Source organism: Caretta caretta, chromosome 13 (genome assembly GCF_965140235.1).
Source record: "Caretta caretta isolate rCarCar2 chromosome 13, rCarCar1.hap1, whole genome shotgun sequence".
NCBI classification, from domain to species: Eukaryota; Metazoa; Chordata; order Testudines; family Cheloniidae; genus Caretta; species Caretta caretta.
Genome location: NC_134218.1, coordinates 2,715,067 through 2,853,863, shown reverse-complemented (window position 1 = coordinate 2,853,863; position 138,797 = coordinate 2,715,067). Strand labels below are relative to the sequence as shown.

General features: G+C 52.4%; 5 protein-coding genes and 1 long non-coding RNA gene across 17 annotated transcripts; 5 read left to right on the top strand and 1 right to left on the bottom strand.

The window, feature by feature from the left end:
- Positions 1 to 9,132: 9,132 nt before the first annotated feature.
- On the top strand, positions 9,133 to 11,046 carry ID1 (inhibitor of DNA binding 1). Of its 2 annotated transcripts, none has more exons than XM_048820455.2 (2): positions 9,133 to 9,747; positions 10,523 to 11,046. In XM_048820455.2, the coding sequence occupies exons 1-2, from the start codon at positions 9,343 to 9,345 to the stop codon at positions 10,565 to 10,567; spliced, it is 450 nt and encodes a 149-aa protein (XP_048676412.2). In that variant the 5' UTR covers positions 9,133 to 9,342; the 3' UTR covers positions 10,568 to 11,046. The 2 variants fall into 2 exon arrangements, with proteins under 2 accessions (XP_048676412.2, XP_048676413.2); XM_048820456.2 differs by having other exon boundaries at positions 9,134 to 9,747; positions 10,526 to 11,046.
- A 9,385-nt stretch (positions 11,047 to 20,431) lies between these two features.
- Positions 20,432 to 52,238, top strand: LOC125622665 (bactericidal permeability-increasing protein). Of its 3 annotated transcripts, none has more exons than XM_075118647.1 (16): positions 20,432 to 20,850; positions 30,293 to 30,429; positions 30,938 to 31,052; positions 36,191 to 36,319; positions 37,710 to 37,865; positions 38,847 to 38,910; positions 39,674 to 39,734; positions 40,090 to 40,181; positions 46,871 to 47,047; positions 47,713 to 47,772; positions 48,157 to 48,324; positions 48,600 to 48,667; positions 49,062 to 49,104; positions 50,173 to 50,236; positions 50,355 to 50,431; positions 52,017 to 52,238. In XM_075118647.1, exons 2-16 carry the CDS (start codon positions 30,327 to 30,329, stop codon positions 52,056 to 52,058), a joined length of 1,419 nt encoding a protein of 472 aa, XP_074974748.1. In that variant the 5' UTR covers positions 20,432 to 20,850; positions 30,293 to 30,326; the 3' UTR covers positions 52,059 to 52,238. The 3 variants fall into 3 exon arrangements, with proteins under 3 accessions (XP_074974748.1, XP_048676794.1, XP_074974747.1); XM_048820837.2 differs by lacking the exon at positions 20,432 to 20,850 and adding an exon at positions 22,547 to 22,689; XM_075118646.1 differs by lacking the exon at positions 20,432 to 20,850 and adding an exon at positions 29,353 to 30,015.
- Positions 52,239 to 53,286: 1,048 nt separating this feature from the next.
- COX4I2 (cytochrome c oxidase subunit 4I2) lies at positions 53,287 to 64,615 on the top strand. The gene is made up of 5 exons (XM_048820846.2): positions 53,287 to 53,441; positions 55,514 to 55,610; positions 60,058 to 60,219; positions 62,917 to 63,048; positions 64,161 to 64,615. Exons 2-5 carry the CDS (start codon positions 55,514 to 55,516, stop codon positions 64,295 to 64,297), a joined length of 528 nt encoding a protein of 175 aa, XP_048676803.1. The 5' UTR covers positions 53,287 to 53,441; the 3' UTR covers positions 64,298 to 64,615.
- On the top strand, positions 55,617 to 58,883 carry LOC125622668 (uncharacterized). Its single transcript, XR_007352768.2, has 2 exons — positions 55,617 to 57,249; positions 57,827 to 58,883. It is a non-coding gene; the product is annotated as an uncharacterized LOC125622668 (long non-coding RNA).
- A 1,005-nt stretch (positions 64,616 to 65,620) lies between the features above and the next one.
- Positions 65,621 to 97,678, bottom strand: BCL2L1 (BCL2 like 1). Of its 3 annotated transcripts, XM_048820845.2 has the most exons (4): positions 97,513 to 97,678; positions 95,186 to 95,254; positions 92,846 to 93,522; positions 65,621 to 68,505 (listed from the first exon to the last, which is right to left on the bottom strand). In XM_048820845.2, the coding sequence occupies exons 3-4, from the start codon at positions 93,395 to 93,397 to the stop codon at positions 68,368 to 68,370; spliced, it is 690 nt and encodes a 229-aa protein (XP_048676802.1). In that variant the 5' UTR covers positions 93,398 to 93,522; positions 95,186 to 95,254; positions 97,513 to 97,678; the 3' UTR covers positions 65,621 to 68,367. The 3 variants fall into 3 exon arrangements, with proteins under 3 accessions (XP_048676802.1, XP_074974750.1, XP_074974749.1); XM_075118649.1 differs by lacking the exons at positions 95,186 to 95,254; positions 97,513 to 97,678 and adding an exon at positions 94,028 to 94,091; XM_075118648.1 differs by lacking the exons at positions 95,186 to 95,254; positions 97,513 to 97,678 and adding an exon at positions 94,006 to 94,090.
- Positions 97,679 to 97,789: 111 nt separating this feature from the next.
- On the top strand, positions 97,790 to 135,742 carry TPX2 (TPX2 microtubule nucleation factor). 7 transcript variants are annotated; one of them, XM_048820831.2, is made up of 17 exons: positions 97,790 to 97,808; positions 115,061 to 115,197; positions 115,502 to 115,624; positions 117,159 to 117,294; positions 117,941 to 118,075; positions 118,887 to 119,009; positions 120,567 to 120,700; positions 126,988 to 127,145; positions 128,075 to 128,246; positions 128,436 to 128,574; positions 129,277 to 129,493; positions 130,019 to 130,117; positions 131,244 to 131,420; positions 132,327 to 132,473; positions 132,998 to 133,109; positions 134,312 to 134,499; positions 135,330 to 135,742. In XM_048820831.2, exons 2-17 carry the CDS (start codon positions 115,095 to 115,097, stop codon positions 135,438 to 135,440), a joined length of 2,274 nt encoding a protein of 757 aa, XP_048676788.2. In that variant the 5' UTR covers positions 97,790 to 97,808; positions 115,061 to 115,094; the 3' UTR covers positions 135,441 to 135,742. The 7 variants fall into 7 exon arrangements, with proteins under 7 accessions (XP_048676788.2, XP_048676792.2, XP_048676790.2 ...); XM_048820835.2 differs by lacking the exon at positions 97,790 to 97,808 and adding an exon at positions 100,883 to 100,984 and having other exon boundaries at positions 117,234 to 117,294; XM_048820833.2 differs by lacking the exon at positions 97,790 to 97,808 and adding an exon at positions 100,883 to 100,984 and having other exon boundaries at positions 134,333 to 134,499.
- The last annotated feature ends 3,055 nt before the right edge of the window (positions 135,743 to 138,797 follow it).

Sequence of the window (138,797 nt, the reverse complement as noted above, 5' to 3'; positions counted from 1 at the left end):
GTACTTCATTGCATTTGGAAGTGGCCCAAAGGGACCATGCTTGGTGCTTGGGAGATGCAGAACGCACTGCTGCAGCCAAGCTGAGAGACGGCTGGGCACAGCTGCTCCAGGTCCGAGACGGTGCTGTTGTGTGGGTGGGCGGAATTGTGCCTGTTCCCTGCCACCGTTGCCCCTGAGTGTGTCCTCCATCCCAGCCCCAAGTCAGGGCTGACCTGAGAAAACAGGGCCCAACTGCAAGACTGTGAAAACTACATCCACTTTAGTCTCCACTTCCAACCAGGGGCTTCCACACACCCTGGGAGCCAGGGGGTGAGTTAAAGCTAAATGGGAGCCTGTCTCTGCCAACCATCCTCCCCCATGGACCCTGCCCCCTCCCCACACTCTGCCCTACTCAGATGTATTTCTGCTTTTCTCCCCATCTGAGTCCTTGACCTGCCGCCCAAGTGAGGCAGCCCACCCTGGCGGGCACCTGGCAGGCAGCAATCGGCCGGGCAGTGCCCTGCTGCTGTGACCCACAGCTCCTGCCCCCTGCCCTGCCCCACCTCTACAGCAGGTGCCTGGGACCGGCCTTGCAGCGAATCCAGGCTGGAGGCAGCCCTTCTGCAGGGCTGGGTAAACCCGGCTGCAAAGGAAACGCCTGCACACTTTCCCCCCCCACCCACCCTCCAGCTCTCAGACACGCTGCTGGTTTTCCCACAGGCCCTGCGGAGTGGGGAGGGCGCAATAGCCCCTCCCCCCCCCCAGCCTGCTCTGCTGCCCTTCACTCGCACACCTGCTCCGGGCCGGCCGATCCCTATCAGCCAGTGGGCCGGAGATGAGAGGAGGCCGCGGCACGCACAGCTGTCACGGGCTGTAGGCTGTGCTAGGAAGCCATCGGGGAGGCACCTTTCAGTTGCGAGAGCAGCCAGATTAATCCCAAACCTCCTGTGTCCAGATGTCCCTGCACGGGGCGGCCGGGAGAAGAAAGGGGAGATGGATTTAGTGCGCTCAGTAATTAGCCCTTAAGTACCTTTTTGTCCCTTCCCAAACTGAGCTCTGCAGAGTTGAGTCATTTTAAACCAGATCATTTTCTGGCTCAGTGAGCAGAGCCTTTCTGGAGGGAGGCGGCGGGCTGGGCCAGGCTGCTCACATCCCGTCAGCGCCTCTCACCAGCAAACCCTGTGTGTATGGACCGGGGGGCTTGGTGCTCACAGCGGTGTGTGCAGGAAATGGGCCGGGCAGGATGAGAGAGCCATGCCAAGGAATGGCTGTCTCTGGTGTGAGGCACGGGGACGTGTGCAAAGCCATGCGAGTGAAATACAAGGGGGTGCAAAGGTGGGTGTGTGGTTCTGAGGCACAGTGACGTGTGCGTGGGAGGTGGTGCAGAGGTACGCACATCCTGAGCTGTGTCTGGGGGGGCCAGGTACATGGTGGGCTGGGGAGGTGGGCACCCCCTGATTACAGCCCATATGGACACCAGAGCCCCAGCAAGTGCCCAGCTGTGCTCCGGGGCACCTGCTCACGGAGGGCTGGGGGAAGCACTCCTGGCTGCTGGGGTCATTGCTCAGACCGTTATTGTGTTCGATGGGACCTGCCATCGGAACTGCTACAAGGAGAGGGTGGCCGCTCCCTCAGGGGAGGCTCCCACCAGCCCTGGGGGTTGGCACACGGCGGGGTGTATCACGGTGGGGGTGCACTCCAGCTGAGCAGTAACTCATCTCACAAGACAATTGAATTTGGTACCCCAACAGCCGTGGAAGCAGCCACAGCCCCCGTCAACACGCAGCACTCGCCAGCCGGATCGACCCCGGGGGCTGCATTGCGGGAGGGTTGGCAGCTGGAGTCGCTGTCAGGCCTGGGGCAAGGAAGGCAGATTCCTGCTGGATGACTTGTGGGAGTGAGCGTCCCACACACGCCAGGGTGTTTTCTAATCCCCAGCCACCCGACCCGAGGATGGGGGTTAGTGAAGGAATGGCAGGGCTGGGGGCCACCCCAGGGTGACTGCCACTGACCCACTCAGGCAGTGCGATCGCACCCCCTGCCGCAGCTGGAAGGAGCCCCATGCTGACCACTGCCAAGGCAAGGAGCCATTTCCTAGCCCCAGAGTTTGGGTGTGAAGGCGCCTTCCCGCGATAACACCTTTAACTTTCACATCCTGTTGTCTTGGCAGCCTGTCCAGTCCAGGTCGCCACTTAGCCAGCGGAGGGCAGCGGGAGAACAATGGGAGATCAGTGCTGGATTGTGGGCGAGAGCTGGGCTGGAGCCGCTCTGTCTGGGGCTCCCTATTCTACCCTCCTCAGGCTTTGTCCCCCCGCAGAGGCTATCAATACTTCCTGCTGGAGCCAACAATACCGCTGCACAGCTGGGCCCTGGTTCATCTGGTTTACAGGCCACACATTCAAGGGGGAATTGGAGCAGGAGGGGGAGAGGCCGAAATATTATATTCACACTCGTGTGTGTGTGTGTGTGCGTGCACAATGGGGGACGGAGGCTGCAGATTGGACTGACTTTTTCTTTACGCCCCACCCTCCACCCCCAGTTTTCATTGAGTCTCTTTTTGGCAGGATGGGGCACAGATCCTTATCTAAGCTGCTTTTGAAAAGAGTGAAAGAGGGAGACTCGTGAAAGAGCCAGGAGCTTTTTGCAGGAGCCCTGGATGGATTGTATGAGCTCAGTGGGTTCAAGCTGCCTGGGAAATGGAAAACCTCGCTCAGGGCTGGGGAGTTGAGAATACTGATCCTACTCTGCGTTTCTGGAGCCCCTTCCCAGGGGGCAGGGAGACGCTGACTGCCCTGTACAGACATTACTGATCAGTGCACCTCGTGGTGGGTAAATATATCAATAGCCCCATTTTGCAATTGGGGAAAGTGAGGCACGACACGGTTAAATGACCTGTCTAAGGTCACGCAGCAAGTCTGTAGCAAACCTAAGAGTTCTGATGCCCACTCCTGGACCGTACCTACTCCACCACCCCGCCTGGGGCTTGTCCGCATGCATTGTTGCTCCGGTTTAACTAAAGGTGAGATATGGCAGCTCTGCAGTTAGCATAGGCCAGGCCTGACAGCTTCCTGGAGGGGCAGCCCATGTGCCTGGCCATGCTTCCACTTCAAGGCAACCACCGTCTCCACTGATGTGTCAGAGGCTTTGTAACCCTTGCAGCATCCAGGAGTGTTGGCCTGGCTGGCAGGAAGCCCTTGCCACGCCCTTGAGGTGGTCCCCAGCATTCATTGACCATCCCCTTGGCATCACCATGTCTCAAAGAACGGCCACACTGGGTCAGACCAAAGGCCCATATAGCCCAGTATTCTGTCTGCCGACAGTGGCCAGTGCCGGTTGCCCCAGAGGGAATGAACAGAACAAGTGACCCATCCCCTGCCACCCATTCCTGCAGAGGGCTCCTGTGCTTTCACTCCTGCAGGAGCGGAATCATGTATGGGGGCTCTGCTTGGCTCTTGTGTAGGTTTAGCTACGTCTGCGTAGTCTGTGTCCTGCACCATGGATGGGAGCCTTCCCGTTCCCGTTGTCACTGCTTACGTGGGTCTGTACAGTGTGTGTGTGCAGGACAGGCGTGTAGGCAGGCAGGAGGCCGTCACGGCTGGGATCCTGGGATAGTAATGAAAGCTTCGAGTGGAAGCTCTTGGGGCAGGGCCTGTCTTTTGGTCTGTGTTTGTCCAGGGCCGTGCACACCGGGCTGCTGCAATATAAACAGTGATTCAGGTTTTTTCTTGCCTATAGCACCTTCCGCCCAGTGCACCCAAAGCACCTGGCAAGCGCTGCCCCTCCCCCACTCGCTCTGCAGTAGAGATCATCCTCCCCGTTAGACAGAGGGGGAAAGGGAGATGCAGAGAGATTAACTGACTGGCCTGTGGTCATGCAGCCAATCAGTGGCAGCAGCAGAAGGAGCACGCAGCCATCCTGATTCCCAGCTAGCTGCTCTGACCGCCAGGCCATGCTGCCTGCTCCACTCTGCCGCAGCCTTTCACTGGCCTCTTTCCAGCCTGGTCTATTGTCTTTCATGGGTCAAGGGAACCCGCAAGAGGCTCCTATGGTCCACGGAGCCCAGAACAGGAATCATGAGAACCCTCAACTGCTACCCTCAGCTTCTGTGCCCTGGCTGCCCTGTTTTGTTCTTGCTGCTCAGACTAGCCGTGTGTCTGGGGGAATGCGAAGAGGCTGCATGATTGCTGTTCTCGTGGGATGATGGATGTCCTCATAAACCAGCCTGATGTTTGCAGGGTTGTGCAACAAAAGGCATCTGGCTGCTGGAGCTGCAGAACGAGACCCCTCATCTGTTGCCACCCTGGTTCCCTGCCCCGTCAGCAGTGATCTGACTGCCGCAGGGTAAGGTTAGAGGCAGGATGCAGATGCCCTCTCCCCTCCAGGGATGGGTGTATTGGTGGCAGGTGGGGGGCAGATGTGCCAGCATGTCAGCGTCCACACATGTGGGCAACATCTGTGAGCGGCCAATGTCACATGTCAGTGTCCTGTCAGGAGATGCTGAGACAGACGCTGAATATCTTTATGATACGTAGACTGGGGGGCAGACACGTCCCCGCTGGGTGCTGATCAGACTTCTTGCTTGCTGCTGCTTCACCTGAGCCTGTGCTTCGCATGCCTGCTTTGGCTCTTCTCAGAGCGATGCTGCACTGGCCCTTACAGGGCACTTGGGTCTAGTGGGGCTGTTTGCGGGGAAGTGGGATGTGAGTGTTTCAGTGGGGCTGGACACGCAGTGCAAGATGGGACCATCATCTTTGCTGTTGGGCCTGCAAAGTGCAGCACCCGCTGAGTTCAAAGAGTAAGGAATTGCTTGGGGAAGCACCGGGGTGACGGAGTGAAATGCAGGCCTTGTCTATAAACAGCAGTTGCCCTGATTTACCCAGGTTGGTTTCTAATCTGATTTCCATAGGCACGACTTGTCTGTAGGCAAGGCCAAGCCAGATAGAACTGAGGGTTTACGTCAGGAACAGCCTCCTAGGGCTGAGCTCTATCCACTGTGGTGCCCCCCCCCCCCCGGCCCCGTACTGATTGGCAGCCCCTCACTCACAGCTCTATGTATGGGACCTGTTTCCCACTGCCCTGAGGTGTGTGGAGTCGTTATGGTGAAACGTTGCTGTTCCATACAGTTCTTGGCCCCTAGACCTGGTGCCAGGTGGGGAGAATCGGACCCACAGTCATGAAGAGTCCCACCCTGGCAGAGTGAGCTGGACCATGCCCTCTCCACTGTCTGCCATCCCGGGACTCTGCAGGGTGGGCACGAATCGCTGCTGGATGGCTCAGAAGAGCTTCTCCGGGACAGACAGACAGGAACCGATGGCGCGGCTGATACAAGGCTGAAGGAGCAGCCACGGCTCTGCATGCGTTTCAGTTCCAGCCTCACCGGTCTTTAGGTGGGGCAGTTTCCTTTCTTGTGAATTCTATTCTTGTGACGGTTTCCATGCGCGCCCCCCGTGGAAAAGGAGCAGATTTTCCAGCAGACTGTCCCAGCTCCTCCGTCGGGGTCTCCGCGGGGTGAGGGGCTTTGAACACTGACATGGACAGAAAGGATCAGAGCTTTCCTAGCATTGCTGTACGGGGTCTAGGGTTGCCAATTTTGGTTGGACATATTCCTGGAGACTTGATCACATGACATAATCTTTAATTCCTGGAGACTCCAGGCCAATCCTGGAGGGTTAGCACCCTAACTGGGTCCAAGGCTCCTTCCACTGACGCCAAGTCTCAATCCCGGCAAAGTCCAGCCAAGTTACAAACCTCCGAAAACAAGGAGCAATCATGGAAATGTTGGCAGATCCTTAACCAGAGCAGGTGCTGCAGTAATCCTGATAGTGACCCCCTCCAGCACCCCAAACTACTGCAGTGGGGGGTGAGTCATGAGCCTTCTCTGGCTCTGCTGTCCAAAGAAGAGATCAAGCCAGCTGGGAAGCAGGCCACTCCTTTCCAGTCTAACTGCCAGCAAGTGGCCAGGGGTTCCACACAGCCAGGGCCCCATGAAGTGGTTTGCACTGCCTATGCCTAAAGTTAGCTCTGCCTCCAGTCGCAGGCTCTTGTCTCCTCATCCTGACGCATCTTGCAGAGAAGTTAGGCCAGAGGTCACTGGGGGAGTCGAGGGAGATGAAAACACTGAATCATCTACAACTGCAAAATAAATAAATAACATGAAAATCCCCCTCCTACAAAAAATAAACAGGAGCAATGTCTCCTGAGTCATGTTCCATGTCAGGCCATAAAAATGTAAAAGATAAAATTTGTAGCATCAAAATTTGACCCACGAAAGAGCCTTGTGTAGGAGGAACAGCCTTGGCAATGCTGTGTGTGTCTAGTAAAGACAACCCCAGGAAGGCATGTGCAGCGAGAAACAGCTTCTATCAGTCTAAACAACTGGGAATCCAAAATGCCTCTTTTTTGCAGGGTGAACCCTAAGCACCCAATCGTGCAACACAGCCCCCGGCCCCTCTTGGCAGTTTTTACAAGCCGATGGGACAGGCACCCGGTGTCTGACCAGCTGATGTAGGGACATATGTGCAACTTATGCACAGTCAAGATTTTGTGCAAGCCCAAATGTATGCGTGAAAAAGTGGGAGGTGGGGGGTGTAATGGTAGAGACAGGGCTGGGGGCCCTAGAAAATCTGACATCAGTGGCTTTTGTTTGGCATATTTGCTCTCCCAATGTGTAGCCAGATACCATAGGAATAGAACCCCATGGGGACCCGTGTCTCAGCCCTTCTGTCAAGGCACTCAGTGACCTGGGGCCAGTGTCAATAAAAGAGCCTAAAGCGTCAAGATGTAGACAGTGCTGGCCAGTTTTTCTCCTCTGGTGCAGTGGGACTCATTACACTAAGAGTAAAACTCTTCTGTGCAGGAGACAGAGATTCCTTGGGGGCTGGCCCAACGCAGTGGAATGAACTCCCCAGGAACTAAGGACCTTTCCCACGTGTCTCGCTGGTAGGTCTCAACCGCATGCTCAGGGTCTAGTTGATCATCATATTTGGGTTGGGAAGAGAGTAAATGGGGGATTCTCTGTAACTTGGAAATCTTTAAATCAAGATTTGAGGCCTTCAGAAACTGAGCCAGAGGTTCTGGGCCTGTTGCCAGAGTGCGTGGGTGAGGTGCTGTGATGTGCAGGAGGTCAGACTAGGTGATCAGGATGGTTCCTTCTTACCTTAAAGTCTATGAGCCCATCCCAAATTTCACCCCCTTCTACCTCAAGTACAAGGCACATGGTTTTGACCTGCCTTCTCTCACATAAACAGACATACATAGGTGCACCTACCCTGGGCCCAGGTCAGATATACGTGTAGACATTAAAAAAAAGAAGAAATAAATCCAAAACACGATGCCCCATGTCACACACTTCTGACCCTGGCCACAGGACAGACATGACAACACAGATTAATGTGCTCCTGCCAGGTGCTCAGATGCTATGGTGATGAATGTCATATAAAAACCTACAGAAGCTAGACTATTGTTTAGCTGCAAATAAAATACAGCTCTAACAAATAACAGGATAAAAAGGACGGTGGTCTTTGAATAATGCACTAGCCTGGGAGTCAGGAGACGTGAGTTGTGTTCCTGGCCCTGCCAATTCTGAACAAGTCCCTTAATGGCTCTGTGCCTCAGTTTCCCCATCGGTCAAGCAGGACTAATGGTCTCTGCTTCCTATCCTGTCATCAGACTGAACAGAGGGGTGGCTGGAAAGTGCTGTGAACACCGGTGACCGAAGTGCAGGGAACCAACCCAGGCGGGCTCCTGACCCCTTCCTCCATTTTGCATATGTACAGAAATATTGATTTACTTGTATTAGCGAACAAGCCCTCCCCGCCCCCCATCCAAGCCGGAGGAGGGGCTGCCGGGGCCAGCGCCATGAGCTCGTGGAAGGCCTGGGGAGGGCGAGGGCAGGAGCCCCCCCGCCCCACGCTGGTGGAGGGGGATGCACGGGGCGGGGGGGGAGGCGGTGCGAGGGGGAGGGGGCGGTAATCTCCTCTCCCGGCCTGCCAGGTGATCAATGACCGTCGGGCCGGGGCCGCTCTCAGGCTCTGCCCCGGCGGCAGGTGACGGGCGGGGGTGGGGTGGGGGGGGGGCGGCGGCGGCTCGCGGCTTGTGGTCTCCATGGGCACCGCCCGCGAGGCGCCAGGCTGACAGCCCTCAGGGTTTTATGAATGGGTGACATCACAGCCCTGGCGTCTAACGGTCTGAGCAGCGTGTTGAGACACAGAACCAGGCTGCGGAGGGGGGCGGCGGCTGCGGAGCCCGGGCGGGCGGCGGCTGGGGCTGTGGGAACGGGGGAGACGCGGGGAAGATCGGCGCTGGGCGGGCTGCAAAGCGCCGCGGCCGGGGGAGACACGAAGCGGGGGCGGGGGTTTGCAAACAGTCCCCGCAAGGCGAGCGCGGGAGGTGGGCGCTGCACGAGCTCCGGCGCGCTGGGGAACCCCGCACCCGCCGAGCTCCCCGGGGCCCGCGGCGGGCGCTTCGTCTGCCCCTCCCGCCGGCTTTCACACAAGCCCCGCGTTTGCTTCCGCGCCCCGGCCGCCCCAGGGCGCCGGGCGATGGCCAGGAACCACACCTGAGCGCGGGGAGGAGGCGAGCTCGCAATGCCGGGGCCAGGTGTGGGTCTCCGCGTGGCCCCGCGACACACCTGAGGGGTGCAGCAAAGCCCTGGGCATGGCCTAGTTTCATACGCGCTGCCCGCCCAATCAGCGAATCGCTCATTAACGACCGCTCGCTCCCCAGCAGAGCCGCACCCATCTCCCTGGCCGGAGGGTCACCAGCTGGGCCCCTGGTCTGACTCGGTCCGGCCTTCCTTATGCTGCAGACTGTGCCCCCCCGCCAGCCCCGCAGTGTGGTCCGCCTGTTGCATGCGGGGTGGAGGTGGGGGGGGGGTGCTGCTCTCTGCCCCCAGGGTAGATCCTCTTGGGCAGCTGGACTTGTCGGCGCGGGGGAGGGGGCTCTGCCCACAAGTTGGGGGGCGGTGTCGGAAGAGTCATTAAAAAGCTATTCCAAGTGCCTGTCACATTCCTTTAATCCTCCCCCTTTCCCGGCCAAATGCCCTGGAGCGGCCTCCACCTGCACGCCGCCCCCCTCCCCGCGCGCGTGAAACGCTCCCGCCCCAACCCCATTTGTCTCGCCGCGTCACTGTCCCTTTAAAGCGGCCTCCGAGCGCGCTGCACGGAGACGGGCGGCAGGGGGCGGGGCGGGGCTGCGAACCACGCCCCCTCCAGGAGGGCCTCTCGGATTGGCTGCTTGGGCAGGGAGCTGGCTCCGCCCCCCAGGGCCCTGCCGTCTATAAGTTGCCGGCGCGGCCCGCTGCGGGCCAGTGCTCCTCGCAGGGTCTTGCCGCCGCCGGGTTCCCCTCCCGCTTCCCAGCCCAGCATGAAGGTCGCCAGCGCCGCCGCCGCCGCCGCCTCCCCCGGGCCCAGCTGCGCCCTGAAGCGGGTGCGGCTGGGCGGGGGCGCGGGCGAGGCCGTGCGCTGCCTGTCGGAGCAGAGCGTGTCGCTGTCGCGGGCCGCCGGCGGCTCCCCGCGGGGGCTGCCGCTGCTGGAGCAGGCGGAGCAGGCGGCGGCCGCGGCCTCGCTGCTCTACGACATGAAGGGCTGCTACTCGCGGCTGCAGGCGCTGGTGCCCACCCTGCCCCGCCACCGCCGCGTCTCCAAGGTGGAGATCCTGCAGCACGTCATCGACTACATCTGGGACCTGCAGCTGGAGCTGCAGCACCCGCCGGCCCGCGGCCAGCCCCTGGGGGGCGGCCCCGACGGGGAGCCCGGCGGCGCCGCCGAGGTGAGGCGGCTGGGACCCCCTCCTGCTGCGGGGCCCCTCTCCCCCTTCCTGCTCCTCTGCCTGCTCCCGTCTGCCCTCTCCTGCCGTCTGACCGGGGCTTTTCCGTGCCCCCGGCCCCGCCACCCGTGCTGGGCTCCGGGGCCTCCTACTTGCCTCTCCTTCCCCCCCCTCCCCCCCCGCCCCCGGGTGCCCTGCCTCTCCTTCCCCCCCCGCCCCCGGGTGCCCTGCCTCTCCTTCCCCCCCCGCCCCCGGGTGCCCTGCCTCTCCTTCCCCCCCCGCCCCCGGGTGCCCTGCCTCTCTGTGTCTGGCCATGCCATTCTTTCCCGTTTGAGTGGCCTGACCAGCCTGCTGTGGGCTTCCCCAGAGCCGTTGGGCACGGAGCTGCCCTACTTTGGTGGTATGGGTTCCCTTGATCTGGCTCCCGGGGGGGGGGCTCCCTGTGCAGCTAGCCCCTCAAGCCTCCTAACCCAGGAAAGGCTAATAAGGGTGAGGAGAAGGCTTGGGAAGCGTCTCTGTATCTAGAAGGCTGTGACTGTAAAATGCCTTGCTTGGCCTGGTCTGGTTGTAGGAGGATTGGAGTGACCCCCAGTTGCCATCCCTGTGGGTCAGGCTAGGTCCCTATGCAGCATTAAGGTGTTAGCCAATGTGGCTTTTTTCCGAAGGCATGAGATGGAGAGGAGGGAAGCCTGCCATCAGTTGCTGCCCTGTGACCTGGAGACTGAGCAGGACCATGGCCCCACTTGTGATTTACCCTTTGCTTTCCTCTCTGCTCCAGCAGGCTGCCTGTGTGAGTGCCGGCGACAGGATCCTCTGCCACTGAGAGCCTGCCTGGGAGCATGGCGCACTCCTAGGGCTGAAGAGCAGCAGCTCTCTCCTGTCCCCCATAAGGGGGAGGTCTGGCCGATGTCCCCCCCCCCCCACTCCCTAGCTCCACAGGAGTAGTCTGAAGGGAGAGCTGTGGCAAGCCTCTTGAAGGAGATGAGGATGCGGAGTCTGCGCTGAGCCTTCCTGTTCGCCTGCGAGTGGGGCCTTCTGGGATCCTGGAAGGAGGAACAGGAACCAGGACTGGGGCTCTTTGCAACAGCCCTGGCTCTACACCTGCTGCTGCGACATCAGAGGCTCTTGAGACTTTTCTGTATGGGAGACTCTTAACTTTATAAAAAACAACCTAAACCTGTATCCTTCTCAGATTGCTGAGAATATTCCCTGTATTGTATATTACAATGATGCTACCAAGAATATTGTTCTACAATAGTTGGAGTTTTTGTTATTAAACAAATGCTGATTGTTTATGGAGAACTGTCTCCTTTTGTCGTTCCTGTGCCCTGGCTCCCCTGTGCCCCTGCCAGTCAATGGGGCCCTTCTAAACATGGCTTTAAATGGTGCTTTGCTGGACTTGGCTCTGTGACCAGAACTAGTAAATTGTAGGGCAGGGGGTGCAAACTGGTTAGTTAATGAATTACTTCATAAAGGCCATGCCTGCATTTGTGTTAGCCTTGGCTTACAGTCCAATCCGAAAGCCTGAGCAACTACAGCCTGGGTTAGTCTGGTCATGAAAGTCCAGCTGTGGTGGAGTGAAATTCTGGACACTCGGGCAGTGTAATTATGCTGGCGAGGGTTGACTAGAGTGCCATGAACAAATATGTTGCCTACATCAAGTGCTGATGTCTATCCTGTAATGACCTGTTGGGCCAGTAGCAATCTTCTGGGTCATTGCCTGTGGGAGTGTGGCCTGGCTCCCTGGCAAAAGCGGTGACTCAGCCAGTTTGGGTGACTATTCCAGCTGGGTTGGACAGAACTCACTTTATACTTTATCAGAGGTATAAGCATGTCTATTTTAACCGATTGGCTTAAAGTTTCACAATTTTGGGAAATGGGACGGGGGACACCAGAGGTGTTAACTAGAATGACAGCTTTTTGAATCTCAACAGCTAACAGGTCATAACTTTAAAACCACCCTCTCTGAAGTAAACAGCCTTAAATCAACCAGGAGTTCACACATTTGCCACTTATAAATTCTGATTATTAATGGAAATATCCTGTGTATGCATAGTGACATTTACCAATGAAATTGAAGCCTGTTTACAGCCTATCATGGGGCGGGGGGAGAGAACACTTTAGTCCATCTATTCGCTGTCCTTCCTCTTTGGCAGTTTAGCTGAAGCTTTGTAATCTCCTGTATCCAAGCTTGTGTCTGTGTTAACTGATAACCTGCCCCCTTCCAGTATCTACTAGGTTTAAATGGGAGTCTAGGATGCACCAGGGCTAATGTACACAAATTAAATCCCCTAACAGCCACACATCCATTGTATTCTGCAGAATACAAATCCTCCCCTCCCTCAAAACTGTCATAAACGTCTCCCACCCTGCTTCTATTGGGTTTTAGGGTTTTTAACCATTAAACCATACCTCCACTTCCCCCCCCACCCCCGCAATTTAAAGGAAAGCAGAGGTGCCAACCCTTCTGCCCAGTGCAGGTGCTGGGAGCCCTGGGGAGGGGAGCTAGCCCCTGTGCTTGGGGTGCTGGCTTGGCTCTGGGTGGGGGGTAAAAGTTTTGCTTTGAGGTTTCTGCCATTTAACAGGGACTCACACACTCACTCATAGAGGAGCCCGGTGTTCTCAGTGCTGCTCCCTCTTCTGAGTTGCTCTGTTCTTCTTTCCCTTTTGGCTCGCTCCCAGCCCATCTGGAGCCTGGCTCAGCCTGCCTGTTTGTTAATGTTTCAATCAGCTGTGTGCTAAGGAATGTGCAGTTATTTAACCTGAACTTCCCCAGGTGTACACAGGCGCCTCTCTGTCTGAGGCTGCAGGCCCTTCCCAGGCAGGCGGCCTGCCTTTGGCACAGATCTATTAGACAAACACTCAGCCCCCCTCCCTAGCACACACGGCTGCCTTGTGGAGCTAACGTCCCACCCCCACAGCTGCATCTCAGCCCTGGGAACAGAGCAACATTGCACAAGAGACCCAGGGAGGGAGACACAGAGAGACGTTACACACAAAACTCCCTCTTTTCAACTGCTGCTTGGAAAGTAAATAGCTTAACCACTTACCAGCCATACCGAGCTGAGAACATACAGAGCAGCTCCGCTTAGCCTGGGCTGGTTCTTACCTGCTTTAGCATGTTAGTTAGAAAACTTCCATGACCCATTGAATTGGGGGTCCCAGCAGGAAAGAATCTGATCTCATACTTCTTTTTCTACAGTGATTTGTCTTCCTGGGTGTATGATCTGGCCTGTAGGTCTGTGAGAATTGTGATGCTGGCATGTATGGGACTACAAAAGGAGGGCCCTCAGGCATAGGGTACAGTAACTAGCCAAGAGCCAGAACCAAGGAGGTGACAGCTAAGTGTGAAGCAGGTAGATCAAGAGGTGAGGGCATAGGGCTGTGAGGCAGGACACCTGAGTTCTGTTGCGAGTTCTGTCACTGATTTCTGGTGTGACTGGGGAAGTAACATCACCTCCTCTGTTTCTCTAGCTAGCAAGTAGGAACAATGATCTGACCAGCCACCCACTGGTGGTACAAGACAGAATGTCTTGCTCTTTGTGAGGTGCTTTGAGATCCTTGGAGGGGAGTCACTAGACAAGTGTGGGTGTATGGTTAGAAGGTTGCAGGCTACTTGTGTGGTGGCACTGGCCTGGGGAGGTCTGGGTCTTGTGCAGACTCCCTGTGTGATTTTGGGCAAGTCACTTAATCCCTCTGTGCCCAAGTTCCCCCGTTGCTGATTGTGTATTGTCCTTTCTCCCATCCTCTGGCTGCCTGTTTCCACAGTCTGCTCTTTGGGGCAGGGACTGTCACCTAGCACAAGGAGGCTCTGATCTCAGCTTGAAGCACGAGTGTAAAACAAGTTGTTTCCTCTGCAGGCTGGAGCCCTCTCGGCCACTTTGAAGCACTCTAAGAATAGCATGCTCCCAGGGAGGAAGGTGGGTGGCTGAATGGGACTGTGCAGCCAAGGGCCAGGGACAGAAGCGCAATAGCCCCCACCCTTGGCTCCCAGGGGCCCAGAAAAGGGCAATGAGTTTTCTTTTCATCCAAATCGCCCCAGCTCAGAAGCAGCATCTGGTCTGCAATGAGGTCGAGGCCTTACCCAGTTTTCCAGCTGGGTTGACTGAAGCACAAGGCGGTTAAAAGTGACTTGTTCGAGGTCATCCCTTGAGTCAGCGGTTCAGCCCCGTTTGGAAGGCAGGCTCCTCGCCTTTGCTGTGACCGCAGAGCTGAAGGGGGAGTTGCTTGGCCTCTTTGCTGAAGCAGGAGGAGCTTGTGAAGGGCCAATCCAGCAGTGACCTCGCAGGGGCGAGGGAATGAGGGATGCAGGGTGCTGCTCTCTCTTTGGAAACGCCAGGCCTGCCTGCATTTCCAGTGCATGTTGTTGCAAAACCTCATAAGCAGAGTTGTAAATAGACAGGCTCAGAAGGAGGAAATTGCATCAGAAGGGTTTTTGCAATTCCAGCCCCAGCTGCAGGGATGCCTTAAAGGGCACTAGACAGGCAAAGGGCACCACAGCCCTGACTGGTGCTGGCCTCTTGTATCCGGCGGGGCTGACTCACCCCACCCAAGCCTTCCGGGGCACCAGAGGCCCCAGCAGGGTTGATTTACTCACTGAGCATTAGCATGGAACGGACTTTCCTCGGGGTCCGTGTGACGTTCCGAACCGAGGAGGTGTAACCAAGGAGGCCTCGTGGGCAGCTGGATCTAGGGAGAACCTGACCCCCATGGCTTCAGTGCAGGAGAGAGCCATGGCCCATCACCTCCATGTGCAAGGATACTGTACTCAGTGCACATGGGTATAGGAGAGAGCCTTTGACTCCATTGGATGGGGGAGACCCTATTCCCTGGGCGCACGTGTATGGACCGATCCCTGTGCCCAGGTGTCAGTGTGCAGGCAAGTCGCTGTTCCCAGGTCCGGGGGTGGCTCCTGTGACTGTGTCCTTTTCCCTGGTGTGTGTGAAGGAGGGCATGCTCCCCCCACCCATCCCATTCATTCCTGTGAGGAGTTTGCCCTGGAAGCCCCTTCTCCACTCTGGGGTTGGCTTAATTCAAGAGCCCTGGAGAGCTGGGTGGACTCCCTCGCCCCCCCTCCTCAGCCAAACAGAAGGGAGAACGTCCCAGCAGTGTGACTGTCTCTTCTGAGCTTCCAGGAACGGCCTGACTTGCAGGCGGCCTCCTGGGCTCTAAGCTAGCTGCTGCAGTGTGTCGGTATTCAGTGCCATGGTGTGAGCCGGGGGTTGTGCTGGATTTGTAGGGCCGTGCCTGGGGTGGCTGGTCAGGAGGGAAAGCGCAATCCAAGGGGCCCCTGAAGCTCTGCCAAGCTCCTGCACAAGTCAGGGAAGAATAGGAGGGTTAGTGCCATTCCCCTTAGCTACACCCCCGTGGCGTATGGGGCCTCGCCTGGCATTCCAGCGGGTGCTGCTCGGGGGGGGGGGGGTTGGCGCACTGCGCAGACAGGTGCCCCGGAGCATGGATCCTGTGGCTGGAAGTTGGCAGTGCTAGTGACTGTGAGTGGGGCCTGGGCTGACTCCGAGCACCGGCTGCTAACCTGGTCCGTCAGAGCCACACCCCCCAGAAGACCTCCCCATTCAGCCACTCACAGACCATCCAGCTGGCCATGAGGTGGGACATAGTGTCCCCCTCCCCAAGTTAGCTGCATGGAATATGAATCATCAGCACTTCCCTGGTGGAGCCTGCCCTGGTTAACCCTTCATCCGCAGGGCAGGCTCAGGACCTTGGCCACAGGGAGCCGGGACAGTCGTTTGACTGGAATCCCCTGCAGGTTGCCACTTCATTGGCCAGCTACTGCCTCTTGTAGCAGTGATGGATTGAACAGCCCTAGCTCCTTTAGGGGGTGTGCGTGAGAGAAACGATGGGGTAGGTCTTAAGGATTTAGAGATCCTCCTGGCCCCCCTTTCTCTGCGTGGTTCTTAGCTCCTGTCCTTGCTGCTCCATGGCCCAGCTGGCATACCAGGAATTCAGGGGGAGAATTTGCCATTGGGATGGTGTTAGTCTCTCCTGATTAAGAAAGCTGCAGGGGGGGATGAGTGGTCAATTACATGGAAAAAAAAAAAAGGCAAACACACCCATGTCTCAAGTCTGCTAAGGCCCTGTCTATGCTGGAGATACATTTTGCACCAACGGAACGACCCCAGCACAACTGCCAAGTGTGGGTGTGCTGCAGGTGTGTAAGAGTGGGAAGTTACCAGGGTAAGTGACACCAGGCCCAGCCCTGTTTTGTACTGATGCAGTGTGTCTGCATTAGGGGTTGGCCCCAGTGTCACTCCATCAGTGCTGACCCCATGCCAATTTCCCTGCTCCAGACAAAAGCCCACGGACTCAGAGGCAGGGCAGATGTCAGGGGATGCCTCGGTAGTTGGGGAGAGTAGGTGTGGGAGGAGGGCCGGGGTGTGTGTGTGTGTGAGTTTTGAGCCCTTAGTTGTTCTATGCATACAGCTCTGGATTTCACGCTATCTCTCTGCAGGAGGCAGGTGTTACAAAACCTGGAGACTGAATAAATGAGGGACAAGCCAAGGCAGAGTGAGGCTCTGGCTGATGGGCCTGCAGGTGCCAAGCAGGCAATGAAGAGAAGTGTGAGATAATTAGTCAGGGAGCAAGAAACCCAGCAAGGGACTATGTGCTAAATGGGACAGGCCGCTGGAAATGACTTATTGTTGGAAGTAATAATAACCCTAATTAACACTTCAATTTATACCCCACTTTTTGTCCCAAGGGGTCCCCAAAGTTCTTGGAAAACTTTGTATAGGATTAATTTAATTTGCCACTGAAATGCAGCCACCTCTCAGGTGGAACCTGGCAGCTGTTCAACAGAGCTGGGGATGTGAAGAAAGCTGCCAACTGGCAATGTGGACAGACAAGACTCTTGATCAGTTTTATTTCAGCTGGGTTAACTCCTGCTTCTACCTAATGATCACAAGTGACCAGTGTGGCAGCTTTCACCTCAGGGATAGGGAGTGCGACAGGTGATGCCGCTATTGTGCGGGAACACAGTTCGCATCTCTCTGGAATGCAGCGTACGATCTACCAGTCACCCTCTCATAGGAGGGGTACAAGGTGAGTGCTGGGCAGCAAAGGAGAAGCCAGGCCTGCCGACTCTAGAGCCTCTGGGATTCTCCAGACCCTTGAGAAAGCAGCCCCAGCAGATCCATCACCCACACTAGAGTGGAGGGAATCTGAGCTGGGCTCTTCCTTGCACGGAGTAACAAACACACGGGACAAGATACCAGGGGAAACAATGGAAGCAATGAGGATAGATGAGCTTGAGACAACTAGAGTCATCCTGCCACAGGCCGCAATCACAGGGTCTGCAGACCCGGAGGAAGGTGAGGCGAAGAGAAACGAATGGTAAGCATGTTGGACCAGATCCCTGTGCTTGTAGATGGAGCAGCTGTGAGCCCCCCCACACCCGGCCAGTGCCTCCTGAAGCTAGAGGCCAGCCCCCCTCTTGCTGTGAGCATCTCCAGAGCCTGCACTCAGAGGAGCATGGCAGCGACTCCTGCTGGGGGAGGTTGGGAGCGCCCCCAGGGCAGTGTGTGCAAGCCCTTGCCGAGAGAGAGTGGGGCCTAAGGGGAGAGGCCAGGTCTGGAGTCACTCACAAGCAGCCAAGCAACAGGGAAGGGCGCTCGCTGGGAGTGAAAAGTGGCGGAAAGGTCCCAGGTTTGTCACAAATGTTAAAAATGCCCTGGAAAGTCAAAGTCCCTGATTCCCTGGGGTTCTGGCTTCTGTGAGAGTGTCCATCCCTGCGTGGATGAGAGCAAGGGAGTGGTAAGAAACCAAGACCCTGCCCGAGCCCCATTGCAACCGGGGCTGTGGGGGGACAGGGCGCAGAGCAGCAAAGGTTCCAGCCCCTGGGTCAGGCCGGTTTTCGGGGTGCCGAATCCTGTGCAATGGTGCCCTCTGGTGGATCCTCTATTTATGACATGCTGAAGACCATAAATGGGTGCTCAGTCTGGATGTAGTCCAACACCCATTCAGTGGATACGCTGGCTTTTCTCCTCCTCCAGGAAGTACAGTTGATTTCTCAGGAGTGCTGGGGTCTAGAGGATTGGACATGGAGAGACACATCAGGAGAGCTGGCTTCCGTGCCTGTCTTGGCCACTGGCCTGGTGTCTGGGCCTGGGCAAGTCACTGCCCCTCTTTGTGCCTCGGTTTCCCCATTTGACAACTGTGGACTGTAATATTGACCCCCCTCACCCCCCCCCCCGCCTTTGTAAAGAGCTTTGAGCCTTGCTGGTGCCAAGGGCTCTGTGCATGCCCAGAATTGCACGCAGGCCATGGGCAGTGATGAGCTGCCAAAATCTTAACAACCCGTTCCCTATCAAACATTCTGATGTAAGGGATGTGCCCCAGTATGTATTTTTTGTACCCAGAGGGTTACCATACGTCCGTATTTTCCCGGGAGGAATTTTTAATATTTAAAAATTCCTCCCAGACGGTGATTTAAGAACCAAAAAGCCTGACCTGTCCAGGAAAACACGGGTGTGTGAAAAGAAAAGGAGTACTTGTGGCACCTTAGAGACTAACCAATTTATTTGAGCATGAGCTTTCGTGAGCTACAGCTCACTTCATCGGTGTTAACCCTGCCGAAAGCTCTTTGTTAAAAAGATGGGCCTGAGTTAGAAATGAGCTCCATTTCCCATGTGTGGGGCCCCGCCACGCCCTGGGGGTGTGCTAGGGGGACCAGATGTCCCAATTTTATACGGACAGTCCCGGTTTTGGGTCTTTTTCTTATATAGGCTCCTATTACCCCTCACCCCCGTCCTGATTTTTCACACTTGCTGTCTGGTCACCCTAGGGTGTGCACGTGTGTGGGTCCCAGCTGCTCCCTGCCCCCCTCATTGAAGCAGGTGTGCAGGGTTACTGCCCTGGGAACTGCAGGGCACCAGTGGTCATGGGGCCAGCTGCAGACGGGGCGTGGGGCAGGGCTAGCTGGAGGCAGGGGGTGCGGGGCTGGCTGTGGGCAGGGCAGGGGGTGTGGGGGTGGCTGGAGGCAGGGGCTGGCTGCTGGCAGGGAGTGCGGGGCTGGCTGCAGGCAGGGGCTGGCTGCAGGCAGGGCAGGGAGTGCGGGGTGGCTGGAGGCAGGGGGTGCGGGGCTGGCTGGAGGGCTGCAGGCAGGGCAGGGGCTGGCTGCGGGCAAGGCAGGGGGTGCAGAGGCTGACTGCAGGCAGGGGGTGCAGGGCTGGCTGCGGGTAGGGTGGGGGGCGCTCATGGGCAGAGCAGCTCGGAGCAGCCGGGGACCCACCCGGCAACAGCGGGAGCCCCAGGGCCAGGGGAGCAGCCGCAGCAGACGGCACAATTCCAGCCCTTTCCTTCAGTTCCCTTTATTTTACTCATCGGGCCTCTGAACAGCATTGCCCTGGCTTCGCTGCCTGCCCTGTGCTACATTCCGGGGGCGTATTCACCTCCGGCACCGGCACTGCTGAAGAGAGCAAAGGAGGCAGCAAACGCAGCGGGGCGAGTCCGTTTCCTTTGGCCCCAATCCCCAGAGAGGCTGTCGTTCTCTTGAGATGGTCCAAGGAGTCCCAGTTTGCACCCTGCGGGTCATAGAGAAGATGGAGGGGAAAACTCACACTGGGCGTCAAAACTGCCCATCAGACCCAGCCCACCTGCTTATTCTGAATCCCAGGCTGCCAGGAAGTGAGACCAGAAATACCATGACGGGTGGGGATGGCCAGAGATCCCAGGGTGGGACTGAGTGTGGGGAGAAAGTACGGGGGGGTGGGGGGGGGTTTCCTCCTCTGGCACAAGGCGAGGGGGGTGAGGTGTTTGGGGCGGCCTGTTCTTGCGATGGGGCAAGAGGGGTGCTGGGGGTTGAAATAGCAGAGCCAGCTCCCCTGTACCCCAACAAGGGCTGCGCAGAGAGAGGGCTAAGGATGAGACGGGGGGCTGCTCAGAAACCATTTTCCTCAGGGCTCCTGGGATGATATGGAAGCTGGGCATGAAGGTTTTGGTTTCTTTCCCGCAGGCTGATGAAAGGGAAAGGGTTAGTGCAGCCGTCCCCTTCGAAACCCAACACAATCGATGCCGCTTTGTGGCTCCTTAAGCCCTTTTGTTGCTCTGCCAGGTGCAAAGAGCTCGTCTTTCCCTGCCTCTGATGTCAGCGTCCCTGATGAGGTGGATAAAAGGCCCCTAGCTAGCTCAACATCACTCTTGCCTCTGCAAAATCCCTGCGGAGGGACGGCAGGTGGGAGGCAGGCGAATGGGGAGGGAAGGGGGCAGCAGAGTTGATAGGTGCTGACCAGGGCCTGACCTTGCCTTGACCTCGCTGTTTGGCATTAGAGTAAGAGATGTGATCAGTGCTCAGCATTCGAGAGACATTCCTGGATCCGTGGGCCACTTTGCCTCATTGCTGGGACACTCGCGGCCTGTTCACCTCAGCTGGGGTACAAGGCACAGTCAACAGAAAAGACACCAGATATGCCTAGCCCTTGCCAGGGTGGGTTACAGCCCGGCCTCCCCACCTGCTGCAGACAGACGGGGAAAGGTGATTTGTGGGGCTCATTCCCTTCTCTGGGACTCTGTAATAAAAAGTGGGTGTGTCCTCCCTAAAAAGAGGTGTGGCCAAGTCAAACCCTCCCCACAGGCCACTCCCCTTGTTTAGATTTTCCCAAGCCTTCAGCTGAATGACTTGTATCTTAGATTAACCAAAGCAAAGGAGAAAGCACAAAAGTGCATGAGAGCACACAAAGCATGGGGGCAGCGATGTGCACCTGTGTGTGCGCACGCCTGCCTGCCTGTGTGTGTTTGTGGCTCCACTGTGGCAGTCTGAGCCGAACTCAACTCTCCCGCCCCAGCTGCACAGACAAGGAACAAGCTAAACCTGCCTGGGGCAATTTGGCCATGCGCTCTTTCAGCAGGGGACGCTGGGGGATGCTGGCTGCCCCTGGCAGAAGGACAGTGGATTGCTGCCCTCCTGGCTCTAGTGGAACCTGTGTGCTTTGGGATTTGCTTGACTCTTTTCCAGGTCTGATCCCTGCTCCTTAAGGGCTGTTGGTGATGGAATGGACCCATGCTCTGCACAGCCAGGCACTTGGGCGTGTGCAGCTCTCCGTGGCATGCTACAGAGCAGAGGCTTTTGCACCCCTCACTGCGCCGAGTCAGGTGAGCGTCTCCTCAGCTCTCCCGATTCACCCCACTTGACATGAGCTGTAGCCTCCCCGGGGGCACTGGGCTGCATCCGGACGCTGCACGCAGCTTCCACACTGCTGCAGTCCAGCCTCCTGCTGCTGCTGCTCCTGCCCTGCTCCCCGTCACCTGCGACACAGCGTTCACTGCTCTAACGTGGGCAAGCTGCTGGCAGTGGGGCTCCGGGAGCTGTGAATCAGGGGCATTTGGATGCATTTAGGTAAAAAAGGATTTTTCATCTGGCCTCTCTAAAGCCTCCCGCTCCCCCCAACTAGTGCTGCTCTGGAAGACAGGAGTGTGCACGGCTGCCCTGGTACAGGCTCACTCTTAATTTGCTTCAGATGGGACAGTCGGGCCTCAGGATTCAAGACTCCGCTGCTCAGCTTGTGAGTGAGGTGCACCCTTTGATGGAGGCAGCATTTGAAGGGACCCCAACAAGCTGAGCCCTGGTCCCAGGGAATGTGCAGCTGGGGAGTCTGTAAACGGCACCGCTGCATTCCCGTGGCGTCTTGGCTAAGGTTCCGCTGCACCAGGAAAGGGGTCACCGTTGCCCACTCCGTCCCCCTCCAACTCCTCTTGATGCCTTGATGGCCTTCCCCTTGGATGAACCCCTCCTTCGGCCTCTGGTGCTCCTTTGGGCTGTACATAGGTGGCCTTGTTGTATTTGAAATAAAGAAAAACCTGCTGGAATTTTGCACACGAGTTATCAGGCTCTGCAGCTCCTCTGTTTCTGCTGGCGAAGTTCCATGGGCTCGTGCCCACAGCTGAGCCCAGCAGTCACTGGGCATGGGGAGGGATGTGAGTCTAATAAAACACACAGGGTTCGGGGTTTCACAGCAACTAGTCTGGCCCAGTGCAGCTGAGTGAAGCCTGATACCACCTGGTCAGGTAGAAGGCCCTAGCTGTGTTTAATCCATGTCTCAGACCGAGCTAAAGGTTCAGATGTGTCGGTACTGGGCTCATTCCAGGCTCCATCGCAAGGCAGACCCCTGTTTGGGGATAGCCACATTGTATCCTGGTCCGCACACCCTTAGCTCAGTATCCCCGCCACCCCCGCCCCCAGCCGCATGCTGCCGAGGCAGCTCTGCGTCTCTTCTGACGTTGCTAATCTACCCAGTACGCCAGGACTCCAGCAGAATCAGTCAGACAAGCCCTGAGTTCCTAAGGGAAGGAAAAGCAAGAGCACACGGTGAGGGTGGCGACGTGCACACAAAGGAGCCGTGGAGGGAACAGAGACAGTTCTCCTTGGCTGTTGTGCACCTGGGAAGAGCCCTAAGGGAAGCGATGTCTCTGGGAACGGCATTCTGGATGGGGAGCCGCAGGGATGCCATGCAAGGGTGCTTGCGTTCTCCCCACTCCTGGAGCACACTCTGGCCAGCGCTCTGTCAAGCCAGCGGAGTTCACTGGAGAGCAGATTCTAACAGGATGATCCATCCTGGGATTTCCCTATCGCAGGGACTGGCCACTTCTTTGCGTGTTGGGGACGCATGGCCCACTAGGTGTGAACCACCCATGAGTCAGGCCATGCCCGCAATGCCAGGGGAGCAGCAGCAGTTCTTCCTAAAGCTCAGCTCACTCCTCATCCAGTTTGGCTGGCAGTGACTCAGCTGGAGGCGTGGGGACTGCGAGTGTTGTTGAGATTAGGAGCAAGGAAACCTGGCGCCTTTCTGGTTCAACCAGACCGTCAAGGACTTGGGAAACTTTGAATGTCAACACAGGCTATAAGAACAGGAGCTGTCCTGGTGCTGGGACTTAGACCCACTGGAATCAACCAGTTTGGACACTGCAAGGACTTCAGAGCCAAGAAGCAAAAAGGTATCAAGATCATCCCTTCTGCAGTGAGGTCTCAGTGAAGGTTTACCCCAGGATTTGGGGAGCCCAGCTGACTTGTGCTTTTAGGGTTCGTATCACTGGGTCAGAGACAATTCACTCATCTACCTGTGCAGTGCATTCAGGACCCGAAGGATAGACTAGGGGCTCGTCTTATTGGTTATTGTCTGTCCATAGTTGTGCGGAATGATTGGGTCAAGACATGCTGCATGGGCGACCCAGAGCAGGGGGGATCTCAGCATAGGGAGGAAGAGTGAGTAAGCAGCCATGTGACTCCCAGAGGTTGCAATAACTGCCCAGGCTGCAGCAGGGACCACTGCTATAATAATAGTTTGCACATTTCAACAGGCACACGCTAGCCAGCAAGAGGCCAGCAGGTGCATAGGTGATGCTGACCCCATTTTACAGCTCGGGTAATGAGGCCCAGCGAGGCCACGTGACTTGCTCAAGTCACCAGTGTGTCAGGCAGAGCCAAGGGTAGAAGCCAAAAGAATGGCTTTCCTTCTGCGGACAACGGCCCATGTCTGGTGACTGGCAGCCCTCTCTGGGCTTGGAGACAAGACTGAGAGTCAGGAGGGTCCAGGGAGGGTGAGTTCTGGAGATAGCCTCCAACTTTGTCAGGGTGGGATCACGTACCACGGGGATGTTCTGGGGCAATATGGCTGGATAGTCCCAGAGAGCCTGTGCGCCCCTCCTTCCTTTCTGCAAGGAAACATGGGGAGTCAGGCAGCTCTAACCTGATTTGCTTCCTGCCTGCAAACAAGGTGTGGAAAAGTCCTGTGTGTTTGTCAAGCTGGTAGGGCGTGGTATGAGGCAAAGCCCTCTGACATTGCTGGAAGGCAGGTGGGCTTTCTGCTCCTCGTGGGAAAGACGCTCTCTCTGGAAGCACAACGAAGCATCGTGAGTACGAGCTACGATTATTATTAAGACTGGGCAGTTGCTTCAGAGGGTTCCTTATGAGGCAGTAATTCTAGAGGGGATATGATTTTCCAGTTTAGGTTTTTTCCAGTCTTGGCTAGAGTCATTGGAGAAGGAATCCAGCCATTGACTCCACTCTAGCTGGTCTCTTCCTAGCGAGGCAGGACCAGGTGCATGCTGGTGTCCGTATTATCAGACGTGTGCAGTAACTAAGCCAAGTCTTGTGTGGGGCAGGAGGTGAGATTTGCCAAGTGAGATTTGCCAGGAGATTCGAAAAGGCTGCGGGCTGCAGGAATCTTGGCACGACCGGTGCTGCTTTCTGCCAACAGGGAAGTGGGCATTCACAATCTAGGGGTCAAATCTTGGGGAACCGCTCCCACTGACATCAAACCAAGAGATGAGTCAATGACAAAACTCGCACTGACATCAGTGGGGCCCGGACGTCAGCCTCTGGGGTTCGCATGTGAGTGGTTATTATTCCTTCAAATATTTAAAATCCTACTCGAGGTGCCTTCCCAAGCAGCATGTCCCCCGCCAGAGCCGGGGACCACACCAGTAGGTACCTAGTCCTGGTATCTCCTGCTGTAGTGCTCTCTAGCTGAAGTATTTCTGGGGTTCCTTTTCCCAGACACATAGGCACCACGGCCCAGGTCCTCAGAGATCCTCAGCACCTAACTTGCACTGATTTCCATGGAAGTCAGCAGCCTAAATACCTTTGAGGATCTGACCAAAGCCCATTGCCTCCCATGGATGTCTTCTCAGTGATTCCAGTGGGCCACCTGCACGGTCACTAGCTGGCATTAAGTTGCTCCGAGAGGTGACGGCTCCTGATCCCCCTATGTCCAGTGGCTCTTCCCTTCCCCTCTCATTCACTTGGCAGGTATCTAGTTTGCTCTGTGCAAGCCAGGAAGGGAAGTTGCTCTGTGTGTGACACAGTTAGCAAAAGGGAAGGCCGCCCCCAGGATTTTCCCCAGTCTCCTCTCTTTCCTTTGGCTTACACATCTTTTGGCCCCAGGGTTCATGGGGCTGGAATTGTTCAGTGTGAATTAACTGACTTTGAGTTTAGCCCTTTGCTCTGTCTACGAGTCGCTTGTCCCCAGCTCCGGATTTGTGTCGATACATTTATTGGGCACAAGTGTTGGCTGAGCAGCTGATGTGACTCCACTGAACCTACGATTGGTCCCAAGCTGGTCACCTAGGCCACATCTATATTGGAACAAAAAGACACACAGCTTGGCCCTCCCTGGCCCAGGTCAGCTGATTTGGGCTCGTGGGACTTAGGCAACAGGACTAAAAACTGAGCTCTGGGACCCTCCCATGTCACGGGGTCCCAAAGCCCGGGCTCCAGCCCAAGCCTGAACGTCTACATGGCAGTTTTACAGCCCTGCAACCCGAGCCTGAGTCAGATGACCTGGACCAGCCATGGTGGTTTAGCTGCTGTGTAGATGTACCCTTAGGGCCATGTCAGTGGCTATTAGCCAGGCTGGGTAGGGATGGTGTCACTAGCCTTTGTTTGCCAGAAGCTGGGAATGGGTGACAGGGGATGGATCACTTGATGATTCCCTGTTCTGTTCATTCCCTCTGGGGCACCTGGCATTGGCCACTGTCAGCAGACAGGAGACTGGGCTGGATGGACCTTGGGTCTGACCCAGTCTGGCCATTCTTATGTTCTTATGATCCTTTGAAGTGCTGGAAGAGGGACCTGGGGGACATTGTGGACAGCGTGATGGAGACTCTGCTCAAAGCACAAGTGCGTTCACAAACACGGCCGAGGTGTTAGGGTTCCTGAGGAACAGGACAGGGAATAATATTGAGAATATTCTAGAGTAACAGCCGTGTTAGTCTGTATTTGCAAAAAGAAAAGGAGTACCTGTGGCACCTTAGAGACTAACCAATTTATTTGAGCATAAGCTTTCATGAGCTACAGCTCACTTCATCAGATGCATAAAGTGGAAAATACAGTGAGGAGATTTATATACACACAGACCATGAAAAAATGAGTGTTTATCATACACTTTGTAAAGAGAGTGATCACTTAAGATGAGCTATTACCAGCAGGAGAGTGGGGTGGGGGGAGTAAAAACCTTTTGAAGTGATAATCAAGGTGGGCCATTTCCAGGAGTTAACAAGAACGTCTGAGGAACAGTGGGGGTGGGAAGGGAAGGAATAAACAAGGGGAAATAGTTTTACTTTGAATAATGACTCAACCACTCCCAGTCTCTATTCAAGCCTAAGTTAATTGTATCAAATTTGCAAATTAATTCCAATTCAGCAGTCTCTCGTTGGAGTCTGTTTTTGAAGTTTTTTTGTTGAAGAATAGTCACTTTTAGGTCAGAAATCAAGTGACCAGAGAGATTGAAGTGTTCTCCGACTGGTTTATGAATGTTATAATTCTTGACATCTGATTTGTGTCTAGAGACTGTCCAGTTTGACCAATGTACATGGCAGAGGGGCATTGCTGGCACATGATGGCATATATCACATTGGTGGATGTGCAGGTGAACGAGCCTCTGATGGTGTGGCTGATGTGATTAGGCCCTATGATGGTATCCCCTGAATAGATATGTGGACACAGTTGGCAACGGGCTTTGTTGCAAGGATAGGTTCCTGGGTTAGTGGTTCTGTTGTGTGGTGTGTGGTTGCTGGTGAGTATTTGCTTCAGGTTGGGGGGCTGTCTGTAGGCAAGGACTGGCCTGTCTCCCAAGATTTGTGAGAGTGATGGCTCGTCCTTCAGGATAGGTTGTAGATCCTTGATGATGTGTTGGAAAGGTTTTAGTTGGGGGCTGAAGGTGATGGCTAGTGGCGTTCTGTTATTTTCTTTGTTGGGCCTGTCCTGTAGTAGGTGATTTCTGGGTACTCTTCTGGCTCTGTCAATCTGTTTCTTCACTTCAGCAGGTGGGTATTGTAGTTGTAAGAATGCTTGATAGAGATCTTGTAGGTGTTTGTCTCTGTCTGAGGGGTTGGAGCAAATGCGGTTGTATCGCAGAGCTTGGCTGTAGATGATGGATCGTGTGGTGTGGTCAGGGTGAAAGCTGGAGGCATGTAGGTAGGAATAGCGGTCAGTAGGTTTCCGGTATAGGGTGGTGTTTATGTGACCATCGCTTATTAGCACCGTAGTGTCCAGGAAGTGGATCCCTTATGTGGACTGGTCCAGGCTGAGGTTGATGGTGGGATGGAAATTGTTGAAATCATGGTGGAATTCCTCAAGGGCTTCTTTTCCATGGGTCCAGATGATGAAGATGTCATCAATATAGCGCAAGTAGAGTAGGGGCGTTAGGGGACGAGAGCTGAGGAAGCGTTGTTCTAAGTCAGCCATAAAAATGTTGGCATACTGTGGGGCCATGCGGGTACCCATAGCAATGCCGCTGATCTGAAGGTATACATTATCCCCAAATGTAAAATAGTTGTGGGTGAGGACAAAGTCACAAAGTTCAGCCACCAGGTTAGCCGTGACATTATCAGGGATACTGTTCCTGACGGCTTGTAGTCCATCTTTGAGTGGAATGTTGGTGTAGAGGGCTTCTACATCCATAGTGGCCAGGATGGTGTTTTTGGGAAGATCACCGATGGATTGTAGTTTCCTCAGGAAGTCAGTGGTGTCTCAAAGATAGCTGGGAGTGCTGGTAGGGTAGGGCCTGAGGAGGGAGTCTACATAACGAGACAATCCTGCTGTCAGGGTGCCAATGCCTGAGATGATGGGGCGCCTAGGATTTCCAGGTTTATGGATCTTGGGTAGCAGATAGATACCCCAGGTCAGGGTTCCAGGGGTGTGTCTGTGCAGATTTGTTCTTATGGTTTTTCAGGGAATTTCTTGACAATTAACTTAGGCTTGAATAGAGACTGGGAGTGGTTGAGTCATTATACAAAGTAAAACTATTTCCTCTTGTTTATTCCCCCCCCCCCCCCACTGTTCCTCAGACGTTCTTGTTAACTCCTGGAAATGTGCTGGAAATGGCCCACCTTGATTATAACTTCAAAAGGTTTTCTCTCCCCCCACCCCACTCTCCCGCTGGTAATAGCTCATCTTAAGTGATCACTCTCCTTACAATGTGTATGATAAACACCCATTTTTTCATGGTCTGTGTGTATATAAATCTCCTCACTGTATTTTCCACTTTATGCACCCGATGAAGTGAGCTGTAGCTCACGAAAGCTTATGCTCAAATAAATTGGTTAGTCTCTAAAGTGCCACAAGTCCCTCCTGTTCTTTTTGAGAATATTCTATTGTCTCTTCCACACAATGGCACCCCATGGCACACAGGAGAGTGCAGAACTGGAGGGGTCCAGAGAAGGGTCTGGAGACTCTCCTCTGAAGAGAGATGGAACCAATTGGGGTCGCTGCCTTGGAGAGCAGACGAGTGAAAGGGGAAGGACTGTAGAATGATAGAAATGTAGGGCTGGAGGAACCTCCAGAGGTCATCTCGGCTCTGCCTCATGCTGAGCTGAGGCAGGATTAGGTGCACCTAGACCACCTCTGAGAGGGGTTTGTCTAACCTGTTCCAAAAAAAACTTCCAGGTGCTTCCATGACCTCCCTGGATAACCTGGTCCAGTGTGCACCTCTCCTTAGAGTTAGAAGTTTTTCCTACTATTGAACCTAACCTGCAACCTAAACTGATTCCTTCTTCTCCTGCCCTCGGTGAACTTGCTGAAGAATTGATCACTGTCCCCTTTAAACGTCTATAAAATAATAAATGGCCTGGAGAAGGGAGATCGGAGGCATCTGTTCTCCCACTCCTGTAATACTTGAACAAGGGGACAGCCTATGACGTTAAAAGGTAGGAAATTCAGAACTGATAGAAGGAAACACCTTTTCACACAGTGTGAGAGGAGATTGTGGAACTCACTGTCACAGAGAGCCATTGAGGCCAAGAATTTAGCAAGAATCACAACGGGATTGGACATTTCATGGATAACAAGAATATCCAGGATTAGCACAGAATGGCGGAAGGGCTATTAAACCTCCTGCTATTAGAGACTAGGATGAGACCCACCAAAATTGTAGATTCTTTGGAGCAGGGACTGTCGTTTTGTTCTGTATTTGTCCTGGGGTGTCCCAGAAACGTTTCACACGGCATGCACAACTGAACCCCCGAGCATCGCCCCCCACCCCAGGGCTCCCCACCTGCCCTCTCCCAGCCCGCTCCCTCACATGGGCACTCAATGCAGCTCCCCATACTTGAAGCAGGTCTTGATGCGGTGGCTGAGTGAGACCTGCAGGTGGAGCAGAGGGGATGGGGCTGCAGTAGGTGGAGTGAGGCTGGGCAGGCCCCTGGCAGGGAGCCCTGGTGCAGGAGTCAGCCCCCCAGTAGGGGTGAGGAGACGCAGCCTTGGTGGACCCACCAACAGCTCCGTCACGACAAGGGGACGGAAGGGCCCAAACTGAGTGAGTGGCATTACAATCTGGTGCATGGAGAGCTCAGCACTGCTCGGGTTTGGGCTATGGCCCCATCCTGGAGGGGCTGCAGGGCCAAATGTGAGCGGGCAGTGGGGCAGCAAAGGCTGCTTCTCCTCGCCGCTGCTATGGGGCCAGCTCCTGTACCAGGCTTCCCCCACCAGGGGTCTGCCCAGCCACCCCCGTAACATGCATGTGGACGTCACTGGTTTGTACAGCACCTGGCACAAGGGGGTCCTGGTCCAGGCCTGGGCTCCTAGGCGCTATGGTAATACAGATAATAATACATTCTAATAGGTAGGGGCAGAGTATCCCCCATCCGCCACCTTCCTCTGCAGCGTCAGGTACTGCCCCATTAGAGTCACTGCGCTAGATGGACCTGGGGGTGATCCAGCCTGGCCATTCCCAGGGATTGTGCCATGGGATTGTTCGCTCCCGGCGTGTGAGCCCTCATCCTGGTCACATGATGTCAGCTCTGCCGCCTGCCTGAGAGACTGGTTGTTTTTAGGCAGGAGAGTGATTAAGAACTAGCAAACAGTGAGCAATGAACCCCCAACACCTGCATGACTCCTCGCCCAGCCTGTGTGGAGTCTGTGTTCATGCAAAGAGCAGCTGCTTCCCCAGCAGCTTGTGTGAGAAAAAAAACCTTTGCAAACAGGGGCGTGGATGGAAATAAGCGAATCAATCAGCCGGGCCTTTCTCTTGGTTTCCCCTTTGAGTCACCGTGTGGGGAAAGGACAGGGTTTCGATGGCAGGCCGCAGGAACAGCATCTTAGCGTCACGGGCAGTGCGAAAACCGGCTCTGTTGCAAGTATCAGTAACAGTGGGAAGCACAAAAGACAAAAAGTTTTCCTGCCGAGTCATCAGAGGGGCAAGCCCAACTGGCCCCGTTACATCACAGCATGTCCTCTCCAGCCAGCGACCATATAAAATGCGGGGTCGTGCCTTGGGTTTATCCCCAGGTGCGCACTTGGAGTGACGGGTCTCATCAGGAGCTGAGGTACTGGCTAGGGCTGTATTCATGGGTCCCCAGGCTGCCTTCACCGTTCCAGGCTTGCCAAGCAGCTCCGTGGGGAGAGAGAAAAGCGGTTTCCCTGTGACGTGGCTCTTGCGGCAAAGGACCGGCCCAAAGTCAGGCTTTAGAGCTGAGCTGGGAACCCAGCCCTGGGAACCCAGCGCCAGGCCTGTAGCTTGCCCACGGGAAGCTCTGTGATGGGTCCTGGGAGCGCTGCGCCATCACATGCTGCTAGCCCTGTACCTTTGTCTCCCTGCTCCAGGTGGTGAAGAGGATCCCAGCTCCGGGCCTAGAGGATGGTTTGGGCATTTGTCTTTGTTCTGCTGGGCGCTTGCTCTCGGGCGGAGGGAACCAATGCCGGCCTGAAAGGCAGAGTAACGCAGAAGGGCCTGGAGTACGGTCTGTGGCTTTACATAATTATTACCCTGTTTGTTTTTCACCGGAACTGTGGCCTGTGCTCCCAGCCTGGGGCTTCCTTGTACAGAGACATCCCCAGGGCCCTGCTCTCCCTCTGAGCCAGAAACAGGGCCTGGCATCTGTCCCTTGGGATCCACGCTCTGGGAGCAGCCTCACCACTCCCTGCAGCATGTGCTGTATTAACCGAGGGGGATGACCTAACTCTGCCAGCCTGGGGAATGTTCCCAGAGCACTCCTTCCCCTGCATGCTGTGGGGCAGCGTGGAGGGAGGATGTGTGACTGTCACCTCCTTCCTGTTCCCACAGCCCCTGGCTGCTCTCTGCAGTGCCTTGCTATGGCCCCTGACTGCTCCCCGTGGGCCCTGCCGTGACCCCAGCCTGCTCCCCGTGGGCCCTGCCGTGACCCCAGCCTGCTCCCCGTGGGCCCTGCCGTGACCCCAGCCTGCTCCCCGTGGGCCCTGCCGTGACCCCAGCCTGCTCTCTGATTCAAGGTCAGCAGTTCGGCCTGGAGCTGGTGAAGTCCCTGCTGAAGAGGGAGCATGTCCCGGATCTGAATGGTTCATACAACATCCCTCTCATCGGGGACGTGGGCTATTCCGTGTCCAGGTAAGAGCGCGTCTCCTTCTCCCTGGTGCTGGGGCCAGGAACGCACTCATTGCCTCCCCCACACAGAGTCAGTGGGGCTTGCAGGCCCTCTGCACTGGACACCTTGGGCTCGTCCCTGGGACTCCTGGGTCCTTTGATGAGAGTTGCTCGGGGCTGGGCACGGGCTACGTGAGCTGGTTTAGTGCTGCAGGAGCTCCCACTCCACACATCTGCCCATCCCTCCATCCGTATGGGATGAGAGAACGCTCTCCCACCATGGTCCCGACCCCCCAGGAGACAGGGGTGCAGCCATGAGGGAGGACGGGGATCTCAGCGGCGGGGTGTTCCCTCCCTTCCGTGCCACGGATCCCATCGGCACTGGCTTCCTCAGCGGCAGGGTCAGAGCCGGCTTGAGTTGAGCCAGCACCATGGTACTGAGGTAGGGTGCATGCACCAGCAGTGCAGGCACCAGCCGGGGACCCGGGTTCAATTCCCTGCTCCACCCCAGGCTCCCTTGGGCCACATGCATTATGTAAGGGAACTGTTGGGCCCGCACTGAAACTCAGTGCCGGTTTTTTGGTTGGTCCTCTCCCAGGGCCAAAAGAAACAGGGAGGGCCAATGGGAAATCAGGACTCTGAGATTGGCAGTCCGCAGGGCCAATGGGGAGAGGCCAATGATCCAGGTCAGGCTGATTGACAGGGCAGGCAGGCCAATGAGGAAGTCAGGAGGCCAGGGTCCCATGCAAGGTGGAGCGGGCGGGGCCAGAGGGGCAGAGCTAAGGGGAGAGCAGGAGCCCGTCTGGGCTGGGAGCAGGGCCAGAGCCGGGGCCAGGGCCAGGGCCAGAGGAGCAGCCCCAGGAGCTGAGCTGGAGCCAGCGTGTGAATGGGGCTGGGCTCGGCGCCGGGGCCGCGCACATGAGCGGCTGGGGAGTCCAGGGGCCCCGGGCCCCAGACCCAGCGCAGGGAGGCCCGAGGCCTTGCAGGCCGGGCTGGGAGGAGCTCGTGACCCCCATGTCCCTGCGCTCCCGAGACGGCCAGGGGCGGGGTGAAATGAACTCTGCGGTGAGCAGTGGGGCAGGGAAGCAATCGGTGCAGAGACAGTGCCCCGGAGTGGGGACACCCTAACCCCTGCCCTACGTGCCCACGACAAGACTGCGGGCCCAGCCCCCCAGGAATCCTGGGCCCAGCCGTGTCAGGGTTAGGAGGACTCTGCCACATAGGAGAGTGGACGGGGGGCCCTTGAGGTCAGGCAGGCCGCTGGGTAAAGGGAGTGGGAGCGAGGACTCAGATCTTTTGCTAGCCCATTTCACCGGGGTCGTGTATAAACCAGGAAAGTTCCCCACAATAGCGGGACCATTCCCCCTCTTACAGTTAGATGGTGAGGTGCCCAGATGCTATGGTGATGGGTATTTTAGCTGGCTAGACTCTCCCTGCCGGCCATCTCGGTCACAGTCTCACCTCCATCTCAATGTCTCTGGCCCCAGGACAGGTGCTGGGGCTCTGAGCCATGAGCTGCTTGATAGGACCTGTAACCTTGGCCTCCAAGAACAGGCAGACGTTCTGCCCTCTGGATAGTGCCCACTGTGACTCAACTGCTGTGACTCCAGACTGCACCCGAGTGGCCAGGGCAGGAGCTCGCTGCACCGAGCTGTTGTAGGCTGTCACGGAGTCCCTGGGCGGTGCTCTGGAACTGCTCCCCATGAAGCCAGTCAGGACTCTGGGGCAGTCGCCTTTCTGTGAGCAGCCTGTCTTCAGGACACGCAGCTCACACAGCTTCCACCTTCCTGGGTCTGACCTCGGAGCATTCAGCATCCTCTGCCCCTCCGTGCGCTTCCCACAGCGAGTCCGCTCAGGCGGGGCTCCTGGGGAAGCCAGAGGGTCCTGCACCCCAACTTCGCAGTCAGACGTGACTCTCAGCCAGCCAGTAAAACAGAAGGTTTATTAGACGACAGGAACATGGTCTAAAACAGAGCTTGCAGGTGCAGAGAACGGGACCCCTCAGCTGGGTCCATTTTGGGGGGCAGTGAGCCAGACAACCACGTCTGCACTTCACTCCATGTCCCAGCCAGCCCCAAACTGAAAACCCCCTCCAGCCCCTCCTCCTCTGGGCTTTGTTCCTTTCCCGGGCCAGGTGGTCACCTGATTCCTTTGTTCTCCAACCCTTCAGCTCTCACCTTGCAGGGGGGGAAGGGCCCAGGCCATTAGTTGCCAGGAAACAGGGTGTCGGCCATTCTCTGTGTCCAGACTCCTGCACACACATGCCCTCTAGGGCTCTGCAATGATCATACACCCTTACTCCACCCCCTAGATACTTAAGAACTGCCTAGGGGAAACTGAGGCACCCCCACACTATTCAGAGGAAACATTAAGAACAGTCCCACTTCGTCACATCTCTCCCCCCTTCGAGATCGAACTGAGCGGGGTCACTTTAGCCGGTGACCTGGGGAAGTTCGAAGCCACCAACGTTCCCATGGATGCCCCAGCATCTCTCCCATTCCTTGGTAGGAGTTACACCAGGCCCTTCCAGTTTCACGCCCTCCCTTAGGTCAGGGGTGGTCGATAGCACTCGCAGGCCGCATGTGGGAAGGTTTATGCAGCCCATGCCCTTTGGCCACCCCAAGAATGTCTCCCCATTGACCATCACCTTCTGCTCCCACTGGAGGTCCGGGGGGCCTGGCCCCAGGAAACTCCACACAGACATATAGGTTGGGGTCAGGAGTGGGAGCCTGTCCACATCCCCAACCATCTGGCTGACGGAGTCTGTGGCCTTGGGACCCAGCAAGGGAGCTAGACACCGGGGCTTTTCCGCAGGGTCCCCTTGGTTCAAATCGCCAGCCTGCTCAAAGGCAGTGAGGTGGCATCCACACACACCCCCCCCTTAACCAGGGGCAGCAATTTAGTCTCGAGGTTCCCTGTGGAACTGGCCCCCCGGGGTCTATCCCCACTCACCCTGGGGAGGTCCCCTAGGCCTCTCCGCTCCCCCACCGCCAGTTCATGCTGCTGCTGCTTCTGCAGCTCTTTCTCGGGCTCTCGCTGTCTCTCACAGTCCTCTTGCTCTCTCAGACTCAGCTCCAATCCCGTCCGTCTTGATCCCCCAATGGGGAACCCGATCGTGAAGACCCCCGTCTGGTCGGGGACAGGAGTCTTGGCGATGCCTGGCTCCCGCTTCAGCTGCTCCCAGATCCTGCTATAGCCCCAGTTGGGGTCAGGAATCTGTTCCTTAGAGCGGTCATCCTCCTCCAGCTGCACGATTAACTCTGCTTTGGTGAACTTTCCAATGCTCAACCCTCTCTTTTTGCACAGGGTTACAATGTCCTTCTTAAGGAGACGGTGACAGGCCATCACTCCGCTCCTCCCAAGTTGTTGTGGACTCACAGGCCCGTGTGTTCTCAGCTCCCCACGGTTTCCAGGGAGAACCCCTAGTGTGTCAGCCCTTCTCGAGGTCACCACCTCTTTGCCAGGGTCGAGCTGCAGACTCCTCCGCCCCTTGGACTGCTCGCTGCAATCCCCAGGGGAACCCTGTTACTGCACAGTCCTTCTCGCTGGTCACACACTCCCAGGGGTTAACCGCCCCCCGAAACCGCTCCTCTCTGAGCCTTCAGCAGGCCTGGTCCTCGGCAATCCCCCTTCGTGTTACTGCTCCCCAGTCACTTACTGCAGGAAGCACCATCCACGGGGTGCAGTACATCCCACCGCTGCCACCAGTTGTCACGGAGTCCCTGGGCGATGCTCTGGAACTGCTCCCCATGAAGCCAGTCAGGACTCTGGGGCAGTCGCCTTTCTGTGAGCAGCCTGTCTTCAGGACACGCAGCTCACACAGCTTCCACCTTCCTGGGTCTGACCTCGGAGCATTCAGCATCCTCTGCCCCTCCGTGCGCTTCCCACAGCGAGTCCGCTCAGGCGGGGCTCCTGGGGAAGCCAGAGGGTCCTGCACCCCAACTTCGCAGTCAGACGTGACTCTCAGCCAGCCAGTAAAACAGAAGGTTTATTAGACGACAGGAACATGGTCTAAAACAGAGCTTGCAGGTGCAGAGAACGGGACCCCTCAGCTGGGTCCATTTTGGGGGGCAGTGAGCCAGACAACCACGTCTGCACTTCACTCCATGTCCCAGCCAGCCCCAAACTGAAAACCCCCTCCAGCCCCTCCTCCTCTGGGCTTTGTTCCTTTCCCGGGCCAGGTGGTCACCTGATTCCTTTGTTCTCCAACCCTTCAGCTCTCACCTTGCAGGGGGGGAAGGGCCCAGGCCATTAGTTGCCAGGAAACAGGGTGTCGGCCATTCTCTGTGTCCAGACTCCTGCACACACATGCCCTCTAGGGCTCTGCAATGATCATACACCCTTACTCCACCCCCTAGATACTTAAGAACTGCCTAGGGGAAACTGAGGCACCCCCACACTATTCAGAGGAAACATTAAGAACAGTCCCACTTCGTCACATAGGCACATTAGAAATTAGGCGCCTTGAGTGTTTTTCTTGAACTTCCTCCACTAACAAGTCCTCTCAAAGCCCCATTCCCCTCGCACCTCGCCCACTCAGGCTGATTCCCATCCCCGCGTTCCCTCTGTGAGTGCCTCTCATCTCCTCTTAGCCACACGCTCCTTTCCACTGCATAGGTGATACCAAGGGACCTGCTTCCTTGTCTCACACCCCACCCAGAGAGCTCTGCCCCGACTTGCTCTAACACACACACACACAGATCTGACCTGCTTTCTCTCTCTCGCCCACACTCCCAGGATGAGCAACTGCAATAAATGTCCCTTTCCCCATGTTGCTAAAACCAGTGCTGCTCCCCGAGTGTTCGCACTGGTGAGGAACGGGGGGACATTCAGTCAAGCTCAGGGCGTGATTTTCCAGGATTCAGCACCCAACATGCCAAGTTGTCCTGAAAATTGTGGCCAAACACCCACCCACCCGCATGCAGACACACACAGACGCCCCCCCCCCCCCTTCCCAGACACACACTCGCAGTTCTGGTCAGTTTCTCTAGAACCCAGCAGCCAGAGAGGCTGTGAAGAGAGCAGCCCCAGGAGTCCGTCTCCCAGCCACGAGGTTCCTGGAAGTTCCCAAGGTCCCCATGACAAGCTGTTACTGGGGTGTTTGGGGGAGCGTATGGCCTTCGGGCAGTCAGGCTGATGGGTGTCTTTCTGCTGCTTCGCAGGATCCAGATTCAAGAGCTGCAGCTGAATGAGTCGGTCGTAAGCTTCTCCGAGGGGACAGGTGTGAGGCTCGTGGTCAGCAATGCCCACATGCAGCTCAGCGGTGTCTGGCGAGTGAAAGTTCTGTTCATGTAAGGGTTAATCTGCCGCTGGTGCCGTGATGTGTGGCCACTGGGAGCCCTCCATAGCCCCAGGCACAACGAGGACCCCACCCCCACATTCCCCTCAGCTCCCCAGACTCCCATCAAGGGCCAGAGCCAGTTCAGATGCCATGTGTTATTCTCCACCACAGTCAGAGCGGGGTCAGCTCCACTGAGCGGGGGCTCTGGGGCGCGCACCTGCAGAGGTGACTTCCCCAGCCTGACCGTGGCCTTGTGGGAAGGGCAGTGGGGCTGATGCTGGCACTACGGATGCTGACACAAGGTCTGGACAGGGGCCAGTTTTACTCAGGGGAGCAGTCAGACAGGGCCCCGCTTTGCTGCTGCTGTCTCCAGTGCCGCCCTGCGGTGCAACCCCAAGAGGGTGACGTTGAGCCCCCTTCCTGCCTGTGCTGAGAGCACTGATCCCCCACCTGTGGGGCACAGCTCCTGCAATGGTTACCAGCTCCTCAGCCCCCCCACAGTGGTTTGCATTGGTTGCAGGCCCCTCATTTCCTAGCTCGGTCAATGGGTCTAAAAGGGTGTGTGAGTTCCTTTGCTAAAGGGACCAAGGGAAGGGAGCCCCAGATGCCGTCTCCTTTGTGGACATATTGCTCCCCAGGGGCCATCGGTGACACAGCCTGGGAGGTGTTCCTGCTACCTGAGCCTTGGTGCAGGAGCATAGCTGGAATGGAGGGAAAGGAGCAAGAGGGAACCTCCCCTCATTCATCTCCTCCCACCATGCCCTGGCTCCCCTCCGTGGCTGCACAGATACCTGGGGAAGGGGGGGGCAGATTGGGAGGCACTGCTCTGGGGTGATGGAGCAGAAGGCAGGGAAAGGAGGTGACGACTCCGTGCGGGGGTAGTGGCACATTCTGGGCAAGGGGTGCTGAGTGCGGTTCGTAGGGGGGCAGGTGCCCCATAGGACCCACCAGCACAGCTGGCAGCCTTGAGCAGAAGCCAAGGACCGGATGGGTCGTGGGGGTACCGCTCCCCCAACCCCTGGAGGAAGTCACAGAATCATAGAATATCAGGATTGGAAGGGACCTCAGGAGGTCATCTAGTCCAACCCCCTGCTCAAAGCAGGACCAATCCCCAATTTTTGCCCCAGATCCCTAAATGGCCCCCTCAAGGATTGAACTCACAACCCTGGGTTTAGCAGGCCAATGCTCAAACCACTGAGCTACCCCTCCCCCCCTGCGCAGGGCAGTGTGGGAAGCTGCCCCTGCCCCTGCTCTGTCCCTCTGCAGGTACAGCTCTGACTCCGCTCTCCAGTGCCGTCTCCCTGGGGCTCTCACCCCTGCCTCTGGGCCCGTAGCTAGGGCAGACCGAGCTCCGCTAGCCGGCAGGTGCTGAACTGCCTTGTGCTTTCCTCCCTTCCCAGACCCGACAGCGGCTCCTTCGACCTTAGCGTGAGGGACCTGTCCCTCTCCGCCGAGCTCGGGGTGAGCAGGGATGACAGTGGCCGTCCCCAGGTGTGGAGCACCAACTGCCGGTCCAGCATCGGGAGGCTGGATGTGAAGTTCCATGATGGAGCCAGGTGAGTTCTGGCTTTCTGAGGCCCTGCTACATCCCTTATCCCCCGAGCTGGGCTCAGCTAGGCTGCTTATGCTGTCAGCCCCCTTACGGGGGGGCACTCTTGGTGGCGGGGGGCCTGCGCTCTGCACATCACGCCCTCTCTATCCCACAGAGCCCAGGCCTTCTTACTGTCTGCACCTGGTGTAGAAAGCAGCATGCTGAGGCTTGGACTGCAGGGCTGGCTGGGAGATGGGGGCAGGTTCGGAGCAGTCTTTTCAGAGGATCAGGTCATGTCTGTGGTTTTATTCCTCTAGGTCAGGGTGTCAGAGTCACTCTGCCGTGGGGGGCCAATCTACCTTTTTACTTATAGTCTGTGGCCAGGCTGATGACTTATGGGGCACGTCCGTCCATCCCCACAGATCTCCCATTGGCCAATTGCAGAGTCGCACAAAGAGGGAGGTTACAATATGGCCTTTCTTTACTAGCTGAACTTTGACTTGGCCAAGTCACTCTTGTCTTCAGCCTCAGGCCTTGGGAAAAGCGATGCAGGTCTCTGCAGGGCTGGTGTGCAGCCTGCCTGTTTGCTTGGCCACTGCCACATGCAGTTACCCAGTCAGAAATTGTGCAAACCAGGCAGACAGAGACACACCTAGGTCACTGAAAATCGGGGTCTTGGTGAGTCAGCGCCATAGGTATAAATGTCAGTATCCCCGGAGATGAATGGGGGCAGGTCATGTCCCCTAGTGCTGTGGTTTCAGGCTGTCTACAGACTCAGGAAGATGGCACGGCAAGTTCTTGCAGTCAATAGTGAATGGAGGGCGGTGGAGTTTCATCCCAGGCTTTGAAGAGGTTGTCTGTTCAGAGTGGGATTTTCCAGTGCTTTGAGTGCTGCCTTAGACAGCCCTGGGAGTGTTACGGAGCTGGGCCAGCGCTGAGTGCTTCGGGAGCTCCCACCCATAGCTATGCGCTAAGCACTGACTCTTCTCCTTCTCTCTCCCCACAGCTGGCTTTACAATCTGTTCACGGGGGCTCTCCAGGCACCCCTGCGGTATGAAGTAAATAGGCAGGTGAGTGTTTACCCTGCTGATAGCAGCTCCCCGGCCCTGTCTGCCAGGACTCGGGAGTTAGGAGGAGGGTGAGTTTGGCTAATGCTGAACAAGAGTCTTCCTTCCTGGCCTCTCCCACCAGGCACTAAACTCATTCGCTCATTGCCACTAGGGGAGCTGCTGAGTACAAGGTCCTTGTGGTGTGAGCCCTCCAAACATGGGTTATAAGCAGGGCTTGCTTCTACATCTTCAGCACAGCTCCACAGACCTTTCTCGCTTGAGCTAACTCCACTCACTGGCAGGAGTGGTAGGCTGTTATCCACTAGTGGATCAGGCCACTAGAGGGAGATGTTGGCCAGTGTGTTACACTTAGCCTTATTGTACCAGTGCTGGTCACTTCAGGTCTCCTGCTTAATGTACCTGGTACATGGGGTGAAATATGGTCCCACTACCATCCCTGCCCCTGTGTGTGATGCTGGACACCTCTTCGTCCTGGGGCAGTGGAGAGCAGCTCCTGGGTGGGGATTGTATCAGTGTTTCTATTTGAAACCCAGCTGAGAAACCCAAGGCCATTCTGTTCAGAGGAGAGTTCTAAGCCTGAGGAAGTGACAAGGAAAGGAAGGAAGGAAATTAGACAGGAGGTGACTAAAGTATCCACAAACCCTCCCCATTCACCTTATGGCTGATCCTGAACAGCTCCTCCATGCCCCCACAAGAACTCCCAGCCTGTTCTTTCCTCTGGGAAAGGGTTTCTGAACCTGTAACATTCTCTTCTTCCATCCAGCTCTGCCCTGAGCTCGGGAAAGGGATCAGTGATCTGGAGCGAGTCCTGAAGACCATGCAAGGTAAGAACTGGGATCCATGGAGACCTGTAGCAACATGGGGGGCAGATGGGATGAGTTATCTGAAAGCCTGAGAATTGGGGCAAATATCAGGGAATACTTAGGTGTGGAATCAGGGTGTGAGGCAGCAGGACGGCTGAATCTGGGCCGAAACCTAGACTTTATCCAGGATGCGAATTCAACTCAGCTGGTGATTAAGAAGAAATGAAAAAAGACAGGCTGGTCCCCCAGCTTTTTCTGGGGGGCATTGGGGTTGACTCAGACGAGCTGTCTGGATGTTATCGACTTGGGAGGGGATGGGAGGACTCACTGGTTTGGATTGTGCTGCAGTGTTCCTCTGTCTGTGGCTTCTCTGCAGTCTCAGCCCAGCTCGACCCCTTTGCTGCAATTGACTACTCCTTGGTCAACAAGCCAGTGATTGCCAGGGATCATGGAGACATGGACCTGAAGGTAAAGCAGCCGGGCGGGGCACCAGACCCCCTTCGGGAAGGAGGTGGACTTCCCAGAACATTGTGGGTGTGTCACGGAGTGTGGGGGAGTCCAGGCCCTGCACCCCTCTTCCTGGGATCCACTGAGACTCTCAGCCAGCCAGTAAAACAGAAGGTTTATTGGACAACAGGAACACAGTCCACAACAGAGCTTGTGGGTACAACCAGGACCCCTCAATCACATCCTTCTGGGGGAGCAGGGAGCTTAGACCCCAGCCCTGGGGTTCCCTGTGTTCCTCCCCCCAGCCTCCAAACTGCCAACTCCACTCACCCCGCAGGTTCCCTGCTGCAGCCTCTGTTCACATTCCTGGGCAGAGGTGTTACCTCCCCCTCCCCCTCCTGGCTCAGGTGACAGGCTCTCAGGTCTCCCATCCCCAGGGCACATTCCCAGGTCAACACTCCCCCCTCCCTGCTGAGTCACATCGTCACATCTCTCCCCCCTTCGAACTGAACTGAGCGGGGTCACTGTGACCAGTGACCTGGGGAAGTTCGGGGCCCCCTCTCCGGGACAGCGCATCCGCTATCAGGTTGGCACTTCCCTTCACGTGGACCACGTCCATGTCGTAATCCTGCAGGAGCAGGCTCCATCTCAGGAGCTTGGCGTTGGCTCCTTTCATCTGGTGCAGCCAGGTCAGGGGCGAGTGGTCGGTGTACACGGTGAAGTGCCGCCCGAAGAGATAGGGCTCTAGTTTCTTGAGGGCCCACACCATGGCCAGGCACTCCTTCTCGATGGCCGCGTAGTGTTGCTCCCGGGGTAGCAACTTCTTGCTCAGGTACACGATGGGGTGTCTCTCCCCCTTTTCATCCTCCTGCATTAACACCGCCCCCAGTCCCGTGTCGGAGGCGTCGGTGAACACCACAAAGGGCTTGTCAAAGTCTGGGTTTGCCAGAACTGGGCCACTGACCAGAGCCTCCTTCAGCGCCCGGAAAGCCTCCTGGCACTGCTCGGTCCAGACCACCTTGTCTGGCTTCCCCTTCTTGCATAGCTCAGTGATGGGGGTGGCTATGGCGCTAAAGTGAGGCACAAATCTTCGGTAGTATCCTGCCATCCCAATAAAGGCTTGGACCTGCTTTTTGGTGTGGGGAGCGGGCCAGTCTCTGATCACCTCCACCTTGGCTGGTTCCGGCTTTAGGCGGCCGCTCCCCACCCGATGGCCCAGGTAAGACACTTCCGCCATCCCCACCTTGCACTTCTCCGCTTTTACAGTCAGCCCAGCCCCCTGGAGTCGGTCCAGCACTTGTCTAACCTGGGACACGTGGTCCTCCCAGGTCTGGCTAAAGACACAGATGTCATCAATATACGCCACGGCAAAACTCTCCATCCCCTTCAGGAGCTGGTCCACCAGGCACTGGAAGGTGGCCGGCGCTCCCTTGAGGCCGAAAGGCAGGGTCAGGAACTCATAGAGCCCCAGAGGGGTGATAAAGGCCGATTTCAGCCGGGCCTCTGCATCCAGCGGCACTTGCCAGTAGCCCTTTGTAAGGTCCATGGTGGTGAGGTACCGAGCTCCTCCCAGCTTGTCTAGGAGCTCGTCCGGCCTGGGCATGGGGTAGGCATCAGATACAGTGATGGCATTGAGCTTCCGATAGTCCACACAGAACCGGACCGACCCATCCTTTTTGGGGACCAGCACCACCGGCGAGGCCCAAGGGCTGGCAGATGGCTGGATCACCCCCAAAGCCAGCATGTCCCGGACCTCTCTTTCCAGGTCCTGAGCAGTTTTCCCTGTGACTCGGAAGGGGGAGCATCTTATCGGCGGGTGCGACCCTGTCTGCACCCGGTGGACAGTCAGATTAGTGCGTCCAGGCTGGTTGGAAAACAGCTGTCAGTACGGATGCAGCACCTCCCTGACCTCATCTTGCTGGGCAGGGGTTAGCTGATCCGAGAGGGGAATTGTTTCCAGGGGGGAACCAGCTCTAGTCCCAGGGAATAGATCCACTAAAGGGTCATCTCCCTGCTCTTCCCACTGTCCACACACGGCCAACACCACATTCCCCCTGGCATAATATGGCTTCATCATATTCACATGGTACACCCGGCGGTGGTGCGCCCGGTTCGACAGCTCCACCACATAGTTTACCTCATTGAGCTGCTTGACGACCTTGAAAGGGCCCTCCCAGGCGGCCTGTAGTTTGTTCTTTCTCACTGGGATGAGAACCATCACCGGATCCCCGGTGGCGTAGGCACGGGCCCTTGCCGTGCGGTCATACCAGACCTTCTGCTTCTTCTGGGCTCTGGCCAGATTCTCCCTGGCCAGGCCCATGAGTTCAGCAAGTCTCTCTCGGAAGATCAGGACATACTCCACCACTGACTCTCCATCGGGAGTGGCCTTCCCCTCCCACTCGTCTCTCATCAGGTCCAGGGGGCCCCTCACCCTCCTTCCATATAACAGTTCGAAAGGCGAAAATCCGGTAGACTCCTGTGGCACCTCCCTGTACGCGAACAGCAGGTGAGGTAAGTACTTGTCCCAATCCTGTGGGTGCTGGTTCATAAAGGTTTTCAGCATCATCTTTAGCGTCCCGTTAAACCTCTCCACCAGCCCGTTGGACTGGGGGTGATAAGCTGAGGCCCAGTCGTGCCGGACCCCACATTTCTCCCACAAGCACCGGAGCAGGGCCGACATGAAGTTGGAGCCTTGGTCTGTCAAGACTTCCTTGGGGAACCCCACTCGGCTGAAAATGGTCAGGAGCGCATCGGCCACGGTGTCTGCTTCAATGGAAGCTAAGGGCACTGCCTCGGGGTAGCGGGTGGCAAAATCTACCACCACCAGAATGTATTTCTTCCCCGACCGGGTCGTCCTGCTGAGAGGCCCCACGATGTCCATGGCCACCTTCTGGAAAGGCTCCTCTATGATGGGCAAAGGTCTCAAAGCCGCTTTCCCCTTGTCCCGGGCCTTCCCCACCCTCTGACAGGGGTCACAGGATCGGCAATACTGCCGGACCGTGGTAAAGACCCCGGGCCAGTAAAAGTTCTGTAGCAACCTCTGCCGGGTGCGCCGGATTCCCTGGTGCCCTGCGAGGGGGATGTCATGGGCCAGGTACAGGAGCTTGCGGCGATACTTCTGGGGGACCACCAGCTGCCTCCTGATCCCACAGGACTCTACTTCCCTTGTGGGAGCCCATTCTCGGTATAGGAACCCCTTCTCCCACAGGAACCTCTCCTGGCAGCCTCTGCTCATGGTCCGTACCACCCTGAGGTCGGCCAGGTCCCTGAGCTTCCGCAAGGAGGGATCTTTCCTCAACTCGGCCTGGAACTCAGCAGCTGGGGAAGGGATGGGGACCGGTTCCCCCTCAGTGGCCAGGTCTGAGGCCTCAGCCTCTCTGAGCCGTGCCCCTCGGCCCTCCCTTCCCACCAGGGTAGGGTCCTGCGCCTCCGGTGCGGTACCCTCCCCGAGGTCAGGGAGCAGTGGCCCTCGCCGGCTCTGGCTACGGGTCACAACCAGGGCGGTCTGGGGCTTGCTTGGCCAGTCCTCTAGGTCTCCCCCCATCAAAACTTCAGTGGGCAAATGGTGGTGTACCCCCACATCCTTGTGGCCCTCCTTGGCCCCCCATTTCAGGTGTACCCTTGCCACGGGCACCTTAAATGGGGTCCCACCCACCCCTGTCAGGGTCAGGTAGGTGTTGGGCACCACCCGATCTGGGGCCACCACCTCGGGCCGGGCCAGCGTCACCTCCGCACCCGTATCCCAGTATCCATTGACCTTCCTCCCATCCACCTCCAGGGGAACAAGGCACTCTCTCCGGAGGGACAGCCCCGCGCCCACCCTGTAAACTGAGCGCCCTGAGTCCAGAGCCTCCAGCCCTCTGGTGGAGCTGGCCTGGGGTACTCTTCCCTCCGGGGCAGGTGGTAAACTGGCAGCCCCCCTTTCCTGAGTCGTCTGCCCCTCGTCCAGCTGGGTCCCTACCCAGTTAACCCTGGGTAGGTTGGGTCTGCTCAGTTTGTCCCTGAGCCCAGGGCACTGGGACCGTACGTGGCCTCTCTGGCCACAGTGATAGCAGCTCAGGTCACGTTGGTCCCCTCGAGCGGGTCGGAGGGGCCCGACGCCAGGCGTTCCCCTCGGGAGGGGGTTCTCCCTATTTCCCCGCTGGGAGGCCCCCTGGTGACTCTCTCTCTGCATCGGGGGGGGCCTGTTCTTTTGGGACTCCTCCCGGCTACCCCCTGACCGACTGTTCACAAACTCGTCGGCCAGCTGCCCTGCGTGCTGGGGGTTCTCGAGCTTTTTGTCCACCAACCACAGCCTCAGGTCGGAAGGGCACTGTTCATACAGCTGCTCCAGTACAATTAGGTCAAGCAGGTCCTCTTTAGCTCGGGCCCCCGCTGTCCACTTGCGGGCATACCCCTGCATCCGGTTGGCCAGTTGTAGGTAGGTGACCTCAGGCGTTTTACGCTGACTCCGGAACCTTCTCCGGTACATCTCGGGGGTCAGCCCAAACTCACGGAGCAGGGCCTGTTTGAACAGTTCATAGTCCCCTGCCTCCGGCCCTGTCATCCGGCTGTACACCTCCACGGCTTTGGGGTCCAGTAAGGGGGTGAGAAACTGGAGCCTGTCTGCAGGGTCAACCCTGTGCAGCTCACAGGCATTCTCAAAGGCCGTCAGGAAGCTATCTATGTCCTCCCCCTCCTTACGCTGGGCCAGGAAGCACTTATCAAAGTTCCTTGCAGTCTTGGGTCCCCCCTCACTCACCACAGCCGGGGCCCCACTGCTCTTCAGCCTGGCCAGCTCCAGTTCGTGCTGTCTTTGTCTCTCCTTCTCCTGACGCTCATGTTGACGTTGTTTTTCCTTCTCCTCCTGCTCATGTTGACGTTGTTTCTCCTTCTCCTCCTGCTCATGTTGACGTTGTTTTTCATGATCCTCCAGCTCCCTCATTTTCATCTCCCTCTCCCATTCCAGCCGCCTCCGCTCCAGGGATGGGGAGCTCCGCCGGGAGGATCCCCTGCTGGGTGCTGGGGTCAGGGTGCCCTCGGTATCCGCTGGGCTTCCCCCAACCCCTCCCCCAGACATAGGTAGGAAGGGTCTCGGGATGTCCTCGGCAGCAGTCTGACCCCTCCCAGCCCGGTCAGGCCCCAGGGCCCACGCTGCGTCTGCCGGGCGGCTCCCCTCCGGGATAGGGATCGGGTCATCCAAGCGATCCCTCTCCTCCAACTGGGCAATCAGTTGTTCCTTGGTGGACCTCCCGATGCGCAGCCCCCTCTGCCTGCACAGCTCCACCAGGTCACTCTTAAGGCGTTTAGCGTACATCTCCCTGCTGGCCACTCGCAGGCCGGGCAGCTTCCCACGGTTTCCAGGAAAAGCCCTTAGTGTGCCAGTCCTTCTTGAGGTCACCACCTCTTTGCCAGGGTCGAGCTGCAGACTCCTCCGCCCCTGGGACTGCTCGCGGCAATCCCCCGGGGGACCCTGTTACTGCAAAAGTCTTTCTCTCTGGTCACACATTCCCAGGGGTTAACCGCCCCCCGAAACCGTCTCTGAATCTTCAGCACGCCTGGTCCCCGTCAATTCCCCTTCGTTTTACTGTTCCCCAGTCACTTACTGCAGGAAGCGCCGTTCACGGGGTGCAGTAGATCCCACCGCTGCCACCAGTTGTCACGGAGTGTGGGGGAGTCCAGGCCCTGCACCCCTCTTCCTGGGATCCACTGAGACTCTCAGCCAGCCAGTAAAACAGAAGGTTTATTGGACAACAGGAACACAGTCCACAACAGAGCTTGTGGGTACAACCAGGACCCCTCAATCACGTCCTTCTGGGGGAGCAGGGAGCTTAGACCCCAGCCCTGGGGTTCCCTGTGTTCCTCCCCCCAGCCTCCAAACTGCCAACTCCACTCACCCCGCAGGTTCCCTGCTGCAGCCTCTGTTCACATTCCTGGGCAGAGGTGTTACCTCCCCCTCCCCCTCCTGGCTCAGGTGACAGGCTCTCAGGTCTCCCATCCCCAGGGCACATTCCCAGGTCAACACTCCCCCCTCCCTGCTGAGTCACATCGTCACAGGGTGTCTTCTGGCCCGGATCTGCTGGGAGCAGGACACCTGCCAAGCAGGAAAACGACGGCCTGGGCACAGAGAAGCCGCGACATTTGTAAAGGGAAAATCTGCTCTTCAGGGGCAAAGTGGGAAAATCGAAATCTATGACTCTTCTGCTGGCATGTGCTGTCTACGCAGAGTGCAGTCCCGGTGGTTGGGCACTGCACCTCTCTCTAGGTGTGGGGGGAGCAGAGCTGCCAGTGTGACTTGCCCCTCCATGGACCCGCACCTACCCCTGAACCCAGTCAGGCTTGGTTGCTCACCATTAGGGATGATTGCCTGTCTCTGGAGTGATGGAGCCTGCAGCTTCCTGCTTTTCTCAGGCCCCCTGTGACATCTCAGGCTAGAGGGACGTTAGATCATTGGCTCTCACCTCCTGTCTGGCCAGGCCAGAGAGTGCCCCCGTCCCCCTTGCACTGAGCCTAATGACTTGTGTTGGGCTAAAGCAGATCTGCTGTTCTGCAGACCGCCCTAGCTCGTGCTGGCAGAGCCGGACACATGAGGCTGAGTCCCAAATCCACTCTATTGGCCAGCAGTTGCTGTGATTCTCTCCTGCGCAGCCCACCCAGACCCGGGCCTGACCCAGCAGTCGCCCCATCCCCCGGGGAGTGGTGCGTAACATGTCCTTTCTCCATCCCCGCAGGGCGAGTTCTATGGCGTGGGCAAGCACACAGAGAGCCCCTTTTCCCCTGCCCCTTTCCTGCTGCCCGACGAGGGTGACCACATGCTGCTCCTTGGCCTCTCCGAGTTCTCGGCCAACTCGGCTGCATTCGTCTACTTCACGGCAGGGGCCTTGCGAAAAAACTTCAGGGACGACATGGTACGGCACTGGGACAGCCAGCGATGTAGGACGTGGGAGGGGCCACTCTGCTTTCTGGGCTGGAGCAGAGGGGAGCTCTCTCCTCTCCCTGATTTGGCTAAGCAGCTCCCAGGACATCTCCCCCTTCCTCCATGACTGGTGCGGTGAACACTCCCCCTGCTCTTTCAGCCCCAGAATAGGGTGACGCTCAGGAGCCTGTGGGCCCTGTGCAGCCCCCCGGGAGACCTGGCCTTTCCCGATAGCTGCATCCAGTTGCTGCAGGAGATTTTGCTATATGATTTCAGTGCTGTCTGGAGGGGAGGCTGTTTACCTACAGAACAGGTACAGCAGCAAAGCCAACGTGCCCCAGCGCTGCCCACAAGGGGACAGCACCTGTCCAGATTTTCCCAGGATCGTCCCTCGTTTGAGGTCGCTGACCTGCGAGAGCTGTATGGGTGCTCAGCGCAGGCTGTCAGCTGGCAGGTTTATGGGCTCAGGATCATCCCGCATGTCCTGGGTTTTTGCATCTCAGAGGTGGCGGCCCTAGGGGAGTGAGAGCAGAGCAGCTCTGAGCAGAAGGCCGCCCAGCCCACTGGCAGCCTCCCTGGCCTGTCCCGGGTGGCATTTGCTCAGGCACTGGGACGTGCTCTCCCAGCAACCCGGTGTTTCATGTGTTTGTGTTGCAGATCCCGAAGCGCTCCCCCATCCGGCTGAACACAGGGAGCATGGGGCTGTTCTTCCCAGAGGTGAGTCAGCTGGGGCAGCCACTTTGCCCTCACCTCTGCGCCTGGCACAGGGGCAAACGCATCCCCACTAACTGAATCTGATCCCTGCCCATGAAGTTCAGATCCCTGCCCACGAAGGAAGACGGGAAGGGGATCACGTGCCCATGGACGAGGGTCGGGGTCATGCAGTCCCAGAGGGTGTGGGTTAGGGGTCAGGGAACAGGGCCATGTACACACAGGGTTTATGTCGCCCTCTGTACATATGGGGAGATGGGGCAAGGTTGCGGGGCCGAGGGGAGGATGGTAGCCCATGCCCCAGGCGGCGGGATGTCTCTCTGGCTCGGGGCTGAGCACTGGCTGTTTCTGTCCGTCTCACGGGCCGCTCTGTTGCTCTCCCTGGCTCAGCTGAAGAAGCTCTACCCTGACATGCCCATGGAGCTGCACCTGTCTGCCCGCAAGCAGCCACTGCTGACCTGCCGCCCGGACAGCCTGGCCCTGGCCCTGTTTGGTGCAGCCGAGGCCTTTGTCGTCCTGCCAAACGCCACCCTGGCCTCGGCCTTCCTGCTGGACCTGGTAAGCACTGGGCACACCCCTGGGCCGCTGCTGTGCCCACTCACCTGGCATCCTGGATCCCTCTCTCCTAGGGGCCCAGGTGCATTGGTGCAGGGCTGGCATGGCCCCAGCTCTCTGGCTTGAGGGTTGTAGGGTGTTGGGGGAGGGCTGGTGTCCCGCGCTCTGGAGCTGGGATTCTGGGGGGTGGGGCAGAGGGGCATGGATATTGTGGGGCCTCCGGGGCCACATTTTAGCTGCTGTTGCTGATAACAAGAATCGTCTCACTTTGTTGGCAGGATGCCAGCCTGGCGGCGCAGCTGCATCTCGACTCAGCCAAGGTCGGGGGCTCCGTGGCTCTAACTAAGTGAGTCTGGGGCTTGTCTGGAGCCTCCCCTCCCCTTCCCACAAATGTCCCAGCCAGGGGCCCACGCCCATGAGAGGTTATATCCCCTGGAGTTTATAACCCAGTCCTGGCCCCTCTCTGGGATTTACATCCCAGCTGGACACCCCACCTCCAGGGGCTTATGTCTCAGCCCTGGGGATCCCCTTCCAGCTGGGAGCCCCACTCTACCCCCACTCCTCCCAGGACTGATAGCCATCCAGCGAGAAACCCAACTCAGAGCCCTCCCAGCAGCGCTGCATCTCCTGAGCTCAGCCTCCCCTTCGGTGCCCGGCCTGGCTCCATGGGACACTGTGAGCCACTACCGCTGTGGGGAGACCCCGCTCAGCTCTGACCTTTGTCTCTGTGTCTCCAACAGCTTCAGCATGTCTGTGGTGCGGTCCCACATAGGCTCGGTCCAGGTGAGCCATGCCAGCGGCAGGGCTGGGAGGGCGGCAGGGAAGGGCAGGACAAGGAGGTTTCCAGGGGCCTAAATCCTCAAGGGCGCCTCACATTGTGCACAGCCCTTGCTCAGGCAAAGCTGCCCCGGCACTGCAAGGGGAGACTGGCCTGAGGACCGCGGAGCGCTGAGCTCCGACTGCAAGTGTCAGATAACAGCTGCCAAGCAGATCCCAGGCAGCAGTGCAGCCAGAGTGCGATGCACTGGGCGTGTGGACCACCAACAGACCCTGGTCATCAGCTAGAAGCAGGAGCCTCTTCTGCATGAGCTAAAAGCCCTATGGCCCTCAGCTAAGGCTGCCGTAGATTAATTAATCTCCACGTGGTCTTGGTGCCGCTCGATGGGACCGAACACCACACCCAGGAAGTGTGTGAGTTACACTTGTGCACACAGGATACACACACATGCATACTTGAAGCCTGTCACTCACATTTGCGTGACACCCACTCCCACATACACTCATCCACAGCCTGTCACCCTCCCTCCTATAGTCGCTTTCACTCACATACAGTCTCTCGTTTCCCTTGTTCCCACACTTACCCTCGCACCGTCAGCACCCCACGCCTGGCCCTTGCACACACAGCTCCTCCCCTGCACTGCCCAGCTGGGTCACATGGTGTCCCCCCAGCACATAGACAGCTCCTGTGCCCCCTGGTCCACACAGACTGAGGAGCAGAGGGCACGGCCCCGCCGGCCCCAGGGAGCCAGGCTCTGCCCCGCGCCCCGCACGGCCCTATCGGCCCCAGGGAGCCAGGCTCTGACCCGCGCCCCACACGGCCCTGTCGGCCCCAGGGAGCCAGGCTCTGACCCGCGCCCCGCATGGCCCTGTCGGCCCCAGGGAGCCAGGCTCTGACCCGCGCCCCGCATGGCCCTGCCGGCCCCAGGGAGCCAGGCTCTGACCCGCGCCCCGCATGGCCCTGCCGGCCCCAGGGAGCCAGGCTCTGCCCTGCGTCCCGCACGGCCCTGCTGGCCCCAGGGAGCCAGGCTCTGCCCCATACCAGCTCTCACCAGCTGGCTTTGTGTTCTGCAGGTGAAGACTCTGGAGACCCTGCTGAAGCTTGCGCTGCGGATGGTTGCATTGCCAATGGCAAACAGTAAGTCCTGCCGCATTTCCCCACCCTGTTTCCTTGCTCTTGGGGTAGCAGTCCCCATCCTGGCCACCCTCGGGCTCTGGGTCCTCCCCCCTAACCAGGGCTCCTTTCGTCTCCCCAGAGAAGCTGAAGAAAGGATTCCCCCTGCCCAGCGTCTATAATGTCAGCCTGGTGAATCCCCGTGTCAAAATCAACCAGGTAGGGATCAGCCATGGCCTTGGCTCCATGTCGTACCCAGTGTCTGCACTGGGAACCCCCAAGCCCTTGGCCAGGGGTACCTTTTCAGACTGCACAGGGGAGGGGGAGCATCTTTGACCGTGATTCCAGGGGCTACCTGAAAACTCTAGTATTTTTTGGCAGACAACTTAGCAATTATCTGGCAGAGCACTGTTTCTAATTCCTATATAAAAGAAAGAAAAATAAATAAATATTAGCCCCACTCACCTCTAATACCAACATGTTCTGACATCTTGTGGCAAGTCACTTAAGGGATACTGGTTAGGTTTAAAATTTTAATGTATATTCTTACTTTGTTACTAACTCTGCAGGGACAGAGACCCCATCAGGACTCCTGGGTTCTACCTCAGCTCTGGGAGGGGAGTGGGGTCTAGTGAGTTACAGCAGGGGGAAGATACATCTGGGTTCTATATAAGAACATCAGAATGGCCAGACTGGGTGAGACCAAAGGTCCATCTAGCCCAGTATCCTGTCTTCCGATAGTGGCCAGTGCCAGGTGCCCCAGAGGGAATGAACGGAACAGGAAGTCACCAAGTGACCCATCCCCTGTCCCCCATTCCCAGCTTCTGGCAGACAGAGGCAAGGGTCACGCAGAGCATGATGTTGGATCCCTGCCCACCCTGGCTAATAGCCATTGATGCCTGTCCTCCAGGAACATATCTAGGTCTTATTGGGAAACAATGGTATAGTTTTGGCCTTCACAACATCCCCTGGCAAAGAATTCTACCAGTTGACTGTGAAGACATACTTCCTTTTGTTTGTTTTAAATCTGCTGCCTGTTATTTTCATTGGGTGACCCCTGGTTCTTGTGTTATGTGAAGGAGTAAATAACACTTCCTTATTTACTTTCTCCACACCAGGCATGATTTTGTTAGACCTCTATCATATCCCCCTTAGTTGTCTCTTTTCCAAGCTGAAAAGTCCCCGTCTTACTAATCGCTCCTCATACGTGTGTACCATACCCCTAATCTGTTCTGTTGCTCTTCTCTGTACCTTTTCCAAATCCAGTGTATCTTTTTTGAGATGCGGCGACCACATCTGCACGCAGTATTCCAGATGTGGGTGTACCTCTCTCCATTCTCCCCATTTATTCCTATCTTTTGTTTCCTGTTTTAACTCGAGTGCCTGGCAGTGCTTTCAGGATCATCTAATGATCCTTAATTTAATTTAATGACAAGCCTTTTGTAATCTTAATCACCCTGCCTCTGTTTGTAAACAAACTCCCTGCTCCAAAGGCAGAGGCTGGCAGCAGCACAGAACTCATCACATGGCCGTTCTGAGGTCCAGCTGGGGCTAGAATGTGTGCTGTGAGCAGACCTCAGGTACAAAACTCGGGGGGGAAGGAACTAGCGCTCCTCTGCCCCCCCAAATGGTGCCCCTGGCCTTGGGTCTTGCAGGGGCCTTGCTCACACCTACCCCAGCAGCGACCCCTGCTGGGGGGTCTGTGAGCCCATATGGCCAGTGCTTCTACACCAGCCGTGAAACAACCCCACAGCGCTGTCATGAAACACGGACGGACTCTCATCCTGCCATTTTGTCTTCCCAGGGGTTTGTGTTGGTAGCTACAGATGTGCAGTACAAGGCTTGAGCTGCCGGGGCTGGGTAGCCCCCCTTGGAGAGAGCCGCTGCCCAACAGGAGAACGTGCAACCCCCCATGGCTCCCCTCGCCCCCTGCATCCTGCTGCTGCCGACCCTGGAGCTGGCCTGGAGACCAGGGCCAGAGGGGGGGATTTTGTGTCACTTTAAGTAAAACTGAATTTTTGATGCACTCAGTCTTGTCATGTTAAAGCCTCCCCTCTGACCCTCCCCCTCCAGCAGTCCCCAATTTGCTCCAGATCTTCCCCTCCCCACAGAGACGTTCCAGTCCCCCTAGCCCTGAGCCCGCATCGCTGATCCGCCTGCTGTCTGGAGGGGACGGGGAGAGACAGCTTTAAGCCCCCTTTGCACCTCCCTGTTCTGGGGCTGGCCCCTACACAGGGCAGCCCCTGGGCTGCTCTAACTCACGCTAGGCTGGCTACAGTCACCAGGGGCCTACAGTGTTGTGCCTCTCCATCCATACCCCCATCTCCCCAGCCCTGCCTGCCGCACATCCCTTCTGTCAGGGGCTGCACAGGAAGGGAGCCTAGAGCCACTGAGCCAGGGGTGGGTGGGTGAGCAACACGCAGACCCCTGCTGTACCTAAGCAGCAGGATTTCTGGAGCATGCTGTCCAGGGGCCCCGCACATCCCCTGGAGCTGGGGGTACAATGGGTACGGCCACCAGGGAGTGTGGGACGCCCCCCCCCCCCCACAGCATAGCACACAGCACTCCCTCACGCGGGGCCCGGGGCCCAGGCCCCTCTCATGCATCCTGGGGCGACAGCAGGGCCGTGGGAAGACGGGAACACAAAGGGAACATTGGCCTGCAGCTGTGCTCAGGGCTGGGGCCCAAGCCGCACACAGGGTCACAGGTCACCAGCCTGCAACGGCCCCAGCACCGTGGCTGCCTGCATCAGGCTCAGGAGCCAGCGGGCTGCAGACCAGTGGCTCCAGCCCCCCCCCCCCTTCCTCCCCTGCCTGAGCCTGCCTGCGTCAGGGACTCTTACAGCGTCTCCGGCTCTGGGGGGGTGTCTGTCTGGGAACTGGCCCCCTGCCAGCTTGCTGGAGGGATCCATTCCAGCCCACACAGTCCTGCCTCCAAAGTACTCGGCCGTGAGGGCTCTGGGTGGGAGGGGGAGCATGGGGGTTGAGCAGCTGGATTTCTGGGTGCCCCCTCGGAGGCTGCGCGCTGGCAGGCGGCGGGGGGCCCTGCAGGGTGGTATGTTCTCCCACAATCCCACGTCTGTGCAGCTGAGTTGTTCTAGAATAAGAGTCCTGCTGGCCTGGGCAGTGTGTGCTGGCCCCATGCCCAGAACCCTGCACAAGCTGCACATCGGGGACGCCTGTTGCCTCCATTTCCCAGCTGGCTGCTGCCCGCCCTGCTTCGTCCTGCAGTAAGTACACACGGCCCTGCGTGCTCTGGTGCCGACCGAGGCAGCCGGAGGCCCAGCGACCCGGCACTGTCCTCACGTGTGAGGCCGGGGGCTGCAGGATTTCGGGGCTGGGCCGCGAACGGAGGGGGCCGGATGGTTCTTGGGGCAGGGACGCCGAGCTGCTGCCTCTGGTCTAGCTGCACCTTGGAGAGCGGCCTGGCCCCCACCCGCTGCAGAGGGCGACGGGCAGCTTTCACCCACGCTGGCTCGGGTGGAAATCGCCTGCAAAAGTGCCTGGCCCCCTCCCCATGCGCGCGAGGGGCCGATTCTGGCGGAGGGAGACGGGCTGGTCCCTAAGGCAGGAGCGGGGCAGTATCTAATGCCACAGGACTGAAGGGGCGTCCCAGGCTCCCCCTACACGCCTGGCATTTTGGGGGGGGGGGAGGGGGAAATCCCTTCGGCTCTGACATCAGTGTCTAGTGCACTTGGGTGACCCCCCACCCCCGGCCGCCCCCCTCAGGGGGGAGCAGCCCCAGTTCCCACTGCCCCCAATGTTGGCCAAGGGCTGGGGGCCTTTGTACCATACCTGCGGGCCCGTCCCTGTACCTTTGCCCGTGTGATTTAGCCGTGTCCTGCTAGTAGAGGTCAGACAGGACGGGGCCCTGCCAAGTCCCAGTTGCCTTATTTAGACCGTGGAGACCGAGGCAGCTGTGACGCCCCGAGCTGAAGGGCACAGAGCCCTCCCCGGGGCTGGGCACTGAGCAGCGAGTGCCCAGGTTCTGCAGCGTGGGGGCCATAGGCATGGCCAGTGCCAGGCTGGCATCGCAGGGTGGGCTGCCATTAGAGGTAGGGCTGCCACCGCTGAGCTACAAAGAACCCGGGATCGTCGGGTGCCCATGCAACCGGCCAGCTGGCAGCATGCGCTGAGCCGGCTGGCACACTGCCCAGCACAGCTCCCTCGACCCAGGGACGAGCCTGGGGAAACCTGGCCAGGTGGCACCCCTCAAGGCTGCTGACCCCACAGCAGGCAGGCCTGTGCTCCTGCCCGCCCACCGGGGGCGCGAGGACAGCAGCTGCGCTCCTGGGCCCCGGGAGCTGGAGCAGAGGCTGGTGCTAGCAGGGGAGAAAGCTGGAGGCAGAGCGGCCTGGTACGTAACAGGAGAATGAGTCTGGTCAGGCCCGGGCTGGAGCGGCTTGCAATGAAGGCGACACCTGCCTTGCACGCCCGGCGCGTGCAGCCAGCCGGGAAGGCCACTCGCGGGCTGGGCCTGGGACGCGCTGTTCTGGCACTGCGGGGACCAGGAGCAGGGACGCTCCGGCAGCCTTCCTCCAAGCCTCGACGGGCCCCTCCCAAATGCCAGTGCTCCCAACACCCCCACTCAGGTCTTGCAGGTGGGGAAACTGAGGCACGGGGGGGGGGCGTGCCTGGCCCCATGTCACCCAAGGAGTCAGTGGCAGAGCCAGGAACAGAACCCAGGTACCTGTGCCAGCTCCCAGGGCTGCTACTCGTGCCTTTGCCCCCTGGAAGCGGGTTCGGGATACAGTCCTGCCTCTTTCCAGAGCAGAGTTACCTGAGACGGGATCCTCCGCCCCTCCACTCTGGGGACCAGGCCTCTGGAGCTACCTGTGCTGGGGAGGGCCGGCCAGCCCCAGGGACGGTCCCTCCCTCCCCTGCCACCAGGGGCACCAAGCGATTTGAGCCAGCTGGGCTCTGCAGCCCCCAGCCTTTCACCATGAGCCTGATGCTGCCATGGGGGAGGGGAGGGACATGAGCGCGGGGTCAGTCCACGGGGTGCTGGGGACACTGACCAGCCAGGCTCCCGACCGCTGCCAATCGGCCGGCACTGGGGAGCAAAGGATGGCCTTCGCTACGTACGGCCTGCTGGGGACAGCCCACGCGCGGCTAAAAGCTGTGGCGGCAGGATGCTGGGTGAGGAGATCGTGGATTCGAGCCAGACTGCGGGGTTCTCCTGGGTGAGGGGCTGCCGGTGCGGGTCCTTGGGGTGCAGCTGGGTGGTGCTCTAGTCTCCCACCTTGTACGGCACAGCACAGCCCACCCTCGTGACAGAGGTCCCCATGCTTTGATCCCACAGATGCTCTCGCTGCCGGCCCTGCGCGTGGGCACCCTGGCCAGGAGAGGAGTCCTGGGCACTGCCAGCATCAGAGCAGCACATGGCCATAGCGGACATGGTAAGAGCCATTCCCTTGCCGAACGCCCCTGCAAGCCAGCTCTGGGGGCCCAGGGGAGCCAGTGGAGACTCTGACGGTCACCTCCTGCCTTTCTCTGGGGGCAGTGGCAGGGGCAGCCTCACGGGCTCTGTTTTCCATGTCAGGCAGAGGAGGGAGACGGGTGCTGGAGCTGCGGCTCCAGCTGAGCTCCCTCCGGAGGGCTGCGTAAGCAGCCTTGCACGCGCCCTGGGGAACCGTGGATCTCCGCAGTGCAGGCCGACCCGCTTTGCAGTCTGCCTCCAGCCGGGGCTGCTGGCCCTTTGGAGGCAAAAACTCCTGGCTTCAGTCCCGACACTGCAGTTAAACCCCTGCGGCTGGCTCAGATCAGCTAACTCGAGCTGGCAGGGCTCAGCCTGCAGGACTGTGAAACTGCGGAGCTCAGGCAGGAGGCTGGGCTCTCCGACCCAACATTGCCCGCACAGCCGGAGCCCGAACAGCTACGCTGCAATTGTACAGCCCTGCAGCCCAAGCCCTGCGCCCCGGAGTCTGCTGACCTAGGCCACATGCAGGTGTGTTGTTTGGTGCAGACCCAATTATTCCCAGTAATACCCTGAGGGGCCAACTCTACACTTCGGGGAACAGGGAGTGGATTCCTTCCTGATCCCTGCATGCAAACTGCTTCCACCCTGGAGCATGGGACTTGGTGCCTCTAACCTGGCACTTACCCAGCATCAGTATTCTCTAGGCCGCAGAGCACTGCACAAGGACTACATGGGTGAACTGTAGCCTGAATAACTGAACATTTTGCTCATAAAATGACTCAATTCTCTCTCAAGGCCTGCTCCGGTCTGAGGCCGATGTGCCCCAGGGCTCAGCCCACCAGACCTGGAGGAACTCCTGGCCCTATTGAAGTCCTTGGGGGTTTTGCCTCTGACATCAATGGGGCCAGAATTTCAGCCCAGTGGCTGGAGCTCTTCGTCAGTTCTCCTACGGCAGATATTTGCTTGCTCAAAAGTGCTCATATTGCAGCTGCTTGTGATTCTTTCTCCCGTAGGGATGGGGCTACTTGCTAACTTCCTGGCTATCACAGTGTCCTGGTTCCGTTTAGCCCCGTGGGACCTAGCGAATAGAACAAACTCGGGGGTGTAGTGCTGGGGAAGGCCCCTGACTGGTAACCGGCGAGACGGGATGTATAAAGTGGGCCTGGAAAGACAGTAGGCTTTACTCTTCTTCTCCTTTCTGCATCTTTTTACATTAGAAATTAGGGTCCTATGTGGCCAAGAAGACTGAGTGGAGAAATGAGGCCACCCCAAGAATGAAAGTTGAGCAACTCTGCAGGATTGGGCTTTTTAGTCAGACTGCATCAAACGATAAGCACACATTTAACTTCAGTGCGTAACTCACGCTTGGGAGAAAGGACGTCTTTGTTAAAGATTCAATTAAGGTGTGAGCACTTGCCCAACACATCCTTTAACACTACCCGCAAACTCAGGGAAAATCACAGGTCATCTACTCCAGTCCGCTGTGCTGAGGCAGGACTAGGTATTATCTAGACCGTCTCTGACAGGTGTTTGTCCAACCTGCTCTTAAAAATCCCCAATGATGGAGATTCCACAACCGCCGTTGGTAATTTGTTTTGAGTGCTTAACTACGCTGACAGGTAGGAAGTTTTTCATGATGTGTAACCTAAATCTCTCTTGCTGTAATTCAAGCCCATTATTTCTTGTCCTGTCCTCAGTGGTTAAGGAGAACAATTTATTACCCTCCTCCTTGTAACAAGCTTTTATGTACTTGAAACTTGCTGTTATCATGTGCTCCTTCGCTCTTCTTTCTCTGGACTAAGCAAACCCAATTTTTTCAATCTTCCTTCATCTGCCATGTTTTCCTTTAATTGTTTTTGTTGTTCTCCACTGGACTGTCTTCAATATGTCCACATCTTTCCCGAAGTGTGGTGCCCAGAATTGGACACAATACTCCAGTTGAGGCCTTACCAGTGCTGAGCAGAGCGGAAGAATTACTTCTCGTATCTTGCTTACAACACAACACATCCCAGAATGGGTTTTGCAACTGTATCATACTGTAACTCATATTTACCTTGTGATCCCTATGACCCCAGATTTTTCTGCAGTACTCCTTCCTAGGCAGTCATTTCCCATTTTGTATTTGTGCAAATTGCTTATTCCTTAAGCGTAGTACTTTGTATTTGTCCTTATTGAATTTCATCCTATTTATTTCAGACCATTTCTCCAGTTTGTCCAGATCAGTTTGAATTCTAATCCTGTTCTACAAATGGCTCGCAACCCCTCCCAGTTGGGTATCATCCACAAACTTTATAAGTGTACTCTCGATGCCATTATCCAAGTCATAGATGAAGATATTGAACAGAACCAGACCCAGGACAGATCCCCGAGGGACCCCACTCGATCTGCCCTTCCAGCCTGAATGCAAACCATTGATAACTATTCTCCAAGTACAATTTTCTAAGCAGTTTTGCACCCGCCTTACAGCAGGTCCATCTAGGCTGTATTTCTCTAGTTAGTTTATGAGATGGTCACGTGAGACAGTATCAAAAGCCTCACTAAAGTCAAACTATATCACAGCTGCTGCCTTCCTCCTATTCACAAGGACTGTTACCTGTCAAAGAAGGATATTAGGTTGATTTGACATGATTTGTTTGTGACAAAAACATATTGACTGTCACCGTATTTCCTTCTAGGTGCTTACAGATTGATTGATTGATTGCTCCATTATCTTTCTGGCACTGAAGTTAAACTGACTGGTCTATAATTCCCCGGGTTGTCCTTGTTCCTCTTTTTATGCCCTTTTCATAGAATCATAGAATATAAGGGTTGGAAGGGACCCCAGAAGGTCATCTAGTCCAACCCCCTGCTCAAAGCAGGACCAATTCCCAGTTAAATTTTCCAGTCCTCTGGGTTCTCTGCCATCCCCCACAAGTTCTCAGAGATAACTGCTAATGGCTCAGAGATCTCTTCAGCCAATTCCTTGAGTATGCTAGGATGCATTTCATCAGGTCCTGCTGACTTGAAGACATCTAACGTGTTTAAGTAATTCTTAACTTGTTCTTTTTGTATTTTAGTTTCAGATCCCACCCCACTTACCCTGATGTTCGCTAGGTTAGTCGTCCGATCACTGCTAACTTGTATGGTGAAAACCGAAACAAAAAGGGCATTTAACGCTTCGGCCAATGCTGCGTTTTGTTATTGTCTCCCCCCCACTCCTCCAATCCTTGGGTACTCCTGAAATCACCAGGGTAAAAAAAAAAAAGACAACAAATGTTAAACGCCTTGTAGCCACGCCTCTCAGCCTGCTCTCCCTCCATCAACAAGTGGAAATTAGCCGCAAGCCCAATTCTCAGTCCCATGCTGGCCACCTGCAGCACCTTTCAAGTGCTATTCCCAGTTTATCCACAAGATGGCACCAGTGCCCGTTTCCCACAAACAGCTCCTTGTTTTACCCTTTTCAGAGTAGCCGCCGAGTTAGTCTGTATCCGCAAAAAGAAAAGGAGGACTTCTGGCACCTTAGAGACTAACCCATTTATTTGAGCATGAGCTTTCATGAGCTACAGCTCACTTCATCGGATGCATGCAGTGGAAAATACAGTGGGGAGATTTTATATACACAGAGAACATGAAACAATGGGTGTCACCATACAGACTGTTCCAGCAGTTGACAAGGTGTGAGGAACAGTGGAGGGGAAATATAAATGGCCCACCTTGATTATCACTACAAAAGGGGTTTTTTTCCCTCCTGCTGGAAATAGCTCACCTTACCTGATCACTCTCGTTCCAGGGTTCAGAGGAGCAGCCGTGTCACTCTGTATCCGCAAAAAGAACAGGAGGACTTGTGGCACCTTAGAGACGAACACATTTATTTGAGCATGAGCTTTCGTGAGCTTCATGCATCCGATGAAGTGAGCTGTAGCTCACGAAAGCTCATGCTCAGATAAATGTGTTCGTCTCTAAGGTGCCACAAGACCTGTTCTCTTCTCGTCACAGTCTGTATGGTGACACCCATTGTTTCATGTTCTCTGTGTACATAAATCTCCTCACTGTATTTTCCACAGTATGCATCCGATGAAGTGAGCTGTAGCTCACGAAAGCTCATGCTCAAATAAATTGGTTAGTCTCTAAGGTGCCACAAGTCCTCCTGTTCCTCTCCTGTTTTACCCTGTTAACCCCTTAGGCCCTGCCCCATTAACTAGTTGCTGTGTGTATCTTGCTCAGCTGGAGCATGGAGATAAGACTGGTCAAGTTCCCTGTAGAGCCCTGGGCCGGAGTTGAGGTCACGCTGGTCAGACCCTGTACAGATGGACGCTCCTGCCCGGCTGGCCTTCCTACGGCACTGAGGAATGGGGGGCCTTCGAAGAAGAGGGGTCAGGGCACTGGGGGCAGCGGTGGGGATGTGCTGGGGCTTTTCTGAGGCCAGTCTCTGCCATCTCGCTCTCCAGTGGCGACTCAAGAGGACATGTCGGTGCCTCGGTACTACGACAAGCGCAGCTCCCCGCTCCCCGACGTCCCTTACTGCAAGGAGCTGGGCGCGGAGCAGAAGGCCCTGAAGGAGAAGGAGAAGGGATCATGGAAGCAGCTAAGCAACGAGGAGAAAGTGGCCCGTAAGCAGGAGGGGGCAGAAGCCCTGTTGCTGGGGTGGGAACGGGAGAGTGGGGAGGTCATGGCACCAGTAGGGGGATAGTCTGGTCAGTTACCTCCCCCCATCCTCTCTGCACAGCGTCCAGCTTCTGCTTGTGGGCTGGGGGGCTGCCTGGGGACCGAGCAGGCCTGCGTCTGGGACACAGCGGTGGAGGGACAGGAAGTGCTGCAGGACCCAGGGAACTGGGCGGGCCAGGGCCTCGGAAGCCAGTGAGTGTCCTGGATCGGTTAGGGGCGGGAGAGCCTGGTCTAGTCCTACAGGCCCTAGCCTGGCTGAGGGGCTTTGTGAATGTGCTGGGAACTGGGGCCTGGGGTCCGCTTACAGAGTATGTGCAGGGTGAATACCCCATGCCCCATTCTGGCTGAGGGACGGAGGTGCTGGGCTATTCAGGAGCGTTCCAATCAGCTAAACCGTTGCACACACAGACATCATAACCACACCTCTCCTGACCATGGTATTAGAGATCTCCCCAGCCCGGCATTACTGTAGGTCTGCTTCATTTAAAGGAAGGAAACTTGCACCATCCATTGTCTTTGAGTGTGCGATTACTGAGGAACATCCCTGGGCTCCCTCATGGTCTGTACCTGGAGCCCTGGGCTTCTGGCGTTGGCTGAGATCAGCACTGGCATATGCAGAGTTGGATTCCCCCCAGATATCCCTAGCTCTGAGCCCCATCCTGCCAGCTGCAGCCTCCCCAACCCTGCTGACTTCAGCTGGAGCAAAGGGTGCCAAGCATCTGGCAGGGTCAGGCTCCAGTCATCAGAGCTCCCACATATGCCAGGCCTCCAGTTGGTGATCAAACCCAGTGCCAGTGGAAATTTTAACCCAGGTGTTTAAGTTGCTGAGGCCCAAAAGCCTCTGAAAAGTCAGAGCCAGGGAGTGGCTCCCTACCCTTCCACTACCAATCTCCTTGTAACTTGCATTCTCCACTCAGCCATTAGTTGACATACCAGGTATACCAGCTGGTGTAATGCCTTAAATACGCTGCTCCCCCAGCTGGAGTGTCTGCCAGGGAAGATGCTGTGTCACCCCAGAATTCTTGATCACAAGAGGAGCAAGACAAAGCCAGCCAGCAGTTTATCGATAGCGCTTTGTCCTGAGCAGGCAGCAGCCGAACAGTTAAATCTGTTCCAGGTCAATGAATCTAGTCACTGGGGAGTGAGCAAATATTGCACCCGCCTGCATCTGAGCTAGCCCAAGGAAGCTCTGTGCACATGACAACCTGCTGGCAACCCCTGTTTAACTGGCCTTTTACACCGGGACAAAACTTACAACCAAGAGCGTGGAAACACTAAACCCCAGCCCCACCCCAAATCTGCGTGAAATACAAAGGCTTCCTCGGTTAGATAGGAACCAGGGGTGGCTGAAGGGCTGGAAGTGTGGAAAGAGAATCAACCACATAGATGGATGCACATAGCCACAAAGGGCTGATACGTCGGCTGGGTAACAGCGGTAACCATGAACTGGGCTCTGTCCTGACCAGACTCTGCCTCCTCAGCATGGCTGTTAAACGTACAGAGAAAGCTGTTTACAGCCGGGCAAAGCAACTTCCAGGGTCTTCCCTCCCGTATGCTGGTTCCCTACACCATGGAGAACTTAACCCTGGCCTTGGTGTTCTCAAGCATGTCAGTGCCTTAGAAATGCTAATGAATGGGCCCTGGAAAGCATCATCACCACTGCAAAGAAGCTGCAGGGAGGGGTGAAATTATTTACCTGATGTCAGATAGCCTGTAGGTGGCAGAGCCCAGCTCTTCTGCTCCCAGACCATGACCCATCCACTGCAGCCCACTCCATCTCCCTCTTGTCAGCATGGTTCTACCACCGTTTCCCTGGTCCAGGTGCAGACGGGTTTGTCTCTAACACCATCATATAGACTCTCCACGGTGCGTCTCCCATACAAAAACTCATCCTGTTTTCAAGCACTGGGCCAGTTTCACCTTTGCTGCCCTCAGCAGTGGCACTAGTGTAGATGGGCCCTGCTGGCCTCTCCACCATGGTGCTTAACCCTGCTCAGAACAGTGCGAGATGAAGAGACCCCCAACCCCTGGCTCCACCATTGGAGCTGCTCAATGCTGACAGGAGAGCTCCCCAAAACAGACTGCTGCGCGTGGGGCTTCATGCTTACCCTACTGGAAGCAGGAGCTGCCCCATTTTTGGGCCATCACAGACGGACGGCCTTGGAAAGCAGACATCTCTGCATTTGCCAAGCAGCAGGAGCCGTTATCCTGGGACAGCCCCTGCAATTTCAGCACTCTTCCCATCTGGATTCATGGTCTAAAAGCTTAAACCATGTCTCTAACCTGCCTGTTAACTGCTGTCCAAGTTCTGCAGGAGCAGGCCTGACAATCCATAGACAGCTCCCAGGAGGAAAGGCAGGATGGGACATGCAAGGGACGGGGGCTTGGCCCCAGGAATAGCCTGTGGGAGCAGCAGATGGAATGAAGGGGGCAGAGGGGGCTCAGAGGTTAGCAGCCCCCACAAAGCCTTTGCCAGAACTGTCTGTAGTTCCCTTTACAGACGGGATCTGGAGGCAACCTCTGGGCTGCAATGGCTGTGCTAACATGATCTCTCAAGCAGCCCCCGGGGTGGGTTAGCGGAACGGCTGTCAGAGAGGGCTGGGGTTCTCTGTGCCACCCTAGCCTCGTGCCTGTCTCTCTAGTCTATCACCTGAAGTTCAACCAGACCTTCGCACAGATGAACAGGCCATCCAACGAATGGAAGACGGTGCTAGGAGGCATGTTCGTATTCTTTGGCTTCACTGGATTAATCGTGTGGTGGCAGCGAGTCTATGGTAAGGGGGGATGGACCATATGCTTGTAGGACAACCTGTGGGAAGGCAAACGGGACATGGCTGGGAGGCTGTAGTGACTTAATCTACTGCCTATGTAGAGGCTCCCCCTTCAAACCCCCCCCCCCCCAATAATTCTGTTCTAGGGGTGTCCCCATGTTCTGCTGCCCAGAACTTCCTGCCCCAGCCTGAGCTGGGATTTGTTAGACACGTCATTCGAAACCTGGCTCTGCTGCCAACCAGGCCTGGACCTGCAACTGGCCACGTGCTCAGGACTGGGATGGGGCAAGTACTAGCAGGGCATGGAACTGGCTGGGGACTGAGGCCCTGGCTTCTGGCACTGGGCATAAAGGGGCTGGAGATGGCGAAGCAGAGCTCGGCGGGCATGCCCTGGAGCGGGTCTGCTCTTAACCCTGCTCAGCCCAGGCCCTCTAGAGAACTGACAGCTAGACCCAGCTGGGGCATTGGTCCTCAGATCCCCTGAAAACCCCCTCTGCACTCACCCCCCCGGTGCACACAGGCTGCAAGAGCCTGGAGGTTTTCTAAGAACCTTCTTTAAAACGGCACCAGGGCCAAACAAACCGCCACAAATATTCTCCCTCAAACCCTTCCCTGGGGAAGCAGCCTGCAATGTAAGCCACCATTCAGCCGGCAGAGGGGGCCTGAGCCAGCAACTCCTAGGAGAGGCCTCTGGCCGCCCGCTGCCCTCAGACCACCGGGCAGTAAACAAGCCTGAGCCAGGCCAGCTTGTGCTTCTTGCTGAGGAGGGGCCAGAGGCGGGAGAGGGGCGAGCAGGGGACGGGTGCTGGGCTGGCCTGGTGCCCACGTAATGCCATGGAGTCAGCGACGGTCCCCAGCCCAGCCTGGCCGTGAATGGGGAGGGAAAGGGCGTGGGGGGAGGAGCACAAAGCTGCCCGTGAAATCGATGGGAGCCACCTGCGGCTGGAGCCTGGCCGAGTGCGGCCTAAGGCTTCGGCCAGGATGATCCTCACGCCCCGGTGGGAGGGGAGATGGGGAATAACCTGGCCACGGCCCTGGTACGTCGGGTGGAGAAGCAGGCAGGCTGGGTCCTGAACAAACCGGTGCTCTAAGCTCTCCCCTGCCCGTGTCCCCAGTGTTCCCCCCGAAGCCGCACACCCTGACGGAGGAGTGGAAGGCTCAGCAGGTCAAGAGGATGCTGGACATGCGCATGAACCCCATTCAGGGCTTCTCCGCCAAGTGGGATTACGACAAGAACGAGTGGAAGAAGTAGAGGAGACCCTCTCCACCCTCACGGACCCCCCCAGCCCAGGAAGGGGCCAGCGCTCTGGGGGAGAGCTGCTGGAGCAAAGCCACTCTTGCCTCTCTCCCCTACCCTCATCCTTTGCCGGGCTGCCAGCCCCACCCGACCCCCTTGTGCCTTGTCTGAAGCTCTCCCTCTCCTGGTCCTGGGCAGTGAGCTGGCTCCAGTCTGTGCACCGCTCCTCCCGGTCCCACTGGGGGATCTGTCCCGTGGCCTGGCCTATCTCTGGTGAAGGAGCATTTGGCATTGTCCATTCCCTGCTCACATGGAATAAAACACTACAGTAAATCCACAGTGTGCAGCTTCCGTCTTGTACCTGCCAAAGGGGAGGGGAGGGGAGACCCACTGTTCTCAGCCCCCTCAGAGCCATCCGCTCCTGTCCCCCAGGGTACAGCTAGGAACCATTCAAACTTGCGCTGTTCCTTAAAGCATCACCTGGCCCACAGCAGGCCTACTGTCCTCTTGAGTTACTCGGGTTAAAAGGCTCTTCTCCCTTCCCCGATCTCCAGTTCTTATCTGCTGGGAGGCAGAGATCTAGGCCTGTGTACATGTACACAGAGGAGCCAGCCAGGGTGGGACCCCAGCCATGGGCACTGCAAGAACCCCAGGGCTCATGGGAGCATTTTAATGGAGTTCTGGGAGCCCAGACAGCTCCGTTCCGTCTCCATGCACCCAGCCTGTGCAGCAGCATCGGGCTCAGGCCTTACCCTTGCAGGCCGCTCCAGGTGAATCTCTGCAAGTGCGGATCATTCATTTAGCACATCATAGGACACATCTTCAGAGCTCCCTGCCAGCAATCCTTGTGGCTCTGGAGCAGGGCGAAACCTACGGGGCTTCTGCCTCTGTGCCCAATGGGAATAAGTGACTCACCTGAGGCAACGAAGGGCCAGAACAGCTATTGGAACACAGGCATCTTTAGCTCCCAGTGCTGGGCTCTGGCAAACCTCCTGGTTCACAGAGGGAGGTAGGGCCACCCGGGCACCGCTAACCACTACCTCGGCCTGGCCCGGAGGAGCTTGGATAGGCATTCTCCACTTGGACACACTGCGTGGAAAGGTGTTTCCGTGCAGGCAGAGCAGAGAGGACACAGGTGTTTCCACACGACACTGTCTCCACCTGCCATCAGCAGGGCTGGAGCGACTAAGAGCAACCAGCGCCCTGTCTACAGTAGCATTGCACCGGCGGGTGAACTGAAGACAGGGGAGAGAGGAGGGAGCAGCAGTAGCCGCGTTTGGCAGGTGCGCCTCTCAGCAGGGACAGGGCCCTCTCAGCAAGAATCACAGACTACACAGCTCCAACAACAGAGTTTATTAATAGGATTGAGCCTCCACCTGCAAATCAAAGCATTTCAAATGCCCGCCACAAGCTGTGTGGGAGTGACTTCCGCACACAAAGGATCAGGTGGGCCTAACCCCACACTGCCCGGCCAGCACCACCGTGAGAGGCTGAGTCAGGAGCTGAGAGTGCAAGGTGGGTTCTTAGTGTCTATGGGGACTTGCTCTCTTGCCCTGGTTCTCCTGGGGAGGGGGGGGTGGAGACCACAATTCTTCAGCCCTGGGGCCTGCCCCGTGCAGAGTGCACAGCAGGTGCCCTGCAGGGCGATGGGGAAGCACTGTCAACGCACATAAATACAGACATACGGTTAACAAAAATAGTATTAGAATATTCACAAGTGAGTAAAACCTACTCTCGGGTATTTACAGCAGAGCACAGGAAATATGTGCAAGGAGCAGGCACCCGCTAGGCTGTCGGGCGTGGACGCTGGACTCCCAGGAGGGGGGGGCGTTTCAAAAGCCAGCTTCACGTTAATGCTTCAGGGAGATGAAATGCCAGACAGGCACTAGCAGGGCCCAGCTCCCCCTCAGCAGCTTGCAGGAGAGAACAGGAGGTGCGAGGCTGCAAGCGGCGCAGACCCCAGCCCTGCCGCAGACCCATCCCCCCATGCGGAGGGAGGGCAGGGCACGTCCCTGTGCTAGGAGCAGGAGATGCCATGCCCTGCGAGGAGGTGAACGCACACTGGAGATGGAATGGCGGCAGGACCAGCATTAGACCAAACGCTGCTGTTACTCAGGCAAGCCCGAAAAACACGGCCGAGACTAGAGCCGGGCAGGTATCTGGCCGAGTGTGCCGCCACTGAGTGAGTGGGGAGCACTCCAGGGGAGTACCCGCCACCCTGGAGCTAGCAGGGGGCCATCAGCTGGCTCGGAATACTCTGGGGGGAGCTGCCCTGCTCACTGCTAGAGCGTGGCCAGACTTGGAACTCAGCGAAGTGGAACCATGAGGAAGGCGGGCGAGGCCCCTTCTCTCCCTTGCCAGCTGGGCTGCCCCTGGCCGTGCTCTGAGCTTCGGCTCTATTCCAGTGGCCAGGCTCCTCCATCTCCTCAGAGATCAGGTTCCTACTTCCCCCCGGCCCAGGGAAGAGGATGCCACAGCTCCCTGCTCCTGCTGGTTCCCTGTGGGGCAGCATTTGCCCCCACCGCAGTCTCGCTTTATTCCCCCCAACCTGCCAACCCGCCCAGCGGTGAGGAAAGACAGATGGACTCTGCGGCTACCCCAGAGGGTGTGCACAGGAAGGGGGCGGGGCAAGCGGTTCCATGACTGCTGGGGCGACCCCACTTAACTCCTGCCAGGCCCTGGGCAGAGCCGTGTTTACCTCTGCCCTTGCTGCAAGCTACTTGGGCAGCAGCCACCGCGGCTCTCCAGAGAGCGACGCTAGTAGAGGCAGGGAGCAATTAGAAGCCAAACGTAAACACCTTCCATGGGACTGCTGCTGACAGACACAGTGTTTTCTCTGTCCGTGACTCCCCCACCTGGCGTTAGCTAGGGGACTCCAAGCACGAAGAGCAAACTCAGGCATGCCTGGTCCCCAGAAGCGGGAAACCGAGTGGCTATTTCCTGCGCTTTGCAGCCCCGGGCCCATGCTTGGAGCAGCCACGTCTAGCGACTGCTGAAGGGAGCAGCTGAGCTGAGGAACGCGGGGTACCTGCTTGGAACGGTGGGGTGGGGTGCTCGGAGCATGTAGGGAAAAGTGGTAGCCTAGGGCAAAAGGGAAGAAGTCAGCACAGTGTAACTCACTGCAGAAATCTACATTCATAGGGAGAGAACAGCATGAGGATCCCGCTGCACCCATGCCTGGGAACACCGAGCTGGGCCTGACGCCTGTCCCAGCAGAGTGCCCTGAGTGGGGCACAGCCAGCGTAGAGACAGGGCCTTCGGCGCTGGAGCCAGACGCAGCGGGAGAGCAGATTCGGGCGCATGACTCTGGGAGGAGTCTCCTGCAGCACAGGGGAAGGATTAGGACCTTCAGGGCTGGGGAGAGACCTACTGTAAACTCTACCCCTTTACTAGACGAAATGGTCTGAGGTCTGCTAAGGGCAAACCTGGGGACCTGGCTGCACCTAACCTTTTCCTACCAGCTCCAGGCGCCGCACACAACAGCCAAGCAATCGCAGCACCAGCTGACCTCACGAACAGACTGCCCAGGTGGGGAAGCTGCATTGATGGTTAACAGCTCTGCCTCCCTGCCACGCCCACAGCTGGACATGCAGGGCATTCCTGGAACACCCCTCCAAGCACTGGGGGCTCTTCCTAGATATGTACAAAGCCTGCAATGACGGTGGGGCTGTGTAGAAAGGGCGGTGCTTGCCCCTAGAGCCTTACGCTAAACACCTCCACACACACACACACACACACACTTGTGTCTCCCCCCTAGCCACCCAGGGGGAGTATGTTTCCACCCACCCATCCCTGCTGTTTGGTGACCTGGGGCACGGGCTGGGGTCCCCAGCAGCCTATGGGGAGCAGCCTGCAGAACAACTGCCTTGGTCTCAGGGCTTTTAAAACCAACAGTAAGAGAAGATTGGGATAAAAGGGAGATGGCAGCACATGGGCCAGAAGAGATCTGTGGGGCAGGAGTCCCCGCCCTTTGAGCCGGGCTGCGGGCACGGGCGCTGCCCCTTGGAATGATCACGTTGCTCTGGAGTATAGCGTGACGGGTTTTTGCCATTTGCTGCGGGCCCAGGGGAGGAGTCAGTGTCCGGTTACTTGCGGCTCAGCAGAGAGCCCAGCAGGAGCACTCCTGCCAGAGTGGCCCCGGTCAGAAGCCACCTGTTGAACTGCTCCTGGCCTTTCCTGCTCTTGGCAGCAGCGTCATTCCCATAGAGATCCACAAAGCGCTCCTGTGGAGAGAGAGAGAGAGAAAGGTTAGGGAGCTGCAGAAGCGTGGGGGAGTAGAGGGGAGGCAGAGCTCACATTTAAACGCCAGACAATGACCAAATGCATGCTCCGTCTTGTGAGCAGGAGAGATGGGAGACGAGGAGATTCCTGAACTGCTGCTCCCCGGGGCACTCATCTAGGTCGGAGTCACAAGCCCTGTTCTCGAGTCAGGTGACTGCCCGAGGTGGGCCCTGCATGAGTTAGTAACAGTGTGAGGGCTCTGCACTGGAAAAGTCTGGCCTAGTCTGTCTAGTCTGCACTAGAAAAGCTTTGCTGGCCTTGATGTGCCAGCAAACCCTCCTGGTACAGACGCAGCTTATACCAACAAAAGACTGTTTGTGCCAGGAAAGCTTATACCGGTTCCCTGAATGAAACCCACAAGGTCATTCCCAAATGACGCCACACACCTCATTCACAGTGACTGGGCCTCCAGGCGCACACACCACGGCACCATTGCAAGTAGCCTCCTATGCTGAGCAGGGCATGAAATGGACTGGGAGATTCCCCCCAGTGGGGGGGGGGGAGGCTGGGCAATGCTGTGTTTCTTGTTCGCTGCTAGGGTGACCAGATAGCAAGTGTGAAAAATCGGGACAAGGGGTGGGGGGATAATAGGAGCCCATATAAAAAAAAGCCCCAAGTATCGGGACTGTCCCTATAAAATCAGGACATCTGGTCACCCTATTTGCTGCCTCGCCACATGCCAGTGACTGCTCCTTCACCCCCACACCTCTCTCTGCGTTGAGGAGAGCAGGTACTGACACAGATGCCTTCGAGCCTTGCTCGGCAGCAGTCAGGAGAACAGCCTCCTGCCCTGCTCTGGAAGAAGCTAGCTGAGCAGCAGCCAAGACACCCAGGAAATTCAGCTCCTTTTTCCTGAAGTTCCCCCACACCTACCCTGGTCACTGCCCTACAAGGCTGCAGAAAAATGCAGAACATGAGGGACTTGTGTGGATTAAAATACCTATTAAGAGTCTCAAGAACTCTGTCAGATTCGGCTGGAAAATCCAGGAGGACAATGTACAGATTCTGAGAACACTCACCAAGGACAAGACAATTGGATCCAATTTGCAGCACTGGGGAAAGAGAACAATGAGTGTGTTCCTGTTGCAGAAGGGTCTTGCAAAACACAGAGGAAGGGCATGTGTGCATCCACTTCCCAAGACACCGAAAATAACTCAAACGCTGAAAAAGAGAACGAGGAGCCTTGGGCAAAGCAACGCAAGCTACTGAAAGGCATCGGATGTGGAAGTTTCCTTTGAGAATCACCCTAATGCCTAGACAAATTGGGCTACCCAGGTTTAAAAAGGAAACAATTTCAGAGACACGCTAACGAACAGAGATCCTGCACCAACAACGTAACAAGGAAGAAAGCGCCTGCTACAAATACATTAGAAGTAAGAGGAAGACCAAGGACAGAGTAGACCCGTTACTCAATGAGGGGGGAAAGACAATAATAGAAAATGTGGAAATGGCAGAGGTGCTTAATGACTTCTTTGTTTTGGTTTTCACCAAGAAGGTTGGTGGTGATTGGACGTCTAAGAGAGTGAATGCCAGTGAAAATAAGGTAGGATCAGAAGAGGCTAAAATAGGAAAAGAACAAGTTAAAAGTTACTTAGACAAGTTAGATGTCTTCAAATCACCAGGGCCTGATGAAACGCATCCTAGAATACTCAAGGACCTGACTGAGGAGATATCTGAGCCATTAGCAAATATCTTTGAAAAGTCATGGAAGACGGGAGACATTCCAGAAGAGTGGAAAAGGGCAAATATGGTGCCCATCTATAAAAAGGGAAATAAGGGGAATTACAGACCAATCAGCTTAACTTCTGAACCCGGAATGATAATAGAGCAAATAATTAAGCTATCAATTTGCAAACATCTAGAAGATAATAAGGTGATAAGTAACAGTCAGCCTGGATTTGTCAAGAACGAATCATGTCATACCAACCTGATAGGTTTCTTTGACAGGGTAACAAGCCATGTGGATGGGGGGAAGTGGTAGATGTGGTATATCTTGACTTTAGTAAGGCTTTTGATATGGTCTCACATGACCTTTGTATAAACAAACTAGGGAAATACAACCTAGATGGGGCTACTATAAGGTGGGTACATAACTGGTTGGAAAACCATTCCCAGAGAGTAGTTATTAGTGGTTCACAGTCATGCTGGAAGGGCATAACGAGTGGGGTCCCGCAGGGATCGATTCTGGGTCCAGTTCAATATCTTCATCAATGATTTAGATAATGGCATAGAGAGAACACTTATAAAGTCTGCAGATGATACCAAGCTGGGAGAGGTTGCAAGTGCTTTGGAGGATAGGATTAAAATTCAAAATGATCTGGACAAACTGGAGAAATGGTCTGAAGTAAAGAGGATGAAATTCAATAAGGACAAATGCAAAGTACTCCACTTAGGAAGGAACAACCAGTTGCACACATACAAAATGGGAAATGACTGCCTAGGAAGGAGTACTGCAGAAAGGGATCGGGGGGTCATAGTGGATCACAAGCTAAATATGAGTCAACAATATAACACTGTTGCAAGAAAAGCAAACATCATTCTGGGATGTATTGGCAGGAGTATTGTAAGCAAGACACAAGAAGAAATTCTTCTGCTCTACTCCGCGCTGATTAGGCCTCAAGTGGAGTACCATGTCCAGTTCTGGGTGCCACATTTCAGGAAGGATGTGGACAAATTGGAGAGAATCCAGAGAAGAGCATCAAAAATGATTCAAGGTCTAGAAAATATGACCTATGAGGGAAGATTGAAAAAACTGGGTTTGTTTAGTCTGGAGAAGAGAAGACTGAGAGGGGACATAACAGTTTTCAAGTACATAAAAGGTTGTTACGAGGAGAAGGGTGATAAATTGTTCTCCTTAACCACTGGGGACAGGACAAGAAATAATGGGCATGAATTACAGCAAGAGAGATTTAGGTTCGCATTAGATGTTAGCAAAAACTTCCTTACTATAAGGATAGTTAAGCACTGGAACACATGACCTAGGGAGGCTGTGGAATCTCCATCACTGGAGCTTTTAAGAGCAGGTCGGACAAACACCTGTCAGGGATGGTCTAGATAAGACCTAGTCCTGCCATGAGTGCAGGGGACTGGACTCGATGACCTCTCGAGGTCCCTTCCAGTCCTATGATTCTATGGGTGCAGACTTTGCCCATTGTCTGCAGAGCCTTTGCTTTCCCATCTTGGCACCAGCAGCTCTCTGGCTGCCGCCACGAGGGACTTGTGCACTTTACATTCACACTTGCCATTTCTGCCAAAGGCTGGCTGGATTGTTAAACCTGTTTAATCTTTACCATATAAAACACGTGTAATGGTTTAATGTAATGGTTTAATGTTTAATGTAATGGTTTAATGTTCCAGGTGAAAGAGGCCAGAACAGCTTCTGAAAGGGAAGCACTGTGTAACTGCACTGTGAATGCTCTCTCTTCAGTGCATGTGTAACCAATACAGTGCTCAGCAGCTGAGCTGCCATCTTACTGTTGGCTCATTTCTGATTTGAGCTCCCCTCCCCGGGAAGGGTGGGGCAGAACTCCCAGTGAGAGATCAAGGGCGGAGCCCTAAACAGCCATCGGGTCAGGTCCCCAGACTGCAGCGTGGGCACATGGAGGCTGCCTAATGGCAGAGAGCCCCGGCCCTTCCGAGGGGCAGGATGGGTCAGCTCCCCCAGGCCTCAGTGACTCCTCCACAGATTGTGCCCCACTAGTGGGGCACGAGGCACTTCAGCTTCCTCCACAGAACAAGCACCAATTGCAGCTACTCCACCCAGCTGCCAGGCCTGGAGGCATTTACCCCTTCCACCAGGCGCACCGCGCCTACCGAGATCAGTGAACTACCCATTACACCCCCCCACCAGCAATATCTTGGGGACCTGCCAGAGGCTGCCTTTGACCAGGGCCCGGTACAGCACTGGCATGGTCCGTACCCAAAAGGAATCAGGAGTTTCTCAGCAGCCGAGTGTGGGGGAGAGGAGAAGAGGCGGAAGATTGGCATCTGTGTTCCCCCAGCAGGCCCTACTTACGTCAGCCTTCTTCAGGCAGGGGCACTGAACGGACACACAAGGCCTGCGCTCCCCACCCTGAACGGTGTGTAAAGAGGACAAAGGGGGAAGCACAGGACCAGTCATGAGAGAAGCGTGTGTCAGGGAGGGGAGAACACCACGAGTGCAGGACAGGAGGCGCACCACGCGCACTGAACTCAGGGAGGTGGGGGGTGGGCAGCAAGGAGACAGCTGAGCTTTGTCTGCTGGGGAGGCTGGACTGGGCAAACCATTCCATGACTGGAGCCCCATTTCCTACAGTTACTCTAAGAACCAACTCCACATGTCTGTTATTGTCTGCTCTGTGCCCACTCCTCTCCTCCCACCCACAGCTAGAGCCCAGTGGGACACACCCGCCCTTCTGGCGGCAAGCTCCACCACAGCCGTGCCCTGCATTCAGCATTATCAAGCTCCAGGAGTATTTCTGGGAAGCTGGGTGTTCTGGGACAACAAGATCCTTGGAGTTTCAGGGCACAGAGCAACCTGAGGCATCTACCAGGAATGCAGCCATTCAGGGCTCTGCCCGGTTCGTCCCAGCCCTGCACCTCCTGCCAACAGATGACAGGTTCCTGCCCCCCATCTGAATGTTGAAATACATGTAGATTTAAAGCGTGCCAGCACCGGAGGCCACTGGAGCCCAACTTCTCCTCCCACGACACAGAGAAGGGACAGGACAGAATCAGAGGGATCGTGTGGGGAGCAGCTGGGAAGGTAGTCAGGGGAGAGGGCAAAAGGCCACACTGGCTTGGATTTGGGGAGACCCTCGCCCCCTAAGGGACAAGCACTCTCACCGTGACCCCACCCACCCAACTGCATCAGTCCTGCACCACGAATGGCAGGATCCACCCTCTTCCCACAGCCCCCGCCCCTCCCTCTGCGGGGTCTGAAGCCCTCCCCTTGCTAGGCCACGCAGCCTGAGCACCACCCAAGCCACAACATCAAAGCGCTGTGCGCAGTGGTTATGGAGGGCTAAGGGGTTTTGCACTAGCACAAGTCTGCCCAGTGGGGCCGGGAGGCTCATTCCCTGAGCTGCACAGACATCCTCACCCATCTTAGAGCCCCCCGAAGACACAGGCTAGCCCTGGGGCTGCACGGAGTTGAGAGCAATGCATAGAGCAGGGGCCCTGGCCTGAAGGGACATTTCCAGTAGTCGCTGCAGGAAGGCAGCTTGAAGACATCCATGGCATCTCCTCAGTGAGATGTTCAGTCTGGCTAGAGAGCAGGCCCTGACTGCACGCCCAACCACCCAGCAGAGCCTTGCAGCAGCAAAGCCTGGTCTGCAATCCGAGAATGACTGAGGTAGGCCACACCCTCCCCTGAGCTGGTTCCCTGGAAGGGTCAGAGAGCTGGACAGGACCTCGAGAAGATGCCTTTCCAGGGCTGGGGAGTTTGCTGATAATCTGGGTCCAGAGCACATGGAAACATCAGCAGCTCTGCTAACCCGCCCAGGACACTAACTCCTTCCCACCTACCGAGACACTCCAAATCTCCAAAATAAGCCCCACAAGCAGAGCACCAACCCCACCCACAGGTACAGGGCTGCAATGCAGCCTGCAAGAGGTTCTTCCCAATACAGCAATACAATGTGGGCCAAATTTGGGCACCCCATGCCAAGTGCAGAATTCCCATTGGAGTCAACAGGAGCAATGGGCATTCACAAGGCTTTTGTTTAGATACCTCAGTATTAAGCCCAAGTCTGACCCTGGGGAGGGACGGGGAGATGAGAAACTCCTGCTGCAGAAGGTATACTGCTTCAGGTAAATGGCACAGCTGTCCATCAGAGACCCTGGGACCTGCCAGGGCAGGCGCTCTAATCCAAGAGCCACAGCAATCCTGGCTCTCATGGAACGAGGGGTCCAAGTTCAGTATGCAGCCAGACTACAGAAGAACTTTACCCCCGGCAGCCCTGAAGTTTATCAAGCATACCTGTCCATCAGATTAAAGCAGGAACCGGCCTGGCAAACATTTCCCAACACAGCATTCCAGAGAGCAGGGCAAATCTGAGGCTAGCTTTGTTCTTCTTCTAGCTCACTGGGTAAGTAAACAGGCCTGCTCCCCTGCTACGCACAAACTGCACTGCACAGAACTCAATACCAAAGAGGGCCAGCAAATGGGAATCGAAACGACAACAAACAACGGTAATGAGAGCTTGCAGCCGAGCATCTCCCCGCCCCGCCCCACAAGCAACTGATGGGCCCCAGACACAGATTTGCTCCCAGATCACTGCATGAGAAGCTAGCTCTGTGTCCTGGACGAACCTGACCTGGGCTGAGGGCCCTTTTCTTCCCCCACAGGAGCGGGGCTTGTATTATATTCAGATTGCCATTTTCCCAGCAGGATTTTTTCTTGAATAAATAAGGCTGCAGTAAGTCAGCCAGTCTGGAACAGCACAGATCAGCTTGGAGTGACCCTGTGTCTGTGTCACGCCTTATTGTGCGATGCACAGAAATCAGACAGGCGGCAGCTCACTGCTGAATCCCCTCCCGCTGCCTGAGCCTCTAGAGGGTTCTCCTGACTCCCACAGCTGTGCCAAGGAACTGCACGGAACACCTGGTAATGTCTCCATTACCAACCAGACAAGACAGCAAGAGACAAGCTGTGAGTGTTGCCATGGTCAGCTACGTGGGTTTCAGTTCCTAAGCTACAGCTGTGATCGACAAGTAGCTCAGCCAATCGCTTTTAAATTGGCTCCTCCCCACAAGTCATAGAAAATGCAGCTCACTTCCCCCCATTACTTAGAAGACGTGAAACATCCTCAAACCGTGTGGCTCCATCACAGCTCCTTGCAGAGTGTCCAGCCTTCCCAACCTTGCTGTGTGCACATGCTAAGGTTTTCACAGATGGCCAAATTCCAGCCTGGAGTAAGCAGGGATATGGGGATTTTCAGAGGCCCTGCGGCTTTGCACCTGCTTGCCCCAGGACTGAATTTGGCCTGAAGCCTCTCTCATTTGTCACAGACCCACCCTTTTGTGGGCTGCCACACGAGGCTGCTGCAGAGATTGATAAATGTGCAATTTCAAAAGCAAGTTTTTCAATGACCTGTTTGGAACAGATGGGGGTCATGTAAAATCCCAAGCGACATCAATTCTTGCTGTGGCCTGGAGCAAATCGCTTACCCTCTCTGCCTCAATTTCCCCCTGTAAAATGGGGATCATTTTACCTCTCAGGCACGTTAATGAGGACAAATTCATTCCTGTTTATATTGTACTTCAGAGCACCTAATAAGTAGTTCACGCTACGGCCAGCTGGAAAGGGCCCAGATCCAGGTGTCAGAGGGTCTCTGTGGCTGCATCTTCAGATACCCACTACTGCTGTTTCTCTGCTGGATCAGGTTGGTGACCTCTTTTCCCAAGTCAAACTTTTCACAACCCCCTTACATTCACTATAAAAGTCAGAGTAAAAACATGTAACAGTGATAAAAATAAGCCCCTATGGTGTATGTTGAGAGGCTCACAGAGAATAGTTGACCTTGAGGGCTCAGGGTGTGCGGGGAGGAACAAGATTTTTTTTTTAAACCTGAGATTGTTATAAAGTTTTCAACACCTTGCGACTGGAGTCTCCTGTTTGCCTTTCTTGTCCCCCTGGGGGCCATGACCTACTGATTGCAAAACACTGCTCTAATGAAATGAAATATTAGTGGACCTTAGGCACAAAGCATTCCCCGGCCAGCATGGACTCCTGCTAACTTATACCACGTGTCCCACCATGCCAGCCTTATTTTTCACTGTTCTATTGGGAAGGATGAACCAGATGTGTGTGACTATAATTCCCATCCATTTAGAGGAACACAGAAGGCTGATAGACCTAAAGTGAAACCTATCAGCTTCTTTGGGCCCTGCAGTCCTGTTATATTGTATCCCCTGCACCATTGCTGTGAGGAGCAGACAGGCCACTGATATGAGAATCCTGCCCAGAGAGAAAGAGATCAGGATTCTTGTATATTTCCAATGTCCTACCTATTCACAGGTGGCAGCGGGAAGGTCAGCGTGCTGTGTTTTTGATAATAGAGAAACCGAGCCCTGAATGTGTTGGCAGTTGTGCCCAGCTAACACATGGGGATGATAGCAATAGTGCTGAAAGTGGATAGATTTTCCCCTCCAGGACTGGTGTTTAAATGGTTGGGCATGTCAGCCTTAACAATGTCCCTTTCCATATAGAGAAGGGAAAGAGAAAGCATGCAGCCTCCAAGCATCTGTCTCATGCAGAGAGCTCGAGCTGGATGACAGGGAGCAGGCTCCAGATCCCAGGAATGGATATTTTAATGTATAAAGTGCCCTGTGAACAAAGTCTCTTTCTATTGATAGATATTGAAAGGCAGCAGGAGTGGGACAGAACACTGCACGCTTCTGTGTACTTCGTGCTGGCTTGGGGGTTCACATGACACAGGCATCAGTGGGGGTACACAAATACCGTCACATAAGAAAGGTTTTGAAAAGGGAGATGCATCCCAGGAGCAGACAATCAAAATTTTGGCCTTGCTCCATGCGAGTGACAGTTCAGCTCCCTTCTGTACCACGGACACCCAGTTTCTTCCTATTGGGGTCATTTGCTAGGACACACTCCCACAGATGTGTCCAGAGCACTTTGGGCTACAGGGTCAGAGGAAGCACTTTGCTCCCCAGGAATGGCTAGTTAATGATTCCCCAGCAAGATGCTGGGCAGGAATGCATAAGCTCCTCCCACTGCAAACAGCCATTCTGTGTGGATATGCGTGACCTTGCCACTCCCCAACCTCCATTCTGAGTGCATATATTGCCTCTCCCCCCTCCCCACCAAAGTGTCCCTGGTAACACAGTGTTTATTCAGAAGGGTCCATGCAGTCATTCTCTAGACTCACAGCCCAACAGTTCCCTGATCTGCCAGTTCTCCGCTGGGGCTGCCTCACAAGAGGACAGGGGGAAGTAAGAGACAAAGGCACTGTCTGGCCCTGGTCAGGTGCACTAGAGCCCTTTCCCTCCTTCCCTCCCTCCCGCTGCAACCCCGGATGCTGCAGTCTCCGTATCCTCTCAGGAAAACGCCAGACCTTTGTTTTTAGGGTGACCAATATTGCTATGTTTGGGGGGCGGGGGAAATCAAGACCGTGGAGATCCTTTTATTTAGCATTGGGCTCAATAAGGAAAAAAATCCTTGTTCCCCCTACACAGTCCCCAAGCACCCTCTTGCCCGGCTCTAATAAGGCTTCCAGGAAGGGGGGTGCGTTGTCATCAGGCAGAGTGGTAGCATGCCTAGGTAACTGACAAGCTGCCATATTTGCATAGATTTGCAGCACTAAGGGATTTAGACACAAGCACAGCACCAAAAACTGGCACAAAGAAACCAAGAAATAAGTCTTTCCACTTGGTAATAAAATCAACGGCCCCTCCCCCACAAGAAACACTGCAGCACAGACACCCTAGCAAACAGAACTGCTACAGGGAGCTAGGGAGAGGTCACCCAGCATAACGAAGGGCCTTCGCTAGGGCCCGAGAGATGAAGCAGACTGGCTTGGCAGAGTGCCGATAGGGCAAGCAGGCTGGCCTGGCATTTTGTTTCTAGTTTTGATAGTATCTGCCTCTGAGCCTGTGGAAATCCTTAGAATTCTTCTTGGAACTAGACTTGTTTTGAAACGCTTATTTCTAAGAAAAGAAAGTGTTTGCTGAGCAAGAGATAAATGGCATCTGGTGAATACATGGAGCTATCAGGCACTCCAGGCAGGGAGGGACAACACTGGAGGAGCATGGAGCACCCCTCCTCTTCCTCCAGAACTGGACAACATGCAGCTGGCAGGGCACTGAGGGCCGCCCGGCAGAGTGGCCCCTGTCCCTTTCCATGTTGATGTGCCTGGAGAAGCCAGAGAATTCTATGGAAGTCACTAATGCTCTCCATTCCAGCCACGCTGCATGGGGCTCTACCCCCATCCCACGCTCGGTTCCCAGACTCAGCAAGCCCAGACCGGGGGCAGGCAGGCAGAAGGGACAAGGCTGCTTTAGCTCAGGATTTGGTGGACACACTGGAGACTAGCAAAGTGCAGCTTACCTTCCAGTTCATGCACTGACCCAGGGCCTCGCTTCCCTTATACCTGAGGTCTAGCCCCCACAAGTGTCAATTTCAACCTCTTCAGTCCCCTGTTCTGGATCTCAGACTAGTCCAGACACGTCCAGATATTTCTAGCCTCCCCCAGTCACCTTTATCTGAGAGGAAATGTTTAGAATTCCTGAGTTGCTCAAATGATGACTCTCCGATAGCAACAGCACTTACAAAGAGGCTCACAGTCAGTCAGTACTGGCTTACCCCAGCCTCCCAAGGGTAGATTGTTTTACAATCTCTCTGCATTTCACACATCCCCTTCTTCCCCCCCACCCAAGAGGCAACAGATACACTAACAAGGATGGGGCAGTAGGTGACAGTGAAATATAATAGAAGCAATTATGCCAATAGGTAGTGAGGTATCACCTCACCTCCAAGCCATCCAGGAACCATTCACTGGTTCAGCAGTGCAGTTCAGCATCTCTCTGTATTTGTTTTTGCCACCTTCACCCTCCCTGCTGGTCAGAAGACATTGTACATACACAGAATCAGATTCACAGCCCGTACTCCACTCCATCAGCTCCATTCACCACCTGACCCAGCACAAAAGTAGAAGGGATCCTCATTCCCCTCCACAGCGCTGAAAGCATGATACCCATCTTACACCTACACTGAGCTTGGCCTCCTGAAGGTCCCACAACACTTTGCATATCTGTTTAAATGTGTAAAGCAGGCAGTTACTGATCACTTCACCCACCATAAAATGCAGCCACCTCTGGGGTGAGATGCAGCAGCTGTTTAAACAGTGCCAACAATGTCAACTGGGTGTGAAGGAGGTATCTCAGTAGATAACCATATTCTATCAGATTTGAAATTCGGCCAGGACACTGGCATTCACATCCCTATCTGGAGACTGGTGGGGACTAGTGCTTGAAATGTACCAGTAGTACCGACCCTGTGAGCTGGGTTAGTTTCATTCTCTTGTGTCTAGGTAACTATCTGAAACGCTAACACTAGACAGGTGGGAAGGAAATTAGTTGCACTCTCTATAGTGAAATTGGGGACAGGGCCAAGTGAAGCAGACCAAGTTCCTTTTTCAAGGTACAAGCAGGATTCAGCGAGTAGCAGTGATCCATGAGGACAGGTGAGGGAAGCAGATGTAGGGGGATAAACCCTGTCTAAAGAAAAGGAGTACTTGTGGCACCTTAGAGACTAACCAATTTATTTGAGCATGAGCTTTCGTGAGCTACAGCTCACTTCATCAGATGTATACCGTGGTATACATCTGATGAAGTGAGCTGTAGCTCACGAAAGCTCATGCTCAAATAAATTGGTTAGTCTCTAAGGTGCCACAAGTACTCCTTTTCTTTTTGCGAATACAGACTAACACGGCTGTTCCTCTGAAACCCTGTCTAGTCTCTTTGGGCAGCAACAGATTGTCTGAGCCATGGCTGGGATACAGAGGAGAGCAGGGCAGTTAATAGGGGGAAAAAGGGGTTTGGGTACCAAGACAGATTCCTTGATGTGGCATGGCTGAAGTGCGCCAGCATGCGAATGGGTCACTTGGCTCTGTACAGCAGAGGAGTCCCTCCGGTCGCAGAGGAAGTGTGACAGATGACAGGGAGGGACTCCTCTGCTGTATCTTTGCAGAGCTAGTCTGGGCAGGGTTCAGAAAAAAACTCAATGGCCTTTCATACAGAACATTCCATGTGGAGGAAACAGGCAACAGACCAGCCCAAGGGCCACACCTTCCACCTAGCAATGCCATTGTCACACCTGCTTATTTACAGCCCATGCCTGTAAGGCAGGGACTGTTCCAACCCAGTGACTAAACACACAGCGGGGTGACCACCATGCACACAGCTCTCTCTGCCACCCCAACAAGATCTGCTTGGGAAATAGGGTCATAAAAGAGCAGTGTACCATTAGAGAAAAACACCCCAAACAGTTCAGCAAATACAGGAGGCTTCTCTTTCAAGAGTCTCAAAGCACTGTCTAAATATAAGTTAGCTCTCAAAACCGTCCTATGATGCGGATCACTATTATCCCAGATGGGGAAACTGCACATAAAGCAGTTTAAGTGACCAGCCCAGAGTCACATGACAGTCTGTGGCAGAGCTGGGAACAGAATCCAGGGCTCTTGACACCCAACTGCTGGTGTTTAGCCACAGGACACTGTTCCCCTCAAATGAGGCGCTCGATGTTTCTAGTATACCCGTAACTGTAACTGTTACAGCTACAATACCTATGATGCACCCCAGCCACCGGGCAGAAGCTGCCATTAGAATTTGGATTAATGTGCATTTGGGAATGGTTTCATACAGAGACGAGCAAGACAAGGTATGGAATAGGAAACACCCTGGTGCAGCAAAGCCCAGGAACAGCAGCTGCCCTTTACCCAACTCACCACGTGGGATTGGCATGTACAAACCTGCAGATGAAGCTCAATGGAGAAAAGCACTATCAGAAAAACTGAAAACAGGAGTATTCCCAAAGGCTGCTGCTAGAATCCTGTGAACACAGCTCAGCGGGTCCCCACGTGACTACTAGAGCCCAAGAGAGATCCCCGAGGTCCCCTGCTCTGTCTCTCTCCACCATGGAACCGGACAACAGGCTGCAAACCTCACAAGCCCCCGGCATCTTTGTATAGCTGCTCAGACACCCCTCAAAGCCTGGACCTGAGTGTCAGGCAGCAGCAATGTCCAAGCAGTTGTAACTGCCAGTGGCACACAGCACCACCCTTGCAATCAAAATATTTCAGAAAATATGCCACCTTCCCCCGTCAGGAGAATCTGACATCAGAGAACAGGCCTCAACCCCTCTCCGGAGCTGCTCCACACAGGAGGCTTTGCTGTTCCGCCCCTAGTGTTCTTTCAAGTGCTTTGTCAGTAACTCACTGCCAACTTCCATGGCGAGTGGGGGGAGACACAAGCAGACTCTGCAGGTGCAAATGTTTCAGGGACTCCGTTTTAACTGTTATGCAAATGACTGACCTACATGGAAGCAGCTGGTTAATTTCAATTACAATAGCAGGGAATTCTGGGTGATGTGAACCCTGAGTCCCCAGCAAACACTGTCAAACTCGGCGATGTTGTGACCCAGAGCTGAGTAGAGATAAAACCTAACCCCCCCCCCCCACCACACACAGCAGGACACCAGCTAGCATTAGGTAAGGCACACAGGCTGTCCCAGTTTGCGTAAGGGCCCCAGCCAGACTGGGTACTGGAGTGGGAAGTACGACGAACCTGCAGAGTTCAGTGCACACTATGGCCAAAGCCAAACAACTTTGCTAAACAGAGACAGCCACTAACACATTCCATTCCTAACCCTGCTGCCAGGGACGCTTGTCAAACTGGTTTCGTCACCAGCTTCACAGAGCCTGCAATGTGCTTGCACCACTCGAGACGACAAGTGCTCACCAGCAATTCCAGCATTTCCCAAATGTGTCAGAGGGGCTATCCAGAGAGCTGCAGCCCCTCTCTGCATCCCAGGAGTCAGCCTGGCCTGCTCTGGGCATGGCAGAAGAGACTGGAGAGGACAGAAGTGTTCTCTCTATTGCGAGGCAATCAGCCATCAGATGAAACATTAATGCATAGCAAAACAAGAGCTGGCATGAATGACTAATCCACTTGCATCCAACTTTCATCAGTGAAAGTTATTCTCTCAGAATCATCGGGGCTGAGCCATAGACCAGAACCAGTACCAGGAACACACCGGCGAGGGAGAGCTGGGAACCATGAAGCCATAATACAAAAGCACAGTGAGGAACATGTAGGTCGAGCTGGATCCACGCAGGAGATTAGCACCTGCTGGGAATGGGATTGCATTTCGGTGGACTAACCCATTTAATGCCTTTTGGAAAAACAGTCTCTATGCGGCTTCTCCCCACTGGACAGATGGTGTCTGAGCCCCAACAGGGCAGACCAGTCTGCTGGCCTTTGGTGAGAGAGGCACATGTTAGGGGCAGTGGGAAGACTCCTTGCTCATGTCAGAGCTATCTGAAGCCTAGAAGATATTAGGCTGTGTGCCTAGCGAGGCTGCTGTGTAACACAAGCACCTCCTTTTGGGGGAGACCATGCCTACAGCACGTGGTGCCCAGAGAGAGGAACGGATCCGCATTTTCATCCAGCCACACTCTTCGCCCCCAAGCATTAAGAAAGTTCCTGTGTCCTGGTAGAACTGGGTATGAGGCAACAGTTTCTGCAAGGAGGCAGCTTTTGCAAAGACACAACCTTTGGGCTTCACTGGACCCTGACACCATGACCACATTCCTCATTCTCTGGAGCCAGAGCTGGGGCGCGCCCTACAGTGCTCTCAAGCCCGTAACCAGAGTGCAATCTTGTCATTTCTTAAGCATCTCCCCAGACTGAGAGGCTGCATGCAAGAACATGCTCCCGTTCCTCTTGCTCCCCCACAAAAAACATGCCTTGGGAAAATGGTCAGGTTTGGGAACAGACAAGAAATCAGGACCCGCTCCTCCTTCCACATACGGACCCACTCCAATTTTAAATAGACTGTCTCAGCCCCTCTCTCTTGGGTAAGTCCCAGGGACCCTTTGAGCAGACCTCCTCCTCCCACACCGCCCTGGGATGGAGCCGGAGAAGGGGAGGGAGATGCATTCATTTAGTTCCTGTTAATCCATGTGAAGTCTCAAGTGATTCAGCCCATGAAGTCACTTAGCAAGAAACCTCCTGACCAACAGGAACTACTGCAGCAGGAGGGCTCCTTTGCAGCACTCTGCTCTGGGCCTTGTCACACACTGGAAGCAAATAATTGTTTAATCCAAGAAGATATTGGTGAGCCACGTCATTTCAGGATGGAATAAGAATAACCAAGCGCTTATGGCCACAGGTTTACAGGCGTTCAAATCAGATGCCCTCAATACACAAAGCTGGGGCTTCACTTGACGGATACTCGTGATCATCTGCACACAGCCTCCATTTCCTGGCCAGGGATCACTAGCCAGCACAGCTAGTCACTGCCTGAGACAAAAGCGTTACCACAGCTTTCCCGCCAGTGGAATGCCATTAATCTGCTCCCACTGAAGCCAATGGCAAAACTCCCATGGACTTGTGAGTGGGCCCAAGATCATGTCCAAAACACCAGTGAAATGGTCCAGAAGGGGCAGAAACCATCCGAGTGGAAGCTGTCCTGATGCTCCCCTCCTCTCTGCACTGACCAGTCCCAGCATGCAGCAGTCAAACAAGCCCTTCCTCTAACTCCAGTGCACACAATGGTAAGCCTGGCAGCTCACTCCCATGTGTGGCTGGGTGTTGAGACCCTGTGCTTCCCTCACCTTTGCTCTGTTTAGTGTGGAGCTCTTTGCTTCAGGTGAAGGACTGCACTGGTATCAACAGCAGTGGAGGAGGGAGAAAGAGGGGGAGGAGAGATCTTTCATTCTTCTCCCCCCTTTGTCCCCACTCTGTAAGGGGCCTCCAGGTGCTCAGACACCTGTGCTGTCAAACAGACAGTTCTGTCCATTGCCCCCTCTTCAGCCCAAGCATACGATTCTATTTCCAACCAACAAGTCAACCCAGCCTGCACCTGCTGCTTTCGTCACAGGCAAGGCACCTCACAGTACGCTATACATATCCATCCCTTCATGCACAGTTTACAACAGCGACAGAATCCTGCTTCAGAAGCTCTGGCTGCATGTTGACCTCCCTCAGAAGTCCAAGTTACAGAGTAGCTCAGCTCCTCTGATGCAAATGTTACCTCCAAGTCTCTGCTTCCCAAGTCTGAATGGCAACTGGAGGCCAAGTACTTGGGGTAAAGAGAAACTGGCTGCTCTTTGTTCTATGATCAGGCTGTCCCGTGAACTAGACCCAGCGTACTGCCCTTCTTTGTGCATTCTGTTCCCTCTCCAGTCAGGTGCTGCTCCCCCCAAAAAAGGACACTGACACTCTCATACTGGGAGAGAGAAGAGGCTGCAAGTTAGTCCACAGGGTATAAAGCCCACTGCAATCAGGAGAGCAGATTCAACTCCAGGTTCATTCAACTCTCCGCTCCCTTTAAAAGGGGGAAAAACAAACACCACCACCACTGCATTCAAATAATCCCAGAGGCAGCAGGAACTTCTCTGGTTAAAACTCCGAAGAGGCCTTTGAATTCCATCCACTCCTCCCTCCCTCCCCTTGAGGCAGGTGCCAGCACTGAGGGCATTTGGGTCCCCATTAAAGGGATCCTAAGAGACAGCAGTGGATCAGTACACGTGAGCACGTGCCTGGGAGAAAACACGTGCGGATGTAAAGATGCTGGCTGCATGGAGGAGCTATGCTAGGCGTTTCTTCCTGGAGGTTGCCCTTCCCAGCACTGAGCGCTCCTGTATTCGCGCTCTATCTAAAATAAACACAAGGATAAAAATAAGTGAAATGCCTAAAAATAAAAAACAAAGCAAGCAGTTTTCTGCACCATAACTAGGTCACCCAGCTTGCCAGCATGCGAGTTGTGGCAGAAGGCACACAACCTTACAGGCCTCCTGAATTCAAAATCAACATGTCTCTCTTCAAATTTTCCCGTCACGAAACCCACACCTGCTCCCCAGTAACCCCCAGCTGGAGCCATCTGTTAACGGTTCTGCCCTCCAGTCAGCTTAGGCTGTTTTGCTTGTGTGGCAAACTGTAACCTTATCCCCCCACCTGAACGCTACAACAACGAACACTGCCCCAGAGGACACAACTGAAGCTGCCCTGTGCGTTCAGACGAGGCCACACTTCCTTCTTTAGGAACAGACCGATGGGTCTGATGCTGTGAAGTGGAGAGAGCTCTCGCAGGTCCAGCTTTAAGTGCACGCCACAGGGCAAGAAGGTCTTGTGCCAATAGACTGTCATTGTCACTGGCACAGCATAGATAGGACCAGGGGAGTTCTGGGAATGTTCAGAGACAAACTCTGGCCCTGGAGAGGAAAGCTAAACAGACAATCCCAGGTCCCATCCCAACCAAGGCGATGTCTGTGAGGGACCAAATGCTTCCCTTCCCTGTTACCAATGTTAGTCTTTAGCCACTTCAGAACAAAGGGTTTTCCATGAGCAGCATCCCTGCCAGAAGGGGCAGCAGGAGAGAAAAGCACCACCCAGCAGAGAGAAGGCCACTTAAGCATGCCCTGGAGGATGCCAACAGCAGTTACAGCTCCTACTGCCATCAGTATACAGATCATCACAGAGGTGGGGAGACATCTCTACCTAGCAATTCTGCTGTTATCTCAGAAACAACCAGCATCAATCAGGGATGGCTCCCACTTTTGTCATCAGACTTTGTTAAGGTTCTCGGATGAGCCCATCCTCATTCCCACCTCCCCTCCCAACCCTGCCAATCCAGTTTCTCCCAGGACTGGTTAGGCTTAGTAGCTGCTAGGGAAATAGTTATTTGCCCTAGAGCAGTGCCCCTGGTTCTCTCAGAAGGGGACTCTATTCCCACAGCATTCCTACTTTCACTCAACAACATGGCTGGGGGGCGGGGGGGAAAAGAGCAAAGAAGAGCTGCAAAGGCCCTGAAACATCACATCACGGCTCAGCCTCCACACCACCACACTGAGCCTCCACCACACTCCCCCCGAGGGCCTACTGGGTGCATTCCCATTTGGATTATATAAAGGGAGGCTTATGTAGTTTCTGACATCCAGTTAGGGATCCAGAAACAAGGTGTGTGCATGTCAGGCACATGCATAGAAAGCAGCAATTTCCATGGTGTGAGTGAGGGCTCACCATTCCCAACCCCTCTGGCTGGGTCAGACAAGGCATCTCAATAACACAGACATGCAAAGACCCTGGGCAGCTCACAGTCGGGGCCTGAACTCCAATTTCAAACAGCACCAACAGACCAGGGGAACTAAAGTTAACGAAAACAGCTGAGAATCGGTAACAGTGAAAAATAGTTTGGAAATGCATCTTAGGGTATTTTTAAAGTACTTTGTTTTTTGAATCCCAGGATCTCAGAGAACTTTACAAACATGAATTTTCACAGTCCACCCTGCAAAGTAGGGAAGTGTTATGCCCTTTTACTGAGGTCCAAAGGAGATAAGGGACTTGCTCTGAGTCACCGAGTAAGTCAGTGACAGAACAAGGCGGTGAGAGATCAGGAGTTCTGACATGCAAATTCCTGCTTTGATCACAGACCTTCAAAAATGTAATCAAATCGTACAACACAGAGAGAGACGCTGCATAGGTAAAAGATAGGGAGAGAAGAGAGGCAGAAACTGAGGAAGTGGGGTGAAGAGTGAAAGTCTGCAAAGATTTCTTTCCATCTTTCACTTTTTAGCAGGCAGGAATTCTGCTGCTGGGCTGGGACAGGAAGCAGCAATGGAAGTCATTCCAATGGCATTTCCTGAAGAGCTGTACAGAAAAGCCTCCCACCTCTGAATCAGTTTGAGAAGATGCCAAAGGTCTGCACACTGAGCAGAGATCTCAAACAATCCCACTGTTCAGACTGCCCCTATCTGCAACTAGCCACCCTCTCTTTCCACCTGGTACTGAGTTAGTCTTCTGCGGGAACTGATCATCATGATTGCAGGGAGTGCCTGGATACACCCTCCCTGCTCCACACAAGTGTGACTGAATCTGATGGAAGAGAAGACAGAATCTTCAGGGCTTCAGCTGGGAGAGAAGAGAACCATCTGGTGTTCAGAAAAATATTTATTTAACCCAGGCAGGTGATGCCTAGAGAGACATCTTTCCCCAGCCCTAGATAGCATGCAGAGTAGATGAATGGGTGGGATATTTGTTTGGAAGACAGGAGGAGCAAAGAAAATAGGGAAAGCCAGTTGCCTGATAATGCAGGAGCCTTACAGTTAGAGAGCACTTCTCTGTCACAAAGAGGGAAAACGTGCGTTCTCAGAGAAGACCCTAAAGCGGTCTGTGCACCTGGAGATACCATCCTTTGTCCAAGATGTCATACTGACAACTTATGGCCATTAAAGATCCCATGGCACTTCTGTATAAGAGAATGAATATTAATTTTGGTACCCTAGCCACAGTCCAGTTTGCATAATTGTATTTGACCCACATGGATTTCCCTTGTAACTTAATAAGAATATGGTATTCTTCTATTTTGGTATTTATACTGTGCTCATCACTGTGGTACCCAAGTACCTAGTCTTCATTCCATGTCTTTGAGCTGTTTTACAGTGTTGCTGTGTGTTAAATGACTACATTCCACCCAGAGATAGCTGCATTTCCTTGAAAAATGTAGTGGATTCTATAAAGCTCTTTTAAACATATAATATACCTATTTGAATCAATGCTTACTCCAACAGGAGTTAATCTCACAGTGTTAACTACACACCAAATCTTGGTTATCCAAGCTGTTTGATCAGCCAGTGAACCTCTCACTGCCCGAGCAGAAAGGTCTAAATAGGCATAATTAAAGATACAAACTCCATTAGATGGCAATGGGAGTCCTACATGCTAGGAACAGAGATCGGCATACCAGGATAGGAGGGCTTGAGATCACATCTGGTTTGTTCATCCAACCCAAGCAGGGATTTAGCATCTGCACACAAAAAGAAAAGGAGGACCTGTGGCACCTTAGAGACTAACGAATTTATTTGAGCATGAGCTTTCGTGAGCTACAGCTCACTTCATCGGATGCATGCAGTGGAAAATACAGTGGGGAGATTTATATACACAGAGAACATGAAACAATAGGTGTCACCATACACACTGCAAGGAGAGTGATCACTAAAGGTGAACTGAAAAGGAGTACTTGTGGCACAAGTACTCCTTTTCTTTTTGCGAATACAGACTAACAGGGCTGTTCCTCTGAAACCTGTAAAGGTGAACTATTACCAGCAAAGGGGGGGGGGGGACGACACCTTTTGTAGTGATAATCAAGGTGGGCCATTTCCAGCACTTGACAAGCACTTCTGAAGAACAGTGGGGGGAGGAGGGGGGGAGAAGGAATGAACATAGGGAAATAGTTTTACTTTGTGTAATGACCCATCCACTCCCAGACTCTATTCAAGCCTAAGTAGCTTATGCTCAAATAAATTGGTTAGTCCCTAAGGTGCCACAAGTACTCCTTTTCTTTTTGTATCCAGTTTGCAAATTAATTCCAATTCAGCAGCCACAAACTCTACCACTGAGTCCACTCGAGCAGTCTCTAAGAGAACAAGATGAATGCCTCGACATGGTTATTCCCAATCCCCACAGTGGAATAGCAATCATAGGAGTCAGAGTAACAGCCGTGTTAGTCTGTATTCGCAAAAAGAAAAGGGGGAGGGGGGAGAAAACCTGGATTTGTGCTGGAAATGGCCCAACTTGATTATCATACACATTGTAAGGAGAGTGATCACTTTAGATAAGCTATTACCAGCAGGAGAATGGGGTGGGGGGAGGTATTTTTTCATGTTTTGAGTGTATAAAAAGATCTTCTACACTTTCCACAGTATGCATCCGATGAAGTGAGCTGTAGCTCACGAAAGCTTATGCTCAAATAAATTGGTTAATCATAGGAGTAGACATGAAGAGGAGCAAAAAGTCTGACTGTAGGGTGAGATGCAATGTCTCAAGTTTTCTCTCTGAAAGCAGAGGGTGTATGCAGAGCACAACTTGCTGTCATACGACAAGTGTCTGTGTCATTTCCCATCATTCAAAAAAACCGACAATTAGAAAATAGACTCTCCATAATCATATTTTCTAGACGGTTTTCTCCACAAAGCACCACAAGACTCCATCCTGCTGCAATGCAACTCAGCAGGACTTTGTCCAACCTGGCTACCATTTAGCATCTGGAAAATCTGGGTTGGGCAGGTCAGAGGAAGGGGGAAGAGGTTTCATCTAGTCCATCCCTCTTCCAGTGATGTCCAGTTTTTCAGACTTCAGATAATTTTATTGGCATTATTTTTCTTGAGAAAATATTCCACTATTGCATACAACTAATAGTTCTTTCCAGTGAGAAATCTGAACCCTAACCTTTCCTTTGGTGAATCTTCACCCATTACTTCTCATTATACTCCCCTGAGCCATCCTCAATTTCTTTGCCTCCTTGGTGTTTACATGTTAAGCATCCAGGAAATCAGTACTTTAGGGAACTGTCTGCGTTACTCCAATGGGACAAAGCTCAATGCCCCAGTCAAGAGACAGGACAGTCAGCATCAGCAAACAGAAGTATATTCTCCAGTTCCCACTTATTCATGGAATTGCACAGATGTTGCCAGAACCCTCAATTCCAGCCTTTACTTTCTGACCAGATCTCTATTAGAAATGTAAATGAGTCATTCATCATGAATCACGCCCAGCCTTTACGGAGCTCTCAGAAAAGCATTATTAACGCCCACTCTAAAAAAGCAAGGATTTCACTCTGATCATGGCACCCTGGCCCTCCATCCCAAGCATCACAGCAGCTCTTTCTTTTTCACCAGGACCAGGAAAGCAGGAACTCTTACCCGAAAAGACTGTCTGGTATTACTCCTGCCCTCTCTCAGGGATTGGCAGGCAGTAAAATGCTGTGATTCTCTAGAAAACAAATTTCAGAGTGGTAGGTAGCTGTGTTAGTCTGTATCAGCAAAAACAACGAAGAGTCCTTGTGGCACCTTGTACTGTATGTTCCACTCCATGCATCTGATGAAGTGGGTTTTAGTCCACGAAAGCTTATGCCCAAATAAATGTGTTAGTCTCTAAGGTGCCACAAGGACGACTCCTTGTTTTTTCTAGAAAACAAACTATTTTGATACATACCAGGAGCAGGCCAGCCAGAACTTGCATTCCTCTGTTTGAGATTTGGCTATGGCACCTTTTTGTGAATGGGCCAGGCAATAGCTGCTCAGCATGCACCATACACACTGTAGGTGAGCAGTAACCCTGCGCAAACAGGACAGTGACAGAGAGATTACTCCATCATTGGGCCAGGAGGAGCACTCACTGGTTAAAGGCTCATGGCAGAACTACCTAGGAAGAGGCCAATGGTTCCTCTCTGCACCTAGAAGCAGGGGAAGGTGAAACAGAAGATAACCATAACCCTCCACCCCTATTAGGATGGCTGAACTTTTACAAACAGTTGTGATGCAATATTAACATTAGCACCAACGTTAGCAGCAGCAGAGCTGAACAAAAGGAACAAGATTGGGAAATCTGGGGGGGGGGGGGGGGGAGCCAAAAGCACCACCACTAACCCTATCAAAGCTCCAGTCTGGTGTCTGGTTCAAAGCCCCTGTAATGGACCTGCATCCCGCATCTTTTCTACAGCTGGCAGCGTAGAAGAACCTACAGAAACAGCCCAGACCTTCTCTTTGGGCATCATGGGCATGTGTACCGCCTCCCTGCACCAACGGCTGTGTCACATAGTTCGGCCAGCTTGCAACAAACAATACAAACCAGCCAGAATCACAATCAGGGATACCAGGACAGAGCAAAGCTGCTTCTCTGTCTGGCAAACAAACAAACAAAAACGGCTAATAGCCATCTTAAGAGCAGGAGCCAGTGGGTGTGTCAGACACAGAGGAATCCTGCCCTCATGCAATCTGCTGAACAAATATTTGTTTCAAACAATGAATTTGTGCTCAGACAAAAAGGAAGCACACTGTGATACTCAGTCCGGGTGGGGGAGGGGTACTGCATTCCCAACAAGCAGAGACCAGTGACTTTCCATCAGCGATTTAATCTAAATCTCCCAGGGAGTTCATTTACAAAGTCAGATTGCATTATCGCCTAGGTCTCCAGGATACAACCAGATCGTCACCAGCAGCAACAGCCACAGAGACTGGGAAACCTCCATTTGATCACCCAATTCCAGGACTAATCTCTGTTTTTAAAAGCCAAAGCTGGAGAGGAGAGGGATGAAACCTAGCATTTAGCTGCTGCTAGGGTGATCTACAAGGCTAGAGAGCTAATGGGCCAGGGACAGCCTGCTGAGGTGGTCAGTGAGAATCCTGGTTATTAACATGAAACAAAATTCAGTCTGTTTGGGTAGCCACAGCCCAGGCAGTGCCCCAGGACAACTGCATTCCAAGCATTCCTGGGCGCAACATCCTCCCTTCTGCCTCCACTCTTTTACTTTATCCTGGATCCAATGCTGGGCTTCCCTGAGCTCCAAGAGGCAGATCGAATTCACCTGTGCCAGGAGCAGGTGCAGAGCAAGGCCAGGCTGAAAGAACCTTGTCTCCATACTCCCCAGCACCTCCTCAAGTCTCCTCTAGATTTCAGGGTGGGCTACTGGTTGTGGGTTTGGGGCTATGAAGGTGAACACAATTTTCAAAACCACAGCTCATCAATGGGCAAGGGAAACAATACTCCACTGCCAGTAGCTGAAGAAGTGATTTTTTACCCACAAAAGCTTCTGCCCAAATAAATCTGTTAGTCTTTAAGGTGCCACTGGATTCCTCGTTGTTTTCGTAGTTGGAACTGTCCTCCCTGTCCAGCCAGTACTAGTACAGAGAGCCACCAGAATGCAGGAGTTAAAACAAGTCATAAACTAGAGCATCAGGCCACATATCTCCCATTGGCAAAATCCCCTGGACACACCAAGTTCCACAGTGCAAGCCATCTGGTGATGAGCAGAATAGACTGAGAGCTTCAGTTGGAAACACCTACTCATGTTAACACAAATCCATTAAAAGGGTACGCAAGTTTGGTGCTCAGGAGAGCAGGGGGGAAACAACCATGATTGGAGCCAGGTATACAGCAGTAGGAGTTTTGGCTGGCTCTCTTTACGCAGTGCTAGCCATGTACCTCAATTCTCGGACTACATGGAGGACAGATACCCAGGGAAAGAAGGCCTACTTTATTTGTGAGCAAATCAGAAGGTGAATTCTTGTCTCCAGAGGTGGAGGGCTAGCATATAATCCATCTCACTAGGCTGGAAAGCCCACCCCCAGCATTTTAGGATCATTGCATTAACAAAGGTGGAAGGAAGGTTCAGTCCTGAGCTGGGTTCCCAACCACTGTCGGACATGCTAAGGAACAAGGGGTTCCATCTCAAAAGCCAGCCTGGATTATGGGGCTGCCAAAAGAGTTTCTCCAACATCCAAGGAGGCCGAGAAGAAAGAGTGATTCAGACAGGCCTGGTTGGTGGGCATGGTATCAATTCTTTTTGCTCTGCCACAATGGAGTGACCCCTTGTGGCAAACCGCTAAGAATGTGCAGGGAAAGGCCCATTCCAGTTGCATTTGTTTCACTATGGACATCTATGACAATTACTAGCATGCACAAGGTGTTCAGCCAGTTACATTTTAATCAGACTTGCACTATAGCTGCCAATAAGGTCGGATGAGTGGGGAGCGCGCTCCCCTTGGAAGTGAGACATGTTCTTACCCAACCGCCATTCTCTTGGATCCAGGGATCTAGGTGGTCAGTCAGGTAAGTGGTCATCCATGAGACGATGCGTCCAACCAACACCTGCATCTCCTTGTCAACGCTCTCCACACACAGGGCTCCTCCAAAGGAGAAAAAAGCCACAATGCGCCCCCAGTTCACTCCGTCCCGGAAGAGTTCATTCACCACCTGCTCAAAGCTCTGGTATGCCGTGCCAGGGGTGATGTGGAGCTGGGAAGTGAGGTCACTGAAGGCCCTCCGATACCTCAATTCAAACTCATCTCCTGCCTCTCTCAGCGCCTGCCTCACTCCAGTTGCTGGAACCCTTTCGTGGGCTTCAAGGCTGTTACTGTGCCCGACAGCCCCATTCACTATGTGGCTGGCACCCGGATGCCAGGATGGACTCCCATTAGGGACGCTTGCCATCTCAGCCTCTTCTGCAGACTCAGTCCTGATCTCATCCTCCCCCTCAAACCGACTCCAGCTGTATCCCCTCTGCGATAGCTTGTAGGAGAGAAAGTCAATCACTAATTCTCTGTTCGTGTTCGACATTTTCACATTAGGGGGATTCTCATGGAGTCCATGGTCCAGAACACAAGCTGACCAATGTGCTTACCAGGTCCAGACTCTGCTCTCCTCTGGAGTCAAGGTAAACATCTGAACCCTGAGCAGACAATCTTCAGAGGGAAAAGAGAGGCAAATAAACTGTTAATACAACATTATACTCACATTTGGGGCATTAACATCCGTAGCTTCTTCCTAAATTGAGACCCTCAAGTGTTTTTGCAGTTATACATTAGGCAGAACCTCAGAAAACTGTTGGAAAACCATCAATTTCTATAAGAATTAGGCTGAAAACCCTTGGACTTGCTTCTAAAACAGCCACAAGTCACATGCACATGAAATGCAATCAGTTCAGCCACCTCTACATGAGCCAAGGAAAGCCTGAAAGCTCTTTTGTCATGTAGCTGTGCAGAAGGTTGAGGGGTTTCTACACCTCTGCATAAGGTCAACAAGGGCTCAGTGCCCAGCCAGCCACTGCCGATTAGTCTCAATCTAAGCCTCAGAAGAAAAAGCAGCTCTTGCTGAAGTGATCATGCAACACTGCAGGCTCGACATTTGAAAGCAAAGAAAAAGGCTTTGGAGCCCCAAGAGCTCACCCTCTGCCTGTTCCTCCATTACCTTGATTGAGTGGTGCATGCAGCTCTGCTCTGCTGCAGGAACGCAAAGAACCCTCCCTCCCTCACGCCCCCTTCCTCCCCGCCTCCCAGAGAAGATCAAAGCTCTCCCTGATTTTTTTTTTAAAGGGACCGGTACTACTGGGTGAGGTCCCTTGAAATATTTGCTTCTGCACTAAAAGAACAATGCAGCCCTCTCTCACTCCTGTCAAGTAACATTTTCCAACAATTAGACAGGCTCAGTCTAGAACAATAGCAGCTGCCAGCCTGCACAGGGACTTGTTTAAAGCTTTACAGCATCATTTTCCTTTTTCCATTCCAGGGAGGATTAGCCCTGGGTTGAGTTTCACCAGCTTCCAGGTGTATTGAAGGCGCACAGTTCCTCTTTGCTGGATTTGAGTGCCACTACAACCTTGGGGAAATCCTATAACAGACCCCTTATGTGTTTTACTGGGATCCCAGTTATAGGGTCACACCCTCAACCCTACTTTGTTAGAAAAAGTTAGGAGAGGAAGTCACATAATAGTTTCAGAGTGCCCATGAAAAGCAAGTAAAGGCTAGAAGCACATTAAATCTATGCTGTATTACTTCTGAGGTAGTTAATCATTGCAGAGGGAGGTTTCCATGGAAAAGGAATGCACACAATCACATATACAAGTGAGAGAGACTTGGCACCCTTGAATTTTGAGGGAAACCCTGAAATATTACCAGAGAACACGAGAGTAATAGAAGGACAAAAATAACCCTACAGAGACATTCTTTTTCAATGTTTTACCATCACAAATACACAGTCACTATGTATAGGGGAAAGGGGGTCAGGGTTTTCTGTTATTCTAAATATTCAGCGCTTTCTGTAACCAATTGTATTAAGAAATCTTATTGTTTCACAGAGAAATCACCAGGTAGTCCAGTCACTGAATGAAGTTACTTTCATCTCAATACTCTTTATTAAAAGCATTTTATTCAGTTCTATGATTTTACTAGGAGCAGCTTCTCCTTGTCTCATTTCTACCCTGCCCTAGGTCCTACAAGGGGAAGCAGCATAGAGTGGCCTCACCTAAACCTCTCCTTTACACAAGGATCTGTAACAATAGACAAGATACATAGGCTCCCCATCAGAATACGGGTTGGAGAGAGAACATACATGCATGTTTCTACTCACCCTCTAGAGTAGCTGCTGGGAGAAAGCTCTGGCCTGGGAAATCTCAGTTCACTGCCCCTGTCGGACCAGCTGTAGAGGAGAAAGACAGCCACTGACTCAGCAGCAGTAGGCAGCTCCCTGACCCTCCCACAAGATGCATTGAGCTGCCCTGCTCCCCATCCCTCATGTCCCTCCCCCACTAGTCTTCTAACCCTTCCCTTGCCCCACCCCCTTTCCAGCCCCCAGATCTTTGGAACTCTATACATAGCAAGAGTCCCCTCCTGCTGCTGCCCTCTCTCTCAGGCATTTGTAGTAAGCCCCTCAACACAGCATCTAGGTGCCAAATATACTTTGCTCAAAAAGAAAAGGAGTACTTGTGGCACCTTAGAGACTAATACATTTATTTGTTAGTCTCTAAGGTGCCACAAGTACTCCTTTTCTTTTTGCAGATACAGACTAACATGGCTGCTACTCTGATACTTTGCTCAGACACCTTACATAGAGGTCCTAGGTTTTTATTGTTGTTTTGTTTTAAATTCATTCTCCTGCTTTCATCAGCACTGGAAGCTCTTAAAATCATCCTCTGAAAGCAAACAGGCTTGGGCTAGTTCTTATATCCTCTGCTGAGGAACTCCAGCTGTTGAGATGGCTTTGCTCTTGCAAGTTTCATCTGGACTCTGTCAGCCAGAGCATTCCCTTGGCTTGGAGCACCATTTGTTTCACAGGGTCACAGATGTCAAGGTGATCTCAAAGATAATCAAAATCTAGTCTGTAGTGTTCCTTTAAAGAAAAGATTGCTATTCACCTGTCTGAATTATTAGTTGGGTTCAAAAAATAATTTAGATAAATTCCTGGAGGATAAGTCCACCAATGGCTATTAACCAAGGTGGTCAGGGTATCACAAAACCTCTGACTGCTAGAAGTTGGGACTGGATGACAGAAAATGGACTGCTTGTTAATTGCCCTGCTCTGTTAATTTCTTCTGAAGAATCTGGCAGTGGCCATTGTGAGAAGACAGGCTATTGGGCTAGAACTATTGGTCTTGTCCACAATGGTTGTTCTTATATTCTAGAATGAACTGGGAGCCCCTGGTCTCTTTTAAGTCCCCAGGTGGTGAGCTCTTAGGGGTTTCTTTCTTTAAACAAAGTCTGCTACATGCTGCACAATTTAGAATTTCTATGTATTCTTCATTTTCAGACCCGGGTGGAGTTACAGTAGTTAACTGAGAAGCTAGGAGAGAGTTGATTACAGTGATTAAGTACTCATCCAAAAGAAACAGCTGCAATCTCCTGGCAAGGTGGTCTTTCTTGCCAGTGTTGCAATCTGTATACCTAGGAGAACCCAAGAGTTCATACTTCTTTGTTGTTTGGAGGGATACACGCCATCAGCAGAGGGTGCAGAATTAGAACACACGGCATTTCATAAACTTTTCAATGGGTCCCACATATATGTTGAAAAGGAGAGTGAGCATGATTAATTGCTGCAGGATCTGTTGAGATTAATGACACTCACTCAGTACTATATCACCAACTCCTGATAGGTCTTGCATGTGAATCAGCAACATTTTTGGTCTTAGCCTTTGTTACTTTTTGGAGGCGGGAGGGAGGCTAAAGTTCCAGCACCCTTCATTGTGAAGAAAACCCTACAGATGTAACTCACTGATGCTGAGAGCTGGAAGTTTGTCCTAGTGATCATAACTTATTCATCGTCTCCTACAAGCATCCATGGCTGACTGTTGGGACCCCGGCAAACCACTCTTGGGGGGATCCTCTTTTTTCATGGCTGTGGGAGAGGTACCAATTAGTTGCTGCTGCTGGCTCTATGCTACCAGAAACTCCCTCTTAGCTGGTTGCCCACAGAGGAATTGGCTTCTTTGCTGAGCAGCCAGTGTGATTTCTGAGCCACGAGTAGCAGGATGGTCTAAGCACAGGACTCCTGCCTTCCATACACCTAATCTCTTGGCTTTGGCAAAGTCACGGAAGAGTTCTGCCTTCCAGTTCCCTTGTCCCCGAGCGATGGGGGGAAAGGACACACACATGCAGAGGCTTAGGGGATGAATGAGGGACTATCTGGAACCCAGGACCTGAGACCCGCCCTAGCCCAAGGCCCTGCAGGGGAGAGCCCCCAGCACTGGGAGGGGAACAAACAGCAAGAAAAAAAAAAAGACACACTGTGGAGATGGAGACAGGGAGCCCCCCACTTCCTTTCCTTTCCCTTTCCCTTCCCCTCCCCCACCTCTGCCCCCCATGGCCCCGCCCCTGGGCTCAGGGGCGGGGCCAACAGGCATCCCCCACCATTGGCAGCACCCAGCTGTCACTCACGCCTCGCCTGCCCCCCTCCGCTCTCACCTCGGAGGCCGGCGAAGAGCCCTGCCCCCTGCTCCCCGCCCCCCGGCGGAGGAAGACGCCGGGGCAGAGATCGCTGGGAGCCCGCGGGGCCGGAGCCGCTTCAGCGGCCTCCTGCCTTGCCCTGCCCCTCCCCCAACGGCCACCTTGGCTGGGCAGGGCAGGGTGGGGCGGAGAGGGGAGTGCGCATGCACGAAAGGGTCTCACGCTGGGGGCGGGGACTTCCGGCCAGGCCTGGGCGTTAATACCCATGCGCGAGATGTGTTGCGCTGAGCGTGCGGCTGCGCACGCAGGAACTGGTGAGCACGCGCAACCCAGCGGGCGGCTGTGACGGAGCGCAGGCTCGGGCGACCCCGCGTGGCCGCCCTGGGGAAGTGGCGCTTTAAAGGGACGGCGTCGCGCGGCCCGCTCCGTGCCATGAGCGCCCCGTGAGGTCACTATGCGGCTGGCAGGCTGGGCCACGCCCAGCTGGAGCGGCTGGGCCCTGTGGGCTTGGGTGTCCTGCGTGGGCCAGCCCCGCCTGCAGCCTGCGGGGCCTCCACCCCAGCGGGAAAGCCCCGGGCTGCCTCAGTCACCTCTGCAGGGCCACCAGGCAGCAAGTGCGAAACATCAGGAGGGGGGTGGGGTGTAGTAGACTCCTATTTTGGACAAAGCCCCAACTAAGGGGACCGTCCCTATAAAATCAGCAGAGCTGGTCACCCCACATGTAAGGTTTGTCCCAGCTCTTTCCCTCCCCAGGCAGAAAGAAGTGGGGGTGCAGTGCAGCCTTTCCATAGACTCACTAGGGGAGGCCCAGAAGGGACCTCATTAGGTCATCTAGTCCCAGCTCCTGGGCTCACAGCAGGACTGAGACCATCCGATGAAGTGAGCTGTAGCTCACGAAAGCTTATGCTCAAATAAATGGGTTGGTCTCTAAGGTGCCACAAGTCCTCCTGTTCTTTTTGCGAATACAGACTAACACGGCTGTTACTCTGAAACCATCCCTAAGGTGTCTAACCTGTTCTTAAAAACCTGCACTGCTGGAGATTTTACAACCTCCCTGTAGGCAATCTGTCCTAATGTCCAACCTAAACCACCCTTGCTGCAATTTAAGACCATTGCCTCTTATCTCAGAGGTTAAGGAGAACAATTTTTCACTCTCTTCCTTGTCACAACTTTTTACGTACTCGAAAACTGATGTCCCCCTCTGTCTTCTTTTCTTCAGACTAAACAAACCCAGTGTTTTCAATCTTTCCTCATAGGTCATGTTTTCTAGGCCTTTAATCATTTATTCTAGTCTCCTCTGGACTTTCTCCAATTTGTCTACATCTTTCCTGAAATGTGGTACCCAAAACTCAACATGATACTCCAGCTGAGGCCTTATCAGCATGGAATAGAGTAGAAGAATTATATCTCAGGTCTTGCTGGGGTTTTTTAATTGTGTACATGCTACTCTGCATCTGTTAGTTCAGGCAGGTCAAAGTGTGCATGGTGTAATCCAGTGATGACTGTGTGTTTCAAGTTCCCCTCTGTGCCTGTCTACAGCGGATATGAGTTGTTACAGTCCCCAGCTGCAGTAGCTCAAGTTGTAACAGCTGATCTTTTCAGCTCTGGAGATCTCCAGTTTAATCCTCAGTGTATTGGCCAAGAGGGGGGCTGGCACCCTGGGTTCACAGGTACTGGAACTAGGGTGCTGCCACACTCCCTGGTTTCAAGTTTGTTTCCATCATATACAGGGCTTACAGTTTGATCAATGGCTGTCAGCACTCCCACTATACAAATTGTTCCAGCACCCCTGCTTGGAGTTTGCTGCAAAAGATGGGAAGGTTTGCAGTAGTCCTTATTCCTGGGTGAGTTCCTTACATATGTTCATATTGGCCCCTGTAATGGTAGGCAGTCACCCGAGGAGTGTCCCATGCCCGTCCTGTGCAGAACTGCAGTTGCATCTCAGCCTTACTGTCCCATAGTGTACTTTCACTAAAGTCCCAAGAGGCTTATATATATTGCCCTGTACCCCTTCAGGTGTGTAGTTTATTTAATCCAATGGCAGAATGTGTTACACATGTAAACCTTCGCCCAAAGGGGACTGAGTTAGTTTTAGTCCATCCACCTCCTCCATACAGGCTCCTTACCACTGAGGCCTCTTGACCCAGGACCCTCTACTGGAGTCAGTGCCTCTTGTCATCAAGTACGAAAGCATTTCTCATCTGGGTTCAAGGTTCCTGCAGAGTTCAAGCCAAGGGAACCCTTCTCCAGAACAGCATATAATTCCTTTGCGAGCTGGAGTTCCCACTACTACCTGGTGAAATCCTCTTGCTGGCACTAGGTTTTGTTAGGGCTTGGTATTTACAGGTCTTTCCTTCCAGATCCTCTTCTTGCTAGGAGTACTCTTCCCCCGTTTATTTGAGCATGCTCGGGGGTCACATAACTAATTCCGATAACGAAGGAGACTCTGGCATGCTAACTAGTTATGCAACCCCCGAGCATGCGCAGATAAATTGGTTGGTCTCTAAGGTGCCACAGGTCCTCCTTTTCTTTTTGCGAATACAGACTAACACGGCTGCTCCTCTGAAACCTTCCCCCGTTTTCTTTCCTAGTGAATTCTCCCACCTGCTCCCCTAGGAAGCCCTTTTCTTAGGAACTTCTTCTCTGTTCCCTGTCTGAGCCTTCATAAGGCCCTAGGCTGGGGGAGACCAATGGGGGCTGGAGGGGAAGGGAGACATGGCACCCCACTGAGTTGGGGGAAGGGTTGGTTATAGGGATAGCCCATGTACCAGTGTCAGCTGCCCTACCTCCATAAAAAGAAAAGGAGTATTTGTGGCACCTTAGAGACTAACCAATTTATTTGAGCATGAGCTTTCGTGAGCTACAGCTCACTTCATCAGATGTATACCGTGGAAACTGCAGCAGACTTTATATACACACAGAGAATATGAAACAATACCTCCTCCCACCCCACTGTCCTGCTGGTAATAGCTTATCTAAAGTGATCAACAGGTGGGCCATAACTACCTCCATAGTTACCTCTCGGATTCACAATGGAATAATCCAGCCACCAATTGCCCCTCCCCCTGGAACGTAGTCAAACAGCGCCTTACTTACTAAAAGCTGATTGGCCACTTCAACCTCAACGTTGAAAGTTCCTTCTCGGATTGGCCACGCACTCTGGCTCCTGATGCCTTCTGGGAGGTGTGGTTTCCCCGCTCGGCTGCCGTGCAAACCTCCCTCAGTCTAGAGACTACATGTTCCACAAGTCTCCGTAATGGCAGTTGGTGTCATGGGAGAGCAGGGCGGGCTTGTTTTCATCCGGGTACTCGGCTTCTTCCCGCCCCTTCCCGCGACTTGTCCAATCTGCACGGTCGATGGGGACGACAGCCCGCGGTGATTGGTGAGTTTGGACTAGGGACCGTTGTTCAAACTCGTTAACGGCGGAGCTAAGCGGTGTGGTGGAGACTGTCGAGCAGAACGAGGCTGGGGTTGGCGGTAGCGGTGGTAGGTGGGTTTCGGCCCGGTTGGCTCCTGAGCAACGGGGCCCCTTCGCCCCTCGAGAGCTCAGATTTTTCCCGCCGTCCCAAGCTGCAGGGGGGATGAGGCCCTAGGCCGCCTCCGCCCGGCGGGCTCCTTCCCCGGCGGGGGTCTCCGCCTGTGGGGCGGGGCGGCATTAGTGGGTCCCTGGGGGTGTCTGTCTTGGGGGCCCCGCGCCTTGGGGGTGCAGGGGCGAGCAGCTGGGGGAAGCTCAGCTCCTCGGGCTTCGTGCCTGGCTCTGAGCTCGGTGCCTGCCGCTAGGAGCGGCGGGCGGGGGGTCCAGGCCCGTCTCTCAGCCCTGACTCAGCTGGCACGTTTGCTGAAGTTTTGACCAAATCAAAATGGGGGCCGTGTGTTGGGGGGTTGGGGGTTAATAGTCAGAGGAGTGGAGATGTGGCTGCAGGTTTTGCATCCGGTCTGGGGTGGCCTGGTCCGTGGGGCGCTGGTTTCTGGTGAGGTTTGGGGGTGGGGTTCTTTGAAGGCCAGAACAAGGGTTTTGGGAAAGATGTCTGTCTTGATGGGGAGCACTTCCTGAATGTCCTGTCATTATTTGATATGCTGTATGGGTTTTAGTGTGGGGTGGTAGCTGACAAGCAGGGGTTTTGTGATCAGTGGGTTTTTGCTGTATTGGAGCGGGTTCTTTCAGGGACTCATGGTAACCTGTCTTATGATGCCATCTACTTCTTTGGTGGAATATCCTTGTTTGGTGAAGGCAGTTTTAAGAGTATTAAGGTGTATATCCCAGACTTTCTTCTTGGAGCATATTCTGTGGCACTCGGGTGCCATTGCAAGCAAAACATATACAGACAAACACTTATTTGGCATCAGACAGGTAGATTCCTTTAGCTATTAAGGACAAACGCTTTCTGTTTTTGTTGTGCTATTGTGTAATTTTTGTTGTTACAACATAGGCACATTTAAAAAGAGAATTTCAAAAGTCATTTTAGAAACAATTTTGTCAAAATCAACACATTCCTGTAGAATGGAATATTTCTATATCAACAAATTGACATTTTTCCAATGAAAAAATATTTTCTTGGAAAACTTTCAACCAGCTCTACTCATGAGTTAGATTATCGTATTCTTAAACCCCTTAGAAGGGTAACTTAAACCAAAGATTTTAGTCAGAAATGTGGTTTACAAGCAAAACCTAAGACTACAGGAATATTTCTTATTTTTCAGTCTTACTTTGCAGAATGCTGTCATGCACATGTATTATGGCTTTCACACACGAGAGGAAAAAATTTTGAAAATAGGAATGTGTATTTTGGGTGGGGGGGAATGGCATGGGGACCCAGGGGCTTGTGTGGTATCAGAAGCTATTTATAACTCACTAATAGAAATCTTCTAGGTGTAGTGTTTGGTGTTTTCTAGCTAGTCTTGATGGCTAGACTTGTCTCTTCTGAACATCAATGCTGATGTCAACACAGTATTGTTCTTGGGATACCACAGGACTCTAAAATAGTGTTTAATTGGTGGTTATAGAGCACTTGCCATTGTCTTTTGGCTAGAACTCATAAAGAAAGGTCTAGTGCAGAGGTTCTCAAACTGTGGTCTGCGGACCACTCTCCATTCGGGTGGTCCACGGATAGTCCCTCTAAGATGCGCTTGCCTGGGCGGCCACACAAGAAAATAAGGGGCCACCCACCTAATTAGTGGAGCCACGCAGGTGTGGTTCCATTCATTAGGTGCCTGGACCCTGGAGAAGATGCACATGTCATGTGAGGAGGTGGCCTTGTGGGAATGGTGGGAGAATAGGGGGTAGGTGGGAGGGGGTAGTGGGGTGAGAAGAGGGGGTTGGGAGAACTTAGGACGTGCAGGGCTGCGGCGGCCAGAGGAAGAGGCGACTTTCCCCAGCTCCAGGGCTGCGGCTGCTGGGGAAAGATGGCCCTCTTTCCCAGCCTCTGCTCTGTGGCTGCTGCAGTGAGGGAGACAGGGAGAGACAACCTCTTATTCCCAGTCCCAGCTCAGGGGCTGCTGCCACGGGGGAAGAGGGCACATCCATTGAATTAGAGAGGTAAGACTACTGATATTAAAATGAGTTATGTGATTTTACTTGTAGAACAAAAAAAAATGTATTAAGTTTTTTCTATATAGCACTTTTATCCAAAGCGCTTTACACTGGTACAAACATTTGGAAAGATCATTAAGAGGTCCCCCAAGACCCTCAGCAATTTTTAACTGGTCTGTGGAAAAAAAAAGTTTGAGAACCACTGGTCGAGTGGAACTGCAGTAGCAGCTCTGCCATAGAATTCCTGGATGGCATTGAACTCCTCAGTGCCACTTGGCAAAGGGTTCACTGTAGTGTCAGCAACTTCTATGGTGCCTGCCAAACTCACTATACCTAACACATTGCTGTCCTATTATTTATATGTAAAGAATGTTGTGACTTATCAGTAAAAACTAGTAATGCACTGATCATTAGTATCATTGTTATGTGTATGTATTAACACTATGAGGAATGATGTATACCTACTATATTATGCTTTAAAGTCTGTAACCAGTCAAAGGGAGAAACCAGTTTCTTCCAGACCAGAGGGAAGGGTAGTTATCTCTCTGTCATACATAGGGCCCTACAAAATTCATGACTATGAAAAACATGTCTCAGACCATGAAATCTGGACTTTTGTGTACTTTTACCCTACACTGTACAGATTTTACAGGGGAGGCCAGCGTTTCTCAAACTGGGAGTCCTGACCCAAAAGGAGGCTGGGTGGGGGTTTCAAGGTTATTGTAGGGGGTTGTGGTCTTGCCACCCTTACTTCTGCGCTGTCTTCAGAGCTGGGTGGCCAAAAAGCAGCAGCTGCTGCCAGGCACCCAGCTCTGAAGGTAGCACTGCCAGCAGCAGCGCAGAAGTATGGGTGGCCGGAGAGTGGCGGCTGCTGGCCAAGGGCCCAGCTCTGAAGGCAGAAACACTAAAGTAGAGGCAGCAATAAAATACCAGGCCACCCTTACGTCTGGACTGCTGCTGGCGGTGGTGTTGCCTTCAGAGCTGGGCTCTTGGTCAGCAGCTGCTGCTCTCTGGCCACCCAGCTCTTAAGGTGGTGCCGCCACCGCCAGCAGCAACACAAAAGTAAGGCTGGCAATAGCACGACCCCCCCACCCCCAAAATAACCTTGCAACCCCCTCCATTACCCCTTTTTGGGGTCAGGAACACTACAGTTACAACACCATGAAAATTCAGATTTAAATATCAAATAATGAAATTTAGGATTTTTTAAATCCTATGACTGTGAAATTGACCAAAATGGACTGTGAATTTGGTAGAGCCCTAGTCATACATAAATTAAGCATTCTGAGCCAAATATAATGGGAGCTACATTTGCAGGTAAAGTAAACAGGAAAAACAAATTAACATGGGGATGAGAAAGCAACATGGTGTCAACATACTAGAGAACAAGCAGTGGGAATGCCTTTAAGAGGCTTACTGTACTGTAATGGGGTGCAAAGACAACACCCCGTGATCTGATTCACTGAGGAACACTGGCCATTTCCCTGGCAGAGAGGGGTGATGACGGAGAGAAACTGCTTTAGGCAAGGATGGTAGCCTAAGTTACTTTTTAGTCTCTAGAAACAATGTTATACTTCTGTTTTGTTTGTATCCAGTTCAGTTTCCGTTATCCTTGCTCTGTATCACTTAAACTTATTCTTGTCTTATGTTAAATACACCTCAGTGCTGTGGTACTAAGCAAAGTGTGAAATTCAAGGTGTAAGCGTCTAGCTCTGTATATTACTCCTGAAGGAATTCTGTGTGTGCCCCCCTCCTCCCCCCCAAAAAAATGTGTACAGTATTTTAAAATTGTCAATAAATAAATGTGGCTTCAGCATGGCATTGGGGAGCACAGGTCACTGGCCGCACTGAGATAGGAGATCACCCTGAAGCCCCTACCTCCGCTGGTACAGGAACTGGGCAGTGAGGCTGCACCCGACCCTGACACAGTGCAAGGGCCGGGTCTGTCCCATAAACACCCTGGGGCCCTGCCCCTCTGTGCCAGGCACACAGGTGCTGGAACTTGGGATGTGGTGGGTGCTGCAGCACTCCTGGCTTGAAGGGGTTTCCATTATATACAGGGTTTACAGTTTGGTTCAATGACTCTCAGCACCCCCACTATAAAAATTGTTCCAGCACCACTGGCTAGGTACACCAGGTGTGAGTGGGTAGGCTCAGCCCAGCAGGATCCAAGTCTGGAGGGGCTTAGCATGGGGGGGGATCCAGATGTGGGGTGAGAGGTTTCTGCATGGGGCAGTCTGTGTGCAGGCAGCTCAGTGGGATATCTGGATGCACATGGGGCTCATTTGGGGGGTGTTTCTGGGTGCAGGAGCAGTGGGACTGGGCAGGTGAACCAGGTGAAGGTGGTTGGGGCTCAGTGGTGGGGTCTGGGTGTGGGGAAATGGGGCTCGGGGGGGTGTATGGAGGTGGGGATTGGCGGGGAGGGTCTGGGGGGGGTCCAGGTGCAGCTGGTTGGGGCTCAGTAGAGTTTGGGTCCAGGTGTGTGTGTATGCAGGGGAGGGATTGTCAGGGTGAGGGTTCGATTGACCTGGTTCACAGGGAAGCCCCAGCTGCTGCTGCTGAGGGGATGCCACATGCCGGGCTCTTGCTCCTGCCACGGGGTCCCCCCCAATTCTCCTATCCCCATTTCATCCCCCTTCCCTCATTTCCCCACACCCCCTTACCCAGCTCCACTGCGAGCACTCACTGTTGCACAGAAAACCTGAAGGTTTCTAGCGTGCAGAAGGGGTGCACGACTGGCACTAGGAGGCAGAGTTCAGCTGCAGAGTCAGGGGAGTCTAGACGCAGCCTCCTTCAGCTGGGCAGTTCTGCGCTTGCAGAAATGGGCAGGGGGCTAGCAGCAAGTAACCCCGTGTGGACCCCCCATGCCTCGCCTCTGTTTGGGGTAGGCAATCCCCCCCAAAAAGGGCATGCATGGTCAAGTCCCGTTTCCCCCCCCCCCCCAACCGCCTTGCGTCTTCCCTTTTCTTTCCTGCCGTTTTCTGCAGGGAAGCACAGGCATTCGGGGTGGGGGGTTCTGCGGGTGTGCAGTCCTGCAGAATTTCCCCAGGGGTAATGTATACTGTCTCTTCGCAAAAGCTTAACTGGTAAGTTTTGAGTGTCCAGTGATGGGGCTGGATGCTATAGGGAGAATGCCCTTCAGGGATAGGGGTATATCTCTTGTTAACCTGCAAAGCAAAATAGGACTGGCAGAGTCCTGAGAAGAGGGTTTGAGTGGTAGAGTAGTGCTGTACAAGAGCTGCCAGAAGATAGACTCCCTCACACTCGAGGCAGGGGGTAACCAGATGACCTATGATACTACGTGCCCTGAGAAAGTGTCTCAGTCGGGCAAGTTACTTACCTTGCCCTGGTCTTCCCATCTGTAAAATTGAATAATAAGATCTTGTAGGGATTTTAAGGCTTATTCCATTATTTATTGAAAGGCACTGTGATGTGACAGCAATGTAACAAGTTACTAACACAAGGTACGTGTCAAGACACAAGTTTTAAAAAAAAATCTGGTCTTCCTTCAGTCACTCTCATTCAAAAGCAGTGTTGGATGCTTTTTGGCCATGTTGCCAGAATGGACAAAAACACCCCATCACACCGCTTTCAAACTGTCCATTGATGCACAAAGAGGTGCATATCCTGACCTTACCTGGGATTGCCCAGGGGCAGCCCCAGAGATTCATGCATTTGCAGGATTGAGCCACAGCTGGGAAATTTACTGCACGATGCCTCCTGCTGTATCATCATTTGTGGTCTCTCTGGTTGGCACAGTCGTCCTCGGTAGACTATGCATGTTTGATGTTGATGAGTCTTGAAATTTAGAAACACTCTGGTTACAAAGTCTGGAACAAAGAACAGTTCTGGCTCTCCATAAGAGAGAGAATCTTGTCTTTACTGACGATCTTAAGTCTATCCAATATTAGACTATTCTAAAATCTGAAGAGTTGTGTACCTGCTTATTATGAAAACTGAGCACAGTGATTCTTTGTTCCTTATGCTCTAATCCAGTGGTTCTCAACCTGTTTACCTTTTGTGGGCTACATCCAATACTACCTGTATGGCCCTGAGAATGTCACATGGGCCACAGCTATGTGCTGACTGGGCCGCAGGTTGAGAACCAAAGCCCAGATCTTGCTTCCCTGGTTAAAGTAGGCAAATATGCTCAAAAATATCTAAGGCCATTGGCCACTGAACTTTGTAAAAATCCATGAGTTTTATTGATTGCTTAATTATTTGTTCCATTATCTTTCCCAGTACAGAAGTTAAGCTGACTGCTTTGTAATTCCCCGGGTTGTCCTTATTTCCTTTTTTATAGATGGGCACTATATTTGCCCTTTTCCAGTCTTCTGGAATGTCTCGCATCTTCCATGACTTTTCAAAGATATTTGCTAATGGCTCAGATATCTCCTCAGTCAGCTCGTTGAGTATTCTAGGATGTGTTTTATCAGGCCCTGGTGACTTGAAGACATCTAACTTGTCTGAGTAACTTTTAACTTGTTCTTTTCCTATTTTAGCCTCTGATCCTACCTCATTTTCACTGGCATTCACTATGTTAGACATCCAATCACCATCAAGCTGCTTGGTGAAAACCAAAACGAAGAAGTCCTCAAGCACCTCTGCCATTTTCTGTTCTCTCCCTTCCCCCTGGCTCATTGAGTAATGGGCCTACCCTGTCCTTGTTCTTCCTCTTGCTTCTAATGTATTTGTAGAATGTTTTCTTGTTCTTGTTTTGTGCCTTGGCCTTTCTAATTTTGTCCCTACATGCTCATGCTATATGTAATTCATTAGTTCTTTGGAAAGTTGGGTACATCTCTGGTTGATTTTAGGGCTCGTCTGCGCTTGAAAACTATTTTGGATTAGGTTTGGTTGTAAATTTTAAAGCGCAAGAGTTACTCTTAAATAATTGTGGCACTCTTATTCCGGAGTAAGAGTGCCTTGTTCCAGTTTAGCTTACTCCAAGGCAACCTTATTCTGGAATAAGAGTGTCAACACATACTTATTCAGGAGTAACTCCATGCATAGAAAAGCCCTTAGTCTGAACAGAAACTGACCACTTAAACTCTTGTCCTTTATGTACTCTATGAAGTGCAGTTCTGTAACTAACCATGTTTGTCCTTCACACATGCAGCATATGTTGGTCAACTAGCTGAGCACAGCCAGAGTGAGAACTTGGCAAAGTAGATGTGCCCCATGCCTGGCACCGTAGAAGAACTGTCCTTTGATGAAAATGGTGTCAGCAGGTCACTTTCCCAGTGCAGATCATATGGGAGAAGAAATTGTCCTATTCTGCTATTTAACAATGTATTACAGGAAAAATTGAGGTGGGATGCCAGCCTTTACTCCTCTGGTCAGATGTTTTGGTTAATCAGTGTACCTGGGATTTCAAAATGCATATCAGCACCTTGCACAGTATACAAGTATATAAGCCACAAACTGACTAAACTCATCTTAGTTATAAATACTAGAATGACCGTTTCTAAGGGGTTGTCAAGTCATCTTAAATTCCATAATCTGCCTAGACTCAAATGCAGAGTCCAGAGCTCAAACTGATGTGCACAACTCTGAGATGCTATTCTAGTAAACTACTATTCTGCTATAAATCTGACTTGGTTGGAGAATGGATGCAGAGTGTGAGGAATGGGAGAAGAGACCTATAAATGTCAATCTGAGCAAACTGTTAGATAAGGAAATGCCGTATCTCCGTCTAATTGCCAGCTCCGTGCTAGCTTTCTAAGAAACGTGTAGTGCTGTGTACAACTGGGGTAACATTCCCACTTTATTAATGCTTGTCTGACCATCCTCAACAACATAAATTTGCAGAACATAAGCGTACTCCGAATTCGGGAACTGCCTCCCCATTATCAGGCAACATTCTCTAGATTTCTCACAGTAAGAACAGAAGTAACTTGTCTTCACAGTGAGCTGTTAACTTTACAGCAGTCTGGCACTGGAATCTTGCAGTGGGTACAAATATTTGTGAAATTTGATGCCTGGTGCTCCAGTATGGCAGATTGGCTTGTTTGGAGAGGGAAGAATGCAGATGACGCACTTGATTTAAAAAAAAAAAAAAAAAAAAAAAAAAAGTTAGTAGTGTTGACAGAAACCCAATCCTGATTAAGAGGGGCAGGAAGGCCTCCGATTCCAGCCATGTCTAGAGCTCAGTTACAGTTGGTTTTGGCCATGGCTTTCTTCTCTGCTTGCCTCTTATCAGTTTTTTAAGCTCTTGCCCTGACATTTCCACAATCATGTAGCTGACTCTTCTCTAATGACAACTTTCTCCCTAGCTACAGCACTTCTATGTTAGGGGGACTGGAGGTTTCTCAAGTATGCAGCAAATTTTGGAAGGGAGGGTCCATGAGTTGTAAATTACAATGGCACCTGCTAATAGTACTCTGATTTATACCCAGACAAACCTTCCTGCTGAAGGGAGCCAACCATTTTTAGGCATATATAAACTGCTCTGGACTGAAACATGCCTGGCTTGTTTAAGCAGTGAACTATTCTGTTCAGCTTCTGGTGATCAAGAATATCGTCTGCCTCCGAAGTGGTTGTGTTCATTTATGCAGCTGTTTGCAGTATGGTTTCCAGTGCCGCTGTGCGCAACCCCCCCCCCCCCCCCGCCAAAATATTTCTCTTGCAGCATACATACTGTCTTAACGTTTGCATTACTCATTACAAGCTCTGATGAAAGGACCAAATATCTTGTGTGCAAAATGTTAAATGGTTGCAATGTAAGTAATTGTAACTTCATTCTTGGATTACTCTTATATCCGAGAGTCTCTAAGACCCTGTCTACACTGGCAAGTTTCTGCACAGTAACTTGCGAGGTATACACACTACCAAGCCACTTACTGCACAGAAACTGCGCAGTTGCAGCGCTACAAAAAACCACCCCCAACAAGAGGTGTACAGCCTTCTGTGCTAGGCCTACAGCGCTGCGGTGCCAGTGTAGACACCGTGGTCGATTACAGCACTGCAATTGGCCTCCAGGAGGTGTCCCACAATGCCTGTTCTCGCCTCTCTGGTCATTTGTTTGAACTCTACTGCCCTGCCCTCAGGTGGTCAACTGTCATCCCCACCTGTAAATTCCTTTGGAATTTTGAAAGTCCCCTTCCTGTTTGCTCAGTGATGCATGCAGTGGTCTCAGCACATCTTTCCAGGTGGCCATGCCTGCTCCATGCACTAGGCGATCCCCTGCATGGAGCAATGCTGAGCTGGTGGACCTCATCAGCATTTGGGGAGAGGCTGTCCAGTCCCAGCTGCGCTCCAGCTGTAGGAATTATGATACCTACAGACAGATTTCACGATGCATGACAGAAAGGGGCCATGACCGGCACACATTGCAGTGCAGGATCAAAGGGAAGGAGCTGCGGAACGCCTACCACAAGGCATGGGAGGCAAACCGCCGCTCCAGTGCTGGGCTTACGAGCTGTTGGTTCTACAAAGAGCTGGATGTGATACTCAGTGGCGACCCCACCTCCACTGCGAAGACCACTGTGGATACTTCGGTGGCTCACGTGCCAGTCGAGAGTGAACCGAGTCAGGAGGAGGAAATCTTGGAGGGAGACCCAAAGGCAGAGGATGACTGAAGTCAGAGATGCATGCAGCCAGGAGCTCTCTTCTACCCTGGAGGAGGCTAGCCAGTCTCAGCTGTCTGATGTTGGTGAAGCGCAAACAGGAGAGGAGGCCCCTGGTAAGTGGATTTGATTTTGGGAATCTCAGAAGCAAGTTGTTGGGGGAAGGAGGGTTGCAGAAAGCAGGCTTGTCTCCTACCACATGCTTAGTTTGAGCAGTGAAATAGGCTGCTGGTTGACTCCCTCACTTCACAGAAATCTACCTCAGAGATCTCCAGGAAACTCTTGTGGCGATACTGGGCAATCTGCTGCCGCAAGTTCTCCGGCAGAGCTGCTTTGTTTCTTGCCCCATTAACGGTAACTTTCCCACGCCACTGTGGAAAGTGTGGGGACAGGAATGATTATCAGGCCCACCGTACAGTGCTGGCTCTCCCCAGGTGTCCAGTGTACAGCAGGGTCCGGGAAGACTGATTTCCCCTGCCCCTGTGGCTACTCACCATTTGGGGGGTCTTGAGGCTCATGTGTGCTTGCCTGGGGTCAGTCAGTTAGTGACAGGTGTGTGAGTACTGGCTGTGTTTTAAATCCCTGTTCTGTGTGTTGCAAACATTACTGCTTCTGTAAAATGTTGCATTTAAACTTCAGAGAGATGACCTTGGGAGCCCAGCCTCCCTCTTTGTTATCAGCGGCTGAACGGCTGCACAGAATTAGAAAGCGGCCAAGAAGAACTAAGGAGGACTTTCTGTGTGATGTTATGATGCACTCAACAGCCAAGAAACAGGAATTTGAAGGAGTGGTGGGACAGTGAGAAGAGGGACCGAAAGGAGAATGCAGCAAGCCAGAATGAAGCCACAGAGCAGCTCTTAAAGGTTATGGAGCGCCAAGCAGACACGCTCCAGGCGATACTAGCTCTGCAAACTGAGCAACTCCATGCCTGTCCTCCCCTGCAGTCGCTGTCACAAAACTCTTTCCCATGCTCCCACCCCTTCCCCGCCCCCCGACACCACGAACACATTCTTATCAGCCTCCTGGCTCCGGTCTATACATGTGGTATTCCAGTCCTCTCCTGTGCGCCCGCCCCCCCAGTCCAGCACTGCGCACTCCCACTACTCACTGCACTCAACACCCATCCCTCTGAAGTTTGACCCTGCTGAAGTACAGTACCTGTTGCACTGTAGTCCAAAGGAGAAGGTTGGATGTGATCCCTGGACATACACAAATCTTTAGCCGTCCCAGGACCCCACCTCTCCTGGGACCTTCCCTTCCCCCATTCCCCTCACTGCTGATGTGGTTTTGTTTTGTTTGACTATCTCCTCTGGTTGTTGTTTTTAATAAAAGGGTTGTGTTGGTTTGAAAGCAATCTTTATTAATTGAAAGTAAAAAGAGCCCTGCAAAGCAGCATACAACTCTGTTAAACCCACATACTGCATCATCTGCACTAATCACCTCCTAGCATTACAAGCACTGCCCTCCCAGCAGAGCAGCAGATATTTAGTGGCTTTCAGCTTCAAATTGCTCCCTCAGGGCATCCCTGATCCTTATGGCCCTATGTTGCTCCCCTCTAGTAGCCCTGGTCTCTGGCTGTTCAAACTCAGCCTTCAGGCGCTGAGCCTCTGCAGCCCAGCCCTGAGTGAAGCTTTCACCTTTCCCTTCACAAATATTATGGAACATACAGCACGTGGCTATAAGCATAGGAATATTGTCTTTGGCCAGGTCCAACTTCCCATAGAGGCAGCGCCAGCAGGCTTTTAAATGGCCAAAAGCACGCTCAGCAGTCATTCTACACTTGCTCAGCCTGTTGTTGAGCTGCTCCTTGCTGCTGTCAAGTTGCCCTGTGTATGGCTTCATAAGCCATGACATTAAGGTGTAGGTGGGGTCTCCCAGGATCACAGTGGGCATTTTGACTTCCCCTACAGTGATCTTCTGGTCTGGGGAGAGAGTCCCTGCTTCCAGCTTCCTGAACAGGCCAGTGTTCCGGAAGATGCGTGTGTCATGCACCTTTCTGGACCAGCCTGCGGTAATGTCTGTGAAACGCCCACAGTGATCCTTAAGCACCTAGAGAACCACTGAGAAATACCCCTTGTGATTAATGCACTCGGTGGCAAGGTGGTCTGGTGCCAGAATTGGAATATGCGTCCCATCTATTGCCCCTCTGCAGTTAGGGAAGCTCATTTGTGCAAAGCCATATACAATGTCACGCATGTTGCCCAGAGTCACGATCTTTCGGAGCAGGATGCGATTAACGGCCTTGCAGACTTCCGTCAACACGAATAGACTTTCCCACTCCGAACTGGTTAGCGACCGATTGGTAGCAGTCTGGAGTAGCCAGCTTCCACGGTGCAATCACCACGCACTTCTCTGATGGCAGGGCAGCTCTCATTCTCCTGTCCTTGCGCCGCAGGGCTGGGGCAAGCTCATCACACAGTCCCATGAATGTGGTTTTCCTCATCCAAAAGTTCTGCAGCCACTGCTTGTCGTCCCAGACGTGCATCACGATGTGATCCCACCACTCAGTGCTTGTTTCCCGAGCCCAAAAGCAGCGTTCCACTGTGGTCAGCACCTCCATGAATGCAACAAGCCATCTCATGTCTTAGGTACTATGCATAAGTCACAATTCTCTTGCTTTTGTAGTTTAAGGAGTAACTCCACTGCCACTCATGATGTGTTGGTCAGAGTGAGCAGCGTACTGGTCAACAGTTCAGGATCCATTCCTGCAGCCCGAAAGAGGCAGAGCGCCCAGTACACAAACCGTTGAAAGATGGCACCAAATGTGGACGGAAGCACAGGGATTGTTGGGATGCGAAGCAATGCATCACTGGGACAGGAGCCAGGATGCCCCTCGACCCTCCTCCGCCTTCCCACAAGTCTTAGCGGCATAAGAGAAAGAGGTGCTCTCTGGGCTAGCTCCCCAGAGTGCACCGCTCTGAATATCGCTGCAAGCGCCAGAAGTGTTGCGCAGGCAGCTGACAGTGTGAACATACACCAGCGGTTTCCCTTCAACGCGCTCTGAGCGGCGCTATAACTCTGCCGGCGTAGACCTGGCCTAATATTGGCACTTAAACTTGAAGTGTTGTATCGTGTCTCCAACTTGTATTGTAATTAAAGTTAGGCCTGCTTTTTCTGTCTGCCAGTGTTTTGTAATTAAAGTTAGGACTGCTTTTTCTGTCTGCCAGTGTTTCTTTGACTAATCATAAGGTCTGCTGTTAGCATTCTGCATACATGGACAAACTTGTGAGGGCAGTGATGTGGCATTCTCCATGGGTTTACATTGCCGTCCTGTATGTATGCTTAAATAAAGAGACATTGCAGCATTGTTGCTTAGTACACTTGTCTGTTTCTGTAGTATTGCAATTAAACATTCATTGTACAAAGGCGTGGTTGTACTGAGTGATTAATGTTGCTGAGAGTCCTTTTTTATGGAAGTGCTTAATATAATAAGATGGTAGCAGAACTCCCAAGTTGCTTATGAAGGCTACACTAAAGCGTAGAAGGTTTCTCTTGATCAGACTAAGGACCACAACTTGAAAAATGTTTGCCAGCAATGAATGGGAAGATCTCCCTACCAAGTGTGGTTGGTGGGGTAGGCGGGTGCACAGCAAAGCTATCGCTTTTTGCAGAACTCAAACTTTCCATTCAAAATAAGCTTCTAGCCATTACAGCTGCAAATTTTCAATGTGACCTGATGCCATGATTTTTATTTGACTCTCTAAACAACTACAGTGCTAAAGCTGCTTCTCTTGGTTTTGCCCAGCAGCAGCAGTAGATTTAAATTAACAAGACTATAGTGTTGCACTGCTGTTCAGAATCCTCTGTGGAATTGTGAAACTGTACATTCCTCCCGAACAAACTGGGAGAGGGAATAGAGTAGTAGAGACCTATTCTCTTCATCTTTACAGCAGCCAGGAAGCTATGTGGATGAAAGAGGACAGTTGGAGGACTAGGTGTGGTATCATCTTAAAATCTAAGCTTTAGACACTTACTACCATTGATCCAACAAATGGAAGACTGTCTGCAGGAGCTAGGGTCAACACTGGTAGAACACTCAGCATCTTCCTTCCCAACTTCTGTGGATGGAACCATGGCTGGGCTTGTCCCCAAAGTGTTAGCCATTCAGCAATGTTCAGAGGCAGTTTCTGTATTCAGGGGTGTGGCATGATTCTTTCATGTAAATCTAGAGCTTTATAATAAGAGGGCAACAAACTTTAGATAAATCACTGTTCTAATTTGATATGAAAAGTAGATACAGATGCTCTGTGCAGTTGCAATAGTACCTAGTGCTTCTGAGCCCAAGTAGGAGTCTTGTTTGATGCATTCTGTCCTCCATCTGTAGAGATGCTTGATACTGGTGACTTTCAGGGTCTTAACATTTCCACCATTGTGTGGAGCAGTAACAAGTCCTACTGTGATTTAGAGTAAATAACCTAAATTTAAAACTTTTTTCCAGTGATTAATCTAAAACTGATTTGTGGTTGTACAGGTGACAGACTGCTGGGGACAAGACTGCGGTGAAAATGTCTCATCCACAGTCTTCCTATTCCTATGATGCAGAAACTACCTACATCAACTTCAGGACTTTGAATGATGATGACGTGCAGAGTGTAGATTCATGGTTTGGTAAGTATCTTAGCGTTTGGGAGACTATGGTGTCTGCTTTCTGCTGAGGTGGGGCTTTGGGAAAAGAAAATGTCCCTGCCCTGGGAAACTCTCTTGCGTTAGGCTTGACTTCTATAGCAAGTAGGTTATGTTGAATTATGCAGTAAACGAAATGTCTAAAACCCAAGTACAGTAAAATGCTATCCCTGATCAGAACTAGTGAATTGATGACAGGCTTAATGAACATCATAATTACTTGTATACCATGTGGTATTCGTACAAATGCTTAATATAGAGTGTGTTGACAGTGTTTACTCTTTCACAGATCTGAAAGCCAGTTCAGAGAATGTCCCTCCTGCAGAGAATGTGGCAACTTTCTTGCAGCACAAGCCTGCCTCTTCAAAGGCTAATATTCCTCAAGCTATTGTTTCACCAATGGTGAAATCCAGTAAGTTGCCACAATTCTGAAAAAATAACCTCCATCCACTAGAAGTTGAGAGGCATTGGTGCTAAGGGGCATAATGGCTTAGTCCAGCATGGTTCTGTGAGCTTGTTATGGCCTTCTTGGAAAGATATGACAGACATGTCTTAGTACACTTGCAGACTTGCTAGTTCACGAGCAAAGTTTAGAAGTGCACTCTGGAGATGTGTGAAATTTCTTCCTGCCTTCTTAGATTTGTCTTCTCACCAGACTTTGTATTCGGTCATGCCTCTCTACTGTCCAATTTAGAGAGGTCTCTCAAAAACTCTTGCTTCTGGGGTTCTACGTTTAACTTTTTCCTCTTGTTTGTTTACACAGTCTCCAGTTGGGTTCTAATGCTAGAGATGGTGTCAACTCAAAACCTGGTGAACTTTCTATAAAGGATCTTACATCTGCACAAGACACCATACCCATTTGTCACCTTATAAACACACTTTCCTGGGTTAATATTACTCCCCTCCTGATGGGGAAATGCCACCAATAGACTCGCCTCCATCTCTGTATCCTCTACGTTTCTCCCATAAGAGTTACTTGCCGGAGCCACTTCAGCGCATTTTATTGGGAGCACCCATGCTCTTTGGACCAAGACAGGCGTGGAGTATCTGTGTTTCAGAACTCTTTATCCTTTAGGTCTCTTCCCAGGAAACTGGGATGCTTTTCTCAGAGAGAGAGAACTATGTGAAAATCCCACTCAACAGCAGAATTCTTTGTAAAACAAAGCTTACTAAAATGTAGCGGGAAGGATTTGAAACAATAAGTTCTTATCATAACTAACGGTTGGCAAAAGTTAAACTAGATAAGGCATCTTTGTCTTAAGTTGCAGAAAAGAGAACTAAAAACTTACATATTTCAGAGACCAAACTCATAGGTCTGATTTTTTTCATTGAAATCCTGTGTCCTTTTTTTTCCTAGGACAAGGGTGGTGTGTATAGACAAGGGTGGTGTGTATGGTGTCTCTGCGTTTCCTGATGGTCTGCTATAATATCTATAAACATAAGCCCTTGGCTTTCTAAACTATCTCTATGGTTGCATACTAACATCTCCTGAGGCTCAGTCTCTAAAAATGTTGGGAGGGGGCAGGAAGGGGCGGCCCTTCAGTCTGTTCTGTACAGGACCACCTTAGTCTATTCTCATTTAGCAAGCTTTCATGTGGTATTTTCTTCTACTCTCTTTTAGCCTATGTCTACATTACCACTTATATCGGTATAACTTTTGTCACTTGGGTGTGAATAAGCCACCTCCCAGTGATGTAAATTACACTGACCTGAGTGCTGGTGTGGGCAGCACTAGGTCAGCAGGAGAGCTCCTCCCGCTAATATAGCTACTGCTGCTCATTGGGGGTGGATTAAGTCGACAGGAGAGCTCTCCCGTCAGCTACAGCAGATACATTAGAGAGCTTACAACAGCGCATGTGCAGCTGTGCCCCTGTAAGATGTCTAGTGTAGCCATAGCCTTAACCTGTTCAAAAGCAGAGACTAACTTCCCTGTTTCACCCAATTAGGTGAAAACCATGAGACAGAGGCAGGAGAAATGGCACAGGCAATGTTGAGACCACAGAATATTGTTGTTTCTCTAGCAGCCTGGAGAGTCCCCTCAAATGATGCTTCACCTCCTGCTCCTTCAGGAGCTTCTCAACGGTAAGAATGCTTGTCAGCTTAACCAAGTTCTGTTTGAGGCCTCGTGATGACCCTCAGCAGCAGCATGTCCAAGCTGTGTCCTGGGCTAGGTGGGCAACGATGGCATAGCAGTCTCAACTCTTCATGAGTGGTTCCATATAGGTAGAACTGGAGACTGACATCAGCTTAACCCACCATATACAGCACTGTGAGCTTGTCTGTGCTATTCTGTCAATGTGACGATTTCCTAACCCGGAGGCCCCATCTGTAGGGGTAAGAAGGTAGTTCAGTTTCATACCTGTTGGTTGAGATAGCCAGCTGTGCTGGTGACTTCCAGGATGTGTAGATATCTGGAATTGGACTGAGGCTGTAAGAGTCCCTTTGCTGATGGTGATACTCAGAAGTTTCTACTGAGTGAGGCTGAGTTCAGACTTGCAACCTAGATGCACAAGGTGGCTTTGCACCATAATACAAATAACAGGAGTGATTTAGGTTTCCAATTAGCAGTGTAACAATTAGCTGCTGTTAGTCTCCTCTGAATCATATCTGTATGTAGTGCTGTTTGGATTTCAGTGACTCTTTCCGGCAGATATTGAAATATACAATGTGGAACTGACAGTCTTTCCCAAAGACCGCATGAGAGACTTGACACTGTTCTTTCCTGCAGGAGGGTATCCAGAAGACTGTCAGCACAACAGAAAAATGCCCAGCAACGCAAACGTCAGGCCAAAGTCAAAGCAGAGAGATGCAATGTCATCTCCATCAAAAAGGAAGATGATCCACCCACCAAGAAACAGAAAATGTACGTCACCAAAGTCCTGCTTGAGGCTGGGTGGTGGGAGTGCTGCTATTTATCTCTCCAATTACTTAGAGACCATGCTTCTGATAGGCTTCAGCCTACATGAGGTGGACTTGCAGGCTTAGGTAGAGGTGATGGAGACCTGGTTCATGATATTAATTCCATAACAAATGAATCCAGTCATTTTTTTTGTGTTTTATTTTTCCCCCCACAAATTTGAGGAGGAATGCTGGGCAGGAGGGTGAGATATAGTGAGTGATATAACTTTGAGTTTCTTAATCCCTATCACTCTGGGCCCAGTGCTTCTGTGAACTGTCTTTAAACTTGATTCATGTTACTAGTGAGGATGGAGTCGAACAATTCTAGACTAGGAGAAGAGAATGTTTCTCAGATTCAGCTTAAATATGACTCCACTATATGCTAGGAAACTTTGGATCAAGAAAACAATACACTAGTGCAGTTGTCACAGGATGGGATGTATGCCTCAGAAATTACTCTCTCCACCTAACAGAGGACAGTACCTACATCAGAGCCCATTCCAGAAGGAGAGGCTACATTCTGAAACTTCAGTAATTAGTCTTTCCTTTTGCAGCTTTAACAGAGTACCAGGGATAACTAGACCACCTGTGCCATGGTATATGGCCAGGTAAGCTCTTCCTTGGGTTATCTTCAGATGACTAGTAAATTCACTAGGTGTTCGGGATGTCCAGTGCATCTTAGTGACAGCTAGAACCAGTGTTGCACTGAAAACACCAGCATCCAGGAATGGCTTGCTCAGTTTTGTGTTGATCTTTATCTATTTTTGTTACTGTAGCTCTAGCAGTAGAGAGAGAATGACTGAAGTATCAATGAACAGAGATCACTCCCAGAGCACTGAACTCTCCCCAGCCAGATCCAAGGGCAAGCTGACCATGCCTACCACACCAACAATGCTGAAGTACGTAGCTTTCCTGTGAATGGAAACAACCTCTTTAGTGCTAGTAGCTGTAATTTTAAAATATGACCATTTAAGGAAAGCTTGTGGTCTCAAGTCTTACTATTATATTGGGGGGTGGGAGAGGCAGTGTGCCCACAAGTGTTCTGAGCAAGTATGCAGTAATCCTCAAGTACAAATGATAAGGTAGCCTTTAGGTGCCCAACTAGCTGTATTTGTACTCCTCGAGATACAAAATCAAAGACTGTAGTTAACCAAAAATTTAGGCTTTACTCTGTTGAACAGTGTCTCTGGAACTTGAGAGTTAGACTTCTGCACTGAAGTTACAACTCTGCTCTGTAGCTCTTCACTTGATGTGTCTGTGAGGTGGGAATGCAATGTCAAATATAAATGGGAAGTTATGCTTGTTGAGATCATAGAGGTTTGGCAAGGGGTTCGTATCTCCTCAGGCTGAAGAGGAGCAGGTAAACTTCCTGTAAACTTGTGGAAGTTGTTCACTCCTGTGACTGGGGTTCTAGTGGGGGCCAGCTGTGGTCACTCAATTAGGGTGAGCTGCAAAGAATGGGCAGACAATTCCCCAAAAGCTGGTGGATATTCCAACACTTAGATGTTCCAAGACAGCATAAAACAACTTCTTTATTACCTTACTGGTTACTCAGAAGTCCAAACAACACAGTTCTCTTAAAGGATCCAGCCTGAGGCCTCCATCCAGGTACCTAAGTCAAATATGATGATTTCTGAAAATCTTATTTCATTATATAAAAGAAAAGGTTCTACCAATCCCAAAGGATCGGACACAGTACCTCCTAGGTTATTGAATATTCTAGATCTTACCCAAATATATGCTACAGTCAGTTCTTATTAACTAAACTAAAATTTATTAAACAGAAGAGAGAGAGTATAGTTAAAAGATCAATATACATAGACATGAGTTCAATTCGTAAGATTCAGATTCATTGCAGAGATGGTGAGCTTTGTAGTTGCAAAGAGTTCTTTTGGAAATAGTTCATAGGTTATAGTCCAATGCCCAAATATCATATTCAGGGTGTACCAGCATAAGTGGGACCTCAGTCTTGTGACTTAAACTTCCCCTGGTGAAGCCTGAGCAGATCTCAGATGACAGTATCAGTACCCAAAGATCTTTTATACAATTTAATATCCTTTTTTGACAAGTTGGTATTTCCTCTGGGAACAAAAGGTAATTAGGATGACTTTGAAGGGAGTCTATCACTAGTACTTAGCTATACAAATTAACATAAGGCCATTTGCTTGTTCCTCCACCATTCAGAGTACATTTCAAAGAAAGATGAATACCAGGATATTCCATGTTTGATTAATTTAAATGCTAGGATGTTCTTTTGATCTCTGGACTATCAGAATACAGCACAGACAGGGACCGTTGATTACATCGTTGACCCTACTCATATATATGTAAATGCACACAAACATCATCCCTCCACATGTCATTTGAGGGTTACTTATTTTGCAGGATATTTAACCCTTTCTGGCCATGCATCACAACTCCTCTTTTTACCTTTCTGACGTACTTCACTCTTTCAGGAGGAAGTATCTTTCTGGCAAGCTAAAGAGCACAGAGGAGCAGGAGCTGGAGAAGATGAAGCAATTGCAGCAGGAGACGATGGAGCTGCGCAAAAAGAATGAAGAGTCCCTGAAAGCTGCTATTGCTGGTTCAGGTAGGCTCTAGCTAAACATGGAAGCTTAGCATCCCATGCCCTCCTAGTGACCTGTGAGGGTGTGGCTATGGATAGTACCTTCTGGAGGGAAATGTCAACAAATGGCCATTTCTAAGAACAAGGAACGCAGTTGGAGCCCCCTTAGCTGTTTGCTTCTCACCTTCCTTTCTTTGGTGGGTGTACTCTAAGTAAAATGCACTGATCCTGACATGGGAATCTGATCTATCCTGATTTCACTAACCCATCCACAGGTTATCTTGTGTCTTGTATAAATTCTAGTCTGGAGGGTTTGGGTTGTTGCATGTCATGGTTCCAGGAGCAGCACTTCCACTTCTCAGAGTAGAATCCCATGATTCAGCCCCGTTTTAGACTGGTTTCTTGGCAGGCGGCAGGACCCAACAGGGTTTGACACCTGCCAGATGCTTTCCTTTGGGCATGTCTTCCATATGAAAGCAGTGAATGTAGACAGCTTCTCCAAAACAAAAGGGTAAAAATAACAAAAGGTTTACATACCTATCTTCTTACTTACACTTATCACTTCCCTGAAGACTTGGGGCTTGTCCACATAGGGATACTCAAGAAAATTAATCCAAATTAACTAACCAACTTTAAATTCACACCTTTAAATTGCATTAAAACCCTATGTGGATGCTCTTGTTCAAAATTAAGGTGGCTTTAATTTGGTTTAGCTTAATTCACTTTTGTGCCAAATTAAGGTCACTTTAATTCTGAAGAAAAGCATCCACACAGAGACTTAATGCAATTTAACGAATCTGTTTTTTAAATTCACACCTTTAATTAATTTGGATTAATTTTCCTGAGTGTCTGTCTGTAGACAAACTGTTAGATAGTCCTGACTTAACTCTGGTATCCCTGCTTTCTTCTTCGAGTGCTTGTTCATGTCAGTTCCAATCAGGTGACTCAAGGCCTCTGGTCTCAGGTGGAACTCGTTTTCCACATCAATGTCCGAGAACTGAGAGCGGTATGCCTCACGTCCTAGACTTTCCGAAGAGGAGGCTATTTCCTAGCTTTGGTGATGCTGATAGCTCCAGCCTGTCCTCACCAGCACTGGTACACATCACTCCCTGTCAAGTGCCATAGTTCATCTTTAGTAAGTTTTTTTGTATAGTAGGTAGTTGGGGTTTTTTACACACACCCTCCCAACTCCCCAGAGCCATGGTATGCCACGGACCCCAGGGTTTAAAACCTGTGAGGTCTGCACTAAGAGTATGCCAAAGAGTGACCCTCATGCCTCTTGTTTAAGGTGCCTAGGGAAAGGTCACCAAAAGGACCGGTTTAAGATTTGCCACGAGTTCCACCCCAGAACTATTAAAGAAAGGGAACAGCAGCTCAAAGCTCTCCTTATAGAGGCAGCTCTCCGCCCCCACCTTGGCCCCGGGGTCAGGGGACTCCCTCACCCAGCATGTCATTGTCAACGCAGAGCGCCTCAGTACCGTCATCCTGGGAACTTGTGCCAAGAAATGACTGTTCCCGAGACGCTCAGCACCGGTATGGCTCCTCCTGCGGCCAGTTGGGGGAGGCACCGATCTCAGTTGCTGATGCCTCAGAAGAAAAAGAAGCTGGAGAGGGATCGTTCTCCCTGGCCCAGACCCAAGGAGCTGAAGACTGTGAGGCCTCAGTTGGGCCACAGCACCAGACCCCGGGCAGGGCCGCGTCGACTCCTGCCCAGGCAAGGCAGTTGAGTTGGGGCCCGCTGCACCTGCTGGATCCTAGTGGCCAGCAACTGCCTCTCCCCTCGACACCGGAGGCTTTTGAGGCTGCTCAGGACTTGCTGCGCCTCACGGCACCCGGAAGCACAGAGGAGTCACCGGCATCATTGGCACCACCCCAGCACCAGGTGCAATCAAGAGGGAAGCTGACGATGTCCCAATGTTCTCCTTCTCCATGGCACCCTCCGGCGCCAGTTCCTCCGGGGAGAGAGCCCAGTCGGTCCCCGAGCTGCCAACAATGGGTTCCCCAAAGTACAGCTTCTCTGTGGTCTTCTTTTTCGGAGACTTTGGAGTCAGAGTCCAGGAGCAGGAGGTCCAGGTTGCGGCAGGACAGACGGGCTTACCCGGCATGATGGCCACCGCAATGGCAGAACCTATCACAGTGGCCCTTCTGGCCTCTCTGGGCCTTCTACCAGAGCCAGGGAAGGAGCCAGCGGTCTCACTCGGCAGCAGTGTTGGTAGCTTCAGCCACCTTTATTCCACCTCCGGTCAATCGACCAGCCACTAAGCAGCCATCACCTGCGTCAACACCATCGACACTGGCTTAGACTTTGGCTCCTTCACCAACAGCGGCTCCTCCAGTGACAGCAGCACCAGTACTGTCATCTGCAGCCCCAGCTTTGAGGGGCATAGCGCTGTCCACGTCGGCACCTACCTGGGACCTCCTGGAGTCACAGGCCCCCTTGGCTGCTTACGGCAGGGAGCAGCTGCCTTTTTCGGGGGCCGCCTCGTTGTTGCTGGACAAAGCCCTGGCAGGCACTGTTATAGTGCCGGGGCTTGAAGACAATAGGGGGTTGCAGCAGTTACTGTGTTGGGTTGCCCAGGGTCTGGACATCAAGGCAGAGGAGGTAGTTGAGGATTCTGATCCCATGGTGGATATCCTCGCACCCTCTGGACCTTCTCAGATTGCCTTGCTGCTCATAAAAACCATTGCGGGCACTATCAAGACCCTGTGGCAGACCCCAGCCTCATTGCCACCCACAGCCAAGCGCAACAAACGGCAATACTTTGTGCTCTCTAAGGGCTACAAACACCTATATTCCCACCCACAGCCTGATTCCCTTGTTGTGGACGCTGCCAATCAGTGCAATCGGCAAGGCTTCCAAGGCACCTTTCCCAAAAACAGGGAGGCTAAAAAAAACTCTACCTTTTTGGGAGAAAGGTCTGTTGTATGGGTGGCTTTCAACTCCATATTTCCAACCAACAGGCTGTTGTCAGGCGGTACTCTTATTATACCTGTGTGGCAATGGCATAATTTACGGAGCTACTCCCCCTAGGCTCCCGTGCCGAGTCTTCGGCCTTGGTTGAAGAGGGCAAGCTAATCTCCTGAGTTTCCCTCCAGGCTGTGGTGGACGGTGCTGATGCTACCATGAGAGTCATGGCTACAGGGGTGGCCATGAGAAGGGGCTCCTGGATCCAGGTCTCTGGTCTCCCATGCTCAGTCCAGCAGACCATACAGGACCTCCCCTTTGAGGGTGTGACTTTTTGCCGAGAAGACAGATAAAAGGCTACATAGCCTGAAAGCTTTCTAGAGCCGCCCTCAAATCCTTGGGTCCACACACTCCCGCCACTCAGCGGAAGCACTTCAGGCCACAACCTCCTCTGAGGTTCTACCAACAGAATTGTCAGGACAGTTCCTGGAGGAGGAATAGGAGCAGCAGGAAAAGGCCGCACCTGACCTCAGGCCAGGACTCTGGCCAACCCAAGCCTCCTTCTGGCCAGAGACGGGCCTTTTGAAGGGGTGGTTGAGGACGGCTCACCAGAGCAAGAACTGGATCCACCCCGCCTTATCTTTTTGTCCTGACTATCCCCTTTCTACCATGCATGGTCCCATATCACTTCGGACCGCTGGGTGCTCCGCATGGTAGAGAGGGGATACTCCATCCAATGCAATTTAACAAATCCATTTTTTAAATTCACACCTTTAATTTGGATTAATTTTCCTGAGTGTCTATCTGTAGACAAACTGTTAATAGTCCTGACTTAACCCTGGTATCCCTGCTTTCTGAGGACTCTTGTCTTATCTCCACTATACCACAGTTCAGATCACAGCGGTGTATCAGCGTGCACCAGAGTACTGCACTGTAAGTCCCTGTGTGTGGGCCCTACAGGTGCAAACTAAAAAACATAGTAAGAGGACCAAAAAAGCACCATCGTGGCTAAACAAAGTAAAAGAAACGGAGGCAAAAAGGCATCCATTAAAAAGTGGAAGTTAAATTCTACTGAGGAAACTAGAAAGGAGCATAAACTCTGGAAAGTGAAGTATAAGTATTGTGACATGGTCAGGCCAGATGTCTCCAGGAGAGTGATAGAAGGCAGATATATTAACCCCAGGTTAAGTAGGTCCCTTTTCCCTGGGTAAGGTAACAGGGAAGGTTCTAGAACAATCTGGAACTTTCTGGAAACAATTAAGGCGGAGAAGCTGATTAGAACACCTGCAGCCAATCAAGAAGCTGCTAGAATCAATTAAGACAAGCAGGCTAATTAGGGCACCTGGGTTTAAAAAGGAGCTCACTTCAGTTTGTGGTGCGTGCAAGGAGCTGGGAGCAAGAGGCGCAAGAAGCTGAGAGTGAGAAGGCGTACTACTGGAAGACTGAGAAGTACAAGCATTACCAGACATCAGGAGGAAGGTCCTGTGGTGAGAATAAAGAAGGTGTTGGGAGGAGGCCATGGGGAAGTAGCCCAGGGAGTTGTAGCTGTCACGCAGCTGTTACAGTGCTGTGGATTGCACTGTAGACAGCTGCAATCCACAGGGCCCTGGGCTGGAACCCGGAGTAGAGAGTGGACCCGGGTTCCCCCCATCCCTCCATCCCCCCAACTCCCTACTTGATACCAGAGGAGCTGACCTGGACTGTGGGTTCCACCAGAGGGGAAGGTCTCTGGCCTGTTCCCCGATCCACTAGGTAGATCAACAGAGACTGCTGGGATTGTTGTTCTTCCTCTTCCCCATGCTGGCCAGGGATAAGGCTAACTGAGTGAATGGCAGATTTGAGCCACGAAAGTGGCCAAACTGAGGGCTGCCATAAACCTCTGAGGCGAGCAAATCTGCCAATAAGCACAGGACCTACCAAGGCAGAGGAGGAACTTTGTCACAATATATAATTTAGTCCAAAAAAGAATTTGGAGAACAGCTAGTCAGAGACTCAAAAAGTACTAACAAAAAAATTAAGTAAATCAGAAAGCCTGTTAAACAACCAGTAGGGCCACGGAATGATCGAGATGCTAAAGGAGCACTCAAGGAAGATAAAGCCATTGTGGAGAAACTAAATTAATTCTTTGCATCAGTCTTCAGAGCTGAGGATGTGAGGGAGATTCCCAAACCTGAGCCATTCTTTTTAGGTAACAAGTCTGAGGAGCTGTCCCAGATTGAGGTGTCATTAGAGGAGGTTTTGGAACAAATTGATGAATTAAACAGTAATAAATCACCAGGCCCAGATGGTAGGTTCTGAAGGAACTCAAATGTGACATTGCAGAACTACTGATTGTGGTATGTAACCTATCATTTAAATCTGCTTATGTACGAGATGACAGGAGGATAGCTAATGTGACACCAATTTTTTAAAAAAGGCTCTAGATGCAATCCTGGCAATTACAGGCTGGTGAGCCTAACTTCAGTAGCAGGCAAACTAGTTGAAACTATAGTAAAGAACATAATTATCAGACACATAGATGAACATGATTTGTTGGGGAAGGATCCAGTTGTTGGGGGGTGGGGCCACCCCACAACAATCCATGCACGCCCACATCCCTGCTGCTGCTCTGGCTGCTCCGGACGGTTTCCTCCATGGCGGCTTTGCCCTGGGGCTTCCCCAGATGCTGGGGTGGTCCTGGGGTCAGCTGCTCCAGAGCTGCAAAATTCATAGAGGTTGCAGAAAGTCACGGAAACCGTGACTTTGGTGAATGTTTCGCAGCCCAAACTATGGCTCCCTGTGTGGATACTCTGATTTCTGGAATAAGGGCTTTATTCCATATTAGTGTAATCCACTTTGGAAGTGGATTGGGTTAATCTAGGATAAGAGCACTCATACAGGGAGTTAGTGAGGAATGGCTACTCTGCTTTAAATTCACACCTTACCTTAATCTGCATTAGTTTCACTGTAGGCCTTAGTCTCCAGACCCTCCTCTTCCCCATAGTTTCAGGACTGAAGCTTTTAACCATTTCCCAGGTTCTTTAGTATTTAAGTGTTGGGTTTGGGCTGGCTACAACCATCGTCTGCCTTCTTGCAGATGTAACTCTGCTTGGGTCTGTCAGATCTCTGCACCATGTAGCAGATGGCATGACCATAATTGAATGGACAGAGGTAGACACATCCACAAAAACAGATTTTCCACATTCTTAACAGCATGTTTCTGGAACCATATCAAATAGCATGCCTAAAGTGTATTGGGCCACAAATCTACCTGGAAACAAAGCTTAATTATCTTGTGAAATATAAAGGGCTGAAGAGGAGTTTGCAGGCCTGATATAATGCACATAACTGCTTAGAGAGCACAGGTTTGGACGAACATAAACTGCTCCTCCTCGGTATCAGTCTCATGGGGTTTTCTCCTTTTTAGGACAACCTGCGAAGAAAACCACGGGCCAGGTAACAAAGCCAGTTGACTTCCATTTCTGCACAGATGAGAGGATTAAACAGCACACAGAAAGCCAACCTGGGAATGAATACAAGAAGCTGGATTTCATAGCAGCACTGAGAAAGCACCCTGCATCTCCGGTGAGAGGATAGGGCAGCAAGGGTGCTACCTGATTGTTCTAAATCTATTGGTGGCTCTTCCTGTTCTACTGTTTGCTAGTGTGGGATTTTCTGTCTGTAATTCACTGGGTGTGAATGTAAGAGGTCATGTGGGATGTGACAGACTAATAGAGGTGCTGTGGTCTTACTGAGCATCACCATGCTGGCTGTCAGCATCTCTGCAGAGTTTCCAATCTGGCCCATCCCAGAGCTTGTCGTATGTCCAGTCAGCTCTCAAGTTGTGTAAGTGGAATCTGGAATCCCATCTATTACTCCAACAGGTTGAGTTCCCATGAGGCTCCAAAAAGAGGATCCTCTGAAAATAGAGTAGTATGCCTTCCCCAGTACACCTACTCTTCAGATCTCTGAGGTGGGAACTAAGTATTCTTCCCTTACAGGTGATTCCTTATCAGCAAGGCTATTACAAGTCCTCATCCCTAGTAACATACCAAGGATTCTGTTTCCAACCTGGAGTCTGTTTATTTAGCTACATCTGATTATCAATGCAGTAGGGTCTATCCTCAGCAGTGCTGAGTGTGCACATCTGTTCAAATCAGTGGGAGCAGTGCTCTCATCTCTGCATGGATTCTCTTCTCTCTTCTTGCTGTTAAAGTAGTTTTGGGAGGAGAGCGCTTCAGGGGGTTCATTTAATATAAGCTGAAGATATTACTACAGTATCTGAGGTGGCAGACTAGAACATATTGAAGGAGGAGATTAGAATGCTTTAATCAGTTGGCATAGAGGATTAAATGAACAATTGTACAAAGCCTCCCTCCTGTCTTGTTACATGTTAAGCATTGACACTTTCCCTTACTAGCTGGAAGATGGATGTCTTACACTGGTGTAAGAGTGAAGCTTTTGTGGGGTGCCTTGTTTAGATTGTAACAATGACCAGCAACTTCTCTTTCCAGGCACGAGTGGTGAAGGGGCCCACTGTCCCCAAACCTTTCAATCTCTCCTGTGGCAACAAAAGGAAATTTGATGAAACTACATCAGAGTATGTCCCCCTTGCTCAGCAGATTGAAAACTTCCAGAAATGCACTCCCTCTCGTTACCATTTGAGGAGCAGGAGGACCAATGAAAGTAAGCTTTAGCAAAGTGGGCTAGCTGGTAACTTGTGTACCAAGATAACGGGAGCAGGAAGCAATAATTTGTTAAGGATCTGCCTACTTTGTGTGAGTGTCTCTGAGCCTGGCTGTCTGCTGTAATTAAAATTTGTGTCTGTTTCAGTTCCAGCTATTAATTGCTAGTTTCTGTGGTTTGGATTTGTAGGTCCAATTCCAGTAAAGCCGCTGAAGGCCAGGCTTACACAGCCCAAAACTCCACTGCTTCAAACAAGACAGCGCTTCAGACCTGTAACTTGCAAGAGTGCAGCTGAGTTGGAGGCAGAGGAAATAGAGAAGCTCCGACAGTAAGTAGAAGCATTGTTTGGACACTGAAATATCCTATGTGTTATCTAAGGAACACTCCTCCTGGTGCATGATGTGCTTGCTTTTAGACAATGGTGGGCCCCAAACCAAAATGGAGTCACATGTGCTAACTTTTCCTTAACACTGTCATAGAGCAACCTTTAACCAACCCAAAAGTCTCCAGGTGCTAAACTACCGCTTCTGAGGAAGAGTCTTGTGTAAAGCTATAAACAATAGTATAAATGGGCTTTATGTATCTAAATTTAAAGCAAAAGGATATAGGATTGATAATTTAATGTAGATATGGAAAATGGAAAGGACTCTAACTCTTAGTCAAGAGTTACTTTTAGTAACACTCCCCTAATAAGCAAGTACAATCACCACGTGCAGTATAAACTCTCCTACAACCAGACTGGTGGTTTTTTCTTTTTGGTAGTTGAATTCTAAAGTAAAAACACGTAGTCACTTAATACAGTGGGTAAGGTTGAGCCTGGGGAACTCCACGTTCAAAATGTGGTGAGTGGCTTAGTTGATCCTTGCTGACTCCTAGTAAGGAAGTGGAGCTATGCATAAGGTGAAGTATGCAAGGCTCAACTGTTGGTCACTGTTGCTGATTTCTGCTGTTGTGGCAAGGGAGAAACTACTTGTGACTGTTCTCTGCCTTGTTCTCTGTGTAGATTATTGTCCCCTCATTCTTCATGCAGATACAAATTCAAAGCTCAGGAGCTTAATCCAAGGATCATAGAGGGTGGGCCAATCCTGCCCAAGAAACCCCCTGTGAAAGAGCCCACACAGCCTATTGGATTTGACTTGGAAATTGAAAAAAGGATTCAGGAGCGAGAGAGCAAGAAGCAGCAGAAGGAAGAGCATTTTGAATTCCATTCCAGGCCATGTCCAGCTAAAATCTTGGAGGATGTTGTGGTAAGAACTCTAGCAACACAAGGTCCGCTCAAGAAATGAGAACATCTGAAGTAGAAGTAAGCTTCCATTTCAGAGCATAGTTCCATATTTCTCTATGGTGCTGTACTGCAGTTAGTGTCTACCAAAGAGCTCCAAATATCACTTCACATCAGACACAAAGCTCCAACTTATGACTATCGTCATCACAGACACAGAGCCCTACCTATGACTATCCAGTCCCTTTAATTTTTTTTTCTTTCTTATTTTTTGGGGGGAGGGATAGCTCAGTGGTTTGAGCATTGGCCTGCTAAACCCGGGGTTGTGAGTTCAATCCTTGAGGGGGCCATTTAGGGATCTGAGGCAAAAAAAATTGGGGATTGGTCCTGCTTTGAGCAGGGGGTTGGACTAGATGACCTCCTGAGGTCCCTTCCAACCCTAATATTCTATGATTCTAAGAACTACAGTGGGTTAATTTATGCCAGCGTGCTCCTGTGAAGTATTGCCTAGTCAGGGCTAAATTCTCACTTTAGTATCTCCTCCTGACAGGGTGTTCCAGAAAAGAAGCCCCTTCCTGTTACAGTTCCTAAATCCCCAGCCTTTGCACTGAAGAACAGAGTCCGAATGCCTACTAGAGAGGAAGAAAAGGTAACTAATTTGGGATGGTTTCTGGGCTCCATAGCATGTGGCACCTGGGACCCTACCCTTCCCATAGCCAACCAGCAGTGACTTCATAAGCAGTAATGGGTGTTCTGGTTAAATGACTAAATGGAGAGACCCCCAATTAGCCTTCTTTCCCATGGCCATTACCTCCCAAAGGGAATCACTTTTATCTGTCCTACAGAGAAATCAAATCCTCTTTAGAAAATACATTTAACTGAGTAGACCTTTTATTTTAAGGGACATTGTTTGGGCTCCTGAGGTACTGAAGGTATGCCCCTTGCTGCTGCCACTAACTTTGTCTTCTTGGGGAAAACTACATGGCTTATAGCCTTCTTGAGGAGTGAGGACTCTGGCCCTGATGCTAATCTGCTGGGGAGGGAGGTGGGTGTTCAAGATTTGTATTTTTCCCTACAGTTATTCTCAGGGCAAGGGGAGCTTCTTCATAAGCAGGGTGAAGGCCTTTTTGGCTGAAACACCTTGGTGCTACCACGGTCTACCTGGGGAGACCCAGGGCCCTTGAGGGTGGATGGAGAAACTACAGTCCAACCTTGTGACTGTTCTCTGCCTTGTTCTCTGTAGATTATTGTCCCCTCATTCTTCATGCAGATACAAATTCAAAGCTCAGGAGCTTAATCCAAGGATCATAGAGGGTGGGCCAATCCTGCCCAAGAAACCCCTGTGAAAGAGCCCACACAGCCTATTGGATTTGACTTGGAAATTGAAAAAGTAAAAGTAGAACTTAGTAATACTATGAACAATGCAAAATCTTGCTTGTTTCCCAAGAAGCCTCAAGACTGATACCTGCGTTAAAAGAAAAGGAGTACTTGTGGCACCTTAGAGACTAACCAATTTATTTGAGCATAAGCTTTTGTGAACTACAGCTCACTTCATTGGACGCCTCTGCGTTGTTATTCCTGTAGCAGTCTGTTACGCTGTACTGTGCCTGTTAGTAGGAGAGGACAACGTGCCGGTCTTAAGCCCTTCACTTGTAGCAACACTACGAATCTCCCATCACCAAGAGTCCTAAATCTGCCATCAAAGAACACTGGTCAGAGGATGAGTGTATCTCTTGTGTTTCTCAGCCTGTCTCCTAATGCTGATCTCTCTTTAGGGAGAGGAGGTGGTCCCGGTGATCAAAGCTAACCCCATGCCACACTATGGAGTGCCCTTCAAACCTAAAGCCCCCGAGCAGAGGCATGTAGAAGTGTGCCCCTTCTCTTTTGACTCTCGTGACAGAGAGAGGTGGGTGCAAAAGGAGAAAAAAATAGAAGAGCTGCAGAAAGAGGAGGTGAGTGCTGGGAAATGTCTTTAATTACTCTGTTTCCAAAAAAAAAAAAAAAAAATCCCGTTTCTTGCTTCTGGCAGAAATGCTTGTGGGGTTTCATGTTCAAGCAAAACTGCTCATGTAGACTGACAAAATGGACAGCTTTTTGGAAACCTATTTTGCAAGGCCTCAAGAGAGTGCTACAAAATCATTGGGGGCGGGAGGGCTGGTGTTTCAGTTTCCCTGATAAGAGTAAATGGATCTCTAGGGAATATCTTTACCTGGGAAGATATTCCAACTGTCCATCTTAGTGTCCTTAAATCCCTGGAGGAAAATAATGGAATTCCTGTTTTTCTCTCCCTCTGTTCTTGTTGGCCCAACATTCAGAGGACGTTTGGGAACTGCCATTCTGGATCGATGCATTGGGCTGTGTGGTCTAGGGGCCAGTAACAAATGCTTCTGAGGAAGGTGCAAGAGATCCTTCAAAAGTCAGTTATGGAAAGGCAGGCCTGCAAAGCAAGCTTCTTCCTAACCCCATTAGTCTGGTACATTTCCTGAAGCAGGAAAACCTTATTCCTCCTTTAAACCATTGGTTATCTTTTTAATCACTAATGCATTGCTGAATAACCTTATCCATGTAAATGCTCATTCCTCTTGAGTTAGCTAAATTTCTTAGGGTTTTCAAAAGTATCTAAGAGACTTAGGAGCCCAAATCCCATTTTAAATTCAGTAGGCGTTGGACACTTAACTTCCTTAGTTTCCTTTGAAAACCCTACCCTTGGCATCTCTTATGCCAGTAAGCTCCAGAGGATGGGGGAGTATAGTGTTTCCCTTAATCAGTTTCAGATTTGCCACCGGAAAAGTAAGGGTGATCTTAATTCAAGCAGCACATCTCTTACCATTATTCAGGTTTGAATTTGTTTCTTGTAGGTACCAAAGTTCAAAGCACTACCCCTGCCTCAGTTTGACCACATCAACTTGCCACAAAAAAAAGTGAAGAATGCAACACAACCAGAGCCCTTCCATCTGCAGACAGATGAACGGGGAGCTACCAAGTCGCAGAATTGGCAGCAACAGGTAGGACTAATGGGACAGCAATTCTGTGGCACTGTGGGCCACAGCAACTCTTCAAAGCTGGGCCTGAAGAGTCTGGCTTCCATATCAAGTACTGATTACTACTTGTTGGCTTGTTGGCATCTAAAATCAGTTCATTAGTCACAGTGGTTCATGCAGCGAATTATCCTGCCTTGGATTCAAGTCTCATCAGACCTTTGGTATTGTGAAAAGCACCCCTGAACAGCTGTCACTTGCTATTTCCCAGGGCAGCTGTGCACAGCTGGAGCTCTCCTGTAGTCTGTTTGATGTTGGAATTCCAAGTGCTACAATAAAACTGACCATTAGCTTCTGAAGCTGCTCTCCAGGCATCTCACTGTACAAATACCAAGCAGACAAGAGCTGCTTGGCTACATCTCTTCTGGGTTTAAATTCGCTCCATTTTCAATTACTGAATTGTCTAAAGTCTAAACTTTGTTCTCCATGCAGCAGTGAGTGGGGTGCATTTCAGTTACTCAGCTCTTGACAGGACCCTTCTTCCCCTGCAGATCAAAGAAGACCTGAAACGGCAGAAAGAGGCAGCGTGTTTCAAAGCTAATCCAAATACTGTTGTGCACCAGGAGCCTTTTGTGCCAAAGAAGGATAGCAAGCCAATATCAGGTGGAGTTACATGCACTCACTGCACTGGCTTGCTGGCAGTCCAGGGCTGACACATAAGTGCTGTTGAATTGCACTGGGAAAACCTGCTGATACCTTTTTAGTATCCACATAGCTAGTGGTACTTGTGCAATACGTAATCAACAAATTCTCTTAACAGCCTGAGTCCCTAGGGAAAGGGGGGTGGGGGGCTTTCCTCTTCATTGCCCCATCTTCTGTTCTAACATGGCAGCTGCGTTAACAGCTTTGTAGTTGGCAGATAATGGTTACTAGCTTGGGATAAGGTACAGCACATGCAAGGAGCTCCCTGTAGAGACAGCTGACACTTCTGTAGCAGCTGCCAGTCTTTCCTTCCCTTCCCCTTTATGAAGAGGGGCAAAGCTTGGTTTGTGGGAACTGGGAGCTTTTGTCTGTTCTCTATCCTACAACAACCTTCTCCTTAAAAGCCTGTTTGTAAAGAACTCTTCCAAGAAGTGCCCTAGACCAGGGGTTCCCAAACTGTGGTGTGCATATCCCTGGGGGTATGAGAGATCTTTCTGGGGGGGGGGGGGTACATGGGAGAAATTATGTAATGGTGGATTGTATTTATTTATTTATTGCATTTTCAAACTAGGCAACTCTCCCATAGAGATTTAAAGCTTTGGCTATTTGTTATATAAAATACAGTCATTAATTTACTTCAAGATGTGCCAATGAAAACACAGACGCTGACACACACAGCTGTCACCTCCAATCACCATCAAGTGTGCTTCAGTTGCCCAGCAACTGTCCAGTCTAGCTGAGCTCAGAACTTAGTCGGGGGTGTGGTGGTTTTTTTGTTTGGTTTTGGCTGTATACATTGCACTATAACTGTGTGTGCATGTAACTGTGAAATATGGACAGATGGCTAAAGATGGGTGTGTTAAGAGGAACACACACACCGTATCAGTGATGAGAAAGGTAAGGGTACACTGGCAGCTGGTAGCTCTGGAAGGAGGTATGCAATAAGGAAAGTTTGGGAACCTCTGCCCTAGACTGACCAGCGTCTACATTCATTGGCCCATTATTGGAGAACTGATACAGTATCAGAGCATCCCAGATGCATAAAGCTCTTCCTTATACACTTGAAGCATGGTCCTCTAAAGGAGGAGACTTCCGTCTAACCCTAATGTAGCTATGCTTTGGGTGACTGTTGTGCCAATGTTGTTCCCTCTTTCTAAACTTAGAGAACCTTTCTGGTTCCATAGTTGCTGAAAGCTTTGAGCTAGCGACAGAAAAGAGAGCAAAAGAACGTCAAGAGTTCGAAAAGCGACTGGCTGAGTTGGAAACCGAAAAAGAGAAGCTTCACGAAGCGGCCAGACAGCTAGAGGCCGAGCGGGAGAAAGAAGATCTCGCCAGGCTGAGACAAGAACTGGTAAATGAGCAGGCTATTCCTGGTCAGGGGCTGGAACACAGACTGCCTGGGCTTATGAACTTGTCTGTCTTGGACATGCAGCAGCCAAGTGCAGTCCTGAGTCCACTGCTGTAATGACCTGCCAAGGCCCCGTCTCCTAAATTGGTCTAAAAACCAGCTTCTCTGGGGTATTATTGATACTTGTGCCAGATTGCTTTCTTTAACCTGGCACATCAGCACTTCAGGCCCCTAAGGGTACATGTACAGGGCTTGAATGGAACAGTAAAAACACCAAAGCAGGCTCCTACAAATGCACGTCCTGTTGCTTCGGGCAGGGTTCTCGCTCTTTTTCTTTGAGGCCCCCCCAACATTCTATAAAAACTCTACAGCCACCTGCGCCACTGCATATAAAAGCCAGGGCTGGTGTTCCGGGGAAGCAAACAGGGCAGCTGCCCGGGGCCCCGCGCCCCTGCGGCCCCCACAAAGCTACATTGCTCAGGCTTCAGCCTCCACCCCAGGTGGCAGGGCTCAAGGACCTGGGCTTCAGCTCCATGCGTTGGGGGTTCAGCTTTCTGCCCTGGGCCCCAGCGAGTCTAATGCTGGCCCTGTTTGGAGGCCCCCCTGAAACCTGCTTGAGGCCCCCTAGGGGGCCCCTGGACCTCTGGTTGAAAACTCCTGCTTAGGTTGTAGTACCCAGGCCATTGGAAGCACAGTGATTACTCTTTAGTGCCTAAACACAGATCCCTGACTGCATCCTCTTGGTGGTTGCTGATCTGTACTGTGGTAGAATTGGGATGAGTGTAATTAAAACCATGGTACCTGACCCTTAGCGGTCCTTTTTGTTTTTATAGGTTCACAAGGCAAACCCAGTTCGCAAGTACCGCAGTCTGGAGGTGAAGCCAAGTGACCAGCCTCTGACCGTGCCAAAGTCTCCGAACTTTTCAGACCGATTTCAGTGTTGATACGCACCAATGTGTCGGAGCCCTCCTTTCCCAGTCTCTTGGGTGTAGAGAAAAAACCTGCATCTAACTTGGGACTCCTCTTAATGAACGCCTGTCTCCATTATTTTATTTTATACTGAGTAGCTTTAACAATTTCACAGAGGCAAGTGGCTGAAATGTGCTGTGCCTTGATGGAGATCACCAGTCATGTGGCTTCACTCAACATGTAGAGATGTTAATCTTAAAGACTGAGCCAGGTTTTAATAGTGTACACGAATTAACTACTTTGTGTACTTTAATAAAATAAAAGGTGTTCTGCTGGGCTCAATTCCCTTTTTGTGAAAGGGGTTCAGATGTGTCTTGGATTCAGTTGGTACGCACCAATCCGGTGTTGGCCACCTCTTCAAGCTCCCACCTTGTTTTCCAGAATCTGATTGTTTTTAAAACAAATCTCCAGCTGTAAGTCTCAATATGAATAGTGTAATTCAGTAATGCCTTGGTCTGCAGACTCTGAAACCATAGCTGAGGTATGAACTGCCCCATTCATTTCAGTGGGTGCTCATTCAGATGCTAAAGGACAAGACACTTAATAGTCAACATTGATGATCAGTAAAATAGTTAGCAAAGTAATGAGTGGGAATATCACATGATTATCCACACAATCTACTATGAGATACTTGCTGCTCTAGCCCTGTGAGTGGGCTTGGGAGTGTTTCACCGCGGGGGGTGGGTGTGTATGGTCACCTCCCTTTCCCCCAATTCGACTTCTGCTTCAGCTGCCTTCTCAAGGGTGTAAGGGCTTCAGGTCACTGGGCCCTGGCCCTCTCCATGTGTAGGAGATACATTTATTTCTGTGGGTTGAGTCTCCTAGGTGGTCTGTTGGCTGTGATAAGGCTGTACTGATGTGGGGTTGAGCCATGCAAACTTTTCCAGCAAGAGCAAACTCTCTAACCTTATCTTAAGGCAGTGGTAAGAAGGAAACAACTATTTCTAATGATGCCATCAGTGCAGAATTTTCCATCCTGGGTCTTCGCTCTCTAGCAGGAGACTGAGGGTATGTCTACACGATCAATCCAGCGGGGGTCGGTTTATCATGTCTAGTCTAGATGTAGTAAATCGACCCCCTGAGCGCTCTGCCATCGACTCCTGTACTCCACCGCCATGAGAGGCGCAGCCGGAGTCGACGGGGGAGCGGCAGCAGTCGACTCACCACGGTGAAGACACCATGGTAAGTCGATCTAAGTACGTTGACTTCAGCTACATTATTCACATAGCTGAAGTTGCGTAACTTAGATCAATTCCCCCCGCCCCTCCCCCCCATGTAGACCAGGCCTGACTGAAGTCCCCTAGTTCTGGGAGCGGGAGTTAGCTCTTGGGCGGGGCAGGGCAGCTCACCCATTAGTGCCGTGGTAGTGGGATAAAACATGAGCCAGGTCCCATACTGTCTGTCTCCCTACTCCAGCAAAGCATAAATGCTGCCCTCCAATCATACTACACAGTTCCTTCAACTAAGTGGAAGGCAAAGTTCTCAGAGAAGCCAATTCCATCAACAGAAAATAAATGTGCATTACAAACGAAAAGGCTCAAGAGACTGAAACTTATTTTTCTGAGAAACTAATCTCAGGTGGTGTCTGAAGAAAAGGGAGCCCTGCAGGATGACTTCGGAGCCAAATCCCAAGGTAAGTAACTCCCCCTTCTCTGGAGATACCAGCTATACAGAATTCTAACTCCTGGAGAGCAAGAAGCTCAAGGGATGTCAAAAGAGCACAGCTTCAGCAAGTAGCAATAAGCAGCCAACAATGTGTATGGGGAAGGTTTTGTCCTCTGTCTACGTGTAAAATCACTAACCCAATAACTGGGGACCTTTTCAGAGGAGCCTAACTCCTTTAGAATTTCAGCAAGTTTTGGGTGATCTTCAAAGGAGCAAAAGAGATGCTCTGGACAAATCCCCAACAGACATTTCCCTGTGCAAAGGGAGAATAAATAGAGGGCTGGAATACCAGAGTCGTGGCGGTGTCATGCTCAGAAGTAAAGGCAAGAGTGAATCCTGTACGACAACATCTTCAGAGATGGAGAATTACAAGGTAGGTCTCTTCCTTCTGGTTTGCAGCCTCTTAACCTTGCTATTACTTTTACTTCAGTGACAGACCAAGTCCATATTGTGACTGAGTAGCTGGGAACTACTTAGTTTTAAAACTTGGTAAGAACCTCTCCTTTCTGTTGCTAAAAGAGCTAGACTGTCAGCTGGCTGATAATTGGGCTGTTTAGTGTCTGTTTGCTTCCCCCCAGCCTTTCCGAATTGCATGTTGGCTAGCTAATGCTGTGGCACTAACTTGGGCTGAAGTCAGACATGAGTCACTCTCTGGAAGAAGTCTTGGTACCTCTCTTGCTGGCAGTCCATTTAAATCTTGGCTATTGAATGTTCAGAGCATTTAGGATACATTTCCTCATAATCTTCCCAATAACTTCAGATCAACACTTGGTATTGCCTAGTAGCATTGCACAACTCTGGATGATCATTTCTACAATGCCTGGATTTTTTCCTTCTTTTCCCCATTCCCTTAACGGTATCTGTCACAATATGTTCATAGCTTGTCTGGGGAAATCCTTAGTGCTGATAGAAGCAGTTAAGAAGCTGTTGACTACATAGCTGAGTTTTTTCTCAGCCAAGTCAGGCAGGCTATCTTAAGTTTCAATGCAGCGGCTAGGATTCAGGTAGGGACGCTGTTCTCATTCTGAATCGACACCAACTGCCTCGCAGCCTGCTGCGACACTCAATTTAGACCAGGTATAAAGTTTCCTGGGGAACAGACAAGGTCTGGCTGTGTGGAGTTTCTCAAGCCTATGAAAAGAGCATAAAGGTTAAAGTGTGTGGTGCTTAGAGCTGTGACGCTTGTGTAGCTAGGGAACTGGCGTGCTTGATGCCTTGCCAAGTATCCCAGGACACTCTGTTTTCCAACAAGAGCCAATGTGGATGCTGGCTCAAGTTCCTAAGTGGAAAAACACTTGGCATTTTCTTGTTCGTTTCCTGTTCTCAAGAGCAACCTGGAGCACTGTTATAAAAAGTCATTTTGAGGTGCGACTTTTTGTTGTTAACCTTGGACTCTCAAAGTGACAATTGGCCCAAGTGCCTGAGGAATCTGTGTCTAAACAGAATCCAGTCAGCATTCCCGTTCGTAGGTGTTGACACCATCGCTCCTGAGCGCTGGGGTAGGGAGAATAAAAACACTCTGCCCTCAACTTTGCCTTACTCCCCCTCCAGTAACAACTACATTATATAAAAAAAGTCTAAGCAGGGAGGGGGTGTTCCTCTAACTGTGCCAAAAACCTGGGCTATCCTAAAGAGAGCGCCTTTCACGTCTTATCTATGTAAACGAT

What these genes read in the sequence shown, in the direction of transcription:
- ID1 (XM_048820455.2), top strand. Translation starts at nt 9,343, where the DNA reads ATGAAGGTCGCCAGCGCCGCCGCCGCCGCCGCCTCCCCCGGGCCCAGC. An exon ending in AGCCCGGCGGCGCCGCCGAG is followed by an intron (nt 9,748 to 10,522) that starts GTGAGGCGGCTG and finishes TCTCTGCTCCAG; the next exon opens with CAGGCTGCCTGTGTGAGTGC.
- LOC125622665 (XM_075118647.1), top strand. Translation starts at nt 30,327, where the DNA reads ATGGTTTGGGCATTTGTCTTTGTTCTGCTGGGCGCTTGCTCTCGGGCG. An exon ending in AAAACTTCAGGGACGACATG is followed by an intron (nt 47,048 to 47,712) that starts GTACGGCACTGG and finishes TTTGTGTTGCAG; the next exon opens with ATCCCGAAGCGCTCCCCCAT. An exon ending in CGGCCTTCCTGCTGGACCTG is followed by an intron (nt 48,325 to 48,599) that starts GTAAGCACTGGG and finishes CTTTGTTGGCAG; the next exon opens with GATGCCAGCCTGGCGGCGCA.
- COX4I2 (XM_048820846.2), top strand. Translation starts at nt 55,514, where the DNA reads ATGCTCTCGCTGCCGGCCCTGCGCGTGGGCACCCTGGCCAGGAGAGGA. An exon ending in CAACGAGGAGAAAGTGGCCC is followed by an intron (nt 60,220 to 62,916) that starts GTAAGCAGGAGG and finishes CTGTCTCTCTAG; the next exon opens with TCTATCACCTGAAGTTCAAC. An exon ending in GTGGTGGCAGCGAGTCTATG is followed by an intron (nt 63,049 to 64,160) that starts GTAAGGGGGGAT and finishes CCGTGTCCCCAG; the next exon opens with TGTTCCCCCCGAAGCCGCAC.
- BCL2L1 (XM_048820845.2), bottom strand. Translation starts at nt 93,397, where the DNA reads ATGTCGAACACGAACAGAGAATTAGTGATTGACTTTCTCTCCTACAAG. An exon ending in TCCAAGAGAATGGCGGTTGG is followed by an intron (nt 68,506 to 92,845) that starts GTAAGAACATGT and finishes CTCTCTCCACAG; the next exon opens with GAGCGCTTTGTGGATCTCTA.
- TPX2 (XM_048820831.2), top strand. Translation starts at nt 115,095, where the DNA reads ATGTCTCATCCACAGTCTTCCTATTCCTATGATGCAGAAACTACCTAC. An exon ending in GAAATAGAGAAGCTCCGACA is followed by an intron (nt 128,575 to 129,276) that starts GTAAGTAGAAGC and finishes TTCTTCATGCAG; the next exon opens with ATACAAATTCAAAGCTCAGG. An exon ending in CTACTAGAGAGGAAGAAAAG is followed by an intron (nt 130,118 to 131,243) that starts GTAACTAATTTG and finishes ATCTCTCTTTAG; the next exon opens with GGAGAGGAGGTGGTCCCGGT.